Raw genomic sequence first — 144,179 nt, 5'->3', positions numbered from 1 at the left:
AATCCAGGAAACACCCAGGAAACACCCAGGTAACACCCAGGAAACACCCAGGAAACACCCAGTTAACATCCAGCTAACACCCAGGAAACACCCAGGAAACAGCCAGTTAACACCCAGTTAACACCCAGGAAACACCCAGGAAACACCCAGTTAACACCCAGGAAACACCCAGGAAACACCCAGATAACAGCCAGTTAACACCCAGTTAACATCCAGGTAAAATCCAGGAAACACCCAGGAAACACCCAGGAAACACCCAGGAAACACCCAGTTAACATCCAGGAAACATCCAGGAAACATCCAGGAAACACCCAGGTAACATCCAGGTAACACCCAGGTAACACCCAGGTAACATCCAGGAAACATCCAGGAAACACCCAGGTAACATCCAGGTAACATCCAGGAAACACCCAGGTAACAGCCAGGTAATACCCAGGTAACATCCAGGAAACACCCAGGTAACATCCAGGTAACATCCAGGAAACACCCAGGTAACATCCAGTTAACACCCAGTTAAAACCCAGGTAACACCCAGGTAACAGCCAGGAAACACCCAGGTAACAGCCAGGTAACAGCCAGGAAACATCCAGGAAACACCCAGGTAACATCCAGGAAACACCCAGGTAACATCCAGGTAACATCCAGGTAACATCCAGGTAACATCCAGGTAACATCCAGCTAACATCCAGGAAACATCCAGGTAACATCCAGGTAACATCCAGGTAACATCCAGCTAACATCCAGGAAACATCCAGGAAACAGCCAGGAAACATCCAGGAAACATCCAGGAAACACCCAGGTAACATCCAGGTAACATCCAGGTAACATCCAGCTAACATCCAGGAAACATCCAGGAAACATCCAGGTAACAGCCAGGAAACATCCAGGAAACATCCAGGAAACAGCCAGGAAACATCCAGGAAACATCCAGTTAACACCCAGGAAACATCCAGGAAACACCCAGGAAACACCCAGTTAACACCCAGGTAACACCCAGTTAACACCCAGGAAACACCCAGGAAACACCCAGTTAACACCCAGGAAACACCCAGGAAACACCCAGATAACATCCAGGTAAAATCCAGGAAACACCCAGGAAACACCCAGGAAACACCCAGGAAACACCCAGGTAACAGCCAGGTAACATCCAGGTAAAATCCAGGAAACACCCAGGAAACACCCAGGTAACATCCAGGTAACATCCAGGAAACACCCAGGTAACATCCAGTTAACACCCAGTTAAAACCCAGGTAACACCCAGGAAACACCCAGGAAACACCCAGGTAACATCCAGTTAACACCCAGGTAACAGCCAGGAAACACCCAGGTAACAGCCAGGTAACAGCCAGGAAACACCCAGGAAACACCCAGTTAACACCCAGGTAACACCCAGGTAACAGCCAGGAAACACCCAGGTAACAGCCAGGAAACACCCAGGAAACATCCAGGAAACATCCAGGAAACATCCAGCTAACACCCAGGAAACATCCAGGTAACATCCAGGAAACACCCAGGTAACATCCAGGTAACACCCAGGTAACATCCAGGTAACACCCAGGAAACAGCCAGTTAGCACCCAGGAAACAGCCAGTTAACATCCAGGAAACATCCAGGAAACAGCCAGTTAACATCCAGGAAACACCCAGGAAACACCCAGGAAACACCCAGTTAACACCCAGTTAACACCCAGGAAACACCCAGGAAACACCCAGTTAACACCCAGGAAACACTCAGGAAACACCCAGTTAACATCCAGTTAAAACCCAGGAAACACCCAGGAAACACCCAGGAAACACCCAGGAAACACCCAGGAAACACCCAGTTAACATCCAGGTAAAAGCCAGGAAACACCCAGGAAACACCCAGGTAACACCCAGGAAACACCCAGGAAACACCCAGTTAACACCCAGCTAACACCCAGGAAACACCCAGGAAACAGCCAGGAAACACCCAGGAAACATCCAGGAAACATCCAGGAAACATCCAGCTAACACCCAGGAAACACCCAGGAAACACCCAGATAACAGCCAGTTAACACCCAGTTAACATCCAGGTAAAATCCAGGAAACACCCAGGAAACACCCAGGAAACACCCAGGAAACACCCAGTTAACATCCAGGAAACATCCAGGAAACATCCAGGAAACACCCAGGTAACATCCAGGTAACACCCAGGTAACACCCAGGTAACATCCAGGAAACATCCAGGTAACATCCAGGTAACATCCAGGAAACACCCAGGTAACATCCAGTTAACACCCAGTTAAAACCCAGGTAACACCCAGGTAACAGCCAGGAAACACCCAGGTAACAGCCAGGTAACAGCCAGGAAACATCCAGGAAACACCCAGGTAACATCCAGGAAACACCCAGGTAACATCCAGGTAACATCCAGGTAACATCCAGGTAACATCCAGGTAACATCCAGCTAACATCCAGGAAACATCCAGGTAACATCCAGGTAACATCCAGGTAACATCCAGCTAACATCCAGGAAACATCCAGGAAACAGCCAGGAAACATCCAGGAAACATCCAGGAAACACCCAGGTAACATCCAGGTAACATCCAGGTAACATCCAGCTAACATCCAGGAAACATCCAGGAAACATCCAGGTAACAGCCAGGAAACATCCAGGAAACATCCAGGAAACAGCCAGGAAACATCCAGGAAACATCCAGTTAACACCCAGGAAACATCCAGGAAACACCCAGGAAACACCCAGTTAACACCCAGGTAACACCCAGTTAACACCCAGGAAACACCCAGGAAACACCCAGTTAACACCCAGGAAACACCCAGGAAACACCCAGATAACATCCAGGTAAAATCCAGGAAACACCCAGGAAACACCCAGGAAACACCCAGGAAACACCCAGGTAACAGCCAGGTAACATCCAGGTAAAATCCAGGAAACACCCAGGAAACACCCAGGTAACATCCAGGTAACATCCAGGAAACACCCAGGTAACATCCAGTTAACACCCAGTTAAAACCCAGGTAACACCCAGGAAACACCCAGGAAACACCCAGGTAACATCCAGTTAACACCCAGGTAACAGCCAGGAAACACCCAGGTAACAGCCAGGTAACAGCCAGGAAACACCCAGGAAACACCCAGTTAACACCCAGGTAACACCCAGGTAACAGCCAGGAAACACCCAGGTAACAGCCAGGAAACACCCAGGAAACATCCAGGAAACATCCAGGAAACATCCAGCTAACACCCAGGAAACATCCAGGTAACATCCAGGAAACACCCAGGTAACATCCAGGTAACACCCAGGTAACATCCAGGTAACACCCAGGAAACAGCCAGTTAGCACCCAGGAAACAGCCAGTTAACATCCAGGAAACATCCAGGAAACAGCCAGTTAACATCCAGGAAACACCCAGGAAACACCCAGGAAACACCCAGTTAACACCCAGTTAACACCCAGGAAACACCCAGGAAACACCCAGTTAACACCCAGGAAACACCCAGGAAACACCCAGTTAACATCCAGGTAAAATCCAGGAAACACCCAGGAAACACCCAGGAAACACCCAGGAAACACCCAGGAAACACCCAGTTAACATCCAGGTAAAATCCAGGAAACACCCAGGAAACACCCAGGTAACACCCAGGAAACACCCAGGAAACACCCAGTTAACATCCAGCTAACACCCAGGAAACACCCAGGAAACAGCCAGTTAACACCCAGTTAACACCCAGGAAACACCCAGGAAACACCCAGTTAACACCCAGGAAACACCCAGGAAACACCCAGATAACAGCCAGTTAACACCCAGTTAACATCCAGGTAAAATCCAGGAAACACCCAGGAAACACCCAGGAAACATCCAGGAAACATCCAGGAAACACCCAGGTAACATCCAGGTAACACAAAGGTAACACCCAGGTAACATCCAGGAAACATCCAGGAAACACCCAGGTAACATCCAGGTAACATCCAGGAAACACCCAGGTAACAGCCAGGTAATACCCAGGTAACATCCAGGAAACACCCAGGTAACATCCAGGTAACATCCAGGAAACACCCAGGTAACATCCAGTTAACACCCAGTTAAAACCCAGGTAACACCCAGGTAACAGCCAGGAAACACCCAGGTAACAGCCAGGTAACAGCCAGGAAACATCCAGGAAACACCCAGGTAACATCCAGGAAACACCCAGGTAACATCCAGGTAACATCCAGGTAACATCCAGGTAACATCCAGGTAACATCCAGCTAACATCCAGGAAACATCCAGGTAACATCCAGGTAACATCCAGGTAACATCCAGCTAACATCCAGGAAACATCCAGGAAACATCCAGGAAACATCCAGGAAACACCCAGGTAACATCCAGGTAACATCCAGGTAACATCCAGCTAACATCCAGGAAACATCCAGGAAACATCCAGGTAACAGCCAGGAAACATCCAGGAAACATCCAGGAAACATCCAGGAAACAGCCAGGAAACATCCAGGAAACATCCAGTTAACACCCAGGAAACATCCAGGAAACACCCAGGAAACACCCAGTTAACACCCAGGTAACACCCAGTTAACACCCAGGAAACACCCAGGAAACACCCAGTTAACACCCAGGAAACACCCAGGAAACACCCAGATAACATCCAGGTAAAATCCAGGAAACACCCAGGAAACACCCAGGAAACACCCAGGAAACACCCAGGTAACAGCCAGGTAACATCCAGGTAAAATCCAGGAAACACCCAGGAAACACCCAGGTAACATCCAGGTAACATCCAGGAAACACCCAGGTAACATCCAGTTAACACCCAGTTAAAACCCAGGTAACACCCAGGTAACAGCCAGGAAACACCCAGGTAACAGCCAGGTAACAGCCAGGAAACATCCAGGAAACACCCAGGTAACATCCAGGAAACACCCAGGTAACATCCAGGTAACATCCAGGTAACATCCAGGTAACATCCAGGTAACATCCAGCTAACATCCAGGAAACATCCAGGTAACATCCAGGTAACATCCAGGTAACATCCAGCTAACATCCAGGAAACATCCAGGAAACAGCCAGGAAACATCCAGGAAACATCCAGGAAACACCCAGGTAACATCCAGGTAACATCCAGGTAACATCCAGCTAACATCCAGGAAACATCCAGGAAACATCCAGGTAACAGCCAGGAAACATCCAGGAAACATCCAGGAAACATCCAGGAAACAGCCAGGAAACATCCAGGAAACATCCAGTTAACACCCAGGAAACATCCAGGAAACACCCAGGAAACACCCAGTTAACACCCAGGTAACACCCAGTTAACACCCAGGAAACACCCAGGAAACACCCAGTTAACACCCAGGAAACACCCAGGAAACACCCAGATAACATCCAGGTAAAATCCAGGAAACACCCAGGAAACACCCAGGAAACACCCAGGAAACACCCAGGTAACAGCCAGGTAACATCCAGGTAAAATCCAGGAAACACCCAGGAAACACCCAGGTAACATCCAGGTAACATCCAGGAAACACCCAGGTAACATCCAGTTAACACCCAGTTAAAACCCAGGTAACACCCAGGAAACACCCAGGAAACACCCAGGTAACATCCAGTTAACACCCAGGTAACAGCCAGGAAACACCCAGGTAACAGCCAGGTAACAGCCAGGAAACACCCAGGAAACACCCAGTTAAAACCCAGGTAACACCCAGGTAACAGCCAGGAAACACCCAGGTAACAGCCAGGTAACAGCCAGGAAACATCCAGGAAACACCCAGGTAACATCCAGGAATCACCCAGGTAACATCCAGGTAACATCCAGGAAACACCCAGGTAACATCCAGGTAACACCCAGGTAACATCCAGGTAACATCCAGGAAACAGCCAGGAAACACCCAGGTAACATCCAGGTAACACCCAGGTAACATCCAGGAAACACCCAGGTAACATCCAGGTAACATCCAGGAAACACCCAGGTAACATCCAGGAAACACCCAGGTAACAGCCAGGAAACACCCAGGTAAGAGCCAGGTAATACCCAGGTAACATCCAGGAAACAGCCATGTAACACCCAGGTAACATATTAACCCTTCTTATGTTCGATGTTCTACGGAAGGAGAGGGCAATGTTGGTTTGTTAAATAACAGAAAAAACATTCATATGAATGATCTGTTTAAAATAATGGAATGTAACCCTTTTTAATTATCCGTAAAATAGAAAAATGCTAATTAAGCTGCAGTAGTTTTAGTGTTATTTAAATCAAATCAAATCAAATGTATTTATATAGCCCTTCTTACATCAGCTGATATCTCAAAGTGCTGTACAGAAACCCAGCCTAAAACCCCAAACAGCAAGCAATGCAGGTGCAGAAGCACGGTGGCAAGGAAAAACTCCCTAGAAAGGCCAAAACCTAGGAAGAAACCTAGAGAGGAACCAGGCTATGAGGGGTGGCCAGACCTCTTCTGGCTGTGCCGGGTGAAGATTATAACAGCACATGGCCTAGATGTTCAAATGTTCATAAATGACCAGCAGGGTCAAATAATAATAATCATAGTAGTTGTCGAGGGTGCAACAAGTCAGTAACACAAGAGTAAGTGTCAGTTGGCTTTTTCATAACCGATCTTTGAGAGTATCTCTACCGCTCCTGCTGTCTCTAGAGAGTTGAAAACAGCAGGTCTGGGACAGGTAGCACGTCCGGTGAACAGGTCAGGGTTCCATAGCTGCAGGCAGAACAGTTAGAACTGGAGCAGCAGCACGGCCAGGTGAACTGGGGACAGCAAGGAGTCATCAAGCCAGGTAGTCCTGAGGCATGGTCCTAGGGCTCAGGTCCTCCGAGAGAGAGAAAGAAAGAAAGAGAGAATTAGAGAGAGCATATTTAAATTCACACAGGACACCGGAAAAGACAAGAGAAATACTCCAGATGTGACAGACTGACCCTAGCCCCCCGACACATAAACTACTGCAGCATAAATACTGGAGGCTGAGACAGGAGGGGTCAGGAGACACTGTGGCCCCATCCGATGAAACCCCCGGACAGGGCCAAACAGGTAGGATATAACCCCACCCACTTTGCCAAAGCACAGTCCCCACACCACTGGAGGGATATCTCCAACCACCAACATACCATCCCGGGACAAGGCCGAGTATAGCCCACAAAGATCTCCGCCACGGCACAACCCAAGGGGGGGCGCCAACCCAGACAGGAAGACCACATCAGTGACTCAACCCACTCAAGTGACGCACCCCTCCCAGGGACGGCATGGAAGAGCACCAGTAAGCCAGTGACTGAGCCCCTGTAATAGGGGTAGAGGCAGAGAATCCTAGTGGAAAGAGGGGAACCGGCCAGGCAGAGACAGCAAGGGCGGTTCGTTGCTCCAGCCTTTCCGTTCACCTTCACACCCCTGGGCCAGACTACACTTAATAATAGGACCTACTGTAGAGATGTGTCTTCAGTAAAGACTTAAAGGTTGAGACTGAGTCTGCGTCTCTCACATGGGTAGGCAGACCATTCCATAAAAATGGAGCTCTATAGGAGAGAGCCCTGCCTCCAGCTGTTTGCTTAGAAATTCTAGGAACAATTAGGAGGCCCGCGTCTTGTGACCGTAGCGTACGTGTAGGTATGTACGGCAGGACCATGGAGCAAGCCCATGTAATGCTTTGTAGGTTAGCAGTAAAACCTTGAAAGCAGCCCTTGCCTTAACAGGAAGCCAGTGTAGGGAGCCTAGCACTGGAGTAATATGATCACATTTTTTGGTTCAAGTCAGGATTCTAGCAGCCGTATTTAGCACTATCTGAAGTTTATTTAGTGCTTTATCCGGGTAGCCGGAAAGTAGAGCATTGCAGTAGTCCAACCTAGAAGCAACAAAGGCATGGATTAATTTTTCTGCGTAATTTTTGTACCGAAAGTTTCAGATTTTTGCAATGTTACGTAGATGGAAAAAAGCTGTCCTTGAAACAGTCTTGATATGTTTTTCAAAAGAGAGATCAGGGTCCAGAGTAACTCCGAGGTCCTTGATAGTTTTATTTGAGACGACTGTACAACCATCCAGATTAATTGTCAGATTCAACAGAAGATCTCTTTGTTTCTTGGGACCTAGAACAAGCATCTATGTTTTGTCCGAGTTTAAAAGTAGAAAGTTTGCAGCCATCCACTTCCTTATGTCTGAGACACAGGCTTCTAGCGAGGGCAATTTTGGGGCTTCACCATGTTTCATTGAAATGTACAGCTGTGTGTCATCCGCATAGCAGTGAAATTTAACATTATGTTTTCGAATGACATCCCCAAGAGGTAAAATATATAGTGAAAACAATAGTGGTCCTAAAACGGAACCTTGAGGAACACCGAAATGTACAGTTGATTTGTCAGTGGACAAACCATTCACAGAGACAAACTGATATCTTTCCGACAGATAAGATTTCGTATTGTTCTTATTTTCCTCAATTAAGTTGGAAAAATAGGATGATCAAGCAGCAGTGAGGGCTCTTCGATACTGCACTGTACTGTCTTTCCAAGCTAGTCGGAAGACTTCCAGTTTGGTGTGGCGCCATTTCCGTTCCAATTTTCTGAAAGCTTGCTTCAGAGCTCGTGTATTTTCTGTATACCAGGGAGCTAGTTTCTTATGACAAATGCTTTTAGTTTTTAGGGGTGCAACTGCATCTAGGGTACTGCGCAAGGTTAAATTGAGTTCCTCAGTTAGGTGGTTAACTGATTTTTGTCCTCTGACGTCCTTGGGCAGGCAGAGGGAGTCTGGAAGGGCATCAAGGAATCTTTGGGTTGTCTGAGAATTTATAGCACGACTTTTAATGCTTCTTGGTTGGGGTCTGAGCAGATTATTTGTTGCGATTGCAAACGTAATAAAATGGTGGTCCGATAGTCCAGGATTATGAGGAAAAACATTAAGATCCACAACATTTATTCCATGGGACAAAACTAGGTCCAGAGTATGACTGTGGCAGTGAGTAGGTCCAGAGACATGTTGGACAAAACAAACTGAGACGATGATGGCTCTGAAAGCCTTTTGGAGTGGGTCTGTGGACTTTTCCATGTGAATATTAAAGTCACCAAAAATGTGAATATTATCTGCGATGACCACAAGGTCCGATAGGAATTCAGGGAACTCAGTGAGGAACGCGGCATATGGCCCAGGAGGCCTGTAAACAGTTGCTATAAAAAGTGATTGAGTAGGCTGCATAGATTTCATGACTAGAAGCTCAAAAGCCGAAAACATCGTTGTTTTTTTGGGAGGTAAATTGAAATTTGCTATCGTAAATGTTACTAACACCTCCGCCTTTGCGGGATGCGCGGGGGGTATGGTCACTAGTGTAACCAGGAGGTGAGGCCTCATTTAACACAGTAAATTCATCAGGCTTAAGCCATGTTTAAGTCAGGCCAATCACATCAAGATTATGATCAGTAATTAGTTAATTGACTATAACTGCCTTTGAAGTGAGGGATCTAACATTAAGTAGTCCTATTTTGAGATGTGAGGTCTCACAATCTCTTTCAATAATGACAGGAATGGAGGAGGACTTTATTCCAGTGAGATTGCGAAGGCGAACACCGCCATGTTTAGTTTTGCCCAACCTAGGTCGAGGCACAGACACGATCTCAATGGGGATAGCTGAGCTGACTACACTGACTGTGCTAGTGGCAGACTCCACTAAGCTGGCAGGCTGGCTAACAGCCTGCTGCCTGGCCTGCACCCTATTTCATTGTGGAGCTAGAGGAGTTAGAGCCCTGTCTATGTTCGTAGATAAGATGAGAGCACCCCTCCAGCTAGGATGGAGTCCGTCACTCTTCAATAGGCCATGCTTGGTCCTGTTTGTGCGTGAGTCCCAGAAAGAGGGCCAATTATCTACAAATTCTATCTTTTGGGAGGGGCAGAAAACAGTTTTCAACCAGCGATTGAGTTGTGAGACTCTGCTGTAGAGCTCATCACTCCCCCTAACTGGGAGGGGGCCAGAGACAATTACTCGATGCCGACACATCTTTCTAGCTGATTTACACGCTGAAGCTATGTTGCGCTTGGTGACCTCTGACTGTTTCATCCTAACATCGTTGGTGCCGATGTGGATAACAATATCTCTATACTCTCTACACTGGCCAGTTTTAGCTTTAGCCAGCACCGTCTTTAAAGTAGCCTTAACGTCGGTAGCCCTGCCCCCTGGTAAACAGTGTATGATCGCTGGATGATTCGTTTTAAGGCAAATACTGCGGGTAATGGAGTCGCCATTTAAAGGGGAATTACACTATCTTTTGGTATTTTTTTTCTGTTAGTCCAATGTTGATACAGTCCTCAAATGTTTTGCAAGTCAGCAGTCAAGTTATCAAGAGATTGGACTTTCAAGAAGCAAAGTGTCACCGGCCAAGTCATCATGAAGATGCAGAACCCTGATTGGACTAACTGAAATAATACCAAGTCATCATGAAGATGCAGAACCCTGATTGGACTAACTGAAATAATACCAAGTCATCATGAAGATGCAGAACCCTGATTGGACTAACTGAAATAATACCAAGTCATTATGGAGATGCAGAACACTGATTGGTCTAACTGAAATAATACAAAGTCATCATGAAGATGCAGAACGCTGATTGGACTAACAGAAATAATACCAAAACATAGCTTTTGAGTGAAATTCACCCTTAATGTTTAAACATTTAGCCAAACATTTAAGTTTCTGATTCAAATGACTACAATTACAATGTATTTGTATACTACTGGCATGTTCATTTACTTCTGAAACCTCCTACTTTAATTGAAAATGTCTGTATTTTTGTAAGGCAATCCCATGAAATTACTATGTAATACCATAAATATACATAGATTTAACCCAATGTGGCTATTTATGTATTTTTACAAGATTATCAAGTTGATTTACAGCTTAAAACACCTACTTAATCAGGAATTACTTTATTTGTATTGTGTATTTCTATAGAATTACTGTTGAACATTAAATGTACAGTAATTGACCCCTAAAATTGACTATTTAGAATGTAGTTATACAATATGTTTCAGTTCATTTACATCTTAAGAGCTACTTTAATCAGAAAATGTATTTTATTTACAGTGAACTTAATGTCTTTTGACTCTGATTTCCACCTAAAATTACATATACATGTGCAAAATTTGAATGATTTCCCTTAAAAAAATTTAAGAAAATCCATATTTAGTTATAATTGACATAAACAATTATTTTACAGATATTTTTTAAATGAGAGATTATTACTGTAATTTTACTAAATGTATTATTCAGAAAAAAACGGAAATTACTGTAACACTGTGAATTTCCTATCAAATGACATGTATTTTTTACAGTGTACCATGCACCTTAGAGGCTGCTGCCCTAAGTACATAGTCATGGAACACGGGCCACTTTGATAAGGGAACACCAGTAACACTTTAAATAATATTTACATGTTGTTTTACCCACTTCATATATACTGTATTCAAGTTAAGGCCTGTCCTATTTAACTATTGCTGTTCATACATTGCCTTCGGAAAGTATTCAGACCCCTTGACTTTTTCCAAAATTTGTTACATTACAGCCTTCTTCTAAAATTGATTAAATAGTTTTTTCTCTTCATCAATCTACACACGATACCCCATAACGACATCACAATACCCCATAATGACAAAGCAAAAATACATTTTTTTTCAATAATTATTTAATTTATTAAAAATAAAAAACTGAAATCACATTTACATAAGTATTCAGACCCTTTACTCAGCACTTTATTGAAGCACCTTTGGCAGCGATTACAGCCTCGAGTCTTCTTGGGTAGGACGCTGCAAGCTTGGCACACCTGTATTTGGGGAGTTTCTCCCATTCTTCTCTACAGATCCTCTCAAGCTCTGTCAGGTTGGATGGGGAGCATTGCTGCACAGCTGTTTTCAGGTCTCTCCAGAGATTTTCGATCAGGTTCAACTCCGGGCTCTGGCTGGGCCACTCAAGGACATTCAGAGACTTGTCCCGAAGCCACTCCTACGTTGTCTTAGCTGTGTGCTTTGGGTCGTTGTCCTGTTGGAAGGTGAACCTTCACCCCAGTCTGAGGTCCTGAGCGCTCTGGAGCATGTTTTCATAAAGGAGCTCTCTGTATTTTGCTCTGTTCATCTTTGCCTCGATCCTGACTAGTCTCCTATTCCCTGCCGCTGAAAAACATCCCCACAGCATGATGCTGCCACCACCATGCTTCACCGTAGGGATTGTGCCAGGTTTCCTCCAGACGTCATGCTTGGCATTCAGGCCAAAGAGTTAAATCTTGGTTTCATCAGACCAGAGTATCTTGTTTCTCATGGTCTGAGAGTCTTTAGGTGCCTTCTGGCAAACTCCAAGCGGGCTGTCATGTGCCACGGGGAGACTCCCTCAAACCCTGATCATATCCGTAGTTATAACACTGAAAGTAACGCAGGGGCCCGAGAGGAAACCACCACCGTTCAGCCAACAGAGACACACCACCAGTCACACATGAACAAACGCAATGTTAAAAGATGCTTTGAACAACTTCAACAAAGGGTCCAACTCTGAGCCCGAAACAGAGAGGTCTAAGAACACAGACCCTCTCAAATCAAATCAAATTTATTTATATAGCCCTTCGTACATCAGCTGATATCTCAAAGTGCTGTACAGAAACCCAGCCTAAAACCCCAAACAGCAAGCAATGCATGTGAAAGAAGCACGGTAGCTAGGAAAAACTCCCTAGGAAAAACTCCCTAGAAAGGCCAAAAACCTAGGAAGAAACCTAGAGAGGAACCAGGCTATGAGGGGTGGCCAGTCCTCTTCTGGCTGTGCCGGGTGGATATTATAACAGAACATGGTCAAGATGTTAAAATGTTCATAAATGACCAGCATGGTCAAATAATAATAATCATAGTAGTTGTCGAGGGTGCAACAAGCACGTCCGGTGAACAGGTCAGGGTTCCATAGCCGCAGGCAGAACAGTTGAAACTGGAGCAGCAGCATGGCCAGGTGGACTGGGGACAGCAAGGAGTCATCATACCAGGTAGTCCTGAGGCATGGTCCTATGGCTCAGGTCCTCCAAGAGAAAGAAAGAAAGAGAGAAAGAGACAGTTAGAGAGAGCATATTTAAATTCACACAGGACACCGGATAAGACAAGAGAAATACTCCAGATGTAACAGACTGACCCTAGCCCCCCGACACATAAACTACTGCAGCATAAATACTGGAGGCTGAGACAGGAGGCATCAGAAGACACTGTGGCCCCATCCGATGATACCCCCGGACAGGGCCAAACAGGCAGGATATAACCCCACCCACTTTGCCAAAGCACAGCCCCCACACCACTAGAGGGATGTCTCCAACCACCAATTTACCGTCCTAAGACAAGGCCGAGTATAGCCCACAACAATCTCCGCCATGGCACAACCCAAGGGGGGGGGCGCCAACCCAGACAGGAAGACCACTCAGTCAGACGTTGGGTCATTCTAACGTCAGGTCTGACTTCCCTAAAGGCCTGAAGAGCATACAAGTATCACCAAAACACCTCCTCCTGCACCCAGCACTGCCCCAGGTTATCCTAAAGGCCTGAACACCTCCTCCTGCACCCAGCACTGCCCCAGGTTATCCTAAAGGCCTGAACACCTCCTCCTGCACCCAGCACTGCCCCAGGTCATCCTCAAGGCCTGAACACCTCCTCCTGCACCCAGCACTGCCCCAGGTCATCCTAAAGGCCTGAACACCTCTTCCTGCACCTATCAGCACTGCCCCAGGTCATCCTAAAGGCCTGAACACCTCCTCCTGCACCTATCAGCACTGCCCCAGGTCATCCTCAAGGCCTGAAGGGCATACAGGTGGAAGTATCACCAAAACACCTCCTCCTGCACCTAGCACTGCCCCAGGCCATCCTAAAGGCATTGAAGTCAGATGAAGGGGATTCTCAAAAAGCAATTGAAATATGGAATGTCTAGAGGAGACAGTAGGTCTAGTGTGTACAGTGCTCGGCATGTCACTTTCACTTAACAAGTTGCCATGTCCATCAGAGACAGTGTGGAACTGATCGGAACGAAAGTCTAGGATGCAGAGGGCAACAAGACAGTCAAGAAGAAGATACGCTGGTTTGATGAGCTAAACCTGGAAGAGGAAAATAATGAGATGAACAGAAAACTGATGAAACAGACTGATCATTTAAAAAACAAAGTCTGTTTCTACATGTCCAATACCTCCACATAAACACTGCTCAGCATCGTCAGACCACCAGCAGGGCTAGAGTCAGGGCCACTACCTCCACATAAACACTGCTCAGCAGAGTCAGAGTCAGATTCAGGGCCAGAGAATAGTCAGGGCCAGAGAAGATTCAGGGCCAGAGAAGAGTAAGAGTCAGTGCCAGAGAAGAGTCAGGGTCAGAGAAGAGTCAGGGCCAGAGAAAAGTCAGAGTCAGGGCCAGAGAAGAGTCAGAGTCAGGGCCAGAGAAGAGTCAGAGTCAGGGCCAGAAAAGAGAGAGTCAGGGCCAGAGAAGAGTGAGAATCAGGGCCAGAGCCAGGTCAGGGTCAGAGAAGAGTCAGGGCCAGAGTCAGAGCCAGAGAAGAGTCAGAGTCAGGGCCAGAGAAGAGTCAGAGTCAGGGCCAGAAAAGAGAGAGTCAGGGCCAGAGAAGAGTGAGAATCAGGGCCAGAGCCAGGTCAGGGTCAGAGAAGAGTCAGGGCCAGAGTCAGGGCCAGAGAAGAGTCAGAGTCAGGGCCAGAGAAGAGTCAGAGTCAGGACCAGAGAAGCCAGAGTCAGAGCCAGAGAGGAGACAGAGTTAGGGCCAGAGAAGAGTCAGAGTCAGGGCCAGTGAGGAGACAGGGTCAGGGCCAGAGAAGAGTCAGGGCCAGAGAAGATTCGGAGTCATAGCCAGAGAAGTCAGAGTCAGGGCCAGAGAAGTCAGACTCAGGGCCAGAGAAGTCAGACTCAGGGCCAGAGAGGAGACAGAGTCAGGGCCAGAGAAGAGTCAGGGCCAGAGAAGAGACAGAGTCAGGGCCAGAGAGGAGAAGACAGAGTCAGGGCCAGAGAGGAGACAGAGTCAGGGCCAGAGAAGAGTCAGAGTCAGGGCCAGAGAAGAGACAGAGTCAGGGCCAGAGAAGAGACATAGTCAGGGCCAGAGAAGAGTCGGAGTCAGGGCCAGAGAAGAGTCGGAGTCAGGGCCAGAGAAGTCAGAGTCAGGGCCAGAGAAGAGTCGGAGTCAGGGCCAGAGAAGTCAGAGTCAGGGCCAGAGAAGAGTCGGAGTCAGGGCCAGAGAAGTCGGAGTCAGGGCCAGAGAAGAGTCGGAGTCAGGGCCAGAGAAGTCAGAGTCAGGGCCAGAGAAGAGCCACAGTCAACAGAAAATGAACTCTCCCTGCACATTGGGTTGGATTCTAGTCCAACAGAAACTGAACTCTCCCCGCACATTGTATTGGATTCTAGTCCAACAGAAACCCTTTGACAGAGCTTTACTCTCTTTGTGTGGCTGCCGGTTTGCAAATTTGTTTGAGATTGTTTGGGGATATTATTTTCTCTTTGGAAAGCTTCTTCTTAAGTTGCATCAATACGCTGTGTTTTCATTCCCCCCGTACCATTCACCACCACTTACGGGATTACTATGTCATGGTGGAAATGTTCTTTTTGGGTCACCTCATGTTTTTATATTGGTGGACAATTTCGAGAAGATCTTGAGGTTTTTCATAACAGAATGTATACCAGGGAGGATAAACGAGTAACCTCTGGAAATGAAATTCCTTGAACATTTTCCCTGACTTTCCTCTTCTTTTGCCTTATTGGGGGCTGTGTAATCAACTTAGCTGAACCTAGAACCATCCTGCCTCTCAATGGTTAATTGTGTACTTTGCCTCAAGCCCGTGCAAACCTACAGTACCAGTCGAAAGTTTGGACACACCTACTCATTCAAGGGTTTTTCTTTATTTTTACTAATTTCTTCATTGTAGAATAATAGTGAAGACATCAAAACTATGAAATAACACATATGGATTTATGTAGTAAAAAAAAAAGTGTTAAACGAATCTAAATATATTTTAGATTTTAGATTCTTCAAAGTAGCTACACTTTGTCTTGATGACAGCTTTACACACTCTTGGCATTCTCTCAACCAGCTTCACCTGGAATGATTTTCCAACAGTCTTGAAGGAGTTCCCACATATGCTGAGCACTTGTTGGCTGCTTTTCACTCTGCAGTCCAACTCATCCTAAGCCATCTCAATTGGGTTGAGGTTGGGTAATTGTGGAGGCCAGGTCATCTGAGGCAGCACTCCATCACTCTACTTCTTGGTCAAATAGCCCTTACACAGCCTGGAGGTGTGTTGGGTCATTGTCCTCTTGAAAAACAAATGATAGTACCACTAAGCGCAAAACAGATGGGATGGCGTATCGCTGCAGAATGCTGTGGTAGCCATGCTGGTTAAGTGTGCCTTGAATTCTAAATCACAGACAGTGTCACCAGCAAAACACGCCCACACCATCACACCTCCTCCTCCATGCTTCATGGTGGGAACCACACATCCGTTCACCTACTCTGCTTCTCACAAAGACACAGCGGTTGGAACCAAAAATCTCAAATTTGGACTCATCAGACCAAAGGACAGTTTTCCACTGGTCTAATGTTCATTGCTCGTGTTTCTTGGCCCAAGCAAGTGTCTTCTTTTTATTGGTGTCCTTTAGTAGTGGTATCTTTGCAGCAATTCGACCATGAAGGCCTTATTCACGCAGTCTCCTCTGAACAGTTGATGTTGAGATGTGTCTGTTACTTGAACTCTTTGAAGCATTTATTTGGGCTGCAATTTCTGAGGCTGGAACTCTAATGATCTTATCCTCTGTAGCAGAGGTAACTCTGGGTCTTCCTTTCCTGTGGTGGTCCTCATGAGAGCCAGTTTCATCATAGTGCTGTGTGGCTCAGTTGGTAGAGCATGGTGTTTGCAACGCCAGGGTTGTGGGTTTGATTCCCACGGGGGACCAGTACGGGGGGAAAAAATGTATGAAATGAAATGTATGCATTCACCACTGTAAGTCGCTCTGGATAAGAGTGTCTGCTAAATGACTAAAATGTAATGTAAAAAATGTTCCGCATTAACTGACCTTCAAGTAATAACAAACTGTCATTTCACTTTGCTTATTTGTAGCCCTTCTTCCCATAATATGGACTCGGTCTTTTACCAAATAGGCTATCTTCTGTATACCACCCCTAGCTTGTCACAACACAACTGATTGGCTCAAACGCATTAAGAAGGATAGAAATTCCACCAATTGACTTGTAACAAGGCACACCTGTTAATTGAAAGGCATTCCAGGTGACTACATCATGACGCTGGTTGAGAGAATGCCAAGAGTGAGCAAAGCTGTCATCAAGGCAAAGGCTGGCTACTTTGAAGAATGTCAAATATTAAATATATTTTGATTTGTTTGTCTACTGGTATCAAGCCGGCTTCACACCAGAACAGTGTCAGATCAGCTGGTCTACTGGTATCCAGCTGGCTTAACATGGTAACACTGTCAGATGAGCTGTTTTAACTCAGTAACAGCATCAGATCAGCTGGTCTACTGGTATCCAGCTGGCTTAACAGGGTAACACTGTCAGATGAGCTGTTTTAACTCAGTAACAGCATCAGATCAGCTGGTCTACTGGTATCCAGCTGGCTTAACAACTGTCAGATGAGCTGTTTTAACTCAGTAACAGCATCAGATCAGCTGGTCTACTGGTATCCAGCTGGCTTAACATGGTAACACTGTCAGATGAGCTGTTTTAACTCAGTAACAGCATCAGATCAGCTGGTCTACTGGTATCCAGCTGGCTTAACATGGTAACACTGTCAGATGAGCTGTTTAAATATCGTAACAGCGTCAGATCAGCTGTCTTAACCTCTCTAGGGTAGGTGGCACCAAATCGTCCCACCTACGCAACAGCCAGTCTAATCCCGTGGCGCGATATTCAAATACCTTAAAAATGCTATTACTTCAATTTCTCAAACATATAACTATTTTACACCATTTTAAAGACAAGACTCTCCTTTATCTAACCACACTGTCCGATTTCAAAAAGGCTTTACAACGAAAGCAAAACATTCGATTATGTCAGCAGAGTACCCAGCCAGAAATAATCAGACACCCATTTTTCAAGCTAGCATATAATGTCACATAAACCCAAACCACAGCTAAATGCAGCACTAACCTTTGATGATCTTCATCAGATGACAACCCTAGGACATTATGTTATACAATACATGCATGTTTTGTTCAATCAAGTTCATATTTATATCAAAAAACAGCTTTTTACATTAGCATGTGACGTTCAGAACTAGCATACCCCCCGCAAACTTCCGGGGAATTTACTAACAATTTACTAAATTACTCACGATAAACGTTCACAAAAAGCATAACAATTATTTTAAGAATTATAGATACAGAACTCCTCTATGCACTCGATATGTCCGATTTTAAAATAGCTTTTTGGTGAAAGCACATTTTGCAATATTCTAAGTACATAGCCCAGCCATCACGGGCTTGCTATTTAGACACCCAGCAAGTTTAGCCTTCACCAAAATCAGATTTACTATAATAAAAATGTTATTACCTTTGCTGTTCTTCGTCAGAATGCACTCCCAGGACTTCTACTTCAATAACAAATGTTGGTTTGGTCCCAAATAATCCATCGTTATATCCAAACAGCGGCGTTTTGTTCGTGCGTTCTAGACACTATCCGAAATGGTAAATCAGGGTTACGAGCATGGCGCATTTCGTGACCAAAAAATTCTAAATATTCCATTACCGTACTTCGAAGCATGTCAACCGCTGTTTAAAATCAATTTTTATGCAATTTATCTCGTAAAAAAGCGATAATATTCCGACCGGGAATCTGCGTTTTGGTAAATAGAGGAAAAAAAAGAAAGACGGGGGCGACCAGTGTACGCGCCTAAGCCCACTGTCCCCTGATCGGCCACTTGACAAAGGCGATAATGTGTTTCAGCCTGGGGCTGGAATGACGACATTCAGCTTTTTCCCGGGCTCTGAGAGCCTATGGGAGCCGTGGGAAGTGTCACGTTACCGCAGAGATCCTTTGTTTTGGAAAGAGATGTCAAAGAAAGCCAATAAATGGTCAGACAGGCCACTTCCTGTAAAGGAATCGCTCAGGTTTTTGCCTGCCATATGAGTTCTGTTATACTCACAGACACCATTCAAACAGTTTTAGAAACTTTATGGTGTTTTCTATCCATATATAATAAGTATATGCATATTCTAGTTACTGGGTAGGAGTAGTAACCAGATTAAATCGGGTACGTTTTTTATCCAGCGGTGTAAATACTGCCCCCTAGCCCTAAGAGGTTAACACAGTTACAGCGTCAGATCAGCTGTCTTAACACAGTTACAGCGTCAGATCAGCTGTAACTGCCAGTGTCTAGGGCCCCTAACTAGAGATTTAATTTAGGGCCCCTAACTAGAGCTTTAATTTAGGGCCCCTAACAAGAGTTTTTATTTAGGGCCCCTAACTAGAGCTTTAACTTAGGGCCCCTAACTAGAGCTGTTATCTAGGGCCCCTAATTAGAGCTTTAATGTATGGCTCCTAACGAGAGCTCTTATTTAGGGCCCCTAACTAGAGCTGTAACTGACCGTGTCTAGGGCCCCTAACTAGACATTTAGTTAGGGCCCCTAACTAGAGATGTTAAATAGGGCCAATACCTAGCGATGTAATATAGGCCCCCTAACTAGAGCTGTTATAAAGGCCCCCTAACTAGAGCTTTTGTCTACGGCCCCTAACTATAACTGTTATCTAGGGCCCCTAAATAGAGATGTTATCTAGGGCCCCTAACTATAACTGTTATCTAGGGCCCCTAAATAGAGATGTTATCTAGGGCCCCTAACTATAACTGTTATCTAGGGCCCCTAAATAGAGATGTTATATTGGGCCCCTAACTAGTGCTGTTATCTAGGGCCCCTAACTAGAGATGTTATCTAGGGCCCCTAACAAGAGATGTTATCTAGGGCCCTAACTAGAGTTTTTATCTAGGGCCCCTAACAAGAGATGTTATCTAGGGCCCTAACTAGAGTTTTTATCTAGGCCCCCTAACTAGAGCTTTTGTCTACGGCCCCTAACTAGAGCTGTTATCTAGGGCTCCTAACTAGAGATGTTATCTAGGGCCTCTAACTAGAGCTGTTATCTAGGGCTCCTAACTAGAGCTGTTATCTAGGGCCCCTAACTAGAGCTGTTATCTAGGGCCCCTAACTAGAGCTGTTATCTAGGGCTCCTAAGTAGAGCTGTTATCTAAGGCCCCTAACTAGAGCTGTTATCTAGGGCCCCTAACTAGAGCTGTTATCTAGGGCCCCTAACTAGAGCTGTTATCTAGGGCCCCTAACTAGAGCAGTTATCTAGGGCCTCTAACTAGAGCTGTTATCTAGGGCCCCTAACTAGAGCTGTTATCTAGGGCCGCTAACTAGAGCTGTTATCTAGGGCCGCTAACTAGAGCTGTTATCTAGGGCCCCTAACTAGAGCTGTTATCTAGGGCCCCTAACTAGAGCTTTTATCGAGGGACCCTAACTAGAGCTGTTATTTAGGGTTCCTAAGTAGAGCTGTTATCTAGGGCCCCAACTAGAGCTTTAATTTAGGGCCCTAACTAGAGCTGTTATTTAGGGCTCCTAAGTAGAGCTGTTATCTAGGGCTCCTGACTAGAGCTGTTATCTAGGGCCCCTAACTAGAGCTGTTATCTAGGGCCCCTAACTAGAGCTGTTATCTAGGGCTCCTAACTAGAGCTGTTATCTAGGGCTCCTAACTAGAGATAATATCTAGGGCCCCTAACTAGAGCTGTTATCGAGGGCCCCTAACTAGAGCTGTTATTTAGGGTTCCTAAGTAGAGCTGTTATCTAGGGCCCCTAACTAGAGTTGTTTTTAGGTTCGCTAACTAAAGCAGTTATCTATGGTTGCTAACTAGAGACGTTATCTAGGGCCCCAAACTGGATATTTTATCTAGGGCCACTAACTCAAGCTGTTGTCTAAGGCCCCTAACTAGAGCAGTTATCTAGGGCCTCTAACTAGAGCTGTTACTGCCAGTGTGTAGGCCCCTAACTAGAGTTTTCATTTAGGGCCCCTAACTAGAGTTTTTATTTAGGGCCCCTAACTAGAGTTTTTATCTAGGGCCCCTAACTAGAGCTGTTATCTAGGGCTCCTAAGTAGAGATGTTATCTAGGGCCCCCAAATAGAGCTGTTATTTAGGGCCCCTAACTAGAGCTGTTATCTAGGGCTCCTAAGTAGAGCTGTTATCTAGGGCTCCTAAGTAGAGCTGTTATCTAGGGCCCCTAACTAGAGCTGTTATGTAGGGCCCCTAACTAGAGCTGTTATCTAGGGCCCCAACTAGAGCTGTTATTTAGGGCCCCTAACTAGAGCTGTTATCTAGGGCCCCAACTAGAGCTGTTATCTAGGGCTCCTAACTAGAGATATTATCTAGGGCCCCTAACTAGAGCTGTTATCTAGGGCCCCTAACTAGAGCTGTTATCTAGGGCCCCTAACTAGAGATGTTATCTAGGGCCCCTAACTAGAGATGTTATCTAGGGCCCCAACTAGAGATGTTATCTAGGGCCCCTAACTAGAGCTGTTATCTAGGGCCCCAACTAGAGATGTTATCTAGGGCCCCTAACTAGAGCTGTTAACTAGGGCCCCTAACTAGAGGTCAGTTTTTCCTGGTCACACCTCCACCATCTATACTACTCACTTCCTGACATGTGACTTTGATGCATTGCAGATATGCAGGGGTTTGTTGGAAGCAACCCTGCAGCTAAAGCTGTCTACAGCTGTCGTATATGGTGAAGCGCCCTTTGTGAGTATCTCAGTGGTTTCTGAAAGAATAATGATTGTACCCACGTTTTATTGATTGACTGATTGATTGATTGATTGGTTGATTGAATGAATTTGTAATAAAAAATATCCACAATAAGCAGTACATGATAATGGTTGAGATGTCTCCTGCCCACCACAAGCACTGCAAGGTCTCCACTTAGGCAATTATACACACTGGACATGCGTTGGTAGTACCCAACGCGCTAACGACCATCAAGTCGCTAATAGATGGTACTCAGGGCTCTATTGTCCCTCCATCATGTCCTAATGGCCTGGTACTCAGGACTATATTGTCCCTCCATCAGGCCCTAATGGCCTGGAACTCAGGGCTCTAATGTCCCTCCATCAGGTCCTAATGGCCTGGTACTCAGGGCTCTAATGTCCCTCCATCAGGTCCTAATGGCCTGGTACTCAGGGCTCTATTGTCCCTCCATCAGGCCCTAATGGCCTGGTACTCAGGGCTCTAATGTCCCTCCATCAGGTCCTAATGGCCTGGAACTCAGGGCTCTAATGTCCCTCCATCAGGTCCTAATGGCCTGGTACTCAGGGCTCGATTGTCCCTCCATCAGGTCCTAATGGCCTGGTACTCAGGGCTCGATTGTCCCTCCATCAGGTCCTAATGGCCTGGTACTCAGGGCTCGATTGTCCCTCCATCAGGTCCTAATGGCCTGGTACTCAGGGCTCGATTGTCCCTCCATCAGGTCCTAATGGCCTGGTACTCAGGGCTCGATTGTCCCTCCATCAGGTCCTAATGGCCTGGTACTCAGGGCTCGATTGTCCCTCCATCAGGTCCTAATGGCCTGGTACTCAGGGCTCGATTGTCCCTCCATCAGGTCCTAATGGCCTGGTACTGAGTGGAAAACGTGGTCGTTGTTTCAAAGCGTAACTGAACGAAATGGACAGCGCTTTCTAAGGTAATGATTCATTCAAAACATCCAACTCACCCACCACCCCCCCAAACAACAGAATTCAAATTAAAATACTGCATATTTCACCATTGCAGAAAAATATATATTTTTAAATGATTTAATATGTCTTTGGCACACAATTGTTTAAGCCTATACTCAAAATTAAACAAATTCTAGTAATAGCCTTTGAGTGTGGACTGTATTGTTATGCATGCTGGATGGACTGGTTACTTTATTCTACACTACAAACGTTTATCCGTCAGTCTGGGAGAGAACGTATAGGCCATGCTGTTGATAGGCCATGCTGTTGATAGGCCATGCTGTTGATAGGCCATGCTGTTGATAGGCCATGCTGTTGATAGGCCGTGCTGTTGATGGGCCGTGCTGTTGATAGGCCATGCTGTTGATAGGCTATGCTGTTGATAGGCCATGCTGTTGATAGGCCATGCTGTTGATAGGCCATGCTGTTGATAGGCCATGCTGTTGATAGACCATGCTGTTGATAGGCTATGCTGTTGATAGGCCATGCTGTTGATAGGCCTTGCTGTTGATAGGCCATGCTGTTGATAGGCCATGCTGTTGATGGGCCGTGCTGTTCATAGGCCATGCTGTTGATAGACCATGCTGTTGATAGGCTATGCTGTTGATAGACCATGCTGTTGATAGGCCATGCTGTTGATAGGCCATGCTGTTGATAGGCTATGCTGTTGATAGACCATGCTGTTGATAGACCATGCTGTTGATAGGCCATGCTGTTGATAGGCTATGCTGTTGATAGACCATGCTGTTGATAGGCCATGCTGTTTATAGGCCATGCTGTTGATAGGCCATGCTGTTGATAGGCCATGCTGTTGATAGGCCATGCTGTTGATAGGCTATGCTGTTGATAGGCCATGCTGTTGATAGGCCATGCTGTTGATAGGCCATGCTGTTGATAGACCATGCTGTTGATAGGCCATGCTGTTGATAGGCCATGCTGTTGATAGGCCATGCTGTTGATAGGCCATGCTGTTTATAGGCCATGCTGTTGATAGGCCATGCTGTTTATAGGCCATGCTGTTTATAGGCCATGCTGTTGATAGACCATGCTGTTGATAGACCATGCTGTTGATAGGCCATGCTGTTTATAGGCCATGCTGTTGATAGGCCATGCTGTTTATAGGCCATGCTGTTGATAGGCCATGCTGTTTATAGGCCGTGCTGTCGGTTCATTGATTGTGCAGGGCGTCTTACAGAGTTAACCTAAAATTATAGTGAATTTGTATTGGATAGCCTGGTAATAGGGCATTTTTTCATATTTGCATAATTAATAAGCTGACACATTACCTTCAACTACAGAATATCTCACCGCTGTGCGTTTCCACCTCCTCTCTCTCCTTCATTCCTATATCTACAGAATATCTCACCGCTATGCGTTTCCACCTCCTCTCTCTCCTTCATTCCTATATCTACAGAATATCTCACCGCTGTGCGTTTCCACCTCCTCTCTCTCCTTCATTCCTATATCTACAGAATATCTCACCGCTGTGCGTTTCCACCTCCTCTCTCTCTCCTTCATTCCTATATCTACAGAATATCTCACCGCTGTGCGTTTCCTCCTCCTCTCTCTCCTTCATTCCTATATCTACAGAATATCTCACCGCTATGCGTTTCCACCTCCTCTCTCTCTCCTTCATTCCTATATCTACAGAATATCTCACCGCTGTGCGTTTCCACCTCCTCGCTCTCCTTCATTCCTATATCTACAGAATATCTCACCGCTGTGCGTTTCCACCTCCTCCTCTCTCTCTCCTTCATTCCTATATCTACAGAATATCTCACCGCTATGCGTTTCCACCTCCTCCTCTCTCTCTCCTTCATTCCTATATCTACAGAATATCTCACCGCTGTGCGTTTCCATCTCCTCCTCGCTCTCCTTCATTCCTATATCTACAGAATATCTCACTGCTATGCGTTTCCACCTCCTCCTCTCTCTCTCCTTCATTCCTATATCTACAGAATATCTCACCGCTGTGCGTTTCCACCTCCTCTCTCTCCTTCATTCCTATATCTACAGAATATCTCACCGCTATGCGTTTCCACCTCCTCTCTCTCCTTCATTCCTATATCTACAGAATATCTCACCGCTGTGCGTTTCCATCTCCTCCTCGCTCTCCTTCATTCCTATATCTACAGAATATCTCACCGCTGTGCGTTTCCACCTCCTGCTCTCTCTCTCCTTCATTCCTATATCTACAGATTATCTCACCGCTGTGCGTTTCCACCTCCTGCTCTCTCTCCTTCATTCCTATATCCACAGAATATCTCACCGCTATGCGTTTCCACCTCCTCTCTCTCCTTCATTCCTATATCTACAGAATATCTCACCGCTGTGCGTTCCCACCTCCTCCTCTCTCTATCCTTCATTCCTATATCTACAGAATATCTCACCGCTATGCGTTTCCACCTCCTCTCTCTCCTTCATTCCTATATCTACAGAATATCTCACCGCTGTGCGTTTCCACCTCCTCTCTCTCCTTCATTCCTATATCTACAGAATATCTCACCGCTGTGCGTTTCCATCTCCTCCTCGCTCTCCTTCATTCCTATATCTACAGAATATCTCACCGCTCTGCGTTTCCACCTCCTCTCTCTCTCCTTCATTCCTATATCTACAGAATATCTCACTGCTATGCGTTTCCACCTCCTCCTCTCTCCTTCATTCCTATATCTACAGAATATCTCACCGCTGTGCGTTTCCATCTCCTCCTCGCTCTCCTTCATTCCTATATCTACAGAATATCTCACCCCGCTGTGCGTTTCCACCTCCTCCTCTCTCTCTCCTTCATTCCTATATCTACAGAATATCTCACCGCTATGCGTTTCCACCTCCTCTCTCTCCTTCATTCCTATATCTACAGAATATCTCACCGCTATGCGTTTCCACCTCCTCTCTCTCCTTCATTCCTATATCTACAGAATATCTCACCGCTGTGCGTTTCCACCTCCTGCTCTCTCTCTCCTTCATTCCTATATCTACAGATTATCTCACCGCTGTGCGTTTCCACCTCCTGCTCTCTCTCCTTCATTCCTATATCCACAGAATATCTCACCGCTATGCGTTTCCACCTCCTCTCTCTCCTTCATTCCTATATCTACAGAATATCTCACCGCTGTGCGTTCCCACCTCCTCCTCTCTCTCTCCTTCATTCCTATATCTACAGAATATCTCACCGCTGTGCGTTTCCACCTCCTCTCTCTCCTTCATTCCTATATCTACAGAATATCTCACCGCTGTGCGTTTCCACCTCCTCCTCTCTCTCTCTTTCATTCCTATATCTACAGAATATCTCACCGCTATGCGTTTCCACCTCCTCGCTCTCCTTCATTCCTATATCTACAGAATATCTCACCGCTCTGCGTTTCCACCTCCTGCTCTCTCTCCTTCATTCCTATATCTACAGAATATCTCACCGCTCTGCGTTTCCACCTCCTCTCTCTCCTTCATTCCTATATCTACAGAATATCTCACCGCTGTGCGTTTCCACCTCCTCCTCTCTCCTTCATTCCTATATCTACAGAATATCTCACCGCTGTGCGTTTCCATCTCCTCCTCTCTCTCCTTCATTCCTATATCTACAGAATATCTCACCGCTATGCGTTTCCACCTCCTCCTCTCTCTCTCTTTCATTCCTATATCTACAGAATATCTCACCGCTATGCGTTTCCACCTCCTCGCTCTCCTTCATTCCTATATCTACAGAATATCTCACCGCTCTGCGTTTCCACCTCCTGCTCTCTCTCCTTCATTCCTATATCTACAGAATATCTCACCGCTGTGCGTTTCCATCTCCTCCTCTCTCTCCTTCATTCCTATATCTACAGAATATCTCACCGCTGTGCGTTTCCACCTCCTCCTCTCTCTTCTTCATTACTTTCTTGAGCAAGCAGTGAGAGGGGCTGTCAACAGTTTAATGAAATATGTTTTGTTGTGAAAACATGTTACTATTGATGGACTTGTAAGCATAAGCCTATCTTGTCAGCTAAATGAACTAGCCTACGCCTATGGGATGGATCATAGCCAGTTAACATACAGTATCTAGTCTGATAAATGAACTAGTCTACAGTCTATATCATGGAGAATAGCCAGATAACATACAGTATCTAGTCTGATAAATGAACTAGTCTACAGTCTATATCATGGAGAATAGCCAGATAACATACAGTATCTAGTCTGATAAATGAACAAGTCTACAGTCTATATCATAGAGAATAACCAGATAACATACAGTATCTAGTCTGATAAATGAACAAGTCTACAGTCTATATCATAGCCAGATAACATACAGTATCTAGTCTGATAAATGAACAAGCCTTCAGCCTATGGCATGGATCATAGACAGTTAACAGTTGGCCAACTCCTATTCTGTTCTTCTGAAATACATTGTCATATTGTTTCTTTAGACCTAAAATTAATAATGGATTTATGGTGGTGGTTTATTCAATTGATTTATTAGACTTGTTTCAATGTAGACATTCCAAAGTCACCAATCAGCAGCTTGCATTGGTGGAGGCCAGGAGATGCTAAACGTGTTTATGTTAATTAACGGTCAATTACCGTGAGACCGGCAGTTTTTTCCATGCCAGTGACCGGCTGACAACACGTCATGACCCCAACAGCCCTAGTCTCCACCGACAACCGCTCTAGAACCCAGAGGAGATTCTCACACAACGTTCCAACAACATTACAATATGGCCGCCTGATTGTCACTTTGTCTGCCTGTGCATCAAGTCAACCCTTATATCCTGCTGTATAACAAAACTCATCATAATAACTCTCTCCGGGTCTCAGCACCACCACTACCTGTCTCTGCTGGGATGAAGACTTCCTAACCAGATTTGTAAAGATCCACAAGACCATTATCAAATGACAGTACATATATTGACTTACTGAGGCATTATCTTCTGTCGTACATAGAGGCAGGCTTTGTTATTCTGTTTTCCCTTTCATTTATAGAGATTGTCTTTCTATGAAATTACTATATTTATTTTCAGAAAATGTTGCCTTTTAAAGAATGTACGCAATGATACCAAATACAATTGTACACTGATGTGTGGCAGTGTGTAAGTTCTTCATGATAATGATGAAGCAGGGCCTCCCGAGTGGCGCAGGGGTCTAAGGCACTGCATCGCAGTGCTTGAGGCGTCACTACAGACCCGGGTTTGATCCCAGGCTGTGTCACACCCGGCTGTTCCCGAGAGACCCATGAGGCGCTGCACAATTGGCCCAGTGTCGTCTGGTTTAGGGGAGGGTTTGGCCTGCAAGCGGACTTCAGTCGCCAGCCGGACGGCGTTTCCTCCGACACATTGGTTCGGCTGGCGTCCGGGTTAACCGAGCAGTGTGTCAAGAAGCAGTGTGGCTTGGCAGGGTCGGGTTTCGGTGGACGCATGGCTCTCGACCTACACCTCTCCCGAGTCCGTAGGGGAGTTGCAGCGATGGGACAAGACTGCAACTACCAATTGGGGAGAAAAAGGGGTATAACAAAATTAAGGTAATGATGAAGCAAATAAAATCCCCCTGTGCTCGAGTTTGGTGAAGAGATGTGATTTGTTTTGCTAGGTGGTGATGGAGATGGTAGGCTGGTCCCAGATCTGTTAGTGCGGTCTTGTCAGAGTGGCAAAGCAGCACAAACATATGTAGGACCAGCAGGATAGAAGTTATAGATTGTAAAAAAGGAAACTGTTTATGTGATGTATTGTTAAAGCTATATACAATTCAATACAACGTTATCATATGTGTGTTCTGGATGGCAGACACACTCCACTGGCCCAACAATGTCAACAAGGGGTTAAACAGTAACAGCTCCCATTCCCTTGTGGTCATTAGAAAAGGGATGAACTTCATTACTATAAAATTAAAATGCAGTTTCTAAACTATTACTACCACTGTAGCATGTCTAAACAAGTTCAACCAATGGTTTATTCCTGTTTTATAAATTATATCTAAACACTTTTAGCTTATAACTGTCTACAAAAATCAGTGATTTATATGTCTTGTAATCAAGTCTTTATATGATGGTTCATCAACAGTCTATATATGTCAAAAGTCTATAAGTGAAGAGTCATCAACAGTCTGTATATGAAGAGTCAGGGCAGTGTGTATATGAAGAGTCAGGGCAGTGTGTATATGAAGAGTCAGGGCAGTCTATATATGAAGAGTCATCAGCAGTCTGTATATGAAGAGTCAGGGCAGTCTATATATGAAGAGTCATCAGCAGTCTGTATATGAAGAGTCAGGGCAGTCTATATATGAAGAGTCATCAACAGTCTATATATGAAGAGTCATCAACAGTCTGTATATGAAGAGTCAGGGCAGTCTATATATGAAGCGTCATCAACAGTCTATATATGAAGAGTCATCAACAGTCTGTATATGAAGAGTCATCAACAGTCTGTATATGAAGAGTCATCAACAGTCTATATATGAAGAGTCATCAATAGTCTGTATATGAAGAGTCAGGGCAGTCTATATATGAAGAGTCATCAACAGTCTAGATGAAGAGTCATCAACAGCCTATATATGAAGAGTCAGGGCAGTGTGTATATGAAGAGTCATCAACAGTCTATATATGAAGAGTCAGGGCAGTCTATATATGAAGAGTCAGGGCAGTCTATATATGAAGAGTCATCAACAGTCTAGATGAAGAGTCATCAACAGCCTATATATGAAGAGTCAGGGCAGTCTGTATATGAAGAGTCAGGGCAGTCTATAGATGAAGAGTCATCAACAGTCTATATATGAAGAGTCAGGGCAGTCTATATATGAAGAGTCATCAGCATTTACATTTACATTTACATTTACATTTACATTTTAATCATTTAGCAGACGCTCTTGTCTGTATATGAAGAGTCAGGGCAGTCTATATATGAAGAGTCATCAACAGTCTATATATGAAGAGTCATCAACAGTCTGTATATGAAGAGTCAGGGCAGTCTATATATGAAGAGTCATCAACAGTCTATATATGAAGAGTCATCAACAGTCTATATATGAAGAGTCATCAACAGTCTAGATGAAGCGTCATCAACAGTCTATATATGAAGAGTCAGGGCAGTGTGTATATGAAGAGTCATCAACAGTCTAGATGAAGAGTCATCAACAGTCTGTATATGAAGAGTCAGGGCAGTCTATAGATGAAGAGTCAGGGCAGTCTATATATGAAGAGTCAGGGCAGTCTATATATGAAGAGTCATCAACAGTCTATATATGAAGAGTCAGGGCAGTCTATATATGAAGAGTCATCAACAGTCTATATATGAAGAGTCAGGGCAGTCTATATATGAAGAGTCAGGGCAGTGTATATATGAAGAGTCAGGGCAGTCCATATATGAAGGGTAATCAGCACTCTGTGTTCAGTATGAAGAGTCAAGAACAAAGTATGTTTCCTACACACAACAAAGTCATTACTACCTAATATGTGTTGCAAACACTTTATTAAGGTGGTTTTGAAAATGTTACATGTTTCCATTAAACCTGCTAAACAAATATATTCTGTCAGTGCCTGCAAAACAATAATAAACTTTCATAATCATTCATTCAGCTGGATGTATGGGAAAAGGGCTGAAACAGAGGCTCTAAGTCCAGAGACTGGGTCTTGACAAAATTATTTCTCAATGGAGCGGGGACGCTCATTTGCATAACAATTATGGGAACTGCATGGGATTACTTTTTCTAGCAGCACTAGAGAAAGAGAGAGGGAGAGAGAGGGAGAGAGAGAGAATAAGCTATGCAATGTTTAAAAATAGCATACCCTACATTTGCAACAGTGCAATCTAATTTTAGAGAGAGAGAGAGAGAGAGAGTGAGAAAACGAGAGACGAGAGAGAGAGACAGAGAGAGAAGAAAGAGAGAGAGCAGAGAGAGAGAGAAGAAAGAGAGAGAGAGAGAGCAGAGAGAGAAAGAGAGAGAGAGAGAGAGAGAGAGAGAAGAAAGAGAGCGAGCAGAGAGCGAAGAGAGAGAGAGCAGAGAGATAGGGAGAAGAAAGAGAGAGAGAGAGAGAGAGCAGAGAGAGAGAAAGAGAGAGAGAGAGCAGAGAGAGAAGAAAGAGAGAGAGCAGAGTGAGGGAGAAGAAAGAGAGAGAGAGAGAGAGAGAGAGAGAGAGAGAGAGAGAATACTAAAATAATGATTTTCCAGAGAAGATCCAGATCTCAGGGAATTAGACCAAAGTTCTCAATTGGTACAAAATATATAGAGTACAGCACACACTACAATTACTGAGGTTTAAAAATAAGCTCAACTGTACACCTTAATGATGAAGTGAATGAACAGAGAGAGAAAGCACGCAGGGCATTCTACACCATTAAAAGCAAATTCAAATTGAAATACCTATTAAAATTTGTCTAAAACTAATTGAATATGTCATTGAACCAATTGCACGTTATGGCAGCGAGGTGTGGGGTCCACTTGCAAAACAAGATTTCATCAAAAGGGACAAACACCCAATTGAAACCCTGCCTGCAGAGTTCTGTGAGATTCTCCTACATGTCCAGAGGAAAACTACAAACAATGCATGCAGGGCAGAATTAGGCCAATATCCACTAGTAATAAAAACTCAAAAATAGCAATTCAGTTTTGGAAACATCTAAAATACAGTGACCCCCTCTCATATCATTACCAAGCCCTGCAATGCCAAGAGCTGAGCAAAGAAAAGAGTCCCCTCATCCAGCTGGTCCTGGGGCTGAGTTCACTAACCTGTTCTACTAACACACTGAAGCCTCAGCTCATCCAGCTGTCCTGGGGCTGAGTTCACAAACCTGTTCTACTAACACACTGAAGCCTCAGGACCCTCATCCAGCTGGTCCTGGGGCTGAGTTCACAAACCTGTTCTACTAACACACTGAAGCCTCAGGACCCTCATCCAGCTGGTCCTGGGGCTGAGTTCACAAACCTGTTCTACTAACACACTGAAGCCTCAGGACCAGAACATCCAATCAATCAGAATAAACCAAACTACAACACAGTCAAAACAAAACTACATTATTTACTGGGAAACACAAGCACAAAGCAAAATGCAGTGCTATCTGGCCCTAAATCAACAGTACACCGTGGCAAACTATTTGACCATGGTTACTGATCAAAACCTTAGGAAAACCTTGACAAAGTACAGGCTCAGTGAGCACAGCCTTGCCATTGAGAAGGGTAGACACAGGAAAACCTGGCTCCCTGTAGAGGAAAGGCTGTGCAACCACTGCACAACAGCAGAACCTGAGACAGAGCTGCATTTCCTGACAAAATGTAAAAAATATAAACCCTTATTAAAGGTTTCAAAGACCTCTCTGATGAGGATAGGCTACCCGTCCTGTTGGGGGAGGACGCAGAGAGCTGTGGGTTGGCAGCGCACTACATTCTGCCTGTCATAAGATGAGGGACAGTGTCTGACAGACCAACCAACCTGGACATGTCCTCTATGCTTATTGTTATTGTTCAATGTGTTGGTTATTTTGACCCTTGGTTATTGTTGTTACTGTTGTCCCGTTGACAATATTGATTGTCAATTTTTTGTAATTTTTTTTAATATATTGTAAATATCGAAAATAAGCTTTGGCAATATGTACATTGTTACGTCATGCCAATAAAGCGAATTGAATTGAATTGAATTGAAAGAGAGAGAAGAAAGAGAGAGAGAGCAGAGAGAGAGAGAGAGAGAGAGAGAGAAGAAAGAGAGAGAGACAGAGAGAGAGAGAGAGAAGAAAGAGAGAGAGAGAGAGCGAAAGAGAGAGAGAGAGCAAAAGAGAGAGAGAGAGAGAGAGAGAGAGAGAGAGAGAGAGAGCGAAAGAGAGAGAGAGAGAGAGAGACACAGCTCATCACAGCACAGCACTGGCCACTGCTCCAGGTTCGGGCAGAACACTGTCCTTCAGGGAAGTACACCACGTGATGCAGTCCACACCATGTATCATTCAGATCATCAGCCTACTAATGCTGAGACAACCTCTGGTAAAAGACCCCTAGAACTATCAGAGATAGGAGAGGTGCACCAACTACTGCATCTAATATGCAGACTACTGGGCTAGACAGACCCTTTCAATCACTCTCACTCTCTCACAGACACACAATAGACACATATGTACAAGGAGTTGCAGATTGCATTGTACTTATTTTTAGTGCAATCTTATTCCATTCTTATTGATTTACTATTCTTTATTTTGTTGCCATTGGTATTATCGCTCCTCTTTCACCCCAGCTGCCAAACTAACCCTGATTCAGATGACCATCCTACCCATGCTAGATTACGGAGACATCATTTATAGATAGGCAGGTCAGGGTGCTCTTGAGCGGCTCGATGTTTTTTACCATCCGGCCATCAGATTTGCCACCAATGCTCCTTATAGGACACATCACTGCACTCTGTACTCCTCTGTAAACTGGTCATCTCTGTATATCTGTCACAAGACCCACTGGTTGATGCTTATTTATAAAACCCTCTTAGGCCTCACTCCCCCCTATCTGAGACACCTACTGCAGCCCTCATCCTCCACATACAACACCCGTTCTGCCAGTCACATTCTGTTAAAGGGCCCCAAACATGTTGTTTTGCTACCATGTTGTGTTGTTATGTTGTGTTTCTACCATGTTGTGTTGTTATGTTGTGTTGCTACCATGTTGTGTTGTTATGTTGTGTTGCTACCATGTTGTGTTGTTATGTTGTGTTGCTACCATGTTGTGTTGTTATGTTGTGATGCTACCATGTTGTTGTTATGTTGTGTTGCTACCATGTTGTGTTGTTATGTTGTGTTGCTACCATGTTGTGTTGTTATGTTGTGTTGCTACCATGTTGTGTTGTTATGTTGTGTTGCTACCATGTTGTTGTTATGTTGTGTTGCTACCATGTTGTGTTGTTATGTTGTGTTGCTACCATGTTGTGTTGTTATGTTGTGTTGCTACCATGTTGTGTTGTTATGTTGTGTTGCTACCATGTTGTGTTGTTATGTTGTGTTGCTACCATGTTGTGTTGTTATGTTGTGTTGCTACCATGTTGTTGTTATGTTGTGTTGTTATGTTGTGTTGCTACCATGTTGTGTTGTTATGTTGTGTTGCTACCATGTTGTTGTCATGTTGTGTTGCTACCATGTTGTTGTTATGTTGTGTTGCTACCATGTTGTTGTTATGTTGTGTTGCTACCATGTTGTGTTGTTATGTTGTGTTGCTACCATGTTGTGTTGTTATGTTGTGTTGCTACCATGTTGTGTTGTTATGTTGTGATGCTACCATGTTGTTGTTATGTTGTGTTGCTACCATGTTGTGTTGTTATGTTGTGTTGCTACCATGTTGTGTTGTTATGTTGTGTTGCTACCATGTTGTGTTGTTATGTTGTGTTGCTACCATGTTGTGTTGTTATGTTGTGTTGCTACCATGTTGTGTTGTTATGTTGTGTTGCTACCATGTTGTGTTGTTATGTTGTGTTGCTACCATGCTGTGTTGTTATGTGTTTCTGCCTTGCTATGTTGTTGTCTTGGGTCTCTCTAGAGTAGAAGGCCAGCATCCCGGAGTCGCCTCTTCACTGTTGACGTTGAGACTGGTGTTTTGCGGGTACTATTTATTAATGAAGCCAATTGAGGACTTGCGAGGCGTCTGTTTCTCAAACTAGACACTCTCATGTACTTGTCCTTTTGCTCAGTTGTGCACCGGGGCCTCCCACTCCTCTTTCTATTCTGGTTAGAGCCAGTTTGTGAAGGGAGTTAGATTTGGGTCATGCTGATGATTTGGTTCTTCTATCACCAACCAAAGACAGAACCTTAATATTCTAGAGCAATATTGCCATTATTGGACCATGGCAGTAAGAAGAAAAAAAACTAAACTCAGGATTTTCCTGAAAAAACCCAGATGTCAGAAACTCAAATATAAATTCACCCTGAACAACACCATAATTGAACACAGTAGAAATGCCTTATACCTTGGTCTGATCATATCTGCATCGGGAAACATTAAAATGGCAGTGAATGCACTCAAAGAAAAAGCCCGCAGAGCATTGTATGCAATAAAAATTTAATTTTTCAAAATCAACATCCCAATTAGAATTTGGACCCAAATATTTTACAGGGTAATCCTACCAATAGCTCTTTACGGAAGTGAGGTTTGGGGGACACTCAATAAACTGTAAGTTAAAATGTGGGACAAACATCCAATTGAAGCCCTACATGCAGAATTCTGTTGGAGAAATTCCAGAGAAATTCCAATATACCAACTAATGCATGTAGTGGAGAATTGGGCTGCTTTCCAGTGGTAATGAAAATACAGAAAAGATCATTATCATTTAAGGCACTTTAAACCCAAGAGCTGAGCCCAGAAACAAGCCTTCTCAGTCAGCTGGTGTTGGACCTAATCAACCAAACTGACACCGGCACTGCTTCGGTAAAACATAATAAAAATAAACAAAATCATGAACCAATCAAATGACTCATATTTACAACATTGGAAAAACAAAACAAAATCCCAAAGCTGACTAAATTGCTATCTGGCCCTAAACAGGGAATATGAATTGGCTGATTATCTCTATATGAAGCAGAGACAGATCCATGTACAGGCTGAGTGACCACCACTAACCCCAACCCTAACCCCAACCCCAACCCTTAACCCCAAAAGTGGGGTTGACAGTATCCTAAATGAAATGATAAAACATACAGACCACAAATTCCAATTGGCTATACTTAAACTCTTTAACATCCTCAGCTCTGGCATCTTCCCCAATATTTGGAAGCAAGAGACAAATTTGACCCAATAACTACCGTGGGATATGCATCAACAGCAACCTTGGGAAAATCCTCTGCATTATCATTAACAGCAGACTGTTACATTTCCTCAGTGAAAACAATGTACTGAGCAAATGTCAAATTGGCTTTTTACCAAATTACCGTATGACAGACCACGTATTCACCCTGCACACCCTAACTGACAAACAAACAAACCAAAACAAAGGCAAAGTCTTCTCATATTTGTTGATTTCAAATAAGCTTTCGACTCAATTTGGCATGAATGGCTATACAAATTGATGGTAAGTGGTGTTGGGGGAAAAACATAACAACATTATAAAATCCATGTACACAAACAACAAGTGTGCGGTTAAAATTGGCAAAAAACACACACATTTCTTTCCACAGGGCCGTGGGGTGAGATGGGATAAAGCTTGAGCCCCACCCTCTTCAACATATATATCAACGAATTGGCGAGGGCACTAGAACAGTCTGCAGCACCCGGCCCTCACCCTACTAGAATCTGAAGTCAAATGTCTACTGTTTGCTGATGATCTGGTGCTTCTGTCCCCAACCAAGGAGGGCCTACAGCAGCACCTAGATCTTCTGCACAGATTCTGTCAGACCTGGACCCTGACAGACCTGGGCCCTGTCAGACCTGGGCCCTGACAGACCTGGGCCCTGACAGACCTGGGCCCTGACAGTAAATCTCAATAAGACCAAAATAATGGTGTTCCAAAAAAGGTCCAGTCGCCAGGACCACAAATACAAATTCCATCTGGACACCGTTGCCCTAGAGTACACAGAAAACTATACATACCTCGGCCTAAACATCAGCGCTACAGGTAACTTCCTCAGAGCTGTGAACGATCTGAGAGACATGAAGGGCCTTCTATGCCATCAAAAGGAACATCAAATTCAACATACCAATTAGGATCTAGCTAAAAACACTTGAATCAGTTATAGAACCCATTGCCCTTTATGCTTGTGAGGTCTGGGGTCCGCTCACCAACCAAAAATTCACCAAATGGGACAAACACCAAATTGAGACTCTGCATGCAGAATTTTGCAAAAATATGCTCTGTGTACAATGTAAAACACCAAATAATCCATGCAGAGTAGAATTAAGCCGATTCTCGATAATTATTGAAATCCAGAAAAGAGCCGTTAAATTCTGCAACCAACTAAAAGGAAGTGATTCCCAAACCTTCCATAACAAAGCCATCACCTACAGAGAGAATTAACCTGGAGAAGAGTCCCCTAAGCAAGCTGGTCCTGGGGCTCTGCTCACAAACACAAACAGACCCCACAGAGCCCCAGGACAGCAACACAATTAGACCCAACCACATCATGAGAAAACAAAAAGAGAATTACTTGACAAATCTTTTTGTATTTTTTTTTTAAACAGAGCAAACTAAAATGCTATTTGGCCCTAAACAGAGAGTACACAGTACCTGACCACTGTGACTGACCCAAACTTAAGGAAAGCTTTGACTATGTACAGACTCAGTGAGCATAGCCTTGCTATTGAGAAAGGCCGCGGTAGGCAGACCTGGCTCTCAAGAGAAGACAGGCTATGTGCAACACTGCCCACAAAATGAGGTGGAAACTGAGCTGCACTTCCTAACCTCCTGCTAAATGAATGACCATATTAGAGACACATATTTCCCTCAGATCACACATACCCACAAATAATTAGAAAACAAACCCAATTATTTATAAAATCCCATATCTATTGGGTGAAATACCACAGTGTGACATCACAGCAGCAAGATTTGTGACCTGCTGCTACAAGAAAAGGTCAACCAGTGAAGAACAAACACCATTTAAATACAACCCATATTTATGTTTATTTAATTTCCCTTTTGTACTTTAACCATGCGCACATCGTTACAACACTGTATATAGACATAATATGGCATTTATAATGTCTTTATTATTTTGGAACTTCTGTCAGTGTAATGTTAACTGTTACTTTTTATTGTTTATTTCACTTTTGTTTGTTATCTACTTCACTTGCTTTGGCAATGTTAACATATATTTCCCATGACAATAAAGCCCTTGATATTATTTACAAAGGCATGACTATAGAGTATTCATCATTTATTTAGGCAGGCATGACAATTCAATGGCATTTCAATTGCTATAACAATAAAACAAAACAAGTTTCCCTAGACAAAAACCCTCCAGATGAGTGTAAAATCTAAATAACAGTAGTAGGAATAGTTAATTAAAGGTTGCTGTAGAGGAAGTTGTCCCCACTAGAAAAAAGGGCTGTGTTCTCTTTAAAGGCAGTTCTGTCCCAGTGAATGATCCCAAGCCCTGCCCATTCCGAGGTTCAGATCACATGAGTCAGAGTCGGATGTCCTGCCCTGAGTCTGGAACCAAGTCAGATTCAACTTTACACCAGTGAAAAGGCGAGGATTTGCAATGCGCGCTGTCACTCGTTTTTTTCATGGCAAAATCGGTCAACTCTCTCCAAAGTTAATCTGTGTAGTTATTTGAGTTTCGCTCGAGATACGTTTTTAGCCGTTTTCTTTGTGTTTCTTTTGGGGAAAGTTACAGATACAGTTGGGTAGATATGCGCGTTGTTATATTAACTAGTGTGTCTTTCCGAAACAGCAGAAAGAAGAGGAGTTGTCGGAGATTACGATAGTTAGCCCTTAGCCATGTTGTTGGGAGAAAATACATTCACAATTATTTAACAACTTCATCGAATTGACTTTTGGAAGAATTTACTTTTGGAAGTTCGATGATTTGAGGTTTCCAGTTTCGTTCTAAAGAAAACGTTGCATTGATTTTGGCTCTTTGAATCTTTTATAGACATTTTTTTTCTCAGGCAAATAGTTTTTGTATTGTTTTTGGAATAACCATGGATCCCAGCCAGCACAACCCTCCAGCCGGTCACCAGATAGTCCATGTCCGGGGAGACTCGGAGACTGATCTGGAGGCCCTTTTCAACGCTGTTATGAACCCGAAAAACACCGTCGGCCCCCCCTCCGTCCCCATGAGGATGAGAAAGCTACCCGATTCCTTCTTCAAACCGCCTGAGCCAAAGTCCCACTCCAGACAAGTAAGACGTTAGAGACCACCCTCACACACACAGCCCACCTACTAGGCCCCCGACACTTCACTGACTAGTAGAGGAAAACCTTTTGTGTCCTTTTACTCTTACGCACACTTTACGCACACATGTTACTAGTCGGGAGTGTCCCACAACTCCAGACAAAAGCGGGAGGTTTAAAATATATTTATTAGTCGCCAAAGTTCAGGAGAATGTCTTTAACTAATTAAATGAATTGAGAAGTTATCTTCTGTTTCCTAAACACAGACCAATCAACAACTGAGCACGGTAACCTTTGAGGGAGTTGTGGATTAACGTTTAAAGTGATATTACTATAGTACATGGATTACATTATTATATAGATTTAAAAAAATAGTTATTTGAAGTTATTACACAACCTTTAGTTGCATAAAGTTTTAGTTGCATAAAGTTGTAGTTGCATAAAGTTGTAGTTGCATAAAGTTGTAGTTGCATAAAGTTTTAGTTGCAAAAGTGATATGGGTTATTTTATAATAAATCAGTACCACGATTAACATGCATTATTCGTTTTAAGATTGATTACAGGTGTAACTTGATGTTTGTAAATTTTAACAACATGTCTGTGAAAAATGGACTGTAGGCTTTACTTTGATAGTATCAGGTCAGTTTGTGTAGAAGTGGATGTTTGTGAAACATTGTAGCATATTTATCTAGTAGTACGGTTACGAAATCATATGCTGGTTTTTGAATCACTCAATCCTATTGACAATTTCTTCCTTTTCTCTTTGGTAAATGAGTTGAGCTAACAGCACGGCTTCACAGTGGTAGAGACTTGTCTGGGTTCGGCTTTCAGGACTTCACAGTCAGCTTTCCCTGATTCGCTCTTCAACTGTAGCAGCATGCGCACCCCTCTCCTCCTCCTCTGCCTTTATGAGTAGCACCATGAAACGGCTACTTCTTATTCATCTTTATTGAAGCTCATGACCTAAAATGTTTATTCTTATTGCATGGAACAACTACCTCTTTATAAAACCTGGCTATAATTAATTCAAATAATGTCTTTGAAGTGAGTAGTGACCTACATGTAGTTTAAACTATAAATTAAGCTACATTTCGCAGTAGCTTGGTGCTAGTTGAACTAAATGTAAATCTAGGTAGTGTTTTCACTAGTTAATTACTTTTCCCCCCCATGGAGTGGTGGAGCTAACTACTGGAACTACAAACCACTTTCCCCCCATGGAGTGGTGGAGCTAACTACTGGAACTACAAACCACTTTCCCCCCATGGAGTGGTGGAGCTAACTACTGGAACTACAAACCACTTTCCCCCCATGGAGTGGTGGAGCTAACTACTGGAACTACAAAAACACTTTTTCTTTCTCTAAACAATGTAATAAAATATGGGTGAAGTGGGCAGTCATTTCCTTTCTTTTTGGTCACCAGACCTGCCTAAATTCTCACTTGAAACATTCTCGATGTGTTTAATAGGCTACATTATACATTCTGTTAAAATATAACCCCAAAAGTGATCTCTTCTTGCAATATGTTTGTGTCATGTTAGATTTATTTACACATGATCAGTTTTCACAAAGTAGTTTGGATATAGTGGACTACTTTTTCAAAGTAACTATAGTTCAGTAAACTGTATTTTTCTTATTGGCTTTAGGGGCGGCAGGAAGCCTTGAGGTTAAAGTATTGGGCCAGTAAACGAAAGGTCGCTGGTTGGAATATCGGAGCCAGCAAGGTGTAAAATCTGTCAATGTGCCCTTGAGCAAGGCACTTAACCCTAATTGCTCCAGGGTCACTGTACAACGGTGACCCTGGCCATGACCCCTCTCCCTGTGGGTGTCTCAGGGGGAGTAGGGATATGGTGACCCTGGTGACCCTGGCCGTGACCCCACTCCCTGTGGGTGTCTCAGGGGGAGTAGGGATATGGTGACCCTGGTGACCCTGGCCGTGACCCCTCTCCCTGTGGGTGTCTCAGGGGGAGTTGGGATATGCAAGAAACACATTTCCATTACACACTGTGTGAAACAAGACAATATTAAAGTATATTTATAGTGTAGCTTTAACTTCTTCCAGTTTAAAGTAACTGGTAGCTTGGTAAACTGTATTCAGAGTAGCTTTCCCAAAACTGGTAGTGACATTATCATCCACTTTCCCCCTCTTCTTCTCTCTTCTCTCCCCCTCCTGTCCTCTCTTCTCCTCTCTCCTCCATCTCTTCTCTCCTCTCTCCCCTCCTTTCTTCTCCTCTTAATCCCCTCCTCTCTCCTCTTCTCTCCCTCATCTCTCTCCTCTCTCTCCTCCTTCTCATCTCTCCCCTCCTCTCTCCTCCTTCTCTTCTCTCCCTCCTCTCTCTCTCTCTCTCTCTCTCTCTCTCTCTCTCTCTCTCCCCCCTCATCTCTTCTCCTTCCTACCTCCACCCAGGCCAGCACAGACGCAGGTACGGCTGGTGCCCTCGCCCCTCACCACGTGCGTGCCCACTCGTCTCCGGCCTCTCTACAGCTAGGGGCAGTGTCACCCCTGTTGGGCATGGTCCCTGCGGGCGCCCCTCCATCGAACCTCCGACAGTCGTCCTATGAGATCCCAGATGACATGCCCCTACCCCCGGGCTGGGAGGTGGCTCAGACCCCCTCTGGACAGAGATACTTCCTCAAGTAAGTTTTTAAAAACAACATTTTAATAACACACTATGTAGGCTGCATCCTGTCGGGTTGTATCACCGCCTGGTGCGGCAACTGCTCCGCCCACAACAGTAAGGCTCTCCAGAGGGTAGTAAGGTCTGCACAACGCATCACTGGGGGCAAACTACCTGCCCTCCAGGACACCTACAGCACCCGATGTCACAGGAAGTCCAAAAAGATCATCAAGGGCATCAACCACCTGAGCCACTGCCTGTTCACCCCGCTATCATCCAGAAGGTGAGATCATTACAGATGCATCAAAGCAGGGACCGAGAGACTGAAAAACGGCTTCTATCTCAAGGCCATCAGACCGTTAAACAGCACTAGCCGGCTACCACCCAGTTACTCAACCCTGCACCTTAGAGGCTGCTGCCCTATATACATAGACATGGAATCACTGGTCACTTTAATAATGTTTACATTCTGCTTTACTCATCTCTTATGTATATCCTGTGTTCTATTCTACTGTATTTAGTCAATGCCACTCCAACGTTGCTCGCCCTAATATTTCAATATTCCATTCATTTTACTTTTAGATTTGTGTGTATTGTTGTGAATAGTTAGATACTACTGTACTGTTGGAGCTGGGAACACAAGCATTTAGTTAGATATTACTGTTGGAGCTGGGAACACAAGCATTTAGTTAGATATTACTGTTGGAGCTGGGAACACAAGCATTTAGTTAGATATTACTGTTGGAGCTGGGAACACAAGCATTTAGTTAGATATTACTGTTGGAGCTGGGAACACAAGCATTTAGTTAGATACTACTGCACTGTTGGAGCTGGGAACACAAGCATTTAGTTAGATACTACTGTTGCAGCTAGGAACACAAGCATTTAGTTAGATATTACTGCACTGTTGGAGCTGGGAACACAAGCATTTAGTTAGATACTACTGCACTGTTGGAGCTGGGAACACAAGCATTTTGCTACACCCGCAAAACACCAGTCTCAACGTCAACAGCGAAGAGGCGACTCCGGGATGCTTTCCATCCAGGATGGAGATCTTTCCGTCCAGGATGGAGAGCTTTCCATCCAGGATAGTGGAGGACATAAACCCATAACATCTGAGTTTACCGAGCAACAGTTCATGATCAATTATATCTAAAGCAGAACTAAAGACGAACAACACTGCACCCACAAACATCCTGTCATCCATACAGTGGCTTGCGAAAGTATTCAACCCCTTGGCATTTTTCCAATTTTGTTGCCTTACAACCTGGACATAAAATATATTTTTTGGGGGTTTGTTTCATTTTATTTACACAACATAGCCACCACTGAAGATGAAAAATATGTTTTATTGTGAAACTTGAGCGTGCATAACTATTCACCCCCCACAAAAGTCAATACTTTGTAGATCCACCTTTTGCAGCAATTACAGCTGCAAGTCTCTTGGGGTATGTCTCTATAAGCTTGGCACATCTAGCCATTGGGATTTTTGCCCATTCGTCAAGGCAAAACTGCTCCAGCTCCTTCAAGTTGGATGGGTTCCGCTGGTGTACAGCAATCTTTAAGTCACACCACAGATTCTCAATTGGATTGAGGTCTGGGCTTTGACTAGGCCATTCCAAGACATTTAAATGTTTCCACTTAAACCACTTGATTGTTGCTATAGCAGTATGCTTAGGGTCATTGTCCTGCTGGAAGGTGAACCTCCGTCCCAGTCTCAAATCTCTGGAAGACTGAAACAAGTTTCCCTCAAGAATTTCCCTGTATTTAGCGCCATCCATCATTCCTTCAATTCTGACCAGTTTACCAGTCCCTGCCAATGGAAAAACATCCCCACACCATAATGCTACCACCACCATGCTTCACTGTGGGACGGTATTCTCGGGGTGATGAGAGGTGTTGGGTTAGTGCCACACATAGCGTTTTCCTTGATGGCCAAAAATATCAATTTTAGTCTCATCTGACCAGAGTACCTTCTTCCATATGTTTAGGGAGTCTCCCACATGCCATTTTGCGAGCACCAAACATGTTTGCTTATTTTTTTCTGGCCACTTCTGTAAAGCCCAGTTATGGGGAGTTTACGGCTTAAAGTGGACAGATTCTCCAATCTCTGCTGTGGAATTTTTCAGCTCCTTCAGGGTTATCTTTGGTTTCTTTGTTGCCTCTCTGATTAATGCCCTCCTTGCCTGGTCCATGAGTTTTGGTGAGCGGCCCTCTCTTGGCAGGTTTGTTGTGGTGCCATATTTTTTTCATTTTTTTAATAATGTATTTCATGGTGCTCCGTGAGACATTCAAAGTTTCGGATTCTTTTTATAACCCAACCCTGATCTGTACTTCTCCACAACTTTGTCCTTGACCTATTTGGAGAGCTCCTTGGTCTTCATGCTGCCACTTGCTTGGTGGTGTTGCAGACTCTGGGGCCTTTCAGAACAGGTGTGTATATATACTGAGATCATGTGACAGATCATGTGACACTTAGATTGCACACAGGTGGACTTAGTTGAAGGTAGTTGGTTGCACCAGATCTTATTTAGAGGCTGCGTAGCAAAGGGGGTGAATACATATGCACACACAACTTTTCCATTTGTAATTTTATCTTTTTTTTTTTTTTTTAAACAACTAATATTTTTCATTTCACTATATTGCCCATTACATGAAATAAAAATACAAATATTTTTAAATTACAGGTTGTAAAGCAACAAAATAGGAAAAATGCGAAAGGGGATGAATACTTTTGCAAGGCACTGTATAATGACATGCTACTTCTAAGCAGAGTTGCAGAGAAAAAGCCGTATCTCAGACTGGCCAATAAAAATCAAATATTAAGATGGGCAAAAGAACACAGACACTGGACAGAGGAACTCTGCCTAGAAGGCCAGCATCCCGGAGTCGCCTCTTCACTGTTGACGTTGAGACTGGTGTTTTGCGGTACTGTTTAATGAAGCTGCCAGTTGAGGACTTGTGAGGCGTCTGTTTCTCAAACTAGATACTAATGTACTTGTCCTCTTGCTCAGTTGTGCACCGGGGCCTCCCACTCCTCTTTCTATTCTGGTTAGAGCCAGTTTGTGCTGTTCTGTGAAGCGAGTAGTACACAACGTTGTACGAGATCTTCAGTTTCTTGGCAATTTATCGCATGGATTAGCCTTCATTTCTCAGAACAAGAATAGACTGAAGAGTTTCAGAAGAAAGGTCTTTGTTTCTGGCCATTTTGAGCCTTTAATCGAACCCACAAATGCTGATGCTCCAGATATTCAACTAGTCTAAAGAAGGCCAGTTTTATTGCTTCTTTAATCAGAACAACAGTTTTCAGCTGTGCTAACATAATTTCAAAAAAGGGTTTGCTAATGATCAATTAGCCTTTTAAAATGATAAACTTGGATTAGCTAACACAACGTGCCATTGGAACACAGGAGTGATGGTTGCTGATAATGGGCCTCTGTACGCATATGTAGATATTCCATAAAAAAATCGGCCGTTTCCAGCTACAATAGTCATTTACAACATCAACAATGTCTACACTGAATTGCTGATCATTTTGATGCTTTTCTTTCAAAAACAACGACATTTCTAAGTGACCCCAAACCTTTGAATTTTTGTGTAAATGGGGATAGGAATAGCATGCAGGACAATGATAGGTTGCTTTAACTTTTATTCTCCATTTAGAAGTGTAAAAAGTGTCAAACTTTCTGCATTAGGTTAAAGGTGCACTATGCAGAAATCACTGCACCATTTCCTGGTTGCTAAAATTCTGATGGCCCATTCTAATTTCAGTTTATGTGACTAAACCAGCAGGAACAGTGTAAAGAATCATTGTAACATTTAAACTGCTGTGAAATATATTTTCCCTAAACAAAAATATTGTATTTTCAGGTGTTTAAAGCTGGTTTACAAAACTGAAAGTAAAAGACGCAAAAACAACACTTAAGATCGTAAAGCATAGAAACAGAGCACATAGAACAGCCATACAGCTTCTTAGACTGGCTTTCAATGAGAATGACAGATCTATAACAACACATTTCTATGTGAATTTGGTCGAGTCGCCCAGAAAGTTACATATGGCAGGTTTAAATAACAATAGAAATGTGACAAATCTTTCAAAGCTTCCTGTTGGTTGTTTTATGTGTATTGTTGTGATGGATGTGTACTTTGTTAGAGCCTTCCAGAGAGGGCCCAAGCCATTAACATAAACAAAGGATCTTTAAATGGATAGGAAAGAAAGAGAGTACTAGAGAATAGCAGCAGGGTATTGGGTTGTAGCTCAGACTGAGCCTTTGTCCAGCAGGTGAAGGATTTTTTAAATGTGGAATACAGACCCCCTGTTGTTGAGGTCTGGGACTGACCCTCCCTCCCACCCGCCGTGTGTGTGTGTGTGTGTGTGTGTGTGTGTGTGTGTGTGTGTGTGTGTGTGTGTGTGTGTGTGTGTGTGTGTGTGTGTGTGTGTGTTCTCTACAGACATGGCCCTGTAAGAAGAGACCAGAACCCTTCATCTGAATCAGCCAACAAATACCAACAACGCTGAAATTATCAATGGCTTCACAATTTGGCATCCCCAACCTAGCCAGCCAGTCAGTCCCCGATCCCCTCACTAAACCAGCCCAGAATAGATGGGAGCAACGATGTAGGGGACTTACTAAAGTTATTTTAGAACCGTTCATTGGCTCTGTAGAATGGTTCACTGGTTGTTCGGCTTGCGACCGTTACAAATATTGTTGTTGATTTATTGTCCCCTAAGAGCAAATCAGGGAGGGGACTGTGGATCTTAGGGTTAGGGTAAATTTGGGTAAATTCAATTTACGTCATTTAGCAGATGCTGTTCAAGAGCACATCGGCAGATTTTTCACTTAGTCGGCTTGGGGATTTAACCCAGTGACCTTTCGGTTACTGGCCCAACGCTCTTAACCGCTAGGATACCTGCCAACCACACTGATGATGACATAATGACACACGTAATGACACTGATTGGTCCACGGCAGGCGCTGTAGTAATCAACTGAAATGAGTTAGTCACAATCGATATCTCCGGGGGGGGTGCGCTGCGTAATTTGTGGGGGACGACATGTTTACTGTTGCCTGGTTTCCCATTGTAACGGGTATGATATGGCTGGTTGAAGCTACTCTATTCAGAGTTATGCTTATCTGTCTGAGTTTTAGAGTAAAGGAACCAGTATTTAGTTGCTCAAACACACCGGGAGGGAGGGAGGAGCAGGGAGGGAGGGAGGAGCAGGGAGGGAGGGAGGAGCAGGGAGGGAGGGAGGAGCAGGGAGGGAGGGAGGAGCAGGAAGGGAGGGAGGGAGGAGCAGGGAGGAGCATGAAGGGAGGGAGGGAGGAGCAGACAGGAAGGGAGGAGCAGGCAGGGGAGGGAGCGAGGGAGGGAGGGGAGGGGGGAGCGGGCAGGAGGGTGGGGGGAGCGAGGAGCAGGCAGAAAGGGAGGAGCAGGCAGGAAGGGAGGAGCGAGGAGCAGGAAGGGAGGAGCAGGCAGGAAGGGAGGAGCGAGGAGCAGGCAGGAAGGGAGGAGCGAGGAGCAGGCAGGCAGGGAGGAGCGAGGAGCAGGCAGGCAGGGAGGAGCGAGGAGCAGGCAGGCAGGGAGCAGGCAGGCAGGAAGGGAGGAGCAGGGAGGAAGCGAGGAGCAGGCAGGGAGGGAGGAGCAGGGAGGGAGGGAGGGAGGGAGGAGCAGGAAGGGAGGGAGGGAGGAGCAGGGAGGAGCATGAAGGGAGGGAGGGAGGAGCAGACAGGAAGGGAGGAGCAGGCAGGGAGGGAGCGAGGGAGGGAGGGGAGGGGGGAGCGGGCAGGAGGGTGGGGGGAGCGAGGAGCAGGCAGAAAGGGAGGAGCAGGCAGGAAGGGAGGAGCGAGGAGCAGGAAGGGAGGAGCGAGGAGCAGGAAGGGAGGAGCAGGCAGGAAGGGAGGAGCGAGGAGCAGGCAGGCAGGAAGGGAGGAGCGAGGAGCAGGCAGGCAGGAGCGAGGAGCAGGCAGGCAGGGAGGAGCGAGGAGCAGGCAGGCAGGGAGCAGGCAGGCAGGAAGGGAGGAGCAGGGAGGAAGCGAGGAGCAGGCAGGAAGGGAGGAGCAGGCAGGCAGGAAGGGAGGAGCAGGCAGGCAGGAAGGGAGGAGCGAGGAGCAGGCAGGAAGGGAGGAGCGAGGAGCAGGCAGGAAGGGAGGAGCGAGGAGCAGGCAGGAAGGGAGGAGCAGGCAGGCAGGTAGGAAGGGAGGAGCGAGGGGAAGGGAGGAGCGAGGAGCAGGCAGGAAGGGAGGAGCGAGGAGCAGGCAGGAAGGGAGGAGCGAGGAGCAGGCAGGAAGGGTGGAGCGAGGAGCAGGCAGGCAGGAAGGAGCAGCCAGGCAGGGAGGAGCAGGCAGGCAGGCAGGGAGGAGCAGGCAGGAAGGGAGGAGAGAGGAGCAGGCAGGAAGGGAGGAGAGAGGAGCAGGCAGGAAGGAGAAGGCAGCTGTATTGTGATCCTGTATCTGCTCTATAAAAACTCAGACACACCTGTAGGATTGTCAAATGTTTGCCTGCCAACAGTACTTTGCACCTCTGAACAGTGTCGGCATTCAGTCAATCTTTTTTGTGTTCACACAGCAAAGACCTTGAAGTAGTCAGCCTTGTTAAAATACTCCACACAAGATGGTGAAGGTAGTGTTGATTGGCAGTGTTTTCCATGTGTGTTGATTAGTCATGGTCTAGATTCTTAGCTGTGTTTGACGAAAACGTGTCAGTTTGTCACCTTCAAGAGGTTGGATTACTAACAACTAGATAATATCTCCAATCTATAGTTGATTGTAATTAACAACTAAGGAAGATTTTTGTTCCCTTCTCTCATTGACTCCCCAAACCTTGGCCTGGTCTGTTTCGAAGAGTTCCTAGAAGTCTGGCGCCTCTGGGCTTAGAAACTGTGATTTAACCATGGATTGATTAGTGGAGAAAATGCCCTCTTTCCTTTGTCACTCCTGTTGGTCCCCCCACGTCGGGTTCATGCTCTCTGATTGACTCAAAGTCAAGTTGTTGGCTACCAGGGTTGCCAAGTTTGCTGTTTTCTCACAAAAACTGGGCAACTTTGAAAACGATGTCACGGGTGAAGCCGTATTGGTCGCGGGTGGCAGGTATTTGGGCTACTTTTAAATTGCACCGCGGCCCACGTAAAAATAGATATATTTAACCTGCTGCTAGTGAGTGAGAGTGAGTGAGTGAGAGAGAGCCAGAGTGCATTCAGAGCACTGGTTGAGGGAGGGCTGCAGCAGAGGCGGCTGTGTCAAGGAGTCAGTCGCACCCACGTAACAGTATAGCTTCCGTCCCTACCTGGGCTCGAACCAGGGACCCTCTGCACACATAGACAACAGCCACCCTCGAAGCATCGTTACCCATCGCTCCACAAATGCCGCGGTCCTTGCAGAGCAAGGGGAACAACTACTTCAAGGGCTCAGAGCGAGTGGCGTTCCCCGATTTGAAACGCTATTAGCGCGCACCCCGCTAACTAGCTAGCCATTTCACATCGGTTACACACATGACTGCTGTTTACCAGTTGTAGGTAGGCTATATTGATTGGTCGTTATGGAGACTCCTGTTTACCAGTAGACTATATCGATTGGTCGTTATGGAGACTCCTGTTTACCAGTAGACTATATCGATTGGTCATTATGGAGACTCCTGTTTACCAGTAGACTATATCGATTGGTCGTTATGGAGACTCCTGTTTACCAGTAGACTATATCGATTGGTCGTTATGGAGACTCCTGTTTACCAGTAGACTATATCGATTGGTCGTTATGGAGACTCCTGTTTACCAGTAGACTATATCGATTGGTCGTTATGGAGACTACTGTTTACCAGTAGATTATATCGATTGGTCGTTATGGAGACTACTGTTTACCAGTAGACTATATCGATTGGTCGTTATGGAGACTCCTGTTTACCAGTAGACTATATCGATTGGTCGTTATGGAGACTCCTGTTTACCAGTAGACTATATCGATTGGTCGTTATGGAGACTCCTGTTTACCAGTAGACTATATCGATTGGTCGTTATGGAGACTCCTGTTTACCAGTAGACTATATCGATTGGTCGTTATGGAGACTCCTGTTTACCAGTAGACTATATCGATTGGTCGTTATGGAGACTCCTGTTTACCAGTAGACTATATCGATTGGTCGTTATGGAGACTGCTGTTTACCAGTAGACTATATCGATTGGTCGTTATGGAGACTCCTGTTTACCAGTAGACTATATCGATTGGTCGTTATGGAGACTCCTGTTTACCATAAAACATATTAACTGATATAACGGCGACAAAGCAAAGCATTGGAAAATGACTTTAGGAGCGCTAGAGCTCTTTAGACACATTTTCTCAGAGGTGGTTTAAAGTCAACTACATTCAAATGTCGACTTTTCTTATGCATAACCGTATCCATTGTGTTTTGCTCAGTTCCAGGGTCTGGAGTCCTGCGCCAGTAGACATTTGAAATGGAAGTTATGGAACTCCTTCGCGTGCTTCTGTTATGGGGAAAAAAGTCCACAATTTTAAAATGACATTAAATGTGGCGAATCATAGCCAACAGATGCTAACGCTAGCTTATCACAGGCTAGTCATTTATATACCATTGTAGTCTGCTGTAGCGTACCGTTTGATACAGTACAATAAATATGTTTGAAATGACGATATCGCTGGCAAACGGATTTAATACGTCGCCTTTCACTCAGTTTTTAGTTGTGGCCTTGTGTTATGAGGAACTTGTTAATGGCCACGTTTAGTTAATATCAAGACGGTTTCAAGGTAACAAAAATGTATTACAGAAACGGGGGGGGGGGCAGGCAAACAACAGGTTGAGATTGAGATTCTGTCTAATCATTCAAACTCTCCTGTCAAATGTATCTATAGTTATGCACAAACAGAATTTATTTACCATTATAAACTGTGTGGTTTGAGCCCTGAATGCTGATTGGTTTAAAGTCATGGTATATCAGACTGTGTACCACGGTAATGACAAAAACAGGACTTTTTACCGTTCTAATTACGTTGTTAACCAGTTTATAATAGCAATAAGGCACCTCAGTGGGGTTTGTGGTGTATATATCCAATATACCACGGCTAAGGGCTGTGTTTTAAAGAACAGCTCTTAGCCGTGTTATATTGACATGTACCACACCTCCTCTGGACTTATTGTATAGTCATAGAAGTCAAAACAAGTTAAATCGCCATCCATTGATCTGGAGAGTTTAATGAGGGTGATTTATCTTTTCCCTTGTGACTTATTCTTAAACATACAATCATTTTTTTTATTTTGAAGGAAAAAACATATTTTGCTTCTTAGCCTACGTGGTTAAAAATGACGTGGTTAAAAATGACGTCGATGTTCCTTCTTAATTCGCTCGATAACGTTATGGAAAAAGGTTCTCTTGGATAGATGTGTCAACTCCTCTCTTGCTGCTATTTTTGAGGGTAGTTTTCAGGCCTTGTGGGTAGGTTTTCAGAGGTCATTGGCCTAGAAATTGTAGCTGGACCTGGCAATACTGTTGGCCACTGTCGAGTATTGCGATTCTACAAGTAGAAACGGCAGGTTTGTTGCTGCCCGGTCAGCCCGCAGCTGGAACGACCTCCTACTGTGATGCGTACTGGCAGTCTATCGGCAGTGAGCTTCTCGGCCTGTTTTATGTTTAAGGCAGGGACGTGTAGAGAGAGGTGTGTGTGTGTGTGTGTGGCCTATTTACAGTATCTATTACAGGCGGATGTTGAGATGTGTTGCTTTCCACTCCTTTTCTCTTTCTGTCATTGTACAGTTGGAAAACTCAGCATGTTGTTGTTTTCAGATCCTGTTCTAACTCTGGAATTCTCCCAATTGGCACCCTATTCCCTATATAGTGCACTACTTTTGACCAGAAGTAGTTCATTACATCCATAACAGGGTGCCATTTGGGACATAGTCTCTGTTTTGAAACATTATAATAAACTTGTAAATTCCAGTGTGTGGAAGAAAATACAGTAGTTCAGTTTGTGGGGTTCCCTCCCTAAAGGGATGCTCTATACATTAGTTCAGTTTGTGGGGTTCCCTCCCTAAAGGGATGCTCTGTAGTTCAGTTTGTGGGGTTCCCTCCCTAAAGGGATGCTCTATACAGTAGTTCAGTTTGTGGGGATCCCTCCCTAAAGGGATGCTCTATACATTAGTTCAGTTTGTGGGGATCCCTCCCTAAAGGGATGCTCTATACATTAGTTCAGTTTGTGGGGATCCCTCCCTAAAGGGATGCTCTATACATTAGTTCAGTTTGTGGGGATCCCTCCCTAAAGGGATGCTCTATACATTAGTTCAGTTTGTGGGGATCCCTCCCTAAAGGGATGCTCAGTAGTTCAGTTTGTGGGGTTCCCTCCCTAAAGGGATGCTCAGTAGTTCAGTTTGTGGGGATCCCTCCCTAAAGGGATGCTCTATACAGTAGTTCAGTTTGTGGGGATCGCTCCCTAAAGGGATATTCAGTAGTTCAGTTTGTGGGGTTCCCTCCCTAAAGGGATGCTCTATTCAGTAGTTCAGTTTGTGGGGTTCCCTCCCTAAAGGGATGCTCTATACAGTAGTTCAGTTTGTGGGGTTCCCTCCCTAAAGGGATGCTCTGTAGTTCAGTTTGTGGGGATCCCTCCCTAAAGGGATGCTCTGTAGTTCAGTTTGTGGGGTTCCCTCCCTAAAGGGATGCTCTATACATTAGTTCAGTTTGTGGGGATCCCTCCCTAAAGGGATGCTCTGTAGTTCAGTTTGTGGGGATCCCTCCCTAAAGGGATGCTCAGTAGTTCAGTTTGTGGGGTTCCCTCCCTAAAGGGATGCTCTATACAGTAGTTCAGTTTGTGGGGATCCCTCCCTAAAGGGATGCTCTATACATTAGTTCAGTTTGTGGGGATCCCTCCCTAAAGGGATGCTCTATACATTAGTTCAGTTTGTGGGGATCCCTCCCTAAAGGGATATTCAGTAGTTCAGTTTGTGGGGTTCCCTCCCTAAAGGGATGCTCTATACATTAGTTCAGTTTGTGGGGATCCCTCCCTAAAGGGATGCTCAGTAGTTCAGTTTGTTGGGATCCCTCCCTAAAGGGATGCTCAGTAGTTCAGTTTGTGCGGTTCCCTCCACAACCTGGAATGTGACGTCCAGTGATATAGACCATCATTTACAGAGATGGCGTCTGGCCAATATACTTTTCAGCTTTAAATCAGCATCACGGTTTTCTCTTTCTCCAAAAATAAGTTGTGGGAACTGTAGACGAATCGTCAGGTTCATTATGCTGTTAATAACGCTACGCTTCTTGCACTTCTTCATTCCATTTTCCATGAACGTTTTTAAAAAGTTCCCGAAAGTTTCATAACAGTTATTTGTTCCTTTTTGTTCAGTGATGAACTCTTCTCTTCTCCTCTCTCTGCAGCCATCTTGACCAGTCTACCACCTGGCTGGACCCTCGGAAGGCCCTCCTACAGATGAACCAGGCACCTCCCACCAGCCCTGTACCGGTCCAGCAGCAGAACATCATGAGCCCAGCTAGTGGTCAGTAAAATACATTCACACAACGTTGTGTTTATGTTGCACTGATAACATAGCGGGATCTTTTGGAGAATTCAAGGGCTTAAGAGCTGAGCTGAGACGGCTCACTGACTAGAGTCACGTTGGTGAACCGACTGAGGCGGCTCACTGACTACAGTCACGTTGGTGAACCGACTGAGATGGCTCACTGACTACAGTCACGTTGGTGAACCGACTGAGACTGTTCAAATCAAATCACCTGTATATTCATTTAAAGTAACTTTATTCATTCGGTAATGGTTGTTATTTGAGCTTGTTATCATCTCTATTTGTTCTGATGGTGACATATTGTTTGGACCCCTTTATTGGCTGCTCATAGTTAGGTTTTGAACAGATGTTGAACACACTCATCCCTCCTTCTGTTTCCACACGCTGCACAGACAGTATTCCTCAGCAAATCACCACACACACACCCAGCCCCAGCCTAATCTCCCTGTCCTCTCTCAGGTCCTCTTCCTGACGGCTGGGAACAGGCCGTCACCTCAGAGGGAGAGATCTACTACATCAACCACAAGAACAAAACCACCTCCTGGCTCGACCCACGCCTCGATCCGTGCTACAGTGAGAACACACACCTCTCAGCCCTGTCGTGTTCCCCTCTCAGCCCTGTCGTGTTCCCCCCTCTCAGCCCTGTCGTGTTCCCCCCTCTCAGCCCTGTCGTGTTCCCCCCTCTCAGCCCTGTCGTGTTCCCCCCTCTCAGCCCTGTCGTGTTCCCCCCTCTCAGCCCTGTCGTGTTCCCCCCTCTCAGCCCTGTCGTGTTCCCCCCTCTCAGCCCTGTCGTGTTCCCCCCTCTCAGCCCTGTCGTGTTCCCCCTCTCAGCCCTGTCGTGTTCCCCCCCTCTCAGCCCTGTCGTGTTCCCCCCTCTCAGCCCTGTCGTGTTCCCCCCTCTCAGCCCTGTCGTGTTCCCCCCTCTCAGCCCTGTCGTGTTCCCCCTCTCAGCCCTGTCGTGTTCCCCCCTCTCAGCCCTGTCGTGTTCCCCCCTCTCAGCCCTGTCGTGTTCCATTTAGTCCTTTGCAGTTGAATCAAATCAAATTGTATTGGTCACATGAGCCGAATACAACAGGTGTAGTAGACCTCACAGTGAAATGCTGAATACAACAGGTGTAGTAGACCTCACAGTGAAATGCTGAATACAACAGGTATAATAGACCTTACAGTGAAATGCTGAATACAACAGGTGTAGTAGACCTTACAGTGAAATGCTGAATACAACAGGTGTAGTAGACCTCACAGTGAAATGCTGAATACAACAGGTGTAGACCTCACAGTGAAATGCTGAATACAACAGGTGTAGTAGACCTCACAGTGAAATGCTGAATACAACAGGTGTAGTAGACCTCACAGTGAAATGCTGAATACAACAGGTGTAGTAGACCTCACAGTGAAATGCTGAATACAACAGGTGTAGTAGACCTCACAGTGAAATGCTGAATACAACAGGTGTAGTAGACCTCACAGTGAAATGCTGAATACAACAGGTGTAGTAGACCTCACAGTGAAATGCTGAATACAACAGGTGTAGTAGACCTTACAGTGAAATGCTGAATACAACAGGTGTAGTAGACCTTACAGTGAAATGCTGAATACAACAGGTGTAGTAGACCTTACAGTGAAATGCTGAATACAACAGGTGTAGTAGACCTTACAGTGAAATGCTGAATACAACAGGTGTAGTAGACCTTACAGTGAAATGCTGAATACAACAGGTGTAGTAGACCTTACAGTGAAATGCTGAATACAACAGGTGTAGTAGACCTCACAGTGAAATGCTGAATACAACAGGTGTAGTAGACCTCACAGTGAAATGCTGAATACAACAGGTGTAGTAGACCTCACAGTGAAATGCTGAATACAACAGGTGTAGTAGACCTTACAGTGAAATGCTGAATACAACAGGTGTAGTAGACCTCACAGTGAAATGCTGAATACAACAGGTGTAGTAGACCTCACAGTGAAATGCTGAATACAACAGGTGTAGTAGACCTCACAGTGAAATGCTGAATACAACAGGTGTAGTAGACCTTACAGTGAAATGCTGAATACAACAGGTGTAGTAGACCTTACAGTGAAATGCTGAATAGAACAGGTGTAGTAGACCTCACAGTGAAATGCTGAATACAACAGGTGTAGTAGACCTCACAGTGAAATGCTGAATACAACAGGTGTAGTAGACCTCACAGTGAAATGCTGAATACAACAGGTGTAGTAGACCTCACAGTGAAATGCTGAATACAACAGGTGTAGTAGACCTCACAGTGAAATGCTGAATACAACAGGTGTAGTAGACCTCACAGTGAAATGCTGAATACAACAGGTGTAGTAGACCTCACAGTGAAATGCTGAATACAACAGGTGTAGTAGACCTTACAGTGAAATGCTGAATACAACAGGTGTAGTAGACCTCACAGTGAAATGCTGAATACAACAGGTGTAGTAGACCTCACAGTGAAATGCTGAATACAACAGGTGTAGTAGACCTCACAGTGAAATGCTGAATACAACAGGTGTAGTAGACCTTACAGTGAAATGCTGAATACAACAGGTGTAGTAGACCTCACAGTGAAATGCTTACTTACAAGCCCTTAACCAACAATGCAGTTTTAAGAAAATAGAGTTAAGAAAATATTTACTAAATAAAAGTAAAATAACAATAACGAGGCTATATATAGGGGGTACTGAGTCGGTGCGTTGGGGGTAATGGTTAGTCAAGGTCATTTGTACATGTAGGTGGGGGTAAAGTGACTATGAGTAGATCATTTATTTCACCTTTATTTAACCAGGTAGGCAAGTCGAGAACAAGTTCTCATTTACAACTGCGACCTGGTATATATATATATGTGTGTGTGTGTGTGTGTGTGTGTGTGTATGTGTATATATATATATATGTGTATATATATATATGCAACAGGTTTTTCATTCTCCAGTAGTATTATCTATATTACAATATTATTTCACTTCACTGATTTCACTTTTACATTCAGCTCAACATCCACTAATCTTATTGTCTCATTTGACGATCAATGTGTGTAGTCTTTATCCCTCAGAAATACATTTGGCAAAGCTACTTGAAATTAGTTTTGTATGAAATCACAGTTTTAAGTCCAGTGCTATGTGAGTTAGTCTCCACTCCACAGTCCAATCTTAAACCAGCTGCTTTGATAATGGAGGCTAATTTGAGCTCTGAGAAGAAAAGCAGCCGCGCTCCTTTAACTGAGGGCTGTAGCCGGCTTGGGCTGTTTCTACTCTACTCCCCCTGTGAGGCCCCATCAGCAGGCCAGGCAGGGTATGGGAGGGAGGCTCTGGCTTTGGCTCAGACCCTTTCTGCTTCCTGCTAGAGAAAAGTCTGCTCTGTTCTACTCTGTTATGGTCTGCTCTACTGTACTCTGTTTATGTTCTACTCTACTCTGCTCTACTGTGCTCTGCTCTACTCTACTCTACTCTGCTATACTCTTATGTTCTACTCTGCTATGGTCTGCTCTACTGTACTCTGTTTATGTTCTGCTCTACTCTGTTCTACTCTTATGGTCTACTCTACTGTACTCTGTTCTACTCTGTTCTGCTCTACTCTATTGTACTCTACTCTGTTCAACTCTGCTCTGTTCTACTCTACCCTGTTCTGTTCTACTCTGTTCTACTCTGCCTTACTCTCTTCTACTCTACTCTACTCTATTATGTTCTGTACTACTCTGATATGTTCTGCTATGTTCTACTCTGCTCTACTCTGCTCTACTCTACTATGTTCTACTCTACTATGTTCTACTCTACTATGTTCTACTCTACTCTATTTTCTACTCTACTCTGTTCTACTTTGACCTACTCTGACAAACTCTGTTCTACTCTACTCTTTTCTGTTCTACTCTATGTTCTACTCTACTCTGTTCTACTCTACAATGTTCTACTCTGCTCTAATCTACTATCTTCTACTTTACTCTGCTATACTCTACTATGTTCTACTCTACTATGTTCTACTTTACTCTGCTCTACTCTGTTCTACTCTTCTATGTTCTACTCTACTCTACAATGTTCTACACTACTGTGTTCTGCTCTAATCTACTATATTCTACTTTACTCTGTTCTACTCCACTCTGTTCTACTCCACTCTGTTCTACTCCACTCTGTTCTACTCTACAATGTTCTACTTTACTCTGCTCTACTCTACAATTTTCTACTCTACTATGTTCTACTCTACTATGTTCTGCTCTACTCTACTCTGTTCTACTCTGCTCTACTATGTTATACTCTACTATGTTCTGCTCTGACCTACTCTACTCTGTTCTGTTCAACTCTACTCTGTTTTACTCTACTCTGCTCTACTCTACTCCACTGTACTCTTCTACTTTATACTGCTCTACTCTGTTCTGCTCTACTCTGTTCTGCTCTACTCTGTTGTACTCTGCTCTACTCTGTTGTGCTCTGCTCTACTCTGTTGTGCTCTGCTCTACTCTGTTGTGCTCTGCTCTACTCTGTTCTGCTCTACTCTGTTGTGCTCTGCTCTGTTGTGCTCTGCTCTGTTGTGCTCTGCTCTGTTGTGCTCTGCTCTGCTCTGTGCTCTGCTCTGCTCTGTTCTCTGCTCTGCTCTGCCTTACTCTCTTCTACTCTACTCTGTTCTACGCTACTATTTTCTATTCTACTCTACTCTGTTCTACTCTACTCTGTTCTACTCTACTCTGCTCTCTTCTGTTCTACTCTGTTCTACTCTGCCTTACTCTCTTCTACTCTACTCAGCTCTACTCTGTTCTACTCAACTCTGTTCTACTATACTCTGTTCTGTTCTAATCTACTATATTCTGTTCTACTATGTTCAGTTCTACACTGTTCTGTTCTACTCTACAATGTTCTACTTTACTATGTTCTACTCTGTTCTGTTCTACTCTACAATGTTGTACTCTACTATGTTGTGCTCTGCTCTACACTACTCTACTCTGCTCTAATCTGCTCTGTTCTGCTCTACTCTACTATGTTCTACTCTACTCTGACCTCTGTTCTACTCTACTATGTTCTACTCTACTCTACTCTGTTCTGCTCTGACCTACTCTGTTCTACTCTACTCTATTCTGTTCTGTTCAACTCTACTCTACTATGTTTTACTCTACTCTGCTCTACTCTACTCCACTGTACTCTGTTCTGTTCTACTTTACACTGCTCTACTCTGTTGTACTCTGCTCTACTCTGTTCTGCTCTACTCTGTTCTGCTCTACTCTGTTCTGCTCTACTCTGTTGTGCTCTACTCTGCTCTGCTCTGTTCTTCTCTGCTCTGTTCTGCTCTACTCGGTTCTACTCTGCCTTACTCTCTTCTACTCTACTCTGCCCTACTCTGTTCTACTCTACTCTGTTCTACGCTACTATTTTCTATTCTACTCTACTCTGTTCTACTCTACTCTCTTCTACTCTACTCTGCTCTACTCTGTTCTACTCTACTCTGTCCTACTCTACTCTGCTCTATTCTGTTCTACTCTACTCTGTCCTACTCAGCTCTACTCTGTTCAACTCAACTCTGTTCTACTATACTCTGTTCTGTTCTAATCTACTATATTCTATTCTACTATGATCTGTTCTGTTCTACTCTACAATGTTCTACTTTACTATGTTCTACTCTGTTCTGTTCTACTCTACAATGTTGTACTCTACTATGTTGTACTCTGCTCTACACTACTCTACTCTGCTCTAATCTGCTCTGTTCTACTCTACCCTGCTCTACTCTACTATTTTCTATTCTACTCTACTATGTTCTACTCTACTATGTTCTGCTCTGACCTACTCTGTTCTACTCTTCTCTACTCTACTCTGTTCTACTCTACTATGTTCTACTCTGCTCTACTATGTTCTACTCTACTCTGCTCTACTCTACTATGTTCTACTCTACTATGTTCTTCTCTACTCTGCTCTACTCTACTTTGTTCTACTATGTTCTACTATGTTCTACTCTACTTGGCTCTACTCTGTTCTGTTCTACTCTACTATGTTCTATTCTACTCTACTATGTTCTACTCTACTCTGCTCTACTCTACTATGTTCTACTCTACTATGTTCTACTCTGCTCTGACCTACTATCTTCTACTTTACTCTGCTATACTCTACTCTGTTCTACTCTACTCTGTTCTACTCTACAATGTTCTACTCTGCTCTAATCTACTATCTTCTACTTTACTCTGCTATACTCTACTATGTTCTACTCTACTATGTTCTACTTTACTCTGCTCTACTCTGTTCTACTCTTCTATGTTCTACTCTACTCTACAATGTTCTACACTACTGTGTTCTGCTCTAATCTACTATATTCTACTTTACTCTGTTCTACTCCACTCTGTTCTACTCCACTCTGTTCTACTCCACTCTGTTCTACTCTACAATGTTCTACTTTACTCTGCTCTACTCTACAATTTTCTACTCTACTATGTTCTACTCTACTATGTTCTGCTCTACTCTACTCTGTTCTACTCTGCTCTACTATGTTATACTCTACTATGTTCTGCTCTGACCTACTCTACTCTGTTCTGTTCAACTCTACTCTGTTTTACTCTACTCTGCTCTACTCTACTCCACTGTACTCTTCTACTTTATACTGCTCTACTCTGTTCTGCTCTACTCTGTTCTGCTCTACTCTGTTCTGCTCTACTCTGTTGTGTTCTGCTCTACTCTGTTGTACTCTGCTCTACTCTGTTCTGCTCTACTCTGTTCTGCTCTACTCTGTTCTGCTCTACTCTGTTCTGCTCTACTCTGTTCTGCTCTACTCTGTTGTGCTCTGCTCTACTCTGTTGTGCTCTGCTCTACTCTGTTGTGCTCTGCTCTACTCTGTTGTGCTCTGCTCTACTCTGTTCTGCTCTACTCTGTTGTGCTCTGCTCTGTTGTGCTCTGCTCTGTTGTGCTCTGCTCTGTTGTGCTCTGCTCTGTTGTGCTCTGCTCTGCTCTGTGCTCTGCTCTGCTCTGTTCTCTGCTCTGCTCTGCCTTACTCTCTTCTACTCTACTCTGTTCTACGCTACTATTTTCTATTCTACTCTACTCTGTTCTACTCTACTCTGTTCTACTCTACTCTGCTCTCTTCTGTTCTACTCTGTTCTACTCTGCCTTACTCTCTTCTACTCTACTCAGCTCTACTCTGTTCTACTCAACTCTGTTCTACTATACTCTGTTCTGTTCTAATCTACTATATTCTGTTCTACTATGTTCAGTTCTACACTGTTCTGTTCTACTCTACAATGTTCTACTTTACTATGTTCTACTCTGTTCTGTTCTACTCTACAATGTTGTACTCTACTATGTTGTGCTCTGCTCTACACTACTCTACTCTGCTCTAATCTGCTCTGTTCTGCTCTACTCTACTATGTTCTACTCTACTATGTTCTACTCTACTATGTTCTACTCTACTCTGACCTCTGTTCTACTCTACTATGTTCTACTCTACTCTACTCTGTTCTGCTCTGACCTACTCTGTTCTACTCTACTCTATTCTGTTCTGTTCAACTCTACTCTACTATGTTTTACTCTACTCTGCTCTACTCTACTCCACTGTACTCTGTTCTGTTCTACTTTACACTGCTCTACTCTGTTGTACTCTGCTCTACTCTGTTCTGCTCTACTCTGTTCTGCTCTACTCTGTTCTGCTCTACTCTGTTCTGCTCTACTCTGTTGTGCTCTACTCTGCTCTGCTCTGTTCTTCTCTGCTCTATTCTGCTCTACTCGGTTCTACTCTGCCTTACTCTCTTCTACTCTACTCTGCCCTACTCTGTTCTACTCTACTCTGTTCTACGCTACTATTTTCTATTCTACTCTACTCTGTTCTACTCTACTCTCTTCTACTCTACTCTGCTCTACTCTGTTCTACTCTACTCTGTCCTACTCTACTCTGCTCTATTCTGTTCTACTCTACTCTGTCCTACTCAGCTCTACTCTGTTCAACTCAACTCTGTTCTACTATACTCTGTTCTGTTCTAATCTACTATATTCTATTCTACTATGATCTGTTCTGTTCTACTCTACAATGTTCTACTTTACTATGTTCTACTCTGTTCTGTTCTACTCTACAATGTTGTACTCTACTATGTTGTACTCTGCTCTACACTACTCTACTCTGCTCTAATCTGCTCTGTTCTACTCTACCCTGCTCTACTCTACTATTTTCTATTCTACTCTACTATGTTCTACTCTACTCTGTTCTGCTCTGACCTACTCTGTTCTACTCTTCTCTACTCTACTCTGTTCTACTCTACTATGTTCTACTCTGCTCTACTATGTTCTACTCTACTCTGCTCTACTCTACTATGTTCTACTCTACTATGTTCTTCTCTACTCTGCTCTACTCTACTTTGTTCTACTATGTTCTACTATGTTCTACTCTACTTGGCTCTACTCTGTTCTGTTCTACTCTACTATGTTCTACTCTACTATGTTCTACTCTACTCTGCTCTACTCTACTATGTTCTACTCTACTATGTTCTACTCTGCTCTGACCTACTCTACTCTGTTCTGTTCTACTCTACTCTGTTCTGTTCTACTCTACTATGTTCTACTCTACTATGTTCTACTCTACTATGTTCTACTCTACTATGTTCTACTCTACTATGTTCTACTCTGTTCTACTCTACTCTGTTCTACTCTACTCTGTTCTACTCTACTCTACTATGTTCTATTCTACTCTACTATGTTCTACTCTGCTCTACTCTACTATGTTCTACTCTGCTCTGACCTACTCTGTTCTACTCTACTCTGTTCTACTCTACTCTACTCTGTTCTACTCTACTCTACTCTGTTCTACTCTACTATGTTCTACTCTACTATGTTCTGCTCTGCTCTACTCTACTTTGTTCTACTCTGTTTTACTCTACTATGTTCTACTCTACTCTACTTGGCTCTACTCTACTCTGTTCTGTTCTACTCTGTTCTGTTCTACTCTGTTCTGTTCTACTCTACAATGTTCTACTCTACTATGTTCTACTCTGCTCTGACCTACTCTGTTCTACTCTACTCTGTTCTGACCTACTCTGTTCTACTCTACTCTGTTCTACTCTACTCTGTTCTATTCTACTCTGTTCTACTCTACTCTGTTCTACTTTACTCTGTTCTACTCTGCTAACGTAATATAACGTAATGGAAACCAGGTGTGTACAATCAAGACAAAACAAATGGAAAAAGAAACGTAGATCGGTGGTGGCTAGAAAGCCGGTGACGTCGACTGCCGAACGCCTCCCGAACAAGGAGAGGTACCAACTTTGGCGGAAGTCGTGACAATTGGTTAGGAAAACGTCAAACGTCAGCCTTGTTCTAAGGCGCTATCGCCATGTATCAACACATCGCTTGCAGTGCTCGCGCTTCAAAAACTCTCTACCATTGTTACTCTCCCTTCCGGGATGGCTACAGGGCCCTCCCCCGACCTCCCTTCGACAAATCAGATCAGAAATTCCTTTTTCTCCTCCCTTTCTATAGTCAGAAACTCAAACAGGAAGTACCCGTGTTAAGGTCTATTCAACTTTAGTCGGACAAATTGGAATCCATGCTTCAAGACTGTTTTGATCACACGGACTGTGATATGTTCCTCTGAGAGTAACATTGTCATGTACACTGACATGGTGACTGAGTTACAAGCATTTTGCTACACCCACAATAACATCTGCTAAACACATGTGAGTGACCAATAAAATTTGATTTGAGTTCATCAAAGTGTATAGGGGATGATGTTCCCACTGTGACTATTAAAACCTTCCCAAACCAATAACCGTGGATAGATGGCAGCATTCGCGCAAAACTGAAAGTGCAAACCACCACATTTAACAACGCTTTGAAGACCAAATCAAAGCAAATTTTGTTTGTCACATACACATGGTTAGTAGATGATAATGCGAGTGTAGCGAAATGCTTCTGCTTCTAGTTCTGACCGTGCAGTAATATGAAACAAGTAATCTAACAATTTCACAACTACCTTTTACACACAACTATAAAGGAATGAATAAGAATATGTACATATAAATATATGAATGGGTGATGGCCGAATGGCATAGACAAGATGCAGTAGATGGTATAGAGTACAGTATATACATATGAGATGAGTAATGTAGGGTATGTAAACATTGTATAAAGTGGCATTGTTTAAAGTGGCTAGTGATACATTTATTACATACATTTTTCCATTATTAAAGTGGCTAGAGATGAGTCAGTATGTTGGCAGCAGGCAATCAATGTTAGTGATGGCTGTTTAACAGTCTGATGGCCTTGAGATAGAAGCTGTTTTTCAGTCTCTCGGTCCCAGCTTTGATGCACCTGTACTGTCCTCGCCTTCTGGATGGTAGCGGGGTGAACAGGCAGTGGCTCGGATGGTTGTTGTCCTTGATGATCTTTTTGGCCTTCCTGTGACATCGGGTGGTGTAGGTGTCCTGGAGGGCAGGTAGTTTGCCCCTGGTGATGCGTTGTGCAGACTTCACTGTCCTCTGGAGAGTCTTACGGTTGTGGGCGGAACAGTTGCCGTACCAGGCGGTGATACAAGTTTCCCTTAGTTTGAATATGTAATCCGGGGACAAGTGTTTTCTCCATCTCCTTAGTTATCATACTCGTATTCCACTGATTTCAAAACTCAGTCCTCCAAAAAATTGGAGAGCAACACTTATGCAGTTTTAATACACGATACATGTCTAAAAAAAGCCATGTTAGACAGGATAATTTAGACAGGATAACTTAGACATACTGACCAGCTCAAATAGACAGAAGCGTGCTATATGGCAGACCAATCCAAACTCATCTCTCTATGTCCAGCCCACTCATTATCTCAGCCAATCATGGCTAGCGGGGCGGTTGCTGTCTATTTCTTTGGCTAAACCAACTAGACTCGTAATTTAACAATTTTATTCGTATTTACAGATGGCATACAAGTTTGTTATTAAGGCACATGAAAGTTCACCTGTTCGAGAAGGCATTTCTGTCAAAAAACGCATTTTGATAAAAATAAAAAAAAGTCTATGTTGAAATGGCTCTCTTGTGAAGTCGTGACCCGCGACATACACCTAGTTTCCTGAAATGGGTCACACATTCTATCCACATTCTGTCGAAGTCTATACATTCCATTCCATATACAGTACCAGTCAAAAGTTTGGACACACCTACTCATTCAAAGGTTTTTATTTTATTTTTACTGTTTTCTATATTGTAGAATAATAGTGAAGACATCAGAACTATGAATTAACGCATATGGAATCATGTAGTAACCCAAAAAAGTGTTAACTTCTTCGGGCTAGGGGGCAGTATCCGGAAGTTTAGATGAATGAGGTGCCCAAAGTAAACTGCCTGTTACTCAGGCGCAGAAGCTAGGATATGCGTGTAATGGATAGAAAACACTCTAAAGTTTCCAAAACTGTTCAAATGATGTATGTGAGTATAAAGGAACTGATATGGCAGGCGAAAACCCGAGGACAATCCATCCATATTTTTTTTTCTTCTCCAGCTCACAATTGATTACAATGGCTGGGAATGGGAATATAAAAGGAAGGCCTCCCAGATTGCAGTTCCTAGGGCTTCCACTAGATGTCAACAGTCTTCAGAAAGAGTTTCAGCCTTGTTTTTTGAAAAATGAGCAAGAATTTGTAGTTTTTGTAAGTGGCTCCAATTTTGGCTGTAGTGTTTGTTGCGCGTTCCGGTAAGGGCATGCACTTCGTTATTTATCTCCGGTAATGGTCTCCGGTATTCTCAGGCTTAAATTTTTATCGTTTATTTACATATTAGGGTACCTGAGGATTGATTAGGAACATTGATTGATATGTTTGGAAGAAGTTTATTGGTATCTTACGGGATTCATTTGTATGCATTTTGAACGAGGGAAACCGGTGGATTACTGAGTCAAGCGCGCCATTGAAACATACTTTTTTGGGATATAAAGAAGGACTTTATCGAACAAAAGGACCATTTGTTATGTAGCTAGGACCCTTTTGATTGCAACCAGATGAAGATCTTCAAAGGTAATTGATTTTATTTTATCGCTATTTGTGACTTTCGTGACACATCTGCTTGGTTGGGAAATGTATGTAATGCTTTTGTGTGCGGGGCGCTGTCCTCAGGTAATCGCATGGTGTGCTTTCGCTGTAAAGCCTTTTTGAAATCTGACAAAGCGGCTGGATTAACAAGAAGTTAAGCTTTTAAATTATGTATGACACTTGTATTTTCATGAATGTTTAATATTACGATTTCTGTCATTTGAATTTGGCGCTCTGCAATTTCACCGGATGTTGTCGAGGTGGGACGCTAGCGTCCCAATGATACGTAAGAAGTTAAACAAAGCAAAATATATTTTATTTGAGATTCTTCAAAGTAGCCACCCTTTGTCTTGATGACAGCTTTGCCCACTCTTGGCATCAGATGACCTGGCCTCCACTCTTGTCAGTCTCTCAACCAGCTTCATCTGGAATGCTTTTCAAACAGTCTTGAAGGAGTTCCCACATATGCCTTGCACTTCTTTACTGCTTTTCCTTCACTCTGCGGTCCAACTCATCTCAAACCATCTCAATTGGGTTGAGGTCAGGTGATTGTGGAGGCCAGGTCATCTGATGCAGCACTCCATCACTCTCCTTCTTGGTCAAAAACCCCTTACAGAGCCTGGAGGTGTGTTTTGGGTCATTGTCTGTTGAAAAACAAATGTCCCACTAAGCGCAAAACAGATGCGATAGCGTATCACTGCAGAATGCTGTGGTAGCCATGCTGGTTAAGTGTACCTTGAATTCTAAATAAATCAGTGTCACCAGCAAAGTACCCCCTCACCATCACACCTCCTCCTCCATGCTTCACCGTGGGAACTACACATGCAGAGATCATCCGTTCACCTACTCTGCATCTCACAAATAGCACAGCAGTTGAAAACAAAAATCTCAAATTTGGACTCATCAGACCAAAGGACCGATTTCCACCTATCTAATGTCCATTGCTCGTGTTTCTTGGCCCAAGCAAGTCTCTTCTTATTGATGTCCTTTAGGAGTGTTTTTTTTTCAGCAATTTGACCATGAAGGCCTGTTTCCTCTGAACAGTTGATGTTGAGATGCGTCTGTTACTTGAACCCTGTGAAGCATTTAATTGGGCTGCAATTTCTGAGGCTGGTAACTCTCATGAACTTATCCTCTGCAGCAGAGATAACTCTGGGTCTTCCGTTCTTGTGGCGGTGCTCATGCTCTAATGAACTTATCCTTCCCGAGAGCCAGTTTAATCATAGTGCTTGATGGTTTTTGCGACTGAAGTACTTGAAGTAACTTTCAAAGTTCTTGAAATGTTCTGGATTGACTGACCTTCAAAGTAATGATGGACTGTCATTTAATTTTGCTTACTTGATCCGTTCTTGTCATAATATGGACTTGGTCTTTTACCAAATAGGGCTATCTTCTGTATACCACCCCTACCTTTTCACAACACTACTGATTGGCAGATGTGACCTACCAGACACTAAACCTATACCCAGATGTGACCGACCAGACACTTCTGATAAGGCCCAGTTTGTCTTGTTTTTCTCACCATGGACCTTTTCATATTGATCATATTGCCTTTCTATCACTAGTGCCTAACCTTAACCCTTTCTATCACTAGTTCCTAACCTTAACCCTTTCTATCACTAGTTCCTAACCTTAACCCTTTCTATCACTAGTTCCTAACCTTAACCCTTTCTATCACTAGTTCCTAACCTTAACCCTTTCTATCACTAGTTCCTAACCTTAACCCTTTCTATCACTAGTTCCTAACCTTAACCCTTTCTATCACTAGTTCCTAACCTTAACCCTTTCTATCACTAGTTCCTAACCTTAACCCTTTCTATCACTAGTTCCTAACCTTAACCCTTTCTATCACTAGTTCCTAACCTTAACCCTTTCTATCACTAGTTCCTAACCTTAACCCTTTCTATCACTAGTTCCTAACCTTAACCCTTTCTATCACTAGTGCCTAACCTTAACCCTTTCTATCACTAGTTCCTAACCTTAACCCTTTCTATCACTAGTTCCTAACCTTAACCCTTTCTATCACTAGTTCCTAACCTTAACCCTTTCTATCACTAGTTCCTAACCTTAACCCTTTCTATCACTAGTTCCTAACCTTAACCCTTTCTATCACTAGTTCCTAACCTTAACCCTTTCTATCACTAGTTCCTAACCTTAACCCTTTCTATCACTAGTTCCTAACCTTAACCCTTTCTATCACTAGTTCCTAACCTTAACCCTTTCTATCACTTGTTCCTAACCTTAACCCTTTCTATCACTAGTTCCTAACCTTAACCCTTTCTATCACTAGTTCCTAACCTTAACCCTTTCTATCACTAGTTCCTAACCTTAACCCTTTCTATCACTTGTTCCTAACCTTAACCCTTTCTATCACTAGTTCCTAACCTTAACCCTTTCTATCACTAGTTCCTAACCTTAACCCTTTCTATCACTAGTTCCTAACCTTAACCCTTTCTATCACTAGTTCCTAACCTTAACCCTTTCTATCACTAGTTCCTAACCTTAACCCTTTCTATCACTAGTTCCTAACCTTAACCCTTTCTATCACTAGTTCCTAACCTTAACCCTTTCTATCACTAGTTCCTAACCTTAACCCTTTCTATCACTAGTTCCTAACCTTAACCCTTTCTATCACTAGTTCCTAACCTTAACCCTTTCTATCACTAGTTCCTAACCTTAACCCTTTCTATCACTAGTTCCTAACCTTAACCCTTTCTATCACTTGTTCCTAACCTTAACCCTTTCTTTCACTAGTTCCTAACCTTAACCCTTTCTATCACTTGTAGTTGTGTCTTTCTTTTTTTCTTATCTCAACCCAGGAAATGCAGCACCCTGGAAATGCAACAGCCTGGCAATAGCCTCCCTGTTAAATTGACAGCAGACAAATATTGACCCAACCTTCAAAGAACAGAAAGCTGCAGGTCATTTTAATAGTACTCAGCTGGCACACCCTTCCCAGAGTGTGTGTGTGTGTGTGTGTGTGTCCTTATGAGCAATTCACATTGCAACAGTGTAGTAAACTAACATAGTCTGCCTGTCTGTGAGTCAGAAAGAGGAGGAGATTCACTGTTTTATGCGTTCTGGAAGACTTGTGATCTGTTCTGGAAGACTTTGAGATGCATTGTGGAATACTTTTTTTTATATATTTTTTTTATTTAAATATATTAGAGAGAGAGAGAGAGAGACTTAAATTCACACAGGACACCGGATAAGACAGGAGAAATACTCCAGATATAACAGACTGACCCTAGCCCCCTGACTGTGACCCCATCCGACGATACCCCCAGACAGGGCCAAACAGGCAGGATATAACCCCACCCACTTTGCCAAAGCACAGTCCCCACACCACTAGAGGGATATCTTCAACCACCAACTTAACATTCTGAGACAAGGCCGAGTATAGCCTACAAAGATCTCTGCCACGGCACAACCCAAGGGGGGGCACCAACCCGGACAGGAAGATCACATCAGTGACTCAACCCACTTAAGTGATGCACCCCTCCTAGGGACAGCATGGAAGAGCACCAGTAAGCCAGTGACTCAGCCCCTGTAATAGGGTTAGAGGCAGAGAATCACAGTGGAGAGAGGGGAACCGGCCAGGCAGAGACAGCAAGGGCGGGTCGTTGCTCCAGTGCCTTTCCGTTCACCTTCACACTCCTGGGCCAGACTACACTCAATCATAGGACCTACTGAAGAGATGAGTCTTCAATAAAGACTTAAAGGTTGAGACTGAGTCTGCGTCTCTCACATGGGTAGTCAGACTATTCCATAAAAATGGAGCTCTATAGGAGAAAGCCTGCCTCCAGCTGTTTGCTTAGAAATTCTAGGGACAATTAGGAGGCCTGCGTCTTGTGACCGTAGCATACGTGTAGGTATGTACGGCAGGACCAAATCAGAAAGATGGGTAGGAGCAAACCCATGTAATGCTTTGTAGGTTAGCAGTAAAACCTTGAAATCAGCCCTTGCCTTAACAGGAAGCCAGTGTAGGGAGGCTAGCACTGGAGTAATATGATCAAATTTTTGGGGTTCTAGTCAGGATTCTAGCAGCCGTATTTAGCACTAACTGAAGTTTATTTAGTGCTTTAGCCGGAAAGTAGAGCATTGCAGTAGTCCAACCAAGAAGTAACAAAAGCATGGATACATTTTTCTGCATAATCTTTGGACAGAAAATTTCAGATTTTTGCAATGTTACGTAAATGGAAAAAAGCTGTCCTTGAAAGAGTCTTGATATGTTCGTCAAAAGAGAGATCAGGGTCCAGAGTAACGCCGATGTCCTTCACAGTTTTATTTGAGACGACTGTACAACCATCCAGATTAATTGTCAGATTCAACAGAAGATCTCTTTGTTTCTTGGGACCTAGAACAAGCATCTCTGTTTTGTCCGAGTTTAAAAGTAGAAAGTTTGCAGCCATCCACTTCCTTATGTCTGAAACACAGGCTTCCAGCGAGGGCAATTTTGGGGCTTCACCATGTTTCATTGAAATGTACAGCTGTGTGTCATCCGCATAGCAGTGAAATTTAACATTTATGTTTTCAAATGACATCCCCAAGAGGTAAAATATATAGTGAAAACAATAGTGGTCCTAAAACGGAACCTTGAGGAACACCGAAATGTACAGTTGATTTGTCAGAGGACAAGCCATTCACAGAGACAAACTGATATCTTTCCGACAGATAAGATCTAAACCTTGCCAGAACTTGTCCATGTAGACCAATTTGCGTTTCCAATCTCTCCAAAAGAATGTGGTGATCGATGGTATCAAAAGCAGCACTAAGGTCTAGGAGCACGAGGACAGATGCAGAGCCTCAGTCTGACGCCCTTAAAAGGTCATTTACCACCTTCACAAGTGCAGTCTCAGTGCTATGATGGGGTCTAAAACCAGACTGAAGCATTTCGTATACATTGTTTGTCTTCAGGAAGGCAGTGAGTTGCTGCGCAACAGCTTTTTCAATTTCTTTTGAGAGGAATGGGAGATTCGATATAGGCCGATAGTTTTTTATATTTTCTGGGTCAAGGTTTGGCTTTTTCAAGAGAGGCTTTATTACTGCCACTTTTAGTGAGTTTGGTACACATCCGGTGGATAGAGAGCTGTTTATTATGTTCAACATAGGAGGGCCAAGCACAGGAAGCAGCTCTTTCAGTAGTTTAGTTGGAATAGGGTCCAGTAAGCAACTTGAAGGTTTAGAGGCCATGATTATTTTCATCATTGTGTCAAGAGATATAGTACTAAAACACTTTAGTGTCTCCCTTGATCCTAGGTACTGGCAGATTTAAATCTGGGTAAGTCCTACCCAGTTTTAAAGAGGAGTCCTTAATTTGCTTTCTAATGATCATGATCTTTTCCTCAAAGACGTTCATGAATTTATTGCTGAAGTGAAAGCCATCCTCTCTTGGGGAATGCTGCTTTATAGTTAGCTTTGCGACAGTATCAATAAGACATTTCGGATTGTTCTTATTTTCCTCAATTAAGTTGGAAAAATAGGATGATCGCGCAGCAGTGAGGGCTCTTCGATACTGCACGGCGCTGTCTTTCCAAGCTAGTCGGAAGACTTCCAGTTTGGTGTGGTGCCATTTCCATTCCAATTTTCTTGAAGCTTATTTCAGAGCTCGGGTATTTTCTGTATACCAGGGAGCTAGTTTCTTATGACAAATGTTTTTAGGGGTGCAACTGCATCTAGGGTATTGCGCAAGGTTAAATTTAGTTCCTCGGTTAGGTGGTTAACTGATTTTTGTCCTCTGACGTCCTTGGGTAGGCAGAGGGAGTCTGGAAGGGCATCAAGGAATCTCTGGGTTGTCTGAGAATTTATAGCACGACTTTTGATGCTCCTTGGTTGGGGTCTGAGCAGATTATTTGTTGCGATTGCAAACGTAATAAAATGGTGGTCCGATAGTCCAGGATTATGGTGAAAAACATTAAGATCCACAACATTTATTCCATGGGACAAAACTAGGTCCAGAGTATGACTGTGGAAGTGAGTTGGTCCGGAGACATGTTGGACAAAACCCACTGAGTCGATGACGGCTCCAAAATCCTTTTGGAGTGGGTCTGTGGACTTTTCCATGTGAATATTAAAGTCACCAAAAATGTGAATATTATCTGCGATGACTACAATGTCCGATAGGAATTCAGGGAACTCAGTGAGGAACGCTGCATATGGCCCAGGAGGCCTGTAAACAGTAGCTATAAAAAGTGATTGAGTAGGCTGCATAGATTTCATGACTAGAAGCTCAAAAGACGACAACATCTGGGGGTTTTTGTAAATTGAAATTTGCTATTGTAAATGTTAGCAACACCTCCGCCTTTGCGGGATGCGCGGGGGATATGGTCACTAGTGTAACCAGGAGGAGAGGCCTCATTTAACACAGTAAATTCATCAGGTTTAAGCCATGTTTCAGTCAGGCCAATCACATCAAGATTATGATCAGTAATTAGTTCATTGACTATAACTGCCTTGGAATTGAGCGATCTAACATTAAGTAGCCCAATTTCGAGATGTGAGGTATCACAATCTCTTTCAATAATGGCAGGAATGGAGGTCTTTATTCTAGTGAGATTGCTTAAGCGAACAGTACACCCAATTCACAGTACAGCAAATGAACAGTACACCAACAATGCTGGATGATTTGTGTGTTGTAAAATCTGATAAATAACCCCCCCCCCCCCCCTGTAGGCCTGAACCAGCAGCGTATCACCCAGAGTGCTCCAGGTAAGCAGGGGGGCCAGCTGCCCTCCAGACCCCAGAGTGAAGGAGTCATGGTGGGCAGCAACCAGATGAGGCTCCAGCAGCTGCAGATGGAGAAGGAGAGGTTGAGACTGAAACACCAGGAGCTGCTCCGCACCAGACCACAGGTCAGCAGAAATCCATATAACCTGACCTGAATCCCAACTCAGATCCATGTCTATATAACCTGACCTGAATCACAACTCAGATCCATGTCTATATAACCTGACCTGAATCACAACTCAGATCCATGTCTATATAACCTGACCTGAATCACAACTCAGATCCATCTCTATATAACCTGACCTGAATCCCAACTCAGATCCATGTCTATATAACCTGACCTGAATCCCAACTCAGATCCATGTCTATATAACCTGACCTGAATCCCAACTCAGATCCATGTCTATGTTTATATGTACACAGTATCCCAGTCTCACCACAGTATCCCAGTCTCACCACACAGTATCCCAGTCTCACCACACAGTATCCCAGTCTCACCACACAGTATCCCAGTCTCACCACACAGTATCCCAGTCTCACCACACAGTATCCCAGTCTCACCACACAGTATCCCAGTCTCACCACACAGTATCCCAGTCTCACCACACAGTATCCCAGTCTCACCACACAAGTGGAAGGATCACTTAACTGTGTGATGATGTCTATCTGTTTAATCCTAGATTTAACTTCATATACAGTGTACAGTGGATAGAACGCAAATGAACTCTGTGACAGACAGACAGACTTAGTTCTTTCAGTCTTAACACATATTTCCTGAGTGGTGTGATCAGTTATGATCTGGGCTGAGGAGTGTTCTGAGATAATGTAGTAGCGTTATAGAGCCACTGACACGTTTACTTAGTAGAAATTAAACAAACAGGTAATCAGAATATCAGTCAAAAACATAGAATTACAGCTTACTATGGTCCTGTGTGGTTCAGTTGGTAGAACATGGCGGTTGCAAGTCATGTTTGTGGGTTCGATTCCTGGGGCCACCCGTACAAAAATGTGTGCTTTTGGATAAAAGGGTTTGCTAATTGGCAAGTCATGTGTATGTGCTCCACTAAGACGTGGAATGTGTATGTTGTGTGTTGAAGGAGCTTGCTCTGAGAAACCAACTGCCCACCAGTATGGAGCTGGATGGGGGAACCCCTAACCCCGTCTCATCCCCTGGGCTGGGCCAGGACGCCAGAATCATGACCACCAACAGCAATGACCCATTCCTCAACAGGTACGCCTTATGAGCTTAGAGAAAGTGTTATAATGGACTAGGTCTACCATAAGCCATTACAATGACATGTACGCCTTATGAGCTTAGAGAAAGTGTTATAATGGACTAGAACTACCATAAGCCATTACAATGACAGGTACGCCTTATGAGCTTAGAGAAAGTGTTATAATGGACTAGAACTACCATAAGCCATTACAATGACAGGTACGCCTTATGAGCTTAGAGAAAGTGTTATAATGGACTAGGTCTACCATAAGCCATTACAATGACAGGTACGCCTACCTCTTTGTCTGGAACTTATTTGTCTTAGGCCGGAATTCTGATCCTGCTTTGTCTGCAATGGACCTTTTAAAGGCAATGTTCCCGCCTTCACGGAAAGCACATTGACACAGTGTTTACAGTGAATCGGATTTCACCTTTAAATGGCACATTGTCCAAATACGCAATCGAATTGAATCCTGGCCTTAGTTTAGTTAAATCTGTGTCCAGGAAACAAGCTCTGAGTGTTCTAGATCGGCTAGACTTTACCGATATTTTTGTACATTTATTTTACCTGGGTTAACTGCCTTGTTCAGGGGCAGAACGACAGATTTTTACCTTGTCAGCTCGGGGATTCGATGCAGCAACCTTTCGGTTACTGGCCCAACGCTCTAACCAGTAGGCTACCCTGCCGCCCCAATACACAGATGGGAAAAGTACACGACTCATGATTTGTGAAATAGTGTTTAAAGTATTAGTTACTTCAGGAAGTATTCAAACCCCTTGACTTATTCCCAGTTCAACATGGATTACATATCTTTACACACAGTGACAATAATGACAACATGTTTTTAGGAATGTTCGGGGGGAAAAAAAATCAAAATTAAATACAGAAATATGTAATTTACGTAGGTATTCACACCCCTTTGTCAACACTTTGGCAGCGATTACAGACTTTCTCTGTAAGACTCGAAGAGGTTTCCACACATTTGGACATTATTCTTTTTAAAATTATTTTCTAGCTCTGTCAAATTGGTTGTTGATCATTACTAGACAACCATTTTCAGGTCTTACCATAGATTTTCAAGTAGATTTAAGTCAAAACTGTTACTTGGCCACTCAAGAACATTCACTGTCTTCTTGGTAAGCAACTCCAGTGTAGATTTATCTTTGTGTTTTAGGTTATTGCTTAAAGGTGAATTAATCTCCCAACTGTCTGTTTTGGTTTTACCCTGAAAAATTCCCCAGTCCTTAATGATTACAAGGATACCCATAACATGATGCAGCCACAACTATGCTTGAAAGAATGCAGAGTGGTACTCAGTAATGTGTTGTGTTGGATTTGACCCAAACATAACACTTTGTATTAAGGACAAAAAGTAAATTGCTTTGCCAGTATTACTTTAGTGCCTTGTCGCAAACAGATGCATGTTTTGGAATATTTATATTCTGTACAGGCTTCCTTCTTTTCACTTGCATTCGAAAAGTATTCAAACCCCTTAACTTTTTCAACATTTTGTTACATTACAGCCTTATTCTAAAATGGATTAAATAAATAAAACTCCTCAGCAGTCTACACACAAATGTTTGCGAATGTATAAAAAAACAAACAAATACCTTATTTACATAAGTAGTCAGACCCGTTGCTATGAGACTTGAAATTGAACTCAGGCGCATACTGTTTCTATTGATCATCATTCAGATGTTTCTGCAACTTGATTGGAGTCCACCTGTGGTAAATTCAAATGATTGGACTTGATTTGGAAAGACACACCTGTCTATATAAGGTCCCACAATTGACAGTGCATGTCAGAGCTAAAACCAAGAGGTTGTAATGTGAATAAAGGGAAAAAGGCTATTTTTGAACATGGCGTGAGACATTTTTACTAATCTGGTAGAGAACCAGTTCAGATTTAAGTATAACTTTTGTATGACTGAAGCCTTTAGTGAGAGGTCAAATGCTTTATTATTTAATAATTTCTGCCCTCCGAATTCATTTTCATTATATAAATGAATGAAATGCCATTCCAAATAAAATGGAATCTTTTTTTTCTCATATAATTTAAAAAGCAGGTCGCTAGGTGTAGGCAAGGCCATAAGCAAATAGATTAACTGGGAAATGACTAAAGAGTTAATCAGGGTCAACTGGGACATGACTAAAGAGTTAATCAGGGTCAACTGGGACATGACTAAAGAGTTAATCAGGGTGAGTTTTCCACAAATAGACAGGTATTTTCCTTTACATGGTAGCAAAGTCATGTGGAGACGCAGGGTGTTAGGAAGCAGGTGCATTTGGAGAATTTACTGTAAATGAACCTGTAATGATACAAAACCAAGAGAAGCATCTGGACACGAGAACATAAGCAGAGACACTAACGCCTAACGGGAAATGACAACCCAGTGCTATAGATATAGGGGGAGTAATCAGGGAAATGATGAGGTGCAGGTGGCAGACCGCCCCTGTCCACCTGGATCCCAGGTCGTCCCAGTGACTGGCAGACCACCCCTGTCCACCTGGATCCCAGGTCGTCCCAGTGACTGGCAGACCGCCCCTGTCCACCTGGATCCCAGGTCGTCCCAGTGACTGGCAGACCGCCCCTGTCCACCTGGATCCCAGGTCGTCCCAGTGACTGGCAGACCACCCCTGTCCACCTGGATCCCAGGTCGTCCGAGTGACTGGCAGACCACCCCTGTCCACCTGGATCCCAGGTCGTCCCAGTGACTGGCAGACCACCCCTGTCCACCTGGATCCCAGGTCGTCCCAGTGACTGGCAGACCACCCCTGTCCACCTGGATCCCAGGTCGTCCCAGTGACTGGCAGACCACCCCTGTCCACCTGGATCCCAGGTCGTCCCAGTGACTGGCAGACCACCCCTGTCCACCTGGATCCCAGGTCGTCCCAGTGACTGGCAGACCACCCCTGTCCACCTGGATCCCAGGTCGTCCCAGTGACTGGCAGACCACCCCTGTCCACCTGGATCCCAGGTCGTCCCAGTGACTGGCAGACCACCCCTGTCCACCTGGATCCCAGGTCGTCCCAGTGACTGGCAGACCACCACCCCTGTCCACCTGGATCCCAGGTCGTCCCAGTGACTGGCAGACCACCCCTGTCCACCTGGATCCCAGGTCGTCCCAGTGACTGGCAGACCACCACCCCTGTCCACCTGTATCCCAGGTCGTCCCAGTGACTGGCAGACCGCCCCTGTCCACCTGGATCCCAGGTCGTCCCAGTGACTGGCAGACCGCCCCTGTCCACCTGGATCCCAGGTCGTCCCAGTGACTGGCAGACCACCACCCCTGTCCACCTGGATCCCAGGTCGTCCCAGTGACTGGCAGACCACCACCCCTGTCCACCTGGATCCCAGGTCGTCCCAGTGACTGGCAGACCGCCCCTGTCCACCTGGATCCCAGGTCGTCCCAGTGACTGGCAGACCGCCCCTGTCCACCTGGATCCCAGGTCGTCCCAGTGACTGGCAGACCACCACCCCTGTCCACCTGGATCCCAGGTCGTCCCAGTGACTGGCAGACCACCCCTGTCCACCTGGATCCCAGGTCGTCCCAGTGACTGGCAGACCGCCCCTGTCCACCTGGATCCCAGGTCGTCCCAGTGACTGGCAGACCGCCCCTGTCCAGCTGCATCCCAGGTCGTCCCAGTGACTGGCAGACCGCCCCTGTCCAGCTGGATCCCAGGTCGTCCCAGTGACTGGCAGACCGCCCCTGTCCACCTGGATCCCAGGTCGTCCCAGTGACTGGCAGACCGCCCCTGTCCACCTGGATCCCAGGTCGTCCCAGTGACTGGCAGACCACCCCTGTCCACCTGGATCCCAGGTCGTCCCAGTGACTGGCAGACCACCCCTGTCCAGCTGGATCCCAGGTTGTCCCAGTGACTGGCAGACCACCCCTGTCCACCTGGATCCCAGGTCGTCCCAGTGACTGGCAGACCGCCCCTGTCCACCTGGATCCCAGGTCGTCCCAGTGACTGGCAGACCGCCCCTGTCCACCTGGATCCCAGGTCGTCCCAGTGACTGGCAGACCGCCCCTGTCCACCTGTATCCCAGGTCGTCCCAGTGACTGGCAGACCACCCCTGTCCAGCTGGATCCTAGGGCCTTTGAGAGATGAGGACCCATCCTTTATAAAGAGCTCCCAGTGCCACCCACAGAACAGAAGCAGATTAACAGCCAAAACGCTCACCTCCATTGTATTGTATATAGTTATTTAAAAGTATATATTAAAACATCTTGTATATCTTATTTTATTTCCACAATTAGTGAATAATATGCCCAATCATTTTGGCAGTTCATACGAAGGATTGTTACCTATAACCGGAATTGGTATTACAACATTTACACTTTTAGCAAGTATTCACAATTATTGTGATTCATCCTATATTTATCCCTAACATCATTACCTCATAGCAACAGATGTGGGAAACACACACACACACACACACACACACACACACACACACACACACACACACACACACACACACACACACACAATTTCCCCAGAAACAACCACAAGCTCAGATGTTCAACAGATGTTCCATCCCCAAGTCTCAAGAGATAAGTTGTTTGAGAAGTCATGCAAAATTGAGCAAGAATGTGGAGATGTGATTAATATCGAGTCCTAGCTGAACGGAGCACAGATAGACCCCTTTCCCCTGAAACACACACTGGTCCCCCGCTGTGACCGTTCCCCCAAGCATCTCTGCAGTCAGACCTTTTGATGATTTTGTGCAACCAGGACCACAATAATATACCCCCTCTCTGATTGTCTGAGTGTGACCCTCTCCCCATGGGTTACTGCAGCTAGTGATGCCAGCGCTGCCACTGCCTGGGTGGGGGGGCACCCCCCCTGGAATCCCCACCGGCTAGGTACAAGGTCGTCAAGGTTCTCATTAGCGGCTTTGAGAATTCCTTGTATATTATGCTCTCCCATCAGGGGGCTCTGGCTTTACAGGACCAATCCTGCCAGGCAGGCTCAGAACCACTGTAGGACCAATCCTGACCAGACAGGCTCAGAACCACTGTAGGACCAATCCTGACCAGACAGGCTCAGAACCACTGTAGGACCAATCCTGCCGGGCAGGCTCAGAACCACTGTAGGACCAATCCTGACCAGACAGGCTCAGAACCACTGTAGGACCAATCCTGACCAGACAGGCTCAGAACCACTGTAGGACCAATCCTGACCAGACAGGCTCAGAACCACTGTAGGACCAATCCTGACCAGACAGGCTCAGAACCACTGTAGGACCAATCCTGACCAGACAGGCTCAGAACCACTGTAGGACCAATCCTGACCAGACAGGCTCAGAACCACTGTAGGACCAATCCTGACCAGACAGGCTCAGAACCACTGTAGGACCAATCCTGCCGGGCAGGCTCAGAACCACTGTAGGACCAATCCTGACCAGACAGGCTCAGAACCACTGTAGGACCAATCCTGCCGGGCAGGCTCAGAACCACTGTAGGACCAATCCTGCCGGGCAGGCTCAGAACCACTGTAGGACCAATCCTGCCGGGCAGGCTCAGAACCACTGTAGGACCAATCCTGACCAGACAGGCTCAGAACCACTGTAGGACCAATCCTGACCAGACAGGCTCAGAACCACTGTAGGACCAATCCTGCCAGGCAGGCTCAGAACCACTGTAGGACCAATCCTGCCGGGCAGGCTCAGAACCACTGTAGGACCAATCCTGACCAGACAGGCTCAGAACCACTGTAGGACCAATCCTGACCAGACAGGCTCAGAACCACTGTAGGACCAATCCTGACCAGGCAGGCTCAGAACCACTGTAGGACCAATCCTGCCGGGCAGGCTCAGAACCACTGTAGGACCAATCCTGCCAGGCAGGCTCAGAACCACTGTAGGACCAATCCTGCCGGGCAGGCTCAGAACCACTGTAGGACCAATCCTGACCGGGCAGGCTCAGAACCACTGTAGGACCAATCCTGACCAGGCAGGCTCAGAACCACTGTAGGACCAACCCTGCCAGGCAGGCTCAGAACCACTGTAGGACCAACCCTGCCGGGCAGGCTCAGAACCACTGTAGGACCAACCCTGCCGGGCAGGCTCAGAACCACTGTAGGACCAATCCTGACCAGACAGGCTCAGAACCACTGTTGGACCAACCCTGCCAGGCAGGCTCAGAACCACTGTTGGACCAACCCTGCCAGGCAGGCTCAGAACCACTGCTGGACCAACCCTGCCAGACAGGCTCAGAACCACTGCAGGACCAACCCTGCCAGGCAGGCTCAGAACCACTGTTGGACCAACCCTGTCAGACAGGCTCAGAACCACTGCCTGCCTATTGGCTACTTACAGTAGGTCTATAAAACAGATAAGAACTTCTCCTTAGTGTGTGTGGGTCGTTCAGGTGGGTGTCTAGGGTATAGTGTTGGAGACCGCTCCATCATGATAGGACAATAAATAAATAAACTATATTTATAATCTATTTTAAAATGTATATCCCATATCTGCACAAAATTGAAAGCTCTCTCTTTCACAACTCCTGCTCACAGACACACATGGGCTCTGGGATGTGCAACCATTTTCTTTTTTTGTTCACTTAACTCCTGTCACGACTTCCGCCGAAGTCGTCTCCTCTCCTGGTTCGTTCGGCGGTCGACGTCACCGGCCTTCTAGCCATCGCCGCTCCATTTCTCATATGTCCATTTGTTTTGTCTAGTTTCATACACACCTGGTTTTCATTCCCTAATCACACTGCATGTATTTAGTCCTCTGTTCCCCTCCATGTCTTTGTGTTTATTGTTGAGGTGGTATTTCTTACGGGTATTTTTCCAGGCGTTGCACTTTCTGTTTTTTTACCGTGTTTTGGCACTTGTTTATTTGTTTTGTGCTGTAATATTATGACCGGTATTAGAGTACACCTGTTATTATACTCCATTCGCCTCCATTCACCTCCATTCACCTCTCCTAACAACTCCAGACTTTTCCAAACACAAAAACACACACCCCACCTTCCATTACAATACACCCACCACCTTCCATTACAATACACCCACCACCTTCCATTACAATACACCCACCACCTTCCATTACAATACACCCACCACCTTCCATTACAATACACCCACCACCTTCCATTACAATACACCCACCACCTTCCATCACAACACACACCCCACCTTCCATTACAATACACCCACCACCTTCCATTACAATACACCCACCACCTTCCATCACAACACACACCCCACCTTCCATTACAATACACCCACCACCTTCCATTACAATACACCCACCACCTTCCATCACAACACACACCCACCACCTTCCATCACAACACACACCCACCACCTTCCATCACAACACACACCCCACCTTCCATCACAACACACACCCCACCTTCCATCACAATACACACCCACCAACTTCCATCACAACACACGCCCACCACAACACACGCCCTACCTTCCATCACAACACACGCCCCACCTTCCATTACAACCCACACCCCACCTTCCATCACAATACACCCTTCACCTTCCATCACAATACACACCCTTTACCTTCCATCACAATACACACCCCACCTTCCATCACAATACACACCCACCACCTTCCATCACAATACACACCCACCACCTTCCATTACAATACACCCCACCACCTTCCATTACAATACACCCACCACCTTCCATCACAATACACCCACCACCTTCCATCACAACACACCCACCACCTTCCATCACAACACACGCCCCACCTTCCATTACAACACACGCCCCACCTTCCATTACAACACACCCCCCACCTTCCATTACAACACACGCCCCACCTTCCATCACAACACACGCCCCACCTTCCATCACAATACACCCTTCACCTTCCATCACAATACACACCCTTCACCTTCCATCACAATACACACCCTTCACCTTCCATTACAATACACACCCTTCACCTTCCATTACAATACACACCCCACCTTCCATTACAATACACACCCCACCTTCCATTACAATACACACCCTTCACCTTCCATTACAATACACACCCCACCTTCCATTACAATACACACCCACCACCTTCCATCACAACACACGCCCCACCTTCCATTACAATACACGCCCCACCTTCCATTACAATACACGCCCCACCTTCCATCACAATACACCCACCACCTTCCATTACAATACACCCACCACCTTCCATTACAACACACACCCCACCTTCCATTACAATACACACCCACCACCTTCCATCACAACACACGCCCCACCTTCCATTACAACACACACCCCACCTTCCATTACAATACACACCCCACCTTCCATTACAATACACACCCCACCTTCCATTACAATACACACCCACCACCTTCCATTACAACACACACCCCCACCTTCCATTACAATACACCCCCCACCTTCCATCACAATACACCCTTCACCTTCCATTACAATACACCCACCCACATACTGCGCCTTCTATGTCCTCTGTTTGCTGTGTTTTTATCCCTACCATGTTCATACCTACCTCATTTCAGGCTTTTAACTACTTTTGTGTTTCAGTTCCTTATATTTGAAGAGGTATTATTTCAATAATTATCCTTTCTTCTAATGCTGTCTTTTATCTATTTATAAATACTTTGAATATAAAGTTGATTACTAATTATTATACAACATTCACTATCTTGAATGGTATAGTGTATTTCTTTATCCTGGCAGCACAATGTGCAGTTTAAAGCAGGTTTAACATAACCTAATGTGACTAGTCTCTGGAGCCTCTACATACAGAGGAGCAGGAACAACTCTGGGCTCTGGATCCTCTACTAAAGGAGCAGGAACAACTCTGGGCTCTGGAGCCTCTACTTAAGGAGCAGGAACAACTCTGGGCTCTGGATCCTCTACTAAAGAGCAGGAACAACTCTGGGCTCTGGAGCCTCTACTAAAGGAGCAGGAACAACTCTAGTCTCTGGAGCCTCTACTTAAGGAGCAGGAACAACTCTGGGCTCTGGAGCCTCTACTAAAGAGCAGGAACAACTCTGGGCTCTGGAGCCTCTACTAAAGAGCAGGAACAACTCTGGGCTCTGGAGCCTCTACTAAAGAGCAGGAACAACTCTGGGCTCTGGAGCCTCTACTAAAGAGCAGGAACAACTCTGGGCTCTGGAGCCTCTACATACAGAGGAGCAGGAACAACTCTGGGCTCTGGAGCCTCTACTAAAGGAGCAGGAACAACTCTGGGCTCTGGAGCCTCTACTAAAGGAGCAGGAACAACTCTGGGCTCTGGATCCTCTACTTAAGGAGCAGGAACAACTCTGGGCTCTGGAGCCTCTACTAAAGAGCAGGAACAACTCTGGGCTCTGGAGCCTCTACTAAAGAGCAGGAACAACTCTGGGCTCTGGAGCCTCTACATACAGAGGAGCAGGAACAACTCTGGGCTCTGGAGCCTCTACTAAAGGAGCAGGAACAACTCTGGGCTCTGGAGCCTCTACTTAAGGAGCAGGAACAACTCTGGGCTCTGGAGCCTCTACTTAAGGAGCAGGAACAACTCTGGGCTCTGGAGCCTCTACTAAAGAGCAGGAACAACTCTGGGCTCTGGAGCCTCTACATACAGAGGAGCAGGAACAACTCTGGGCTCTGGATCCTCTACTAAAGGAGCAGGAACAACTCTGGGCTCTGGAGCCTCTACTAAAGGAGCAGGAACAACTCTGGGCTCTGGAGCCTCTACTTAAGGAGCAGGAACAACTCTGGGCTCTGGAGCCTCTACTAAAGGAGCAGGAAAAACTCTGGGCTCTGGAGCCTCTACTAAAGGACAGGAACAACTCTGGGCTCTGGAGCCTCTACTAAAGAGCAGGAACAACTCTGGGCTCTGGAGCCTCTACTAAAGGAGCAGGAACAACTCTGGGCTCTAGAGCCTCTACTAAAGAGCAGGAACAACTCTGGGCTCTGGAGCCTCTACTAAAGAGCAGGAATAACTCTGGGCTCTAGAGCCTCTATATACAGAGGAGCAGGAACAACTCTGGGCTCTGGATCCTCTACTTAAAGAATAGGCTGTTCCTTACAGCTAGTGATTGAGGGCACGGCTGAATACACAGCCAGCCAATGAGAGCTACGTGAAATAGGCAGCCAGCCAATGAGAGTCAGGCTGACTAGACAGCCAACCAATACCAAACAGCCCGTATGAACATGTGATTTGGGTCAGTAGACAGGCCCGTCTGGTGTCCCTCCCCTTCCCTGGCTCAATGCCTCTCTCCTCCCTTCCCTGCTCTCCTCTCCCCTCATCAGTCCTCTCTCTCTTTCTCTCTCTCAGCAGATTTCATTATAGAAAATTACTATAAGGTTTAACAGTAATTACATTATAAAATAATAACATTTGATGTGTCCTGTCTCTTGTGTCCACAGTGGGACCTACCACTCCAGGGATGAGAGCACAGACAGCGGTCTGAGTATGAGCAGCTACAGTGTACCCCGTACGCCCGATGACTTCCTCAACAGTGTGGACAGTGTCCCCCGTACGCCCGACGACTTCCTCAACAGTGTGGACGAGATGGACACTGGTGAGACATACTAGCTCCAGTTAACAGCATGGACCTGATGTTGAGATGGTCTGGTATCAGTCACTACAGTAGTATGGTTAGTATCTATTATATTCCAGGTAGCAGCATGGACCTGATGTTGAGATGGTCTGGTATCAGTCACTACAGTAGTATGGTTAGTATCTATTATATTCCAGGTAGCAGCATGGACCTGATGTTGAGATGGTCTGGTATCAGTCACTACAGTAGTATGGTTAGTATCTATTATATTCCAGGTAGCAGCATGGACCTGATGTTGAGATGGTCTGGTATCAGTCACTACAGTAGTATGGTTAGTATCTATTATATTCCAGTTAACAGCATGGACCTGATGTTGAGATGGTCTGGTGTCAGTCAGTATCTCTGATGTGATTAACTCTGTGTTTTCAATACACTTCCAGTATCAGTGGTTTGTCAATAAGTTATTCAATGGACTGGGCTGTTATTTAGTCAGGATCATTATGGGATTATATTAGGACATTACATCATAGTACATTAGAACTACATCATAGTACATTAGAACTACATCATAGTACATTAGAACTACATCATAGTACATTAGAACTACATCATAGTACATTAGAAGAACATCATACATTATAACAGTGCATTAGAACAACATTATAGTGCATTAGAACAACATTATAGTGCATTAGAACAACATTATAGTGCATTAGAACAACAGTGCATTAGAACATAATGCATTATAACAACATAGTACATAATAACGAAATCATAATACATTAGAACAACATCATAATACATTATAACGAAATCATAATATATTAGAACAACATCATAATACATTATAACAACATCATAATGCATTATAACATAGTGCATTAGAACAACATCATAATGCATTATAACATAGTGCATTAGAACAACATCATAATGCATTATAACATAGTGCATTAGAACAACATCATAATGCATTATAACATAGTGCATTAGAACAACATCATAATGCATTATAACATAGTGCATTAGAACAACATCATAATGCATTATAACATAGTGCATTAGAACAACATCATAATGCATTATAACATAGTGCATTAGAACAACATCATAATGCATTAGAATAACATAGTGCATTAGAACAACATCATAGTGCATTAGAATAACATAGTGCATTAGAATAACATAGTGCATTAGAACAACATCATAGTGCATTAGAACAACATCATAATGCATTATAACATAGTGCATTAGAACAACATCATAATGCATTATAACATAGTGCATTAGAACAACATCATAATGCATTATAACATAGTGCATTAGAACAACATCATAATGCATTATAACATAGTGCATTAGAACAACATCATAATGCATTATAACATAGTGCATTAGAACAACATCATAATGCATTATAACATAGTGCATTAGAACAACATCATAATGCATTATAACATAGTGCATTAGAACAACATCATAATGCATTATAACATAGTGCATTAGAACAACATCATAATGCATTATAACATAGTGCATTAGAACAACATCATAATGCATTATAACATAGTGCATTAGAACAACATCATAATGCATTATAACATAGTGCATTAGAACAACATCATAATGCATTATAACATAGTGCATTAGAACAACATCATAATGCATTATAACATAGTGCATTAGAACAACATCATAATGCATTATAACATAGTGCATTAGAACAACATCATAATGCATTATAACATAGTGCATTAGAACAACATCATAATGCATTATAACATAGTGCATTAGAACAACATCATAATGCATTATAACATAGTGCATTAGAACAACATCATAATGCATTATAACATAGTGCATTAGAACAACATCATAATGCATTATAACATAGTGCATTAGAACAACATCATAATGCATTATAACATAGTGCATTAGAACAACATCATAATGCATTATAACATAGTGCATTAGAACAACATCATAATGCATTATAACATAGTGCATTAGAACAACATCATAATGCATTATAACATAGTGCATTAGAACAACATCATAATGCATTATAACATAGTGCATTAGAACAACATCATAATGCATTATAACATAGTGCATTAGAACAACATCATAATGCATTATAACATAGTGCATTAGAACAACATCATAATGCATTATAACATAGTGCATTAGAACAACATCATAATGCATTATAACATAGTGCATTAGAACAACATCATAATGCATTATAACATAGTGCATTAGAACAACATCATAATGCATTATAACATAGTGCATTAGAACAACATCATAATGCATTATAACATAGTGCATTAGAACAACATCATAGTGCATTATAACATAGTGCATTAGAACAACATCATAATGCATTATAACATAGTGCATTAGAACAACATCATAGTGCATTATAACAAATATAGTGCATTAGAACAACATCATAATGCATTATAACATAGTGCATTAGAACAACATCATAGTGCATTATAACATAGTGCATTAGAACAACATCATAGTGCATTATAACATAGTGCATTAGAACAACATCATAGTGCATTATAACAAATAGTGCATTAGAACAACATCATAATGCATTATAACACATCATAGTGCATTAGAACAACATCATAGTGCATTATAACATAGTGCATTAGAACAACATCATAGTGCATTATAACATAGTGCATTAGAACAACATCATAATGCATTATAACATAGTGCATTAGAACAACATCATAATGCATTATAACATAGTGCATTAGAACAACATCATAGTGCATTATAACATAGTGCATTAGAACAACATCATAGTGCATTATAACATAGTGCATTAGAACAACATCATAATGCATTATAACATAGTGCATTAGAACAACATCATAATGCATTATAACAATAGTGCATTAGAACAACATCATAGTGCATTATAACATAGTGCATTAGAACAACATCATAATGCATTATAACATAGTGCATTAGAACAACATCATAGTGCATTATAACATAGTGCATTAGAACAACATCATAATGCATTATAACATAGTGCATTAGAACAACATCATAGTGCATTATAACACACTAGTGCATTAGAACAACATCATAGTGCATTATAACATAGTGCATTAGAACAACATCATAGTGCATTATAACATAGTGCATTAGAACAACATCATAGTGCATTAGAACAACATCATAGTGCATTAGAACAACATCATAGTGCATTATAACATAGTGCATTAGAACAACATCATAGTGCATTAGAACAACATCATAGTGCATTATAACATAGTGCATTAGAACAACATCATAAAAGTGCATTAGAACAACATCATAGTGCATTATAACATAGTGCATTAGAACAACATCATAGTGCATTATAACATAGTGCATTAGAACAACATCATAGTGCATTAGAACAACATCATAATGCATTATAACATAGTGCATTAGAACAACATCATAGTGCATTAGAACAACATCATAGTGCATTAGAACAACATCATAGTGCATTAGAACATAGTGCATTAGAACAACATCATAATGCATTAGAACATAGTGCATTAGAACAACATCATAGTGCATTAGAACAACATCATAGTGCATTATAACATAGTGCATTAGAACAACATCATAGTGCATTAGAACAACATCATAATGCATTATAACATAGTGCATTAGAACAACATCATAGTGCATTATAACATAGTGCATTAGAACAACATCATAATGCATTATAACATAGTGCATTAGAACAACATCATAGTGCATTAGAACAACATCATAGTGCATTAGAACAACATCATAGTGCATTATAACATAGTGCATTAGAACAACATCATAGTGCATTATAACATAGTGCATTAGAACAACATCATAGTGCATTAGAACAACATCATAGTGCATTATAACATAGTGCATTAGAACAACATCATAATGCATTATAACATAGTGCATTAGAACAACATCATAATGCATTATAACATAGTGCATTAGAACAACATCATAATGCATTATAACATAGTGCATTAGAACAACATCATAATGCATTATAACAATAGTGCATTAGAACAACATCATAGTGCATTATAACATAGTGCATTAGAACAACATCATAATGCATTATAACATAGTGCATTAGAACAACATCATAATGCATTATAACATAGTGCATTAGAACAACATCATAGTGCATTATAACATAGTGCATTAGAACAACATCATAGTGCATTATAACACTAGTGCATTAGAACAACATCATAGTGCATTATAACAACATAGTGCATTAGAACAACATCATAGTGCATTATAACATAGTGCATTAGAACAACATCATAGTGCATTATAACATAGTGCATTAGAACAACATCATAGTGCATTAGAACAATAGTGCATTAGAACAACATCATAGTGCATTATAACATAGTGCATTAGAACAACATCATAATGCATTATAACATAGTGCATTAGAACAACATCATAGTGCATTATAACATAGTGCATTAGAACAACATCATAGTGCATTAGAACAACATCATAGTGCATTAGAACAACATCATAGTGCATTAGAACAACATCATAGTGCATTAGAACAACATCATAGTGCATTAGAACAACATCATAATGCATTATAACATAGTGCATTAGAACAACATCATAATGCATTATAACATAGTGCATTAGAACAACATCATATGCAACATAGTGCATTAGAACAACATCATAATGCATTATAACATAGTGCATTAGAACAACATCATAGTGCATTATAACATAGTGCATTAGAACAACATCATAGTGCATTAGAACAACATCATAGTGCATTAGAACAACATCATAATGCATTATAACATAGTGCATTAGAACAACATCATAGTGCATTAGAACAACATCATAATGCATTATAACATAGTGCATTAGAACAACATCATAGTGCATTATAACATAGTGCATTAGAACAACATCATAGTGCATTATAACATAGTGCATTAGAACAACATCATAGTGCATTATAACATAGTGCATTAGAACATCATAGTGCATTATAACATAGTGCATTAGAACAACATCATAGTGCATTAGAACAACATCATAGTGCATTATAACATAGTGCATTAGAACATAGTGCATTAGAACAACATCATAGTGCATTAGAACAACATCATAGTGCATTAGAACAACATCATAGTGCATTAGAACAACATCATAGTGCATTAGAACATAGTGCATTAGAACAACATCATAGTGCATTAGAACAACATCATAGTGCATTATAACATAGTGCATTAGAACAACATCATAATGCATTATAACATAGTGCATTAGAACAACATCATAATGCATTATAACATAGTGCATTAGAACAACATCATAATGCATTATAACATAGTGCATTAGAACAACATCATAGTGCATTAGAACAACATCATAGTGCATTATAACATAGTGCATTAGAACAACATCATAGTGCATTATAACATAGTGCATTAGAACAACATCATAATGCATTATAACATAGTGCATTAGAACAACATCATAATGCATTATAACATAGTGCATTAGAACATAGTGCATTATAACATAGTGCATTAGAACATAGTGCATTAGAACATAGTGCATTAGAACATAGTGCATTAGAACAACATCATAGTGCATTAGAACAACACATAGTGCATTAGAACAACATCATAATGCATTAGAACAACATCATAGTGCATTAGAACAACATCATAGTGCATTATAACATAGTGCATTAGAACAACATCATAGTGCATTATAACATAGTGCATTAGAACATAGTGCATTAGAACAACATCATAGTGCATTAGAACAACATCATAGTGCATTAGAACAACATCATAGTGCATTAGAACAACATCATAGTGCATTAGAACATAGTGCATTAGAACAACATCATAGTGCATTAGAACAACATCATAGTGCATTATAACATAGTGCATTAGAACAACATCATAGTGCATTAGAACATAGTGCATTAGAACAACATCATAGTGCATTAGAACAACATCATAATGCATTAGAACAACATCATAGTGCATTATAACATAGTGCATTAGAACAACATCATAGTGCATTAGAACAACATCATAATGCATTATAACATAGTGCATTAGAACAACATCATAGTGCATTAGAACAACATCATAGTGCATTAGAACAACATCATAGTGCATTAGAACAACATCATAGTGCATTAGAACAACATCATAGTGCATTAGAACATAGTGCATTAGAACAACATCATAGTGCATTAGAACAACATCATAATGCATTATAACATAGTGCATTAGAACAACATCATAGTGCATTATAACATAGTGCATTAGAACAACATCATAGTGCATTAGAACAACATCATAATGCATTATAACATAGTGCATTAGAACAACATCATAGTGCATTATAACATAGTGCATTAGAACAACATCATAGTGCATTATAACAAATAGTGCATTAGAACAACATCATAATGCATTATAACATAGTGCATTAGAACAACATCATAGTGCATTAGAACAACATCATAATGCATTATAACATAGTGCATTAGAACAACATCATAGTGCATTATAACATAGTGCATTAGAACAACATCATAGTGCATTAGAACAACATCATAATGCATTATAACATAGTGCATTAGAACAACATCATAGTGCATTATAACATAGTGCATTAGAACAACATCATAGTGCATTATAACATAGTGCATTAGAACAACATCATAGTGCATTAGAACAACATCATAATGCATTAGAACAACATCATAGTGCATTATAACATAGTGCATTAGAACAACATCATAGTGCATTATAACATAGTGCATTAGAACAACATCATAGTGCATTAGAACAACATCATAATGCATTATAACATAGTGCATTAGAACAACATCATAGTGCATTAGAACAACATCATAGTGCATTAGAACAACATCATAGTGCATTAGAACAACATCATAGTGCATTAGAACAACATCATAGTGCATTAGAACATAGTGCATTAGAACAACATCATAGTGCATTAGAACAACATCATAATGCATTATAACATAGTGCATTAGAACAACATCATAGTGCATTATAACATAGTGCATTAGAACAACATCATAATGCATTATAACATAGTGCATTAGAACAACATCATAGTGCATTAGAACAACATCATAGTGCATTAGAACAACATCATAATGCATTATAACATAGTGCATTAGAACAACATCATAGTGCATTATAACATAGTGCATTAGAACAACATCATAGTGCATTATAACATAGTGCATTAGAACAACATCATAATGCATTATAACATAGTGCATTAGAACAACATCATAATGCATTATAACATAGTGCATTAGAACATAGTGCATTATAACATAGTGCATTAGAACATAGTGCATTAGAACATAGTGCATTAGAACATAGTGCATTAGAACAACATCATAGTGCATTAGAACAACATCATAGTGCATTAGAACAACATCATAATGCATTAGAACAACATCATAGTGCATTAGAACAACATCATAGTGCATTATAACATAGTGCATTAGAACAACATCATAGTGCATTATAACATAGTGCATTAGAACATATAGTGCATTAGAACACATCATAGTGCATTAGAACAACATCATAGTGCATTAGAACAAACATAGTGCATTAGAACAACATCATAGTGCATTAGAACATAGTGCATTAGAACAACATCATAGTGCATTAGAACAACATCATAGTGCATTATAACATAGTGCATTAGAACAACATCATAGTGCATTAGAACATAGTGCATTAGAACAACATCATAGTGCATTAGAACAACATCATAATGCATTAGAACAACATCATAGTGCATTATAACATAGTGCATTAGAACAACATCATAGTGCATTAGAACAACATCATAATGCATTATAACATAGTGCATTAGAACAACATCATAGTGCATTATAACACATCATAGTGCATTAGAACAACATCATAGTGCATTAGAACAACATCATAGTGCATTAGAACAACATCATAGTGCATTATAACATAGTGCATTAGAACAACATCATAGTGCATTAGAACAACATCATAATGCATTATAACATAGTGCATTAGAACAACATCATAGTGCATTATAACATAGTGCATTAGAACAACATCATAGTGCATTAGAACAACATCATAATGCATTATAACATAGTGCATTAGAACAACATCATAGTGCATTATAACATAGTGCATTAGAACAACATCATAGTGCATTAGAACAACATCATAGTGCATTAGAACAACATCATAATGCATTATAACATAGTGCATTAGAACAACATCATAGTGCATTAGAACAACATCATAATGCATTATAACATAGTGCATTAGAACAACATCATAGTGCATTATAACATAGTGCATTAGAACAACATCATAGTGCATTAGAACAACATCATAATGCATTATAACATAGTGCATTAGAACAACATCATAGTGCATTATAACATAGTGCATTAGAACAACATCATAGTGCATTATAACATAGTGCATTAGAACAACATCATAGTGCATTATAACAACATATAATGCATTAGAACAACATCATAGTGCATTATAACATAGTGCATTAGAACAACATCATAGTGCATTATAACATAGTGCATTAGAACAACATCATAGTGCATTAGAACAACATCATAATGCATTATAACATAGTGCATTAGAACAACATCATAGTGCATTAGAACAACATCATAGTGCATTAGAACAACATCATAGTGCATTAGAACAACATCATAGTGCATTAGAACAACATCATAGTGCATTAGAACATAGTGCATTAGAACAACATCATAGTGCATTAGAACAACATCATAATGCATTAGAACATAGTGCATTAGAACAACATCATAGTGCATTATAACATAGTGCATTAGAACAACATCATAGTGCATTATAACATAGTGCATTAGAACAACATCATAGTGCATTAGAACAACATCATAGTGCATTAGAACAACATCATAATGCATTATAACATAGTGCATTAGAACAACATCATAGTGCATTATAACATAGTGCATTAGAACAACATCATAGTGCATTATAACATAGTGCATTAGAACAACATCATAGTGCATTATAACATAGTGCATTAGAACAACATCATAGTGCATTAGAACAACATCATAATGCATTAGAACAACATCATAATGCATTATAACATAGTGCATTAGAACAACATCATAGTGCATTAGAACAACATCATAATGCATTATAACATAGTGCATTAGAACAACATCATAGTGCATTATAACATAGTGCATTAGAACAACATCATAGTGCATTAGAACAACATCATAATGCATTATAACATAGTGCATTAGAACAACATCATAATGCATTATAACATAGTGCATTAGAACAACATCATAATGCATTATAACATAGTGCATTAGAACAACATCATAATGCATTATAACATAGTGCATTAGAACAACATCATAATGCATTATAACATAGTGCATTAGAACAACATCATAATGCATTATAACATAGTGCATTAGAACAACATCATAATGCATTATAACATAGTGCATTAGAACAACATCATAATGCATTATAACATAGTGCATTAGAACAACATCATAATGCATTATAACATAGTGCATTAGAACAACATCATAATGCATTATAACATAGTGCATTAGAACAACATCATAGTGCATTATAACATAGTGCATTAGAACAACATCATAGTGCATTATAACATAGTGCATTAGAACAACATCATAGTGCATTATAACATAGTGCATTAGAACAACATCATAGTGCATTATAACATAGTGCATTAGAACAACATCATAATGCATTATAACATAGTGCATTAGAACAACATCATAGTGCATTATAACATAGTGCATTAGAACAACATCATAGTGCATTATAACATAGTGCATTAGAACAACATCATAGTGCATTAGAACAACATCATAATGCATTATAACATAGTGCATTAGAACAACATCATAATGCATTATAACATAGTGCATTAGAACAACATCATAATGCATTATAACATAGTGCATTAGAACAACATCATAATGCATTATAACATAGTGCATTAGAACAACATCATAATGCATTATAACTTAGTGCATTAGAACAACATCATAATGCATTATAACTTAGTGCATTAGAACAACATCATAATGCATTACAACTTAGTGCATTAGAACAACATCATAATGCATTACAACATAGTGCATTAGAACAACATCATAATGCATTACAACATAGTGCATTAGAACAACATCATAATGCATTACAACATAGTGCATTAGAACAACATCATAATGCATTACAACATAGTGCATTAGAACAACATCATAATGCATTACAACATAGTGCATTAGAACAACATCATAATGCATTACAACATAGTGCATTAGAACAACATCATAATGCATTACAACATCATAGTGCATTACAACAACATCATAGTGCATTACAACATCATAGTGCATTACAACAACATCATAGTGCATTACAACATCATAGTGCATTACAACAACATCATAGTGCATTACAACATAGTGCATTACAACATAGTGCATTACAACATAGTGCATTACATCATAGTACATTAGAACAACATCATAATACATTAGAACAACATCATAATGCATTATAACATAGTGCATTAGAACAACATCATAATACATTATAACAACATCATAATACATTATAACATAGTGCATTAGAACAACATCATAATGCATTATAACATAGTGCATTAGAACAACATCATAATGCATTATAACAACATTATAACATAGTGCATTAGAACAACATCATAATACATTATAACATAGTGCATTAGAACAACATCATAATGCATTAGAACAACATCATAATGCATTATAACATAGTGCATTAGAACAACATCATAATACATTATAACAACATCATAATACATTATAACATAGTACATTAGAACAACATCATAATACATTATAACATAGTGCATTAGAACAACATCATAATGCATTATAACATAGTGCATTAGAACAACATCATAATGCATTATAACATAGTGCATTAGAACAACATCATAATGCATTATAACATAGTGCATTAGAACAACATCATAATGCATTATAACATAGTGCATTAGAACAACATCATAATGCATTATAACATAGTGCATTAGAACAACATCATAATGCATTATAACATAGTGCATTAGAACAACATCATAATGCATTATAACATAGTGCATTAGAACAACATCATAATGCATTATAACATAGTGCATTAGAACAACATCATAATGCATTATAACATAGTGCATTAGAACAACATCATAATGCATTATAACATAGTGCATTAGAACAACATCATAATGCATTATAACATAGTGCATTAGAACAACATCATAATGCATTATAACATAGTGCATTAGAACAACATCATAATGCATTAGAACAACATCATAATACATTAGAACATAGTGCATTAGAACAACATCATAGTGCATTATAACATAGTGCATTAGAACAACATCATAGTGCATTATAACATAGTGCATTAGAACAACATCATAGTGCATTATAACATAGTGCATTAGAACAACATCATAATGCATTATAACATAGTGCATTAGAACAACATCATAATGCATTATAACATAGTGCATTAGAACAACATCATAATACATTATAACATAGTGTATTATAACAACATCATAATACATTAGAACAACATCATAATACATTATAACATAGTGCATTAGAACAACATCATAGTACATTATAACAACATCATAATACATTATAACATAGTGCATTAGAACAACATAATACATTATAACATAGTGCATTAGAACAACATCATAATACATTATAACATAGTGCATTAGAACAACATCATAATACATTATAACATAGTGCATTAGAACAACATCATAATACATTAGAACAACATCATAATACATTATAACATAGTGCATTAGAACATCATAGTACATTATAACATCATAATACATTATAACAGTACATTATAACATCATAGTACATTATAACAGTGCATTAGAACAACATCATAATACATTATAACATAGTACATTAGAACAACATCATAATACATTATAACATAGTGCATTATAACAACATCATAATACATTATAACATAGTGCATTAGAACAACATCATAATGCATTATAACATAGTGCATTAGAACAACATCATAATGCATTATAACATAGTGCATTAGAACAACATCATAATGCATTATAACATAGTGCATTAGAACAACATCATAATGCATTATAACATAGTGCATTAGAACAACATCATAATGCATTATAACATAGTGCATTAGAACAACATCATAATGCATTATAACATAGTGCATTAGAACAACATCATAATGCATTATAACATAGTGCATTAGAACAACATCATAATGCATTATAACATAGTGCATTAGAACAACATCATAATGCATTATAACATAGTGCATTAGAACAACATCATAATACATTATAACATAGTGCATTAGAACAACATCATAATGCATTATAACATAGTGCATTAGAACAACATCATAATGCATTATAACATAGTGCATTAGAACAACATCATAATGCATTATAACATAGTGCATTAGAACAACATCATAATGCATTATAACATAGTGCATTAGAACAACATCATAATGCATTATAACATAGTACATTATAACAACATCATAGTGCATTAGAACAACATCATAATACATTATAACATAGTACATTAGAACAACATCATAATACATTATAACATAGTACATTAGAACAACATCATAATACATTATAACAACATCATAATACATTATAACATAGTGCATTAGAACAACATCATAATGCATTATAACATAGTGCATTAGAACAACATCATAATGCATTATAACATAGTGCATTAGAACAACATCATAATGCATTATAACATAGTGCATTAGAACAACATCATAATGCATTATAACATAGTGCATTAGAACAACATCATAATGCATTATAACATAGTGCATTAGAACAACATCATAATGCATTATAACATAGTGCATTAGAACAACATCATAATGCATTATAACATAGTGCATTAGAACAACATCATAATGCATTAGAACAACATCATAGTGCATTAGAACATAGTGCATTAGAACAACATCATAGTGCATTATAACATAGTGCATTAGAACAACATCATAGTGCATTATAACATAGTGCATTAGAACAACATCATAGTGCATTATAACATAGTGCATTAGAACAACATCATAGTGCATTATAACATAGTGCATTAGAACAACATCATAATGCATTATAACATAGTGCATTAGAACAACATCATAATACATTATAACATAGTGCATTAGAACAACATCATAATACATTATAACATAGTGCATTAGAACAACATCATAATGCATTACAACATCATAGTGCATTAGAACAACATCATAATACATTATAACAACATCATAATACATTAGAACATAGTGCATTAGAACAACATCATAGTGCATTATAACATAGTGCATTAGAACAACATCATAATACATTATAACATAATACATTAGAACAACATCATAATACATTATAACAACATCATAATACATTAGAACAACATCATAATACATTATAACATAGTGCATTAGAACAACATCATAATACATTATAACATAGTGCATTAGAACAACATCATAATACATTATAACATAGTGCATTAGAACAACATCATAGTACATTATAACAACATCATAATACATTATAACATAGTGCATTAGAACAACATAATACATTATAACATAGTGCATTAGAACAACATCATAATACATTATAACAACATCATAATACATTATAACATAGTGCATTAGAACATCATAGTACATTATAACATCATAATACATTATAACAGTACATTATAACATCATAATACATTATAACAGTGCATTAGAACAACATCATAATGCATTATAACATAGTGCATTAGAACAACATCATAATGCATTATAACATAGTGCATTAGAACAACATCATAATGCATTATAACATAGTGCATTAGAACAACATCATAATGCATTATAACATAGTGCATTAGAACAACATCATAATGCATTATAACATAGTGCATTAGAACAACATCATAATGCATTATAACATAGTGCATTAGAACAACATCATAATGCATTATAACATAGTGCATTAGAACAACATCATAATGCATTATAACATAGTGCATTAGAACAACATCATAATGCATTATAACATAGTGCATTAGAACAACATCATAATGCATTATAACATAGTGCATTAGAACAACATCATAATGCATTATAACATAGTGCATTAGAACAACATCATAATGCATTATAACATAGTGCATTAGAACAACATCATAATGCATTATAACATAGTGCATTAGAACAACAGCATAATGCATTATATCATAGTGCATTAGAACAACATCATAATGCATTATAACATAGTGCATTAGAACAACATCATAATGCATTATAACATAGTGCATTATAACAACATCATAGTGCATTAGAACAACATCATAATACATTATAACATAGTACATTAGAACAACATCATAATACATTATAACATAGTGCATTAGAACAACATCATAATGCATTATAACATAGTGCATTAGAACAACATCATAATACATTATAACATAGTGCATTAGAACAACATCATAATGCATTATAACATAGTGCATTAGAACAACATCATAATGCATTATAACATAGTGCATTAGAACAACATCATAATACATTATAACATAGTGCATTAGAACAACATCATAGTACATTATAACAACATCATAATACATTATAACATAGTGCATTAGAACAACATCATAATACATTATAACAACATCATAATGCATTATAACATAGTGCATTAGAACAACATCATAATACATTATAACATAGTGCATTAGAACAACATCATAATACATTATAACAACATCATAATACATTATAACAACATCATAATACATTATAACATAGTGCATTAGAACAACATCATAATACATTATAACAACATCATAATACATTATAACATAGTGCATTAGAACAACATCATAATACATTATAACAACATCATAATGCATTATAACATAGTGCATTAGAACAACATCATAATACATTAGAACATAGTGCATTAGAACAACATCATAATACATTATAACATTATCAACATCATAATGCATTATAACATAGTGCATTAGAACAACATCATAATGCATTATAACATAGTGCATTAGAACAACATCATAATGCATTATAACATAGTGCATTAGAACAACATCATAATGCATTACAACATAGTGCATTAGAACAACATCATAGTGCATTATAACATAGTGCATTAGAACAACATCATAGTGCATTAGAACAACATCATAGTGCATTAGAACATAGTGCATTAGAACAACATCATAATACATTATAACAACATCATAATACATTATAACATAGTGCATTAGAACAACATCATAATACATTATATCATAGTGCATTAGAACAACATCATAGTACATTATAACAACATCATAATACATTAGAACATAGTGCATTAGAACATCATAATACATTATAACATAGTGCATTAGAACAACATCATAATACATTATAACATAGTGCATTAGAACAACATCATAGTGCATTACAACAACATCATAATACATTATATCATAGTGCATTATAACAACATCATAATACATTATAACATAGTGCATTAGAACAACATCATAACACATCCATGTGGTTGTTTTGTCATAATCAGGGGACTCCCTGCCGGTCTCCATGGGAACACAGCCCAGTCGTTTCCCTGACTACCTGGACACCATCCCGGGGACAGATGTAGACCTGGGCACGCTGGAGAATAAGAGCATGGCCGTGGAGGGGGAAGAGCTAATGCCTAGTCTCCAGGAAGCCTTGAGCTCCGACATCCTAAACGACATGGAGTCAGTTCTGGCGGCCACCAAGATGGACAAGGAGAGCTTCCTCACATGGTTATAGACCAAGCTGGACCTGGTCCTTCTCACTGATAAGCTATAGTATACAACATCGGTTTACAAACTTTTTTTTTTTTTGCTTCTTGACCCACCAATTGAGGTGGGTGTTTAGTCATGACCCACCACACGATTTGAGCAGTGGAACAACATGCTCTGACCTGCAGGTATATAGGAGAGAGGAGAGGAGCCTGGGATGAGCTCCTATGGGCTCTATAGGAGAGACAGAGCTTTGTACCCTGCTCTTCACTCCTATAGTCTACACGTTCACCTGCTGCCTAGTCAAACTCTCAGACCAGTGAACGATGTGTATTTGCCTTGATTAAAATAACAATCTTTTCCTCATTCCTAGATATGGATGATGATATTTGTCATCGGGCAGTGTACATGATAACATGGCCGACTGAGGCACTGCTTTTCTGTTGTTTCTATATCTTTTTGTTGTGTGTGTCTTCAAGGCTGGCCTGTGAACACACAATTTATTCAAAGGTCCCCGACTCTTTTCTCACGGCTATCATTCTCAATCTGTCCATCATCTTTACCTGGTGCAGGGCAGCTGCTTGTTTGTTTCTCTACCCCACCTTTACATCTAGGGTGTCTTACCTGCTGGCCGGCCGGCAAGGCAAGGGGCTTGCTGCTCTCCTTCTCCCCCAACCCTCCCTCCTTCTCCCCCAACCCTCCCTCCTTCTCCCCCAACCCTCCCTCCTTCTCCCCCAACCCTCCCTCCTTCTCCCCCAACCCTCCCTCCTTCTCCCCCAACCCCCACATCTGATCTGGGTGGCTGCCTGCCTGTACTCCTCTCACCTCGGCCCCAGGCTTCCTGACAATAGCATTCAAGCATTGTATTTTCCTGCCTTTTTTCTTTCAATTCATGTATTTTACATTGTTGTTTTAAATAGTTTTTGTTTTTAATGATGAGCCTGAGAAAACCCCAAATGATATATCTGAAGTTGTGTAAAGAACTGTATTGATTTGGAAGGTTAGTTTAGGTACGTTATGCTTCACCCCAAATTGCACATATTCCTGACATAGTACACTACTATGGCCCCTGGTAGAAGTGCACCAGATAGGGTATAGGGTGCTATTTGGGACATAGCCTAGGTTACACAAGATGGAGTCCCAGTTAGGACATGTTAGCTCTGTGTGGTGGTGATGGGGGATGGGCTGTTGCCTGCAGCCTGGGCCGGGGACCCCGTATACTATACTATACTCAGTGGTGGAAAAAGTACCCAATTGTTATACTTGAGTAAAAAGTAAAGATACCTTAATTGAAAATGTCTCAAGTAAAAGGGAAAGTCACCCAGTAAAATACAACTTGAGTAAAAGTCTAAAAGTATTTGGTTTTAAATATACTTTAAAAGTATAAATCACTTAAAATTCCTTACATTAAACAAACTAGACCTCACCATTTTCTTGTTTTTTAATGTACAGATAGCCAGGGGTACACGCCAACATAATTTACAAAAGAGGCATGCGTGTTTACTGAGTCTGCCAGATCAGAGGCAGTAGGAATGACCAGGGATGTTCTCTGTTTACTGAGTCTGCCAGATCAGAGGCAGTAGGGATGACCAGGGATGTTCTCTGTTTACTGAGTCTGCCAGATCAGAGGCAGTAGGAATGACCAGGGATGTTCTCTGTTTACTGAGTCTGCCAGATCAGAGGCAGTAGTGATGACCAGGGATGTTCTCTGTTTACTGAGTCTGCCAGATCAGAGGCAGTAGGAATGACCAGGGATGTTCTCTGTTTACTGAGTCTGCCAGATCAGAGGCAGTAGGAATGACCAGGGATGTTCTCTTGATAAGTTTGTGAATTAGACTATTTTCCTGTCCTGCTAAGAATTCAAAATGTAAGGAGTGCTTTTGGGTGTCGGGGAAAATGTATGGAGTAAAACTTACATTATTTTATTTAGGAATGTAGTGAAGTAAAAGATGTCAAAAATGTAAGTAATAAAGTACAGATACCCCAAAAACGACTTAAGTAGTACTTAAGTACTTTACACCACTGACTATACTATACAATACGATACTATATTATACTATACTATACTATACTATACATACTGCTGCTGCTTGGCTGTGCCAGCATGTTTATAAGTTCAACCTTTCTTTGTCAAATCAAGTGCCTTCAGTTGTATTTTGAGAGAAGAGCAAAGAAATCTACGCCAAGTAATAATACTAAATAATGCAGTCTCTAAGAAGTTGTATTATTGCCGAACAAACATCAAAAACACTCTCGTCTACTTACGTTAATGTCCAATAATCAACAGTATATTTCTGTTTTTATAAAAATGTGTTATTATTATGGGACTTCAGTAACACTTTACTTGACACCCAGCATTTAGAACACGTTATGACATGATCATAACAGCTGACATAACCTGTCATAACACTATCATGACCCATATATTTACACCTGTTGTGACATATTGTTTTATTTTATGGCTGGTTATGACACCTATATACTGTAAGTTTGTTAAGTCCATTGTTGTTTTTGTTGCAATGAATTCTTAACAGTCATACTTTAAATAACTTGTAGAAAATACACTTTATTACACTGTTAAGAAGCGTTATGACCACCCTGTCACTTTACTTGCACTAAATACACTTTATAACACTGTTAAGAAGCATTATGACCATCATAATCAGATAGGCTTTTCACGTACATCGACTTATTTCAGTCATTAGTCAAAAAGAGGGTGTCTTGTCCTGCTCCTGCATTCGTCCCAGTCATCAGGAAAAGAGCACTGGGGGGGGGGGGGGTAGGTGCATGTCTGACATCAATCTGTGCACAATTACAATGATAATTTAATATGGTCCATTTCAGAATATTTTATATTACATAAACATACTGTTGACAAGTGGTGTAATGGAATGTTTTGCCTTGTGTGCTAGGTTTTGTGAGATTTTATATTGTTATATATGTGTCATAACCAGCCCTAAAATAGCACAATGTCACAACAGGTGTAAATATATGTTTCATGACTGTTATGACCATATTATGACAGGTTATGTCAGTTGATATGACATGTTGTTATGATGCTTGGTGTTTTAAGTAAAGTGTTACCGGGATTTCTAATTTTTAATTAACCCTAGCTTCTTTATATTTCTGTCTTATTTCTGTTTTATCTTTTAATAATCTTCTAAGTTTATTAGGTTTTTATTTCATGATTTATTATAGATCAAACTGCTTTTTAGTTTTTAGTTTATCTTGATGTTTTATAGATAGATTGATACATTTTAACCGGTTCACCTTTCAGCACATCACTGCAACAGATCCAACTGACTTTGGGCTCTTCAGAACCAAAACCAGAATCAGTTACAAGTTGCCTCTTTCAACAGGTCATGATTTCTGGTTGGCAGATTCGTTATGATTTTATCAGGGTTATTGTAGCCTTATCAATCACACTCAGCTTTCATTCTTTCCCTATTACCTGAGGATATTCTTAATCAATAACCCCCCCCCCACAAAAAAAATGAACAGTTTGAAGAAAACAAGAAAACAAAAGGCACTTTGGATCAATAACAACTGGTTTGATGCAGTGTCCCAAATGGCACCCTATTCCCTACATGGTTCACCACTCAATACATGTCAAAAGTAGTGCACCTTTTGAGGGAATAGGGTGTAATTTAGGATGTCCATGTCTGAAAGGCAGTCTATGGACTTACTGCCCTCGTGTAGACCTGCTGTTTTGTGCTGTGCTGAAGCAGGTGGTGGTTAGGACATGTTTTAGCTGGTTTGAAAAGCATTTTTATGAGGTTACTGCCGGGGCTTGATTTGATCAATGGTAAATGTGAGTTACAGCTTGGTGACTCGAGTTGATGTACAGTTATAATTTCTCCTCATGGGGAAAAAAACAAAAACAAAAATCAATCCGCTATGATTTTACTAAAGTCAGGAATTGTTGTGATGAGTTATTTTCTTTTTTTTTTACATTTCCTAATAATTCTTCTTTCAAATAATACTGAATCTGCCTTCACGGGTGACAAAAATTATGAAAATGATTTGTTATTATCAACCGCTATCTATTTAACTACATATGTATAAGCGAATGAGAGCATGACTTAGGGTTTGACGTAACAGAGTTCTGAGTAGTCATAGAGGCAAAATGCCGTCTCTAGACATGGTGGCCATTTTGATTGACTAACCCTGTGAGGATTCTAAGAGTTCTAGAATAGAACAAACAAGTATGTGATTTTTGTTTTCTTATTTTTATATAAAAATGTTATGAGTTTGTTTCCATTCTTCCAGAACAAGAGAACACTACAGCAACATTATGTTATTGCTATATTTCTTCCTCTATGATCAGAATCGGTACGTTCTCAGATTATTTAAATGTTGATAACACTTAGGGCTCTATTCAATCCGTATCGCGGTAATTGATTGAAATTTGAAGGCAATGCCTTCGCATTAGCAGAGACTGCATTGACGGTAAAAGCTGCAAATGTCGGCTCAATAGGAAATTAGCTTTACATTTCTAGTGTGCTATCTATAAGACTTCAGCAATCCAGACTGAATAGAGCCCTATCACATTATCCTGACTGAATAGAGCTCTAATACATTATCCTGACTGAATAGAGCCCTAACACATTATCCAGACTGAATAGAGCCTAACACATTATCCAGACTGAATAGAGCCTTATTACATTATCCAGACTGAATAGAGCCTTATTACATTATCCAGACTGAATAGAGCCTTATTACATTATCCAGACTGAATAGAGCCTTATTACATTATCCAGACTGAGTAGAGCCTTATTACATTATCCAGACTGAATAGAGCTCTAATACATTATCCAGACTGAACAGAGCCCTAACACATTATCCAGACTGAATAGAGCCCTAACACAGTATTCACTCATAACGTCGTTCAGTTTCTTCTGGACGACTGATGATATATTGCTAGCTACACTACAAAGCCAAGATGCTAAATTGGCAGTATTTAACTTTTTACAGAACAAATGTTTTACATTGTTACCATGTACATTTTGAGTGTGGATTATGTTTTAAGTCATTTCCATTCAGTTGATTTGATTACCTGGCTGATCATGAATAGCACTGATGGTGGCTGTTGGATGGATGGGTTAAACAGTGAGAGAGACAGAACAATGCAACTAAAGTGATTTTTCTTGTAATAGTTGGTGGTCTGCTACTCTACCGTGCTTGTATTGCACATATACAGAATGTTGGCAGAAATGATTAATTTGTCACAGAAGTGTGACTTTGGCCATAGCTAGTTTGTGTAATTGTCAGACTAAATCATATTAAAGTTTATTTGTCACGTGCGCCGAATACAACAGGTGTAGACCTCACAGTGAAATGCTGAATACAACAGGTGTAGTAGACCTCACAGTGAAATGCTGAATACAACAGGTGTAGTAGACCTCACAGTGAAATGCTGAATACAACAGGTGTAGTAGACCTCACAGTGAAATGCTTACTTACAGGCTCTAACCAATAGTGCAAAAAAGGTATTAGGTGAACAATAGGTAGGTAAAGAAATAAAACAACAGTAAAAAGACAGGCTATATACAGTAGCGAGGCTATAAAAGTAGCGAGGCTACATACAGACACCGGTTAGTCGGGCTGATTGAGGTGACTACTGTTGACTGTCTTTGGAGCGTAGGACTAAACCCCTCATGGTTAAAGGATTGGTGTTTAGACATTTATCTAAATGCACACAACAAAAATGAAACTATATTCAGTAACTGATCATGTTATAGATATTATTTGCATGTATTATCTTTTATCTCCTTCTATAATACTTTGAATTGGAATAAAGTATATGCGTTCTGGTATTAATGTCTGGAGTTGATTTCTGGAGGTTCTGCACACAGACTCATAACTGTAATCTATTCTGTAGGAGAGATATCACTTGTGTGGTTCGTACAAAAAGGCTGGTGGTAATTTCTAATGGCAAAATTCTATTTTCTACTAACAGGTGATGATAATAACATAAGCAAACCCAAACATACATCTTCTCTTTTACCAGTATAATACATCTCCTTTACCAGTATGATACATCTATTTTACCAGTATGATACCTCAATTTTACATCTATTTTACCAGTATGATACATCTATTTTACCAGTATGATACATCTCCTTTACCAGTATTATTGTGTTAACTGCACTTGTAGTAAAACCTTCCAGCCTGTTTTTAATGAGGTACTTCAAATAGACAATTGTCCCTTTTAACATCTTAGTCGTTTAATGAGGTACTACTTCAACTAGACAATAGCTACATCTTTGTAGTTTATCTGTGGTATTAGTGGCAAGTTCCTCCCTTATTTGTAATGAGTATGATGGGAGACGGAGAGCTGGTTTCAAGCGCAGGGCTCAGCAGGTGTTTATTAGTAAAGGACCACAGGAGGAGGCAGGTAGCTGGGTCCAGTGAGAGGCAGAAGGTCATACACAGGAGGAGGCAGGTAGCTGGGTCCAGGGACAGGCAGAAGGTCATACACAGGAGGAGGCAGGTAGCTGGGTCCAGGGGCAGGGGAGGAGTTTCCAGGGGCAGGCAGAAGGTCATACACAGGAGGAGGCAGGTAGCTGGGTCCAGGGGCAGGCAGAAGGTCATACACAGGAGGAGGCAGGTAGCTGGGTCCAGGGGCAGGCAGAAGGTCATACACAGGAGGAGGCAGGTAGCTGGGTCAGTAGCTGGGTCCAGGGGCAGGCAGAAGGTCATACACAGGAGGCAGGTAGCTGGGTCCAGGGGCAGGCAGAAGGTCATACACAGGAGGCAGGTAGCTGGGTCCAGGGGCAGGTCATACACAGGAGGAGACAGGTAGCTGGGTCCAGGGGCATTGAGAAGGTCATACACAGGAGGAGGCAGGTAGCTGGGTCCAGGGGCAGGCAGAAGGTCATACACAGGAGGAGGCAGGTAGCTGGGTCCAGGGGCAGGCAGAAGGTCATACACAGGAGGAGGCAGGTAGCTGGGTACAGGGGCAGGCAGAAGGTCATACACAGGAGGAGGCAGGTAGCTGGGTACAGGGGCAGGCAGAATGTCATACACAGGGGGTCCAAAAGGCAACAGTAAAGGCAGGGAAAAGGCAATAGGTTGATAACAGGAAATCTGATAGGCTAAAGTACAGGCAGGGAATAGGCAAAAAGGCATCGTTACTGAGGATGGCCAAAAACTGTGATACACAGGAGGACTAATTCTGCGAAACCCAGAGCCCTGAATAGAATGTGTATCAAAACAAACAATACCTCACAATGATGGGGTGCAAAGAACTGATCTAAATATTGTGATAATGACATACAGGTGTATGAACAGGTGATCAGAGTTCAGGTGATTGGGATCTGGAGAGTGAGCTGCGTTCAGGGGAATGTGATTTGGAAGCAGACGTTACATTATTATGTAAAACGCTTTAAACACTTAGGTGGAAAAGCCCAATATAAATCCGATCATTCATTATTATTATTGTCATATTGTTATAATTATTAAAATAATATTATTATGATTTATTGTATCGAAGTGTAGCGAAATGGTAGGACTCACATAGACTACTACCTACTCTACTACCTACTCTACTGTCCCTCCATAGACTACTACCTACTCTACTGTCACTCCATAGACTACTACCTACTCTACTGTCCCTCCATAGACTACTACCTACTCTACTACCTACTCTACTGTCCCTCCATAGACTACTACCTACTCTACTGTCACTCCATAGTCTACTACCTACTCTACTGTCCCTCCATAGACTACTACCTACTCTACTGTCCCTCCATAGACTACTACCTACTCTACTGTCCCTCCATAGACTACTACCTACTCTACTGTCCCTCCATAGACTACTACCTACTCTACTACCTACTCTACTGTCCCTCAATAGACTACTACCTACTCTACTACCTACTCTACTGTCCCTCCATAGACTACTACCTACTCTACTACCTACTCTACTGTCACTCCATAGACTACTACCTACTCTACTGTCACTCCATAGTCTACTACCTACTCTACTGTCCCTCCATAGGCTACTACCTACTCTACTGCCCCTCCATAGACTACTACCTACTCTACTGTCCCTCCATAGACTACTACCTACTCTACTGTCACTCCATAGACTACTACCTACTCTACTACCTACTCTACTGTCCCTCCATAGACTACTACATACTCTACTGTCCCTCCATAGGTTACTACCTACTCTACTGTCCCTCCATAGACTACTACCTACTCTACTACCTACTCTACTGTCCCTCCATAGACTACTACCTACTCTACTGTCCCTCCATAGACTACTACCTACTCTACTGTCACTCCATAGACTACTACCTACTCTACTGTCCCTCCATAGACTACTACCTACTCTACTACCTACTCTAATATTATTATGATTTATTGTATCGAAGTGTAGCGAAATGGTAGGACTCACATAGACTACTACCTACTCTACTACCTACTCTACTGTCCCTCCATAGACTACTACCTACTCTACTGTCCCTCCATAGACTACTACCTACTCTACTGTCACTCCATAGACTACTACCTACTATACTGTCCCTCCATAGACTACTACCTACTCTACTACCTACTCTACTACCTACTCTACTGTCCCTCCATAGACTACTACCTACTCTACTACCTACTCTACTGTCCCTCCATAGACTACTACCTACTCTACTGTCCCTCCATAGACTACTACCTACTCTACTGTCACTCCATAGACTACTACCTACTCTACTGTCCCTCCATAGACTACTACCTACTCTACTACCTACTCTACTGTCCCTCCATAGACTACTACCTACTCTACTACCTACTCTACTGTCCCTCCATAGACTACTACCTACTCTACTACCTACTCTACTGTCACTCCATAGACTACTACCTACTCTACTGTCACTCCATAGACTACTACCTACTCTACTGTCCCTCCATAGGCTACTACCTACTCTACTGTCCCTCCATAGACTACTACCTACTCTACTGTCCCTCCATAGACTACTACCTACTCTACTGTCACTCCATAGACTACTACCTACTCTACTGTCCCTCCATAGACTACTACCTACTCTACTGTCCCTCCATAGGTTACTACCTACTCTACTGTCCCTCCATAGACTACTACCTACTCTACTGTCCCTCCATAGACTACTACCTACTCTACTACCTACTCTACTGTCCCTCCATAGTCTACTACCTACTCTACTACCTACTCTACTGTCCCTCCATAGACTATTACCTACTCTACTGTCACTCCATAGACTACTACCTACTCTACTGTCCCTCCATAGACTACTACCTACTCTACTGTCCCTCCATAGACTACTACCTACTCTACTACCTACTCTACTGTCCCTCCATAGACTACTACCTACTCTACTACCTACTCTACTGTCACTCCATAGACTACTACCTACTCTACTGTCCCTCCATAGACTACTACCTACTCTACTACCTACTCTAATATTATTATGATTTATTGTATCGAAGTGTAGCGAAATGGTAGGACTCACATAGACTACTGCCTACTCTACTACCTACTCTACTGTCCCTCCATAGACTACTACCTACTCTACTGTCCCTCCATAGACTACTACCTACTCTACTGTCACTCCATAGACTACTACCTACTCTACTGTCCCTCCATAGACTACTACCTACTCTACTACCTACTCTACTACCTACTCTACTGTCCCTCCATAGACTACTACCTACTCTACTGTCACTCCATAGACTACTACCTACTCTACTACCTACTCTACTGTCCCTCCATAGACTACTACCTACTCTACTGTCCCTCCATAGACTACTACCTACTCTACTGTCCCTCCATAGACTACTACCTACTCTACTACCTACTCTACTGTCCCTCCATAGACTACTACCTACTCTACTACCTACTCTACTGTCACTCCATAGACTACTACCTACTCTACTGTCACTCCATAGACTACTACCTACTCTACTGTCCCTCCATAGGCTACTACCTACTCTACTGTCCCTCCATAGACTACTACCTACTCTACTGTCCCTCCATAGACTACTACCTACTCTACTGTCACTCCATAGACTACTACCTACTCTACTGTCCCTCCATAGACTACTACCTACTCTACTACCTACTCTACTGTCACTCCATAGACTACTACCTACTCTACTGTCCCTCCATAGACTACTACCTACTCTACTGTCCCTCCATAGACTACTACCTACTCTACTGTCACTCCATAGACTACTACCTACTCTACTGTCCCTCCATAGACTACTACCTACTCTACTGTCCCTCCATAGACTACTACCTACTCTACTGTCCCTCCATAGACTACTACCTACTCTACTGTCTCTCCATAGACTACTACCTACTCTGCTGTCCCTCCATAGACTACTACCTACTCTACTGTCCCTCCATAGACTACTACCTACTCCACTGTCCCTCCATAGGTTACTACCTACTCTACTGTCCCTCCATAGACTACTACCTACTCTACTACCTACTCTACTGTCCCTCCATAGACTACTACCTACTCTACTACCTACTCTGCTGTCCCTCCATAGACTACTACCTACTCTACTACCTACTCTACTGTCCCTCCATAGACTACTACCTACTCTACTGTCCCTCCATAGACTACTACCTACTCTACTGTCCCTCCATAGACTACTACCTACTCTACTGTCCCTCCATAGACTACCTACTCTACTGTCCCTCCATAGACTACTGCCTACTCTACTACCTACTCTACTGTCCCTCCATAGACTACTACCTACTCTACTGTCCCTCCATAGACTACTACCTACTCTACTGTCACTCCATAGACGACTACCTACTCTACTGTCACTCCATAGACTACTACCTACTCTGCTGTCCCTCCATAGGTTACTACCTACTCTACTGTCCCTCCATAGACTACTACCTACTCTACTGTCCCTCCGTAGACTATTACCTACTCTACTGTCCCTCCGTAGACTACTACCTACTCTACTGTCCCTCCGTAGACTACTACCTACTCTACTGTCACTCCATAGACTACTACCTACTCTACTGTCACTCCATAGAGTACTACCTACTCTACTGTCACTCCATAGACTACTACCTACTCTACTGTCCCTCCATAGACTACTACCTACTCTACTGTCCCTCCATAGACTACTACCTACTCTACTGTCCCTCCATAGACTACCTACTCTACTTTCCCCTCCATAGACTACTGCCTACTCTACTACCTACTCTACTGTCCCTCCATAGACTACTACCTACTCTACTGTCCCTCCATAGACTACTACCTACTCTACTGTCCCTCCATAGATTACTACCTACTCTACTGTCCCTCCATAGACTACTACCTACTCTACTGTCCCTCCTGACTACTACCTACTCTACTGTCCCTCCATAGACTACTACCTACTCTACTGTCACTCCATAGACTACTACCTACTCTACTGTCACTCCATAGACTACTACCTACTCTACTGTCGCTCCATAGGTTACTATCTACTCTACTACCTACTCTACTGTCCCTCCATAGGCTACTACCTACTCTACTGTCCCTCCATAGACTACTACCTACTCTACTACCTACTCTAATTCCTACTCTACTGTCCCTCCATAGGTTACTATCTACTCTACTACCTACTCTACTGTCCCTCCATAGGCTACTACCTACTCTACTGTCCCTCCATAGACTACTACCTACTCTACTACCTACTCTACTGTCCCTCCATAGACTACTACCTACTCTACTGTCCCTCCATAGACTACTACCTACTCTACTGTCCCTCCATAGACTACTACCTACTCTACTGTCCCTCCATAGACTACTACGTACTCTACTGTCCCTCCATAGACTACTACCTACTCTACTGTCCCTCCATAGACTACTACCTACTCTACTGTCCCTCCATAGACTACTACCTACTCTACTGTCCCTCCATTGACTACTACCTACTCTACTGTCACTCCATAGACTACTACCTACTCTACTGTCCCTCCATAGACTACTACCTACTCTACTACCTACTCTACTACCTACTCTACTGTCCCTCCATAGACTACTACCTACTCTACTGTCACTCCATAGACTACTACCTACTCTACTACCTACTCTACTGTCCCTCCATAGACTACTACCTACTCTACTGTCCCTCCATAGACAACTACCTACTCTACTGTCACTCCATAGACTACTACCTACTCTACTGTCCCTCCATAGACTACTACCTACTCTACTACCTATTCTACTGTCCCTCCATAGACTACTACCTACTCTACTACCTACTCTACTGTCCCTCCATAGACTACTACCTACTCTACTACCTACTCTACTGTCACTCCATAGACTACTACCTAATCTACTGTCACTCCATAGACTACTATCTACTCTACTACCTACTCTACTGCCCCTCATAGACTACTACCTACTCTACTGTCCCTCCATAGACTACTACGTACTCTACTGTCCCTCCATAGACTACTACCTACTCTACTGTCCCTCCATAGACTACTACCTACTCTACTACCTACTCTACTGTCCCTCCATAGACTACTACCTACTCTACTACCTACTCTACTGTCCCTCCATAGACTACTACCTACTCTACTACCTACTCTACTACCTACTCTACTACCTACTCTACTGTCCCTCCATAGACTACTACATACTCTACTGTCCCTCCATAGACTACTACCTACTCTACTGTCACTCCATAGACTACTAACCTACTCTACTGTCACTCCATAGACTACTACCTACTCTACTGTCACTCCATAGACTACTACCTACTCTACTGTCCCTCCATGGACTACTACCTTCTCTACTGTCACTCCATAGACTACTACCTACTCTACTGTCACTCCATAGACTACTACCTACTCTACTGTCCCTCCATAGACTACTACCTACTCTACTGTCCCTCCATAGACTACTACCTTCTCTACTGTCACTCCATAGACTACTACTCTTCTGTCCCTCCATAGGTTACTACCTACTCTACTGTCCCTCCATAGACTACTACCTACTCTACTGTCCCTCCATAGACTACTACCTACTCTTCTGTCCCTCCGTAGACTACTACCTACTCTACTGTCCCTCCGTAGACTACTACCTACTCTACTGTCCCTCCATAGACTACTACCTACTCTACTGTCCCTCCATAGACTACTACCTACTCTAGTACCTACTCTACTGTCCCTCCATAGACTACTACCTACTCTATTGTCCCTCCATAGACTACTACCTACTCTACTACCTACTCTACTGTCCCTCCATAGACTACTACCTACTCTACTGTCACTAGAGTAGGTCATTACCTACTCTACTGTCCCTCCATTGGCTACTTCCTACTCTACTGTCACTCCATAGGTCATTACCTACTCTACGGTCCCTCCATAGGCTACTTCCTACTCTACTGTCCCTCCATAGACTACTAACTACTCTACTGTCCCTCCATAGACTACTACCTACTCTACTGTCCCTCCATAGACTACTACCTACTCTGCTACCTACTCTACTGTCACTCCATAGACTACTACCTACTCTACTGTCACTCCATAGACTACTACCTACTCTACTGTCCCTCCATAGACTACTACCTACTCTACTGTCCCTCCATAGACTACTACCTACTCTACTGTCACTCCATAGACTACTACCTACTCTACTGTCCCTCCATAGACTACTACCTACTCTACTGTCACTCCATAGACTACTACCTACTCTACTGTCCCTCCATAGGCTACTACCTACTCTACTGTCCCTCCATAGACTACTACCTACTCTACTGTCACTCCATAGACTACTACCTACTCTACTGTCCCTCCATAGACTACTACCTACTCTACTGTCCCTCCATAGACTACTACCTACTCTACTACCTACTCTACTGTCACTACATAGGTTACTACCTACTCTACTGTCCCTCCATAGACTACTACCTACTCTACTGTCCCTCCATAGACTACTACCTACTCTACTACCTACTCTACTGTCCCTCCACAGACTACTACCTACTCTACTGTCCCTCCAAAGACTACTACCTACTCTACTGTCCCTCCATAGACTACTACCTACTCTACTACCTACTCTACTGTCACTCCATAGACTACCACCTACTCTACTGTCCCTCCATAGACTACAACCTACTCTACTGTCCCTCCATAGACTACTACCTACTCTACTGTCCCTCCATAGACTACTACCTACTCTACTGTCCCTCTATAGACTACTACCTACTCTACTGTCCCTCCACAGACTACTACCTACTCTACTACCTACTCTACTGTCCCTCCATAGGTTACTACCTACTCTACTGTCCCTCCATAGTCTACTACCTACTCTACTGTCCCTCCATAGACTACTACCTACTCTACTGTCACTCCTTAGACTACTACCTACTCTACTACCTACTCTACTGTCCCTGCATAGACTACCACCTACTCTACTGTCCCTCCATAGACTACTACCTACTCTACTGTCCCTCCATAGACTACTACCTACTCTACTACCTACTCTACTGTCACTCCATAGGTTACTACCTACTCTACTGTCCCTCCATAGACTACTTCCTACTCTACTCTCCCTCCATAGACTACTACCTACTCTACTGTCCCTCCATAGACTACTACCTACTCTACTGTCCCTCCATAGACTACTACCTACTCTACTGTCCCTCCATAGACTACTACCTACTCTACTGTCCCTCCATAGACTACTACCTACTCTACTACCTACTCTACTGTCCCTCCATAGACTACTACCTACTCTACTGTCCCTCCATAGACTACTACCTACTCTACTGTCACTCCATAGACTACTACCTACTCTACTGTCCCTCCATAGACTACTACCTACTCTACTACCTACTCTAATATTATTATGATTTATTGTCAGTGTGCGAAATGGTAGGACTCACATAGACTACTACCTACTCTACTACCTACTCTACTGTCCCTCCATAGACTACTACCTACTCTACTGTCCCTCCATAGACTACTACCTACTCTACTGTCACTCCATAGACTACTACCTACTCTACTGTCCCTCCATAGACTACTACCTACTCTACTACCTACTCTACTGTCCCTCCATAGACTACTACCTACTCTACTACCTACTCTACTGTCCCTCCATAGACTACTACCTACTCTACTACCTACTCTACTGTCACTCCATAGACTACTACCTACTCTACTGTCACTCCATAGACTACTACCTACTCTACTGTCCCTCCATAGGCTACTACCTACTCTACTGTCCCTCCATAGACTACTACCTACTCTACTGTCCTTCCATAGACTACTACCTACTCTACTGTCACTCCATAGACTACTACCTACTCTACTACCTACTCTACTGTCCCTCCATAGACTACTACCTACTCTACTGTCCCTCCATAGGTTACTACCTACTCTACTGTCCCTCCATAGACTACTACCTACTCTACTGTCCCTCCATAGACTACTACCTACTCTACCCTACTCTACTGTCCCTCCATAGACTACTACCTACTCTACTGTCCCTCCATAGACTACTACCTACTCTACTGTCACTCCATAGACTACTACCTACTCTACTGTCCCTCCATAGACTACTACCTACTCTACTGTCCCTCCATAGACTACTACCTACTCTACTGTCCCTCCATAGACTACTACCTACTCTACTGTCACTCCATAGACTACTACCTACTCTGCTGTCCCTCCATAGACTACTACCTACTCTACTGTCCCTCCATAGACTACTACCTACTCTACTGTCCCTCCATAGACTACTACCTACTCTACTACCTACTCTACTGTCACTACATAGGTTACTACCTACTCTACTGTCCCTCCATAGACTACTACCTACTCTACTGTCCCTCCATAGACTACTACCTACTCTACTACCTACTCTACTGTCCCTCCATAGACTACTACCTACTCTACTGTCCCTCCAAAGACTACTACCTACTCTACTGTCCCTCCATAGACTACTACCTACTCTACTACCTACTCTACTGTCACTCCATAGACTACCACCTACTCTACTGTCCCTCCATAGACTACAACCTACTCTACTGTCCCTCCATAGACTACTACCTACTCTACTGTCCCTCCATAGACTACTACCTACTCTACTGTCCCTCTATAGACTACTACCTACTCTACTGTCCCTCCATAGACTACTACCTACTCTACTACCTACTCTACTGTCCCTCCATAGGTTACTACCTACTCTACTGTCCCTCCATAGTCTACTACCTACTCTACTGTCCCTCCATAGACTACTACCTATTCTACTGTCCCTCCTTAGACTACTACCTTCTCTAATGTCCCTCCATAGACTACTACCTACTCTACTGTCACTCCATAGACTACTACCTACTCTACTACCTACTCTACTGTCCCTGCATAGACTACCACCTACTCTACTGTCCCTCCATAGACTACTACCTACTCTACTGTCCCTCCATAGACTACTACCTACTCTACTACCTACTCTACTGTCACTCCATAGGTTACTACCTACTCTACTGTCCCTCCATAGACTACTTCCTACTCTACTCTCCCTCCATAGACTACTACCTACTCTACTGTCCCTCCATAGACTACTACCTACTCTACTGTCCCTCCATAGACTACTACCTACTCTACTGTCCCTCCATAGACTACTACCTACTCTACTGTCCCTCCATAGACTACTACCTACTCTACTACCTACTCTACTGTCCCTCCATAGACTACTACCTACTCTACTGTCCCTCCATAGACTACTACCTACTCTACTGTCACTCCATAGACTACTACCTACTCTACTGTCCCTCCATAGACTACTACCTACTCTACTACCTACTCTAATATTATTATGATTTATTGTATCGAAGTGTAGCGAAATGGTAGGACTCACATAGACTACTACCTACTCTACTACCTACTCTACTGTCCCTCCATAGACTACTACCTACTCTACTGTCCCTCCATAGACTACTACCTACTCTACTGTCACTCCACAGACTACTACCTACTCTACTGTCCCTCCATAGACTACTACCTACTCTACTACCTACTCTACTGTCCCTCCATAGACTACTACCTACTCTACTACCTACTCTACTGTCCCTCCATAGACTACTACCTACTCTACTACCTACTCTACTGTCACTCCATAGACTACTACCTACTCTACTGTCACTCCATAGACTACTACCTACTCTACTGTCCCTCCATAGGCTACTACCTACTCTACTGTCCCTCCATAGACTACTACCTACTCTACTGTCCCTCCATAGACTACTACCTACTCTACTGTCACTCCATAGACTACTACCTACTCTACTACCTACTCTACTGTCCCTCCATAGACTACTACCTACTCTACTGTCCCTCCATAGGTTACTACCTACTCTACTGTCCCTCCATAGACTACTACCTACTCTACTGTCCCTCCATAGACTACTACCTACTCTACTACCTACTCTACTGTCCCTCCATAGACTACTACCTACTCTACTGTCCCTCCATAGACTACTACCTACTCTACTGTCACTCCATAGACTACTACCTACTCTACTGTCCCTCCATAGACTACTACCTACTCTACTGTCCCTCCATAGACTACTACCTACTCTACTGTCCCTCCATAGACTACTACCTACTCTACTGTCACTCCATAGACTACTACCTACTCTGCTGTCCCTCCATAGACTACTACCTACTCTACTGTCCCTCCATAGACTACTACCTACTCTACTGTCCCTCCATAGGTTACTACCTACTCTACTGTCCCTCCATAGACTACTACCTACTCTACTACCTACTCTACTGTGCCTCCATAGACTACTACCTACTCTACTACCTACTCTGCTGTCCCTCCATAGACTACTACCTACTCTACTACCTACTCTACTGTCCCTCCATAGACTACTACCTACTCTACTGTCCCTCCATAGACTACTACCTACTCTACTGTCCCTCCATAGACTACTACCTACTCTACTGTCCCTCCATAGACTACCTACTCTACTGTCCCTCCATAGACTACTGCCTACTCTACTACCTACTCTACTGTCCCTCCATAGACTACTACCTACTCTACTGTCCCTCCATAGACTACTACCTACTCTACTTTCACTCCATAGACGACTACCTACTCTACTGTCACTCCATAGACTACTACCTACTCTGCTGTCCCTCCATAGGTTACTACCTACTCTACTGTCCCTCCATAGACTACTACCTACTCTACTGTCCCTCCGTAGACTATTACCTACTCTACTGTCCCTCCGTAGACTACTACCTACTCTACTGTCCCTCCGTAGACTACTACCTACTCTACTGTCACTCCATAGACTACTACCTACTCTACTGTCACTCCATAGAGTACTACCTACTCTACTGTCACTCCATAGACTACTACCTACTCTACTGTCCCTCCATAGACTACTACCTACTCTACTGTCCCTCCATAGACTACTACCTACTCTACTGTCCCTCCATAGACTACCTACTCTACTTTCCCTCCATAGACTACTGCCTAATCTACTACCTACTCTACTGTCCCTCCATAGACTACTACCTACTCTACTGTCACTCCATAGACTACTACCTACTCTACTGTCCCTCCATAGGTTACTACCTACTCTACTGTCCCTCCATAGACTACTACCTACTCTACTGTCCCTCCGTAGACTACTACCTACTCTACTGTCCCTCCATAGACTACTACCTACTCTACTGTCACTCCATAGACTACTACCTACTCTACTGTCACTCCATAGACTACTACCTACTCTACTGTCGCTCCATAGGTTACTATCTACTCTACTACCTACTCTACTGTCCCTCCATAGGCTACTACCTACTCTACTGTCCCTCCATAGACTACTACCTACTCTACTACCTACTCTAATTCCTACTCTACTGTCCCTCCATAGGTTACTATCTACTCTACTACCTACTCTACTGTCCCTCCATAGGCTACTACCTACTCTACTGTCCCTCCATAGACTACAAACTACTCTACTACCTACTCTACTGTCCCTCCATAGACTACTACCTACTCTACTGTCCCTCCATAGACTACTACCTACTCTACTGTCCCTCCATAGAGTACAACCTACTCTACTGTCCCTCCATAGACTACTACGTACTCTACTGTCCCTCCATAGACTACTACCTACTCTACTGTCCCTCCATAGACTACTACCTACTCTACTGTCCCTCCATAGACTACTACGTACTCTACTGTCCCTCCATAGACTACTACCTACTCTACTGTCCCTCCATAGACTACTACCTACTCTACTACCTACTCTACTGTCCCTCCATAGACTACTACCTACTCTACTGTCCCTCCATAGACTACTACCTACTCTACTGTCACTCCATAGACTACTACCTACTCTACTGTCCCTCCATAGACTACTACCTACTCTACTGTCCCTCCATAGACTACTACCTACTCTACTGTCCCTCCATAGACTACTACCTACTCTACTGTCACTCCATAGACTACTACCTACTCTGCTGTCCCTCCATAGACTACTACCTACTCTACTGTCCCTCCATAGACTACTACCTACTCTACTGTCCCTCCATAGGTTACTACCTACTCTACTGTCCCTCCATAGACTACTACCTACTCTACTACCTACTCTACTGTCCCTCCATAGACTACTACCTACTCTACTACCTACTCTGCTGTCCCTCCATAGACTACTACCTACTCTACTACCTACTCTACTGTCCCTCCATAGACTACTACCTACTCTACTGTCCCTCCATAGACTACTACCTACTCTACTGTCCCTCCATAGACTACTACCTACTCTACTGTCCCTCCATAGACTACTACCTACTCTACTGTCCCTCCATAGACTACCTACTCTACTGTCCCTCCATAGACTACTGCCTACTCTACTGTCCCTCCATAGACTACTACCTACTCTACTGTCACTCCATAGACGACTACCTACTCTACTGTCACTCCATAGACTACTACCTACTCTGCTGTCCCTCCATAGGTTACTACCTACTCTACTGTCCCTCCATAGACTACTACCTACTCTACTGTCCTCTCCGTAGACTATTACCTACTCTACTGTCCCTCCAGACTACTACCTACTCTACTGTCCCTCCGAGACTACTACCTACTCTACTGTCACTCCATAGACTACTACCTACTCTACTGTCACTCCATAGAGTACTACCTACTCTACTGTCACTCCATAGACTACTACCTACTCTACTGTCCCTCCATAGACTACTACCTACTCTACTGTCCCTCCATAGACTACTACCTACTCTACTGTCCCTCCATAGACTACCTACTCTACTTTCCCTCCATAGACTACTGCCTAATCTACTACCTACTCTACTGTCCCTCCATAGACTACTACCTACTCTACTGTCACTCCATAGACTACTACCTACTCTACTGTCCCTCCATAGGTTACTACCTACTCTACTGTCCCTCCATAGACTACTACCTACTCTACTGTCCCTCCGTAGACTACTACCTACTCTACTGTCCCTCCATAGACTACTACCTACTCTACTGTCACTCCATAGACTACTACCTACTCTACTGTCACTCCATAGACTACTACCTACTCTACTGTCGCTCCATAGGTTACTATCTACTCTACTACCTACTCTACTGTCCCTCCATAGGCTACTACCTACTCTACTGTCCCTCCATAGACTACTACCTACTCTACAACCTACTCTAATTCCTACTCTACTGTCCCTCCATAGGTTACTATCTACTCTACTACCTACTCTACTGTCCCTCCATAGGCTACTACCTACTCTACTGTCCCTCCATAGACTACTACCTACTCTACTACCTACTCTACTGTCCCTCCATAGACTACTACCTACTCTACTGTCCCTCCATAGACTACTACCTACTCTAATGTCCTTCCATAGAGTACAACCTACTCTACTGTCCCTCCATAGACTACTACGTACTCTACTGTCCCTCCATAGACTACTACCTACTCTACTGTCCCTCCATAGACTACTACCTACTCTACTGTCCCTCCATAGACTACTACGTACTCTACTGTCCCTCCATAGACTACTACCTACTCTACTGTCCCTCCATAGACTACTACCTACTCTACTGTCACTCCATAGACTACTACCTACTCTACTGTCCCTCCATAGACTACTACCTACTCTACTACCTACTCTACTGTCCCTCCATAGACTACTACCTACTCTACTGTCACTCCATAGACTACTACCTACTCTACTACCTACTCTACTGTCCCTCCATAGACTACAACCTACTCTACTGTCCCTACATAGACTACTACCTACTCTACTGTCACTCCATAGACTACTACCTACTCTACTGTCCCTCCATAGACTACTACCTACTCTACTACCTATTCTACTGTCCCTCCATAGACTACTACCTACTCTCCCACTCTACTGTCACTCCATAGACTACTACCTACTCTACTGTCCCTCCATAGACTACTACTACTCTACTGTCCCTCCATAGACTACTACCTACTCTACTGTCCTCCATAGGTTACTACCTACTCTACTGTCCCTCCATAGACTACTACCTACTCTACTGTCCCTCCGCAGACTACTACCTACTCTACTGTCCCTCCATGACTACTACCTACTCTACTGTCACTCCACAGACTACTACCTACTCTACTGTCACTCCATAGACTACTACCTACTCTACTGTCGCTCCATAGGTTACTATCTACTCTACTACCTACTCTACTGTCCCTCCATAGGCTACTACCTACTCTACTGTCCCTCCATAGACTACTACCTACTCACTACCTACTCTATTCCTACTCTACTGTCCCTCCATAGGTTACTATCTACTCTACTACCTACTCTACTGTCCCTCCATAGGCTACTACCTACTCTACTGTCCCTCCATAGACTACAACTACTCTACTACCTACTCTACTGTCCTCCCATAGACTACTACCTACTCTACTGTCCCTCCATAGACTACTACCTACTCTACTGTCCCTCCATAGAGACAACCTACTCTACTGTCCCTCCATAGACTACTACGTACTCTACTGTCCCTCCATAGACTACTACCTACTCTACTGTCCCTCCATAGACTACTACCTACTCTACTGTCCCTCCATAGACTACTACGTACTCTACTGTCCCTCCATAGACTACTACCTACTCTACTGTCCCTCCATAGACTACTACCTACTCTACTACCTACTCTACTGTCCCTCCATAGACTACTACCTACTCTACTGTCCCTCCATAGACTACTACCTACTCTACTGTCACTCCATAGACTACTACCTACTCTACTGTCCCTCCATAGACTACTACCTACTCTACTGTCCCTCCATAGACTACTACCTACTCTACTGTCCCTCCATAGACTACTACCTACTCTACTGTCACTCCATAGACTACTACCTACTCTGCTGTCCCTCCATAGACTACTACCTACTCTACTGTCCCTCCATAGACTACTACCTACTCTACTGTCCCTCCATAGGCTACTACCTACTCTACTGTCCCTCCATAGACTACTACCTACTCTACTACCTACTCTACTGTCCCTCCATAGACTACTACCTACTCTACTACCTACTCTGCTGTCCCTCCATAGACTACTACCTACTCTACTACCTACTCTACTGTCCCTCCATAGACTACTACCTACTCTACTGTCCCTCCATAGACTACTACCTACTCTACTGTCCCTCCATAGACTACTACCTACTCTACTGTCCCTCCATAGACTACTACCTACTCTACTGTCCCTCCATAGACTACACCTACTCTACTGTCCCTCCATAGACTACTGCCTACTCTACTGTCCCTCCATAGACTACTACCTACTCTACTGTCCTCCATAGACGACTACCTACTCTACTGTCACTCCATAGACTACTACCTACTCTGCTGTCCCTCCATAGGTTACTACCTACTCTACTGTCCCTCCATAGACTACTACCTACTCTACTGTCCCTCCGTAGACTACTACCTACTCTACTGTCCCTCCGTAGACTACTACCTACTCTACTGTCCCTCCGTAGACTACTACCTACTCTACTGTCCCTCCATAGACTACTACCTACTCTACTGTCCCTCCATAGAGTACTACCTACTCTACTGTCACCTACATAGACTACTACCTACTCTACTGTCCCTCCATAGACTACTACCTACTCTACTGTCCCTCCATAGACTACTACCTACTCTACTGTCCCTCCATAGACTACCTACTCTACTTTCCCTCCATAGACTACTGCCTAATCTACTACCTACTCTACTGTCCCTCCATAGACTACTACCTACTCTACTGTCACCCATAGACTACTACCTACTCTACTGTCCCTCCATAGGTTACTACCTACTCTACTGTCCCTCCATAGACTACTACCTACTCTACTGTCCCTCCGTAGACTACTACCTACTCTACTGTCCCTCCATAGACTACTACCTACTCTACTGTCACTCCATAGACTACTACCTACTCTACTGTCCCTCCATAGACTACTACCTACTCTACTGTCGCTCCATAGGCTACTACTACCACTCTACTGTCCCTCCATAGGCTACTACCTACTCTACTGTCCCTCCATAGACTACTACCTACTCTACTACCTACTTAATTCCTACTCTACTGTCCCTCCATAGGTTACTATCTACTCTACTACCTACTCTACTGTCCCTCCATAGGCTACTACCTACTCTACTGTCCCTCCATAGACTACTACCTACTCTACCTACTCTACTGTCCCTCCATAGACTACTACCTACTCTACTGTCCCTCCATAGACTACTACCTACCTACTGTCACTCCATAGACTACTACCTACTCTACTGTCCCTCCATAGACTACTACCTACTCTACTACCTACTCTACTGTCCCTCCATAGACTACTACCTACTCTACTGTCACTCCATAGACTACTACCTACTCTACTACCTACTCTACTGTCCCTCCATAGACTACAACCTACTCTACTGTCCCTACATAGACTACTACCTACTCTACTGTCACTCCATAGACTACTACCTACTCTACTGTCCCTCCATAGACTACTACCTACTCTACTACCTATTCTACTGTCCCTCCATAGACTACTACCTACTCTACTACCTACTCTACTGTCACTCCATAGACTACTACCTACTCTACTGTCACTCCATAGACTACTACCTACTCTACTGTCGCTCCATAGGTTACTATCTACTCTACTACCTACTCTACTGTCCCTCCATAGGCTACTACCTACTCTACTGTCCCTCCATAGACTACTACCTACTCTACTACCTACTCTACTGTCCCTCCATAGGTTACTACTCTCTACTACCTACTCTACTGTCCCTCCATAGGCTACTACCTACTCTACTGTCCCTCCATAGACTACTACCTACTCTACTACCTACTCTACTGTCCTTCCATAGACTACTACCTACTCTACTGTCCCTCCATAGACTACTACCTACTCTACTGTCCCTCCATAGAGTACAACCTACTCTACTGTCCCTCCATAGACTACTACGTCTACTGTCCCTCCATAGACTACTACCTACTCTACTGTCCCTCCATAGACTACTACCTACTCTACTGTCCCTCCATAGACTACTACGTACTCTACTGTCCCTTCATAGACTACTACCTACTCTACTGTCCCTCCATAGACTACTACCTACTCTACTGTCACTCCATAGACTACTACCTACTCTACTGTCCCTCCATAGACTACTACCTACTCTACTACCTACTCTACTACCTACTCTACTGTCCCTCCGTAGACTACTACCTACTCTACTGTCCCTCCATAGACTACTACCTACTCTACTACCTACTTCTACTGTCCCTCCATAGACTACAACCTACTCTACTGTCCCTCCATAGACTACTACCTACTCTACTGTCCCTCCATAGACTACTACCTACTCTACTGTCCCTCCATAGACTACTACCTACTCTACTACCTACTCTACTGTCCCTCCATAGACTACTACCTACTCTCTACCTACTCTACTGTCCCTCCATAGACTACTACCTACTCTACTACCTACTCTACTGTCCCTCCATAGACTACTACCTAATCTACTGTCACTCCATAGACTACTATCTCTCTACTACCTACTCTACTGTCCCTCCATAGACTACTACCTACTCTACTTTCCCTCCATAGACTACTACGTACATCTACTGTCCCTCCATAGACTACTACCTACTCTACTGTCCCTCCATAGACTACTACCTACTCTACTACCTACTCTACTGTCCCTCCATAGACCACTACCTACTCTACTACCTACTCTATTACCTACTCTACTGTCCCTCCATAGACTACTACATACTCTACTGTCCCTCCATAGACTACTACCTACTCTACTGTCCCTCCATAGACTACTACCTACTCTACTGTCACTCCATAGACTACTAACCTACTCTACTGTCACTCCATAGACTACTACCTACTCTACTGTCCCTCCATAGACTACTACCTACTCTACTGTCCCTCCATAGACTACTACCTACTCTACTGTCACTCCATAGACTACTACCTACTCTTCTGTCCCTCCATAGGTTACTACCTACTCTACTGTCCCTCCATAGACTACTACCTACTCTAGTACCTACTCTACTGTCCCTCCATAGACTACTACCTACTCTTCTGTCCCTCCGTAGACTACTACCTACTCTACTGTCCCTCCGTAGACTACTACCTACTCTACTGTCCCTCCATAGACTACTACCTACTCTACTGTCCCTCCATAGACTACTACCTACTCTAGTACCTACTCTACTGTCCCTCCATAGACTACTACCTACTCTACTGTCCCTCCATAGACTACTACCTACTCCACCTACTCTACTGTCACTCCATAGACTACTACCTACTCTACTGTCCCTCCATAGGTTACTACCTACTCTACTGTCCCTCCATAGACTACTACCTACTCTACTGTCCCTCCGTAGACTACTACCTACTCTACTGTCCCTCCATAGACTACTACCTACTCTACTGTCACTCCATAGACTACTACCTACTCTACTGTCACTCCATAGACTACTACCTACTCTACTGTCGCTCCCAGGTTACTATTCCTTACTACCTACTCTACTGTCCCTCCATAGGCTACTACCTACTCTACTGTCCCTCCATAGACTACTACCTACTCTACCCCTACTCTAATTCCACTCTACTGTCCCTCCATAGGCTCACTACTACCTACTCTACTGTCCCTCCATAGGCTACTACCTACTCTACTGTCCCTCCATAGACTACTACCTACTCTACTACCTACTCTACTGTCCCTCCATAGACTACTACCTACTCTACTGTCCCTCCATAGACTACTACCTACTCTACTGTCCCTCCATAGAGTACAACCTACTCTACTGTCCCTCCATAGACTACTACCTACTCTACTGTCCCTCCATAGACTACTACCTACTCTACTGTCCCTCCATAGACTACTACCTACTCTACTGTCCCTCCATAGACTACTACGTACTCTACTGTCCCTCCATAGACTACTACCTACTCTACTGTCCCTCCATAGACTACTACCTACTCTACTGTCCTCCATAGACTACTACCTACTCTACTGTCCCTCCATAGACTACTACCTACTCTACTACCTACTCTACTGTCCCTCCATAGACTACTACCTACTCTACTGTCACTCCATAGACTACTACCTACTCTACTACCTACTCTACTGTCCCTCCATAGACTACTACCTACTCTACTGTCCCTCCATAGACTACTACCTACTCTACTGTCCCTCCATAGACTACTACCTACTCTACTGTCCCTCCATAGACTACTACCTACTCTACTACCTTTCTCGTCCCTCCATAGACTACTACCTACTCTACTACCTACTCTACTGTCACTCCATAGACTACTACCTACTCTACTGTCACTCCATAGACTACTACCTACTCTACTGTCGCTCCATAGGTTACTATCTACTCTACTACCTACTCTACTGTCCCTCCATAGGCTACTACCTACTCTACTGTCCCTCCATAGACTACTACCTACTCTACTACCTACTCTAATTCCTACTCTACTGTCCCTCCATAGGTTACTATCTACTCTACTACCTACTCTACTGTCCCTCCATAGGCTACTACCTACTCTACTGTCCCTCCATAGACTACTACCTACTCTACTACCTACTCTACTGTCCCTCCATAGACTACTACCTACTCTACTGTCCCTCCATAGACTACTACCTACTCTACTGTCCCTCCATAGAGTACAACCTACTCTACTGTCCCTCCATAGACTACTACATACTCTACTGTCCCTCCATAGACTACTACCTACTCTACTGTCCCTCCATAGACTACTACCTACTCTACTGTCCCTCCATAGACTACTACGTACTCTACTGTCCCTCCACAGACTACTACCTACTCTACTGTCCCTCCATAGACTACTACCTACTCTACTGTCACTCCATAGACTACTACCTACTCTACTGTCCCTCCATAGACTACTACCTACTCTACTACCTACTCTACTACCTACTCTACTGTCCCTCCATAGACTACTACCTACTCTACTGTCACTCCATAGACTACTACCTACTCTACTACCTACTCTACTGTCCCTCCATAGACTACAACCTACTCTACTGTCCCTACATAGACTACTACCTACTCTACTGTCACTCCATAGACTACTACCTACTCTACTGTCCCTCCATAGACTACTACCTACTCTACTACCTATTCTACTGTCCCTCCATAGACTACTACCTACTCTACTACCTACTCTACTGTCCCTCCATAGACTACTACCTACTCTACTACCTACTCTACTGTCACTCCATAGACTACTACCTAATCTACTGTCACTCCATAGACTACTATCTACTCTACTACCTACTCTACTGTCCCTCCATAGACTACTACCTACTCTACTTTCCCTCCATAGACTACTACGTACTCTACTGTCCCTCCATAGACTACTACCTACTCTACTGTCCCTCCATAGACTACTACCTACTCTACTACCTACTCTACTGTCCCTCCATAGACCACTACCTACTCTACTACCTACTCTACTACCTACTCTACTGTCCCTCCATAGACTACTACATACTCTACTGTCCCTCCATAGACTACTACCTACTCTACTGTCCCTCCATAGACTACTACCTACTCTACTGTCACTCCATAGACTACTAACCTACTCTACTGTCACTCCATAGACTACTACCTACTCTACTGTCCCTCCATAGACTACTACCTACTCTACTGTCCCCTCCATAGACTACTACCTTCTCTACTGTCACTCCATAGACTACTACTCCTGTCCCTCCAAGGTTACTACCTACTCTACTGTCCCTCCATAGACTACTACCTACTCTAGTACCTACTCTACTGTCCCTCCATAGACTACTACCTACTCTTCTGTCCCTCCGTAGACTACTACCTACTCTACTGTCCCTCCGTAGACTACTACCTACTCTACTGTCCCTCCATAGACTACTACCTACTCTACTGTCCCTCCATAGACTACTACCTACTCTAGTACCTACTCTACTGTCCCTCCATAGACTACTACCTACTCTATTGTCCCTCCATAGACTACTACCTACTCTACTACCTACTCTACTGTCCCTCCATAGACTACTACCTACTCTACTGTCACTAGATGGTCATTACCTACTCTACTGTCCCTCCATAGGCTACTTCCTACTCTACTGTCACTCCATAGGTCATTACCTACTCTACGGTCCCTCCATAGGCTACTTCCTACTCTACTGTCCCTCCATAGACTACTAACTACTCTACTGTCACTCCATAGACTACTACCTACTCTACTGTCCCTCCATAGACTACTACCTACTCTACTGTCCCTCCATAGACTACTACCTACTCTGCTACCTACTCTACTGTCACTCCATAGACTACTACCTACTCTACTGTCACTCCATAGACTACTACCTACTCTACTGTCCCTCCATAGACTACTACCTACTCTACTGTCCCTCCATAGACTACTACCTACTCTACTGTCACTCCATAGACTACTACCTACTCTACTGTCCCTCCATAGACTACTACCTACTCTACTGTCACTCCATAGACTACTACCTACTCTACTGTCCCTCCATAGGCTACTACCTACTCTACTGTCCCTCCATAGACTACTACCTACTCTACTGTCACTCCATAGACTACTACCTACTCTACTGTCCCTCCATAGACTACTACCTACTCTACTGTCCCTCCATAGACTACTTCCTACTCTACTACCTACTCTACTGTCACTACATAGGTTACTACCTACTCTACTGTCCCTCCATAGACTACTACCTACTCTACTGTCCCTCCATAGACTACTACCTACTCTACTACCTACTCTACTGTCCCTCCATAGACTACTACCTACTCTACTGTCCCTCCAAAGACTACTACCTACTCTACTGTCCCTCCATAGACTACTACCTACTCTACTACCTACTCTACTGTCCCTCCATAGACTACCACCTACTCTACTGTCCCTCCATAGACTACAACCTACTCTACTGTCCCTCCATAGACTACTACCTACTCTACTGTCCCTCCATAGACTACTACCTACTCTACTGTCCCTCTATAGACTACTACCTACTCTACTGTCCCTCCATAGACTACTACCTACTCTACTACCTACTCTACTGTCCCTCCATAGGTTACTACCTACTCTACTGTCCCTCCATAGTCTACTACCTACTCTACTGTCCCTCCATAGACTACTACCTTCTCTACTGTCCCTCCATAGACTACTACCTACTCTACTGTCACTCCATAGACTACCACTACCTACTCTACTGTCCCTCCATAGACTACCACCTACTCTACTGTCCCTCCATAGACTACTACCTACTCTACTGTCCCTCCATAGACTACTACCTACTCTACTACCTACTCTACTGTCACTCCATAGGTTACTACCTACTCTACTGTCCCTCCATAGACTACTTCCTACTCTACTCTCCCTCCATAGACTACTACCTACTCTACTGTCCCTCCATAGACTACTACCTACTCTACTGTCCCTCCATAGACTACTACCTACTCTACTGTCCCTCCATAGACTACTACCTACTCTACTACCTACTCTACTGTCCCTCCATAGACTACTACCTACTCTACTGTCCCTCCATAGACTACTACCTACTCTCCTACCTACTCTACTGTCACTCCATAGACTACTACCTACTCTACTGTCCCTCCGTAGACTACTACCTACTCTACTGTCCCTCCACAGACTACTACCTACTCTACTGTCACTCCATAGACTACTACCTACTCTACTGTCACTCCATAGACTACTACCTACTCTACTGTCGCTCCATAGGTTACTATCTACTCTACTACCTACTCTACTGTCCCTCCATAGGCTACTACCTACTCTACTGTCCCTCCATAGACTACTACCTACTCTACTACCTACTCTACTGTCCCTCCATAGACTACTACCTACTCTACTGTCCCTCCATAGACTACTACCTACTCTACTGTCCCTCCATAGAGTACAACCTACTCTACTGTCCCTCCATAGACTACTACGTACTCTACTGTCCCTCCATAGACTACTACCTACTCTACTGTCCCTCCATAGACTACTACCTACTCTACTGTCCCTCCATAGACTACTACGTACTCTACTGTCCCTCCATAGACTACTACCTACTCTACTGTCCCTCCATAGACTACTACCTACTCTACTGTCACTCCATAGACTACTACCTACTCTACTGTCCCTCCATAGACTACTACCTACTCTACTACCTACTCTACTACCTACTCTACTGTCCCTCCATAGACTACTACCTACTCTACTGTCACTCCATAGACTACTACCTACTCTACTACCTACTCTACTGTCCCTCCATAGACTACTACCTACTCTACTGTCCCTCCATAGACTACTACCTACTCTACTGTCACTCCATAGACTACTACCTACTCTACTGTCCCTCCATAGACTACTACCTACTCTACTACCTATTCTACTGTCCCTCCATAGACTACTACCTACTCTACTACCTACTCTACTGTCCCTCCATAGACTACTACCTACTCTACTACCTACTCTACTGTCACTCCATAGACTACTACCTAATCTACTGTCACTCCATAGACTACTATCTACTCTACTACCTACTCTACTGTCCCTCCATAGACTACTACCTACTCTACTGTCCCTCCATAGACTACTACGTACTCTACTGTCCCTCCATAGACTACTACCTACTCTACTGTCCCTCCATAGACTACTACCTACTCTACTACCTACTCTACTGTCCCTCCATAGACTACTACCTACTCTACTACCTACTCTACTACCTACTCTACTGTCCCTCCATAGACTACTACATACTCTACTGTCCCTCCATAGACTACTACCTACTCTACTGTCCCTCCATAGACTACTACCTACTCTACTGTCACTCCATAGACTACTAACCTACTCTACTGTCACTCCATAGACTACTACCTACTCTACTGTCACTCCATAGACTACTACCTACTCTACTGTCCCTCCATGGGCTACTACCTTCTCTACTGTCACTCCATAGACTACTACCTACTCTACTGTCACTCCATAGACTACTACCTACTCTACTGTCCCTCCATAGACTACTACCTACTCTACCCCTCCATAGCTACAACCTTCTCTACTGTCACTCCATAGACTACTACCGCCTCTACTGTCACTCCATAGAACTACCTACTCCTACCTCTGTCCCTCCATAGACTACTACCTACTCTACTGTCCCTCCATAGACTACTACCTACTCTTCTGTCACTCCATAGACTACTACCTACTCTACTGTCCCTCCATAGACTACTACCTACTCTACTACTTCTACTGTCCCTCCATAGACTACTACCTACTCTACTGTCCCTCCATAGACTACTACCTACTCTACTACCTACTCTACTGTCCCTCCATAGACTACTACCTACTCTACTGTCCCTCCATAGACTACTACCACTCTACTACCTACTCTACTGTCCCTCCATAGACTACTACCTACTCTACTGTCCCTCCATAGACTACTACCTACTCTACTGTCCCTCCATAGACTACTACCTACTCTACTGTCCCTCCATAGACTACTACCTACTCTACTACCTACTCTACTGTCCCTCCATAGACTACTACCTACTCTACTACCTACTCTACTACCTACTCTACTGTCCCTCCATAGACTACTACATACTCTACTGTCCCTCCATAGACTACTACCTACTCTACTGTCCCTCCATAGACTACTACCTACCTACTGTCACCCATAGACTACTAACCTACTCTACTGTCACTCCATAGACTACTACCTACTCTACTGTCCCTCCATAGACTACTACCTACTCTACTGTCCCTCCATGGGCTACTACCTTCTCTACTGTCACTCCATAGACTACTACCTACTCTACTGTCACTCCATAGACTACTACCTACTCTACTGTCCCTCCATAGACTACTACCTACTCTACTGTCCCTCCATAGACTACTACCTTCTCTACTGTCACTCCATAGACTACTACTCTTCTGTCCCTCCATAGGTTACTACCTACTCTACTGTCCCTCCATAGACTACTACCTACTCTAGTACCTACTCTACTGTCCCTCCATAGACTACTACCTACTCTACTACCTACTCTACTGTCCCTCCATAGGTTACTACCTACTCTACTGTCCCTCCATAGTCTACTACCTACTCTACTGTCCCTCCATAGACTACTACCTTCTCTACTGTCCCTCCATAGACTACTACCTACTCTACTGTCACTCCATAGACTACTACCTACTCTACTACCTACTCTACTGTCCCTGCATAGACTACCACCTACTCTACTGTCCCTCCATAGACTACTACCTACTCTACTGTCCCTCCATAGACTACTACCTACTCTACTACCTACTCTACTGTCCCTCCATAGGTTACTATCTACTCTACTGTCCCTCCATAGACTACTTCCTACTCTACTCTCCCTCCATAGACTACTACCTACTCTACTGTCCCTCCATAGACTACTACACTCTACTGTCCCTCCATAGACTACTACCTACTCTACTGTCCCTCCATAGACTACTACCTACTCTACTACCTACTCTGTCCCTCCATAGACTACTACCTACTCTACTGTCCCTCCATAGACTACTACCTACTCTCCTACCTACTCTACTGTCACCATAGACTACTACCTACTTACTGTCCCTCCGTAGACTACTACCTACTCTACTGTCCCTCCACAGACTACTACCTACTCTACTGTCACTCCATAGACTACTACCTACTCTACTGTCACTCCATAGACTACTACCTACTCTACTGTCGCTCCATAGTTACTACTACTACCTACTCTACTGTCCCTCCATAGGCTACTACCTACTCTACTGTCCCTCCATAGACTACTACCACTCACTACCACCATCACTGACTACTGTCCCTCCATAGCCTAACTACCCCTCCTGGACTACCTACTCTACTGTCCCTCCATAGACTACTACCTCTACACTCTACTGTCCCTCCATAGACTACTACCTACTCTACTGTCCCTCCATAGAGTACAACCTACTCTACTGTCCCTCCATAGACTACCTACTCTACTGTCCCTCCATAGACTACTACCTACTCTACTGTCCCTCCATAGACTACTACCTACTCTACTGTCCCTCCATAGACTACTACGTACTCTACTGTCCCTCCATAGACTACTACCTACTCTACTGTCCCTCCATAGACTACTACCTACTCTACGTCACCATAGACTACTACCTACTCTACTGTCCCTCCATAGACACTACCACTCTACTACCTACTCTACTACCCTACTGTCCCTCCATAGACTACTACCTACTCTACTGTCCCTCCGTAGACTACTACCACCTACTCTACTGTCCCTCCGCAGACTACTACCTACTCTACTGTCCCTCCATAGACTACTACCTACTCTACTGTCACCCATAGACTACTACCTACTCTACTGTCCCTCCATAGACTACACCCACTACCTATTCGTCCCTCCATAGACTACTACCTACTCTACTACCTACTCTACTGTCCCTCCATAGACTACTACCTACTCTACTACCTACTCTACTGTCACTCCATAGACTACTACCTAATCTACTGTCACTCCATAGACTACTATCTACTCTACTACCTACTCTACTGTCCCTCCATAGACTACTACCTACTCTACTGTCCCTCCATAGACTACTACGTACTCTACTGTCCCTCCATAGACTACTACCTACTCTACTGTCCCTCCATAGACTACTACCTACTCTACTACCTACTCTACTGTCCCTCCATAGACTACTACCTACTCTACTACCTACTCTACTACCTACTCTACTGTCCCTCCATAGACTACTACATACTCTACTGTCCCTCCATAGACTACTACCTACTCTACTGTCCCTCCATAGACTACTACCTACTCTACTGTCACTCCATAGACTACTAACCTACTCTACTGTCACTCCATAGACTACTACCTACTCTACTGTCACTCCATAGACTACTACCTACTCTACTGTCCCTCCATGGGCTACTACCTTCTCTACTGTCACTCCATAGACTACTACCTACTCTACTGTCACTCCATAGACTACTACCTACTCTACTGTCCCTCCATAGACTACTACCTACTCTACTGTCCCTCCATAGACTACTACCTTCTCTACTGTCACTCCATAGACTACTACTCTTCTGTCCCTCCATAGGTTACTACCTACTCTACTGTCCCTCCATAGACTACTACCTACTCTAGTACCTACTCTACTGTCCCTCCATAGACTACTACCTACTCTTCTGTCCCTCCGTAGACTACTACCTACTCTACTGTCCCTCCGTAGACTACTACCTATTCTACTGTCCCTCCATAGACTACTACCTACTCTACTGTCCCTCCATAGACTACTACCTACTCTAGTACCTACTCTACTGTCCCTCCATAGACTACTACCTACTCTATTGTCCCTCCATAGACTACTACCTACTCTACTACCTACTCTACTGTCCCTCCATAGACTACTACCTACTCTACTGTCACTAGAGTAGGTCATTACCTACTCTACTGTCCCTCCATTGGCTACTTCCTACTCTACTGTCACTCCATAGGTCATTACCTACTCTACGGTCCATCCATAGGCTACTTCCTACTCTACTGTCCCTCCATAGACTACTAACTACTCTACTGTCACTCCATAGACTACTACCTACTCTACTGTCCCTCCATAGACTACTACCTACTCTACTGTCCCTCCATAGACTACTACCTACTCTACTACCTACTCTACTGTCACTCCACAGACTACTACCTACTCTACTGTCACTCCACAGACTACTACCTACTCTACTGTCCCTCCATAGACTACTACCTACTCTACTGTCCCTCCATAGACTACTACCTACTCTACTGTCCCTCCATAGACTACTACCTACTCTACTGTCCCTCCATAGACTACTACCTACTCTACTGTCACTCCATAGACTACTACCTACTCTACTGTCCCTCCATAGGCTACTACCTACTCTACTGTCCCTCCATAGACTACTACCTACTCTACTGTCACTCCATAGACTACTACCTACTCTACTGTCCCTCCATAGACTACTACCACTCCCCTACTACCTACTCTACTGTCACTCCATAGACTACCACCTACTCTACTGTCCCTCCATAGACTACAACCTACTCTACTGTCCCTCCATAGACTACTACCTACTCTACTGTCCCTCCATAGACTACTACCTACTCTACTGTCCCTATATAGACTACTACCTACTCTACTGTCCCTCCATAGACTACTACCTACTCTACTACCTACTCTACTGTCCCTCCATAGGTTACTACCACTCTACTGTCCCTCCATAGTCTACTACCTACTCTACTGTCCCTCCATAGACTACTACCTATTCTACTGTCCCTCCTTAGACTACTACCTTCTCTACTGTCCCTCCATAGACTACTACCTACTCTACTGTCACTCCATAGACTACTACCTACTCTACTACCTACTCTACTGTCCCTGCATAGACTACCACCTACTCTACTGTCCCTCCATAGACTACTACCTACTCTACTGTCCCTCCATAGACTACTACCTACTCTACTACCTACTCTACTGTCACTCCATAGGTTACTACCTACTCTACTGTCCCCTCCATAGACTACTTCCTACTCTACTCTCCTCCATAGTCTACTACCTACTCTACTGTCCCTCCATAGACTACTACCTACTCTACTGTCCCTCCATAGACTACTACCTACTCTACTGTCCCTCCATAGACTGCTACCTACTCTACTGTCCCTCCATAGACTACTACCTACTCTACTACCTACTCTACTGTCCCTCCATAGACTACTACCTACTCTACTGTCCCTCCATAGACTACTACCTACTCTCCTACCTACTCTACTGTCACTCCATAGACTACTACCTACTCTACTGTCCCTCCATAGGTTACTACCTACTCTACTGTCACTCCATAGACTACTATCTACTCTACTGTCCCTCCATAAACTACTACCTACTCTACTGTCCCTCTGTAGACTACTACCTACTCTACTGTCCCTCCATAGACTACTACCTACTCTACTGTCCCTCCGTAGACTACTACCTACTCTACTGTCCCTCCGTAGACTACTACCTACTCTACTGTCCCTCCATAGACTACTACCTACTCTACTGTCCCTCCGTAGACTACTACCTACTCTACTGTCCCTCCATAGACTACTACCTACTCTACTGTCCCTCCGTAGACTACTACCTACTCTACTGTCCCTCCACAGACTACACCTACTCTACTGTCACTCCATAGACTACTAACCTACTCTACTGTCACTCCATAGACTACTACCTACTCTACTGTCACTCCATAGACTACTACCTACTCTACTGTCCCTAAATGGACTACTACCTTCTCTACTGTCACTCCATAGACTACTACCTACTCTACTGTCACTCAATAGACTACTACCTACTCTACTGTCCCTCCATAGACTACTACCTACTCTACTGTCCCTCCATAGACTACTACCTTCTCTACTGTCACTCCATAGACTACTACTCTTCTGTCCCTCCATAGGTTACTACCTACTCTACTGTCCCTCCATAGACTACTACCTACTCTAGTACCTACTCTACTGTCCCTCCATAGACTACTACCTACTCTTCTGTCCCTCCGTAGACTACTACCTACTCTACTGTCCCTCCAGACTACTACCTACTCTACTGTCCCTCCATAGACTACTACCTACCTACTGTCCCTCCATAGACTACTACCTACTTACTACCTACTCTACTGTCACTCCATAGGTTACTACCTACTCTACTGTCCCTCCATAGACTACTTCCTACTCTACTCTCCCTCCATAGACTACTACCTACTCTACTGTCCCTCCATAGACTACTACCTACTCTACTGTCCCTCCATAGACTACTACCTACTTCTACTGTCCCTCCATAGACTACTACCTACCCTACCACCTACCTACTGTCCCTCCATAGACTACTACCTACTCTACTGTCCCTCCATAGACTACTACCTACTCTCCTGACCTACTCTACTGTCACCCATAGACTACTACCTACTCTACTGTCCCTCCGTAGACTACTACCTACTCTACTGTCCCTCCACAGACTACTACCTACTCTACTGTCACTCCATAGACTACTACCTACTCTACTGTCACTCCATAGACTACTACCTACTCTACTGTCGCTCCATAGGTTACTATCTACTCTACTACCTACTCTACTGTCCCTCCATAGGCTACTACCTACTCTACTGTCCCTCCACAGACTACTACCCACTCTACTACCTACTCACTGTCCCTCCATAGACTACTACCTACTCTACTGTCCCTCCATAGACTACTACCACTCTACTGTCCCTCCATAGAGTACAACCTACTCTACGTCCCTCCATAGACTACTACGTACTCTACTGTCCCTCCATAGACTACTACCTACTCTACTGTCCCTCCACAGACTACTACCTACTCTACTGTCCCTCCATAGACTACTACGTACTCTACTGTCCCTCCACAGACTACTCACCTACTCTACTGTCCCTCCATAGACTACTACCTACTCTACTGTCACCCATAGACTACTACCTACTCTACTGTCCCTCCATAGACTACTACCTACTCTACTACCTACTCCTACCACTCTACTGTCCCTCCATAGACTACTACCACTCTACTGTCACTCCATAGACTACTACCTACTCTACTACCTACTCTACTGTCCCTCCATAGACTACTACCTACTCTACTGTCCCTCCATAGACTACTACCTACTCTACTGTCACTCCATAGACTACTACCTACTCTACTGTCCCTCCATAGACTACTACCTACTCTACTACCTATTCTACTGTCCCTCCATAGACTACTACCTACTCTACTACCTACTCTACTGTCCCTCCATAGACTACTACCTACTCACTACCTACTCTACTGTCACTCCATAGACTACTACCTAATCTACTGTCACTCCATAGACTACTATCTACTCTACTACCTACTCTACTGTCCCTCCACAGACTACTACCTACTTACTGTCCCTCCATAGACTACTACGTACTCTACTGTCCCTCCACAGACTACTACCTACTCTACTGTCCCTCCATAGACTACTACCTACTCTACTACCTACTCTACTGTCCCTCCATAGACTACTACCTACTCTACTACCTACTCTACACCTACTCTACTGTCCCTCCACAGACTACTACATACTCTACTGTCCTCCATAGACTACTACCTACTCTACTGTCCCTCCATAGACTACTACCTACTCTACTGTCACTCCATAGACTACTAACCTACTCTACTGTCACCTCCATAGACTACTACTACTCTACTGTCACTCCATAGACTACTACCTACCTACTGTCCCTCCATGGGCTACTACCTTCTCTACTGTCACTCCATAGACTACTACCTACTCTACTGTCACCCATAGACTACTACCTACTCTACTGTCCCTCCATAGACTACTACCTACCTACTGTCCCTCCATAGACTACTACCTTTCTACTGTCACTCCATAGACTACTACTCTTCTGTCCCTCCATAGGTTACTACCTACTCTACTGTCCCTCCATAGACTACTACCTACTCTAGTACCTACTCTACTGTCCCTCCATAGACTACTACCTACTCTCCTTCTGTCCTCCATAAGCTACTACCTACTCTACTGTCCCTCCGTAGACTACTACCTATTCTACTGTCCCTCCATAGACTACTACCTACTCTACTGTCCCTCCACAGACTACTACCTACTCTATACCTCCTCTACTGTCCCTCCATAGACTACTACCTACTTCTATTGTCCCTCCACAGACCACTACCTACTCTACCCTGTCCCTCCATAGACTACTACCTACTCTACTGTCTCTACATAGGTCATTACCTACTCTACTGTCCCTCCATTGACTACTTCCTACTTACTGTCACCTCCATAGGTCATTACCTACTCTACGGTCCATCCAGACTACTTCCTACTCTACTGTCCTCCATAGACTACTACCTACTCTACTGTCACTCCACAGACTCACTACCTACTCTACTGTCCCTCCATAGACTACTACCTACTCTACTGTCCCTCCATAGACTACACACTCTCTACCTACTCTACTGTCACTCCATAGACTACTACCTACCTCTACTGTCCCTCCATAGACTACTACCTACCTACTGTCCCTCCACAGACTACTACCTACTCTGTCCCTCCAAAGACTACTACCTACTCTACTGTCCCTCCATAGACTACTACCTACTCTACTGTCCCTCCATAGGCTACTACCTACTCTACTGTCACTCCACAGACTACTACCTACTCTACTGTCCCTCCACAGGCTACTACCTACTCTACTGTCCCTCCATAGATTACTACCTACTCTACTGTCACCTCCATAGACTACTACCTACTCTACTGTCCCTCCATAGACTACTACTACTCTACTACCTACTCTACTGTCCCCTCCATAGACTACCACCACCACTCTACTGTCCCTCCACAGACTACTACCTACTCTACTGTCCCTCCATAGACTACTACCTACTCTACTGTCCCTCCATAGACTACTACTCTACTCTACTGTCCTACATAGACTACTACCTACTCTACTGTCCCTCCACAGACTACACCTATCTACTACCTACTCTACTGTCCCTCCATAGGTTACTACCTACTCTACTGTCCCTCCATAGACTACTACCTACTCTACTGTCCCTCCATAGACTACTACCTACTCTACTGTCCCTCCATAGACTACTACCTACTCTACTGTCCCTCCAGACTACTACCTACTCTACTGTCACTCCATAGACTACTACCTACTTACTACCTCTCTACTGTCCTCCATAGACTACCACCTACTCTACTGTCCCTCCATAGACTACTACCTACTCTACTGTCACTCCACAGACTACTACCTACTCTACTACCACTCTACTGTCACCCATAGGTTACTACCTACTCTACTGTCCCTCCATAGACTACTTCCTACTCTACTGTCCCTCCATAGACTACTACCTACTCTACTGTCCCTCCATAGACTACTACCTACTCTACTGTCCCTCCATAGACTACTACCACTCTACTGTCCTCCATAGACTACTACCTACTCTACTGTCCCTCCATAGACTACTACACTACTCTACTGTCCCTCCATAGACTACTACCTACTCTACTGTCCCTCCAAGACTACTACCTGCCTACTACCTACTCTACTGTCCTTCATAGACTACTACCCTACTCTACTGTCCCTCCATAGGTTACTACCTACTCTACTGTCACTCCATAGACTACTATCTACTCTACTGTCCCTCCATAAACTACTACCTACTTCTACTGCCTCCCCAGACTTTCACCTACTCTACTGTCCTCCCATAGACTACTACCTACTCTGCTGTCCTCTACAGATATCTACCTACTCTACTGTCCCTCCATAGACTACTACCTACTCTACTGTCCCTCCATAGACTACTACCTACTACTCACTCCAGACTACTACCTACTCTACTGTCCCTCCATAGACTACTACCTACTCACTGTCCCTCCATAGACTACTACCTACTCTACTGTCCCTCCATAGACTACTACCTACTCTACTGTCACTCCATAGACTACTAACCTACTCTACTGTCACTCCATAGACTACTACCTACTTCTACTGTCCTCCATAGACTACTACCTACTTCTACTGTCCCTCAATGGACTACTACCTACTCTACTGTCCACTCCATAGACTACTACCTACTCTACTGTCACTCAATAGACTACTACCTACTCTACTGTCCCTCCATAGACACTACCACTTACTTGTCCCTCCATAGACTACTACCTTCTACTGTCCTCCATAGACTACTACTCTTCTGCCCCATTACTACCTACTCTACTGTCCCTCCATAGACTACTACCTGCTCTAGTACCTACTCTACTGTCCCTCCATAGACTACTACCACTCTTCTGTCCTCCGTAGACTACTACCTACTCTACTGTCCCTCCGTAGACTACTACCTACTCTACTGTCCCTCCATAGACTACTACCTACTCTACTGTCCCTCCATGACTACTACCTACTCTACTGTCACTCCATAGCTTACTACCTACTCTACTGTCCCTCCATAGACTACTTCTTCACTCTCCTCCATAGACTACTACTTACTGTCCCTCCATAGACTACTACCTACTCTACTGTCCCTCCATAGACTACTACCTACTCTACTGTCCCTCCATAGACTACTACCTACTCTACTACCATCTGTCCTCCATAGACTACTACCTACTCTACTGTCCCTCCATAGACTACTACCACTTTCTACTGTCACTCCATAGACTACTACCTACTCTACTGTCCCTCCACAGACTACTACCTACTCTACTGTCCTCCATAGACTCACTACCTACTCTACTGTCACTCCATAGACTACTACCTACTCTACTGTCCCTCCATAGACTACTACCTACTCTACTGTCACTCCATAGTTACTACTACCTACACTCTATGTCCCTCCATAGGCTACTACCTACTCTACTGTCCCTCCATAGACTACTACCTTCTACTACCTACTCTACTGTCCCTCCATAGACTACACTACTCTACTGTCCCTCCATAGACTACATACTTACTGTCCCTCCATAGAGTACAACCTCACTCTACTGTCCCTCCATAGACTACTACGTACTCTACCGTCCCTCCATAGACTACTACCTACTCTACTGTCCCTCCATAGACTACTACCTACTCTACTGTCCCTCCATAGACTACTACGTACTCTACTGTCCCTCCACAGACTACTACCTACTCTACTGTCCTCCATAGATTCACTACCTACTCTACTGTCACTCCATAGACTACTACCTACTCTACTGTCCCTCCATAGACTACTACCTACTTACTACCTACTTACTACCTACTCTACTGTCCCTCCATAGACTACACCTACTCTACTGTCACTCCATAGACTACTACCCTACTACCTACTCTACTGTCCTCCATAGACTACTACCTGCTCTACTGTCCCTCCATAGACTACTACCTACTCTACTGTCACTCCACAGACTACTACCTACTCTACTGTCCCTCCATAGACTACACCTACTCTGCCTTCTGTCCTCCATAGACTACTACCTACTCTAACCACTTACTGTCCTCCATAGACTACTACCATCTACTACCTACTCTACTGTCACTCCATAGACTACTACCTACTCTACTGTCCCTCCATAGACTACTACCTACCCTACCTACTCTACTGTCCCTCCATAGACTACTACCTACTCTACTGTCCCTCCATAGACTACTACTCTACTGTCCCTCCATAGACTACTACCTACTCTACTGTCCTCCACAGACTACTACCTACTTCACTACCTACTCTACTGTCCCTCCATAGACTACTACCTACTCTACTCCTACTTACTACCTACTCTACTGTCCCTCCATAGACTACTACATACTCTACTGTCCCTCCACAGACCTACTACCTACTCTACTGTCCCTCCATAGACTACTACCTACTCTACCGTCACTCCATAGACTACTAACCTACTCTACTGTCCCTCCATAGACTACTACCTACTCTACTGTCACTCCATAGACTACTACCCTACTCTACTGTCCTCCTCCTGGGCACTACCTTCTCTACTGTCCTCCACAGACTACTACCTACTCTACTGTCACTCCATAGACTACTACCTACTCTACTGTCCCTCCAAGACCTACCTACTCTACTGTCCCTCCATAGACTACTACCTACTCTACTGTCACTCCATAGACTACTACTCTTCTGTCCCTCCACAGGTTACTACCTACTCTACTGTCCCTCCATAGACTACTACCTACTAGTACCTACTCTACTGTCCCTCCATAGACTACCTACTCTACTACCTACTCTACTGTCCCTCCATAGACTACTACCTACTCTACTGTCCCTCCATAGTCTACTACCTACTCTACTGTCCCTCCATAGACTACTACCTTCTCTACTGTCCCTCCATAGACTACTACCTACTCTACTGTCACTCCATAGACTACTACCTACTTCTACTCTACTGTCCCTCCATAGACTACCACCTACTTTCTACTGTCCCTCCATAGACTACTACCACTCTACTGTCCCTCCACAGACTACTACCTACTTTACTACCTACTCTGTCACTCCATAGGCTACTACCTACTCTACTGTCCTCCATAGACTACTTCTACTCTACTGCCCTAGACTACTACCTACTTTACTGTCCCTCCATAGACTATTACCTACTCTACTGTCCCTCCATAGACTACTACCTACTCTACTGTCCCTCCATAGACTACTACCTACTCTACTACCTACTCTACTGTCCCTCCATAGACTACACCTACTCTACTGTCCCTCCATAGACTACTACCTACTCCTACTCTACTGTTACTCCATAGACTGCTACCTACTCTACTGTCCCTCCAGATTACTACCTACTCTACTGTCCCTCCACAGACTACTACCTACTCTACTGTCACTCCACAGACTACTACCTACTCTACTGTCACTCCATAGACTACTACCTACTCTACTGTCCCTCCATAGGTTACTATACTCTACTACCTACTCTACTGTCCCTCCATAGGCTACTACCTACTCTACTGTCCCTCCAAGACTACTACCTACTCTACTGCCTACTCTAACTTCCTACTCTACTGTCCCTCCATAGGTTACTACTACTTACTACCTACTCTACTGTCCCTCCATAGGCTACTACCTACTCTACTGTCCCTCCATAGACTACTACCTACTACCTACTCTACTGTCCCTCCATAGACTACTACCTACTCTACTGTCCCTCCATAGACTACTACCTACTCTACTGTCCCTCCATAGAGTACAACCTACTTACTGTCCCTCCAAGACCACTCGTACTACTGTCCCTCCACAGACTACTACCTACTCTACGTCCCTCCATAGACTACTACCTACTCTACTGTCCCTCCATAGACCACTACTGCATCTACTGTCCCTCCATAGACTACTACCTACTCTACTGTCCCTCCATAGACTACTACACTCTACTGTCACTCCATAGACTACTACCTACTCTACTGTCCCTCCACAGACTACTACCTACTCTACTACCTACTCTCTACCTCTGTCCCTCCATAGACTACTACCTACTCTACTGTCACCCACAGACTACTACCTACTCTACTACCTACTTACTGTCCCTCCATAGACTACTACCTATTCTACTGTCCCTCCATAGACTACTACCTACTCTACTGTCACTCCATAGACTACTACCCACTCTACTGTCCCTCCATAGACTACTACCTACTCTACTACCTATTCTACTGTCCCTCCATAGACTGCTACCTACCACTACCTACTTCACTGTCCCTCCATAGACTACTACCTACTACTACCTACTCTACTGTCCTCCATAGACTACTACCTAATCTACTGTCACTCCATAGACTACTATCTACTCTACTACCTACTCTACTGTCCCTCCATAGACTACTACCTACTCTACTGTCCCTCCATAGACTACTACGCACTCTACTGTCCCTCCATAGACTACTACCTACTCTACTGTCCCTCCATAGACTACTACCTCTTACTACCTACTCTACT

The 144,179-nt window shown here is 43.1% G+C and overlaps 1 protein-coding gene across 1 annotated transcript; it reads left to right on the top strand.

Annotated features, from left to right (window-relative positions):
- The first annotated feature begins 37,758 nt into the window (after positions 1 to 37,758).
- LOC106613407 (transcriptional coactivator YAP1) lies at positions 37,759 to 104,900 on the top strand. Its single transcript, XM_045724945.1, has 8 exons — positions 37,759 to 38,483; positions 40,880 to 41,109; positions 52,465 to 52,583; positions 53,067 to 53,180; positions 71,243 to 71,421; positions 72,394 to 72,527; positions 82,885 to 83,039; positions 98,877 to 104,900. Exons 1-8 carry the CDS (start codon positions 38,283 to 38,285, stop codon positions 99,110 to 99,112), a joined length of 1,368 nt encoding a protein of 455 aa, XP_045580901.1. The 5' UTR covers positions 37,759 to 38,282; the 3' UTR covers positions 99,113 to 104,900.
- Positions 104,901 to 144,179: the final 39,279 nt, after the last annotated feature.

The sequence above is a fragment of the Salmo salar genome, chromosome ssa09, assembly GCF_905237065.1.
Source record: "Salmo salar chromosome ssa09, Ssal_v3.1, whole genome shotgun sequence".
NCBI lineage: Eukaryota > Metazoa > Chordata > Actinopteri > Salmoniformes > Salmonidae > Salmo > Salmo salar.
Note: the sequence above shows the minus strand (reverse complement) of the source record. Positions and strands in the feature narration are given on the sequence as shown.

Bases quoted from the DNA above. Each gene is read 5' to 3' on its own strand.
- LOC106613407 (XM_045724945.1), top strand. From the start codon at position 38,283: ATGGATCCCAGCCAGCACAACCCTCCAGCCGGTCACCAGATAGTCCAT. The intron at 38,484-40,879 runs GTAAGACGTTAG...ACCTCCACCCAG, and splicing joins CAAAGTCCCACTCCAGACAA to GCCAGCACAGACGCAGGTAC. The intron at 83,040-98,876 runs GTGAGACATACT...TGTCATAATCAG, and splicing joins TGTGGACGAGATGGACACTG to GGGACTCCCTGCCGGTCTCC.